General features: G+C 48.0%; 4 protein-coding genes across 9 annotated transcripts; 2 read left to right on the top strand and 2 right to left on the bottom strand.

Annotated features, from left to right (window-relative positions):
* The first annotated feature begins 55,544 nt into the window (after positions 1-55,544).
* Positions 55,545-61,207, top strand: FICD (FIC domain protein adenylyltransferase). 2 transcript variants are annotated; one of them, XM_059139089.1, is made up of 3 exons: positions 55,545-55,654; positions 57,095-57,446; positions 58,443-61,207. In XM_059139089.1, the coding sequence occupies exons 2-3, from the start codon at positions 57,146-57,148 to the stop codon at positions 59,516-59,518; spliced, it is 1,377 nt and encodes a 458-aa protein (XP_058995072.1). In that variant the 5' UTR covers positions 55,545-55,654; positions 57,095-57,145; the 3' UTR covers positions 59,519-61,207. The 2 variants fall into 2 exon arrangements, with proteins under 2 accessions (XP_058995072.1, XP_058995073.1); XM_059139090.1 differs by lacking the exon at positions 55,545-55,654 and adding an exon at positions 55,670-56,619.
* On the bottom strand, positions 60,757-99,440 carry SART3 (spliceosome associated factor 3, U4/U6 recycling protein). Of its 3 annotated transcripts, XR_009345791.1 has the most exons (20): positions 98,928-99,440; positions 89,830-89,956; positions 88,616-88,720; positions 84,344-84,528; positions 83,140-83,245; positions 81,751-81,875; positions 77,880-78,035; positions 77,023-77,161; positions 76,430-76,537; positions 75,916-75,993; positions 75,732-75,790; positions 74,675-74,784; positions 71,265-71,377; positions 69,634-69,710; positions 68,944-69,109; positions 66,144-66,598; positions 65,455-65,607; positions 64,420-64,610; positions 63,418-63,670; positions 60,757-61,456 (listed from the first exon to the last, which is right to left on the bottom strand). XR_009345791.1 is itself a non-coding variant. In XM_059139087.1 (19 exons), exons 1-19 carry the CDS (start codon positions 99,240-99,242, stop codon positions 63,493-63,495), a joined length of 2,946 nt encoding a protein of 981 aa, XP_058995070.1. In that variant the 5' UTR covers positions 99,243-99,440; the 3' UTR covers positions 62,602-63,492. The 3 variants fall into 3 exon arrangements, 2 of the variants coding, with proteins under 2 accessions (XP_058995070.1, XP_058995071.1); XM_059139087.1 differs by lacking the exon at positions 60,757-61,456 and having other exon boundaries at positions 62,602-63,670; XM_059139088.1 differs by lacking the exon at positions 60,757-61,456 and having other exon boundaries at positions 62,602-63,670; positions 83,140-83,191; positions 98,928-99,437.
* A 1,137-nt stretch (positions 99,441-100,577) lies between these two features.
* Positions 100,578-107,680, top strand: ISCU (iron-sulfur cluster assembly enzyme). Its single transcript, XM_059140077.1, has 5 exons — positions 100,578-100,788; positions 102,583-102,696; positions 103,582-103,692; positions 105,674-105,752; positions 107,166-107,680. The coding sequence occupies exons 1-5, from the start codon at positions 100,675-100,677 to the stop codon at positions 107,255-107,257; spliced, it is 510 nt and encodes a 169-aa protein (XP_058996060.1). The 5' UTR covers positions 100,578-100,674; the 3' UTR covers positions 107,258-107,680.
* A 19,590-nt stretch (positions 107,681-127,270) lies between these two features.
* Positions 127,271-142,116, bottom strand: TMEM119 (transmembrane protein 119). 3 transcript variants are annotated; one of them, XM_059139885.1, is made up of 3 exons: positions 134,041-134,194; positions 128,627-129,392; positions 127,271-127,814 (listed from the first exon to the last, which is right to left on the bottom strand). In XM_059139885.1, exons 2-3 carry the CDS (start codon positions 129,378-129,380, stop codon positions 127,804-127,806), a joined length of 765 nt encoding a protein of 254 aa, XP_058995868.1. In that variant the 5' UTR covers positions 129,381-129,392; positions 134,041-134,194; the 3' UTR covers positions 127,271-127,803. The 3 variants fall into 3 exon arrangements, with proteins under 3 accessions (XP_058995868.1, XP_058995867.1, XP_058995865.1); XM_059139884.1 differs by lacking the exon at positions 134,041-134,194 and adding an exon at positions 142,022-142,116 and having other exon boundaries at positions 127,271-129,392; XM_059139882.1 differs by having other exon boundaries at positions 127,271-129,392.
* Positions 142,117-142,883: the final 767 nt, after the last annotated feature.

The following is a 142,883-nucleotide window of genomic DNA, read 5'->3' as shown; positions in this document are numbered from 1 at the left end:
ACTCTCTCTCAAATAAATAAATAAAATTTAAAAAAAAGTTTTGGGGTTTTCAGTTGAATCGCACTGAACCAGTGACTGCTATCCTACAGTCTTTAAAGAACCAGAATAAAGCAGAAGCCCTTTTTTTTCTGTTCCCTTGAACATTCCCCTTGCCTGATAATTCTCTAGCATGGCTATAAGAGTTGAACAAAATTTATGATGAGAGCCCACAATGCAGCTAGGTTGTTTTTTCCCCACCATTTACTTCCTGATTGTGGTGAGAAAATCAACTTTAGTCACTGTAAATTACCCACCCTGTAGGTGAAGGAATAATCTGTCAGCTGATGGTGGCGTCTAGATGTTTGGATGTTTCAGAGATGCCTAGAACACAACGTGCAAGAACCTACAGGGACCATGTGCGTCCCCACTCTGAACTCCCCCTACGCTTCACTCAAGGAAATTTAGCTTCCATTTATCCATGGGGCTGAACCATTCCCCTGCGTCCCCCTACATCCAGTCCACAGCCACATCCCCATGTCTACTCTCCTTCCTAAATGTCTCTGAATTCCATCCACCTTCCCCCATTTCCATTACCACCATTCGGGGCCATACCAGCTCTTTGTTATGTCAGACAACTGCCTCCTCCTGCATTCCCCCACTTCCCATCACCCACATCGCATTCCTGCCCAAGGGATCTTCCTAAAACTCCTGTCTGATGACATCATATGCCTGTGTTACAACCCTTTGATGATTTTTGGATTAAAGACAAATTCTTTACACTTTATAAAGAAAGATCCGGTCCCTGCCCGTCTTTCCTACCTCATGTTTTTCCCACTCCTACCTGCACCCCCACCCTTGCTCCTTGCCCTGCAATCATACTGGCTACTTTTCTGTGTCTCAGATGCCCCCTTCCTCCCTCAGAGCCTTTGCCCTCCCACCCACACCTCTACTTACTAAGTCCTACTCCTCCCTCCGGTCTGTTTCATTGTCCCCTCCTCAGAGAACCCTTCCCTGACCCCACAGAACTAGGTTTGACTTTATTATATATTGTTGAAGACACTCCCCCTCCCCTTGATTTTATAACACTTATTGCAAGTAAAGGTACAGTGGTTCCCCCCCACTTTTCCGTTGTTTCAGCCATCTGCAGTCCACTGTAGTCCAGAAATAGATGATCCTCCTTCTGATCTAGGGTAAGCTAATGCTTGGTCACTGTGCCTATATCACTCACTTAACTTCATCCTATCACACAGGCACGTTATCATCTCATGTCATTACAAAAAAGGTAAGTTCAGGACAACAAAATATTTTGAGAAAGACCACACTCATTTCTAGAACTTTTATTACAGTATCTTGTTATAAGTGTCTTATTTTTTTACTAGTCGTTGTTGTTAATCTCTTACTGTGCATAATTTAGAAATTTAACTTTGTCGTAGGTAAGTATGTTGTTAAAAAGAAAGCCACAGGCCCAAAGTGGAGTCACTGAGACCAAGCCACCAAACAGGGACTCGATAAATCTAACACAGCTGCACTTCTAACCTCCCCCAGAAACGTAGTTCTAACTGGTCAGTCAGGAATTTTCTGATCCACACTAATGAGATCATCTGTCACATGGGCCCTCTCCATTCCTCAAAGGAAGATGAGGTGATCCACCCGAGAAGACCCGCTGCTCTTCTCCCTAAGGGAAGGTGACCTTGCCTAGACCCATCCTTTCTTACCTTTTGCTAATAACATCCTCACGCACCTTCTTTCTATAAAAACCTTCCAGTCTGTACAACTTCTGGGAGTTTCCCTCCACTTGCTAGACAGGGTGCCGCCTCATTCATAAATCAGTAATAAAGCCAATGAGATTTAAAAATCTGGTTGAATTTTGGCTGAATTCTGCATAAAATGAAGTATTAGAGGTCCAAGTTCAGGGTTCGGCTATAGAGGGCTAGTCAGATGTTAACCTTGAGGTAGGAGGCAGTGTTTGTAATGGTTAAGAAGGGGCAAGATGACAACAAGTGGAGGCCAAGCCCAGCCACCTGCCAGGTGTGTGGTCATCATTGAAGCAGTCCATCCCTTGAGCCTTGGTTTTCGAATTTATAAATGGTATGATGCTAGTACCAACTTCATAGGGTTATGGTGGGGATTAAGTGAAGTCACATATCTCAGGTCCTCAGTGCTGTGCCTGAAACGTGTGCATTTTGTGTTACAATGATTATTTTTTATTTATTCCACCGTGTTTTCACCCCCATTCACTCTCACCCATTCCAAGGCAGAGGAACTCACACCCATAATCCTGACCTAAACACTTTTCTTTTGCTTTTGACAGCAAAACCACCATCAACTCAGGATGTCCCTGGGGCCCTCAAAGCTCTTACCCATTTGCTCTGCCAAACCCAAGGGCAGCCAAGCCCCTGGGGAAATTATGATGGTGAAAGGCCAAAGAACACCACCTACCCTCCCGAGAGCCGTCTTCCTTCTTGCCTCAAATACAGCTCAGAAAGGAACCCAGCGAGGAGCTCAAAGCCACAGCACAGATTCTGCTAACTGTACCTTTGGCCTGAAGACTCGGAGCAGGAAAGGAACTGCAGTCAACCAGGCTCTCCCATAAAAAAAGAACCATGGTATGGGACACTGGGACGGAATAGGATGGTGGGTGGAGTCCAGAAAGAGGAAGTTGTTTGGGAGTTGAAAAAATAAAGGAAATTCCAATTCAAACAGCAAAAGGATATCCTTTTTGCTAATCAGATCAGCAAAAACAAAGTGCTAGAAATTGCCCTCCACTGACATTGATGGGGTAGAGTTGGAAATCACAGTGAGGAACACGTAAATGAGCAACCCTATCCTGGGGCAACAGCCCACTCCCATCAAAATCCCAAACTGGCATAACCTTCACCCTCCCAGCTCTCAGATGAATGTTTTCTACAAAACATATGCACAGATATGTATGGACAAGAGTGTGCAAGAAACACGCACAAAAACTAGAAATAATTAAAAGGCCATCAACAGGGACATGGATTATATACTATTGGAATATTCCATTAGAGTATTAAGCATCTCTTTTCAAAATGAAGTAGATCTTGGGGGTGCCTGGATGGCTTAGTCGGTTAAGTGTCTGACACTCAGTTACAGCTCAGGACATGATCTTGGGGTCATGGGATCAAGCCCCACATAGGGCTATGCTCAGTGCAGAGACTGTTTGGGATTCTCTGCCTCTCCACTCCATCTGCCCCTTCCCCGTGCTCTCTCTCAAAAAAAAAAAAAAAAAAAAAAAAAAGAGAGAGAGAGAGAGAGAGAAAGAGAGAATTAGATCATGCACTCACCAGACCTATTCCTAAATTACAAATGCTATGTATCATTAGAATTAGATAAGTATCATTAGAAAGAAAAGAAACCTAAAACTACATTTGGGCCCATGCATGGAAACAGGTTGTATGCAGAACAAGTTTGTGTTCCCTGGAAAAAGAAAGATGAGAGCTAGCTTTCTTGACATAAGAAAAGTCATTTTAGGTCCCCACCATCTTATCATCTACTTGCCCAAAGAGCATTTCTTGCAGAATTTCCTGGGGTATGTTGAAACTGCAGAACAGATCCCATAGATAATGTTTTGGGGGGATGGTGGTTAGAAGGGCCTGCGAGGGTGGGGAGATAAGAATGTAAAGAACTAACAGCCACCTACGGGCCAGAAGATAGCCTCATCAGATCAAGACAATAAATCAGACAGAAAATTACCAGCGCTGGTTCAAACGTAAAGACTGATCTAAGGCACATTCTTGAGTTATCTCAGCAGGATCTAAACCCCTCTGAGCACTCAGATGCCAGACCAACTAAAGTCGGAGAATTGCTGATGATGACTTTTACCCGGACTCTGTCACCTTAAGATGACTTTTGCCCCAATTCCCTGCTGAAGCTCCTTCAAGAATATGCACGCTTTTAGCTTAAAACTTCCCAGTTTCAAAGAGACACTGCTTTGGGAAATAATCCTGCTGTTCTCCTTTACTCGGTACAAGTAAAACCCTTTCTTTTCCTATTCTTTGGCTAGGCTGTGCCCTTTGGCTTGACAACTCACCAAAAGGGGAATCCAATTTTGGGTAACAAGGTATGCAAATGCATGGGAGAAATCCCGCCAGAGAGCCCTCCACACCGGTAAAAAGTGGGTACCGAGGGATGAGGAGGTGGAGCACAGAGGATTTTTTGGATAGGAACCTATTCTGTAGGATACTAGAATGGTGGATACACATCATTATAAATTTGTCCAAACCCACAGAAGGTACACCACCAATAGCAAGCCTGAATATAAAACTATGGACCCTGGGTGATAATGATGTATCCCTGTGGGGTTATCAGTTGTAACAAATGTCTCACTCTGATGCAAGATGTTGGTACTTGGGGAGCCTGTGCATGGGGGCGGTGGGTGGGAGCGCATGGCATACATGGCAAATCTCTGTACCTTCCTCTCAATTTTACCATGAACCTAAAACTGCTCTAAAAAACAAAGTTTATTTAAAAATAAAATAAAGGCGAAAACATTTTTTAAAAGTGGGTAACTCCGGAGAGAGGAGAGAGGACTTGTGTTTTCCATTCTATACAAAAAAAAAAAAAAAAAAAAAATCTTTAAAAATACACAAATAAGGGAGGTGATGGTTTATCAGCTGAAAAACCTCTGCCTTCCAATGCCATCTCTCATTCCTGCCATTCTTACTAAGAAGATAGATGTAGGTCCTGATTTTAAATATTCAGAAGGCTTTCAGACATATGCCTTGCTTTGTCTTCTCTGCCTGCTTCCCTTGCCTGAATCTGCTTGGCATCCAATCCATGAAGGCCTCCCTGCGGGGCTGTGCTCCCCGTACAAGGGGCCCTAAGCACAGAGAAGGTCTAGGCAAAATATACATATGATGCAGTTACAGTCTTGCGTGATTTCCCACTTGTGTCTTTTTGTAAACCTTGATTTAAATTTCGTTCCCTTAGCACATTCCCTTAGCACATTCTCTCCTCTTCCAGATATTTTTGCAATTGATACTGTGCTCTTTAAGACCTTCTGGGTTGCAAGTAAGAGAAACTAAATTAGCAAAAGGTGGAATTTATTATAAGCATTCAGTAAATGTTTGGGCGTTTTGGGGGGTTTGTTTTGTTTTGTTTTGTTTGCTGCTGCCCTTGCTATTATTAAAGAGAGGACTTGGCTGGGTTTCAGGAACAGCTAGATACAGGAACTGGTACGCCATCAGAAATTTCATCTCCCCCCTATTGCTCATCTCTGGTCCCATTTCAGACTGGTCTCTTTGTCTCATAAGTGAAATCCAAGTCAAATCAGCTTTAGGAAAAAAAAAAAATTGGGAGAAGGAGCACTTACTGGCTCATACAACTGTGTCTTCAGGAACTCCTTCAGTTCAACACCTTTAGGTGCTAAAACTATGTCAATTATATGCTTATCCTGGAAGAGAGTGTGGAATCAGTCCTATCCAACCCACATGAGCTAACAGTGAAGAAAGGGTGGTTCATGCCATGGCAAATCAGGGTATTGTCACCAAAATGGTAGAAGAGATGTCAGGTAGGCAGAAACAACACACATCCATCACAGCTCATCTCTTTCCACATTCCCTTCTCTGTCTCTTGTCTCTGAAAACTAGTTTCTTCAGACACCGATCTTTATGGTAGGAGATACAGCTGCTAACACCTAAATCCACTTGGCCTGACTCTCTACATCCCAAGCCCAAAAAAATCTCAGTGACAGTCTTATACCAGTTCTCTGCTGCTGCCTAACAAACTATCCTAAAACTGAGTGGCTTTAAAAAGCAACCACATTTATTATCTCATGTAGTTTCTGTGGGTCAGGAATCCAAGGGCAGCGTAGCAGTGTGGTCATAGCTCAGGGTCTCTCAGATGCCAGAAACCATCTGAAGGATAGACTGAGGCAACAGAATCCATTTCCAAAATAGTTCATGCACATGGCTGGGGAGCTAGTTCTGGTTGTCACAGCTCTTCACTACGTGGGCCTCTCTATAGGCTGCTGGAGTGTCCTCAATCAATAGCAGCTGGCTTCCCCCCAAGGTGAGCCATCCAGGACAGAGAACATCTGTCCTCTTTATGAACAGCCTCAGAAGTCACATACCATCATTCTATTCATTAAGAACAAGGCACTAAGTTCAGCCCATATTCAAGAGGAAGGAAATTAGGCTTCACCGTTTGGAAGAAAGAATATCAGAGAACTTGTGGATATATATTGAAACCACTACAGAGCTCACTAGTCTTTCTTGGGTCAAGCTTTCCCCCTTGAACTAATCAACTGTGTCCAGAGGCAAGGTCATGTTGGAACATGGCTTTTCCCTCTACAATTGTGTGGTTATGGATGGAAAAGAAATTTCTAGAAAAAGGAGCTGCACAACCAAAGAAGAAAGAGCTCTTTTCCTCCAGCTCCAGAGAGAAAAATCCCAGAGAAGGTTCTTATTCTCTCAGCTTGCATCACATGCCCCTCAAGAGTCACCCATCACAGTGGTCAGGGGGCAGAACCTAGTGCCACAATGAGGGAATGGAGGAGGGGTCCAAAATGGTCATGTATGATAGTGTCTGTACTGTGGAACTTTAGGTGAGCCCCTCAGGCTTTTTATGTCTTAGCTTCAACATCTCTTAAGTAGGGATAAGAAGGCTTTCTGTATAGAGTTGCGACAACTATTCAATTGGGTGATATCTGTAAAGCACAACATTTAGCCACATGAAAGTCTATTAAGTTCCTTATGGCTTCAAGTCTATAAAACTTAAACTGGCATTTTTAAAAAGTAATATATAATTGGAAAGTCTCAGGGGCCACTCTGCATTTCTTTTTTTTTTTTTTTTAAGATTTTATTTATTTATTTGACAAAGAGAGATCACAAGTAGGCAGAGAGGCAGGCAGAAAGTGAGAGGGAAGCTGGCTCCCCGCTGACAGCCCAATGCAGGGCTCGATCCCAAGACCCTGAGACCATGACCTGAGCTGAAGGCAGAGGCTTAAACCACTGAGCCACCCAGGCGCCCCCCAACTCTGCATTTCTGATTCTCTTGGTTCTTACTTCTTCACTGTGGTTGACTTCCTCCATTAGCAGGCTCTCCTCACAAAAGCAAAATAGCTGCAGCAGCTCCAGGCCTCCGGTTTGAAACCCACACCATCCACACCATACACACACACACACACACACACACACACACACACACACACCAAAGAATGTCTTCCTCCCAATATCACAAGCAAGACTCCTAACGTTCACTCTGATTGGTCTGACTTGGGTTACATGCCCACCTCTGAACCAATCAGTGTCCATGAAAATGGACTGTGCTGATTGGCTTAGGCCAATTAAAGTTCACCCTGATGGCTGGAGGTAAACTCAGTCTTCCAGGAGCACAAGCGACAGTTGGGGAGAGGTGGAATAAAAACCAGGTACTATTAGAAAAGAGGGTAAGAGAGAACAGATTCTGTAGGCCAGGGTTGGCTGGCTGGCCAAATCAAGCCCACTGCCTGTTTTGTTTTGTTTTGTTTTGTTTCTTTAATAAAGTTTTATTGGAACATAATCACATACACTGTTCTACATCGTCTATGGCTGCTTTTGTGTTACAACAGCAGCACTGAGCAACTGCCGGGAGACTGTGTGGCCCACAGAGCCTAAAATATTTACTCTCAGCCCTTTACTGAAAAAGTTTGCAGACCCCTGCATGTGGGAAAGCATACAATTTCCATTGCAATAGTACTAAAAAAAAAAAAAAAAAAAAAAAATCACTCCCCTCTCCATTTTCTTTCGAGAGACATCATAACAAACCAGCAGAGCAGGCATGTGTAGGCAGAAGAATCTTACTAGGGTCCATCAACTCCCACCCCTTTGGCAATGACTAAACACAAAGCCACAGAATTCATTTCAGGCAGAGGGCTGGGTTGAGAAGAGCTTTCATGGCTGCTGGAGCGTATAGGTTCTGACTCCATTACCCACTGCAGAACTTCACCACTCAAAGATCAATGACGCAGCCTAGATGATGCTGGCAGCCCACAGGCTGCAGATCCCAATTTTTCCTCTGTGATAAATGAGGAGCAATCTCCAGGAGCTCTAGCCTGAAAGACAGCCCTAGTTAAATTACTTTATCGCCCAGCTGAGAGATGGCCAGCTTGGAAGAGGTACTCAGGCAGCATGCTAACTAGAGTCAACATCAGCACAGGGGTCCTATCTTGGAGCACCAGACTCCTCCCTCCTCCTTCCCAACAAAGCACAGAACTCCACCCTGCAACTGGCCTCTGGAAACCACTCTCCCGCTACTTTTTGTGAAAAAAAGACCAGGCGTCTGCGAAGAATACTCACCCTACCTGCACATGTCCAGCGAGATCACTGCTTGCAAGCTTGTTGAGTGGCAGAGAACTTACACATCACGGTGTCCTTGCAGACACTTGAAATGCTGGTATATCGAGCTTAAAAGAAAGCTCTCAAGCAGTGGCTAAGTGCACAGGCATCGGAGAGATTCAGAATAGGGTTCAAATCCCAGCTCCTCAATTCACTGTTTATCATGGGCAAGTGTCTCAATTTGGGATGGCTTAGAAACTTCCTCTGGGATGAGGGTTCAAGTGCAAATAGTTGATTTAGAGGGTGACCTCTTCTAGTACCAGCAGGGGACTGTGGAAGAGATGGAGCCATGCAGTGTGTATATTAAGGAAGCTAATCAAAGTGGGCAACTGGAATTGAATTCTGGTGAAGAACCCTGGGAGCCAGCACTGAACACTGCCTCGGTGCTAACTCACACAAGGAGCAAGGGAGCTGGGGTATTTATACACCAACTCCTCCTATAAAATATTATTCAAGGGCTGCCCCTGGGGGCAGTAACTCCCCACCACTTCTGCCCTGCTATACATGGGGACCCTGGTGATCAGTGAGATCCCTCTGGCAAAACGCTGTAGATGCTGGGCATTGGTTGGAAGTCCAGCCATGAACCCTGAAGTGGTAAGACCCCAGGGAGTAAGTGCAGAGGGACATCAACAGCATACACTACAACAAGCAATCTAAATGCCTTCTATCATTATCTGTAAAATGTAATAATACCTAATATCATGGGCTTGTTTCAAGGGGTAAAGGCAATACCACAAGTTACAAGAGTCAGCACAGTGGCTGGTGCAAGCACCCATATATGGCCGCTCTCTTTACAAGACCCAGGTTGCAAAATCAAATAAGCAATGACTGTCATGCTCATTTTCTTAATCTTCTGACAACCACCCCCCCCAACCACACAGATACACATTCTAACGGGTTGTTGAGAAATTAAACTTCCACATTTTGGAGTGGTCCTTCCACCTTTCTCAGGTGGCATGGAGTCGGAAAGGTTTAAGGTGGGGCTTAGGAAACAAAGGAGAGGCCGGTCTTCAGTTCCCTATTCGTGGTTGATGGATAATCATCCAGCTCTATAGAATGGTTTAAGTTTGGCTGCAGAAATCTTTGTGCAGACCGAAAGCCCCAATAGCCAGGGCCCACCTTCCTTCAAGGTACCCCAGTCTTCCCAAACCACTCCATCCCAACCACCAGTGGGGTTCCAGCCATCCCCTCAGGATCCTGCAAAGCATCCCAGCATCTGCAGAGCACCAACCAACCCCCTTCTGGTCTTGAGAAATCTCCCTCCCTCCATTCTCACTGCTTCTGCTGTTCCCCTGCTCCTCAAAGGCGCTTATCTCCCTGTCTTTGCCTTCAAGACCTTGGCATCACCTGAGCTGCACATCATCATTGAGCTATGAATGGAGACGTTCCGTGACAAGCATGGGAATCAGAGTCCCTTGCTCTCCTACAGAATCTCTGAAAGCTCTCATTAACCCAGTCCTCTGTCTGATGTGAATTTACAGGCTTTGTATGTAGGTCATTGGCTCTAGAGTGGCTTTTGACTCCCCCTGGGACGGTTGTGCCTGCAGACGACTACTTGACCAGTTTGTCACAATGTGTAACAAGACAGAAAAGGAAAGAGAGAAGGAAACAAACATTTATTGAGTACCAATAGTGGCAGACATCGCACATCTGTCTACCATCCTCTTTTCCCCTTTCCTGGCAGTACAGAGGAGAATTGATAAATAACCCCCACCTCGGCATTCTGATTCTTTTCCTGCAGCAAAACAAAACACAAATTAATATCTCAATGAATTATCCTGCCTTATAAAACTTTGTGCTAAATCAACTATCATCTCATACCAAATTCTAATATAAGCCAGTAGCAAGTGCCAATGATCTAGTGGGGAAAGAAAAAGCCAAAACTATAAATTCTATTCATTTGGGTTTGGGGCTTGTTTTTTTTTTTTTTTTTTTTTTTTTTGGTTTAGCTTAGTTTGGTTTTGTTTTTCTGTGTCTGAAACAAGTTCATTTCGATAAAGGAGAATGCCTAGTATACATTAAGTACTCAATACGTGTTCAGTCCAGCACAGCAGATGTACCACTCTGAAGGCATGTTCACACTTTGAGTAACAGATTTGCGTTATTTCTCTGGGAGTGGCCAAATGTCGGCTTCCCAAACCAAACAAAATAATGACTTTTTCCAGGGGGATGGAAGAGCGATCCAGGAAAATATGACCTTGCCACCTCACCATCAAAGGTATCAAAGGCATGAAAATTTGCATCTATTTGGGGCTTTTAGCATTTCAAAATGATCTCACCTCAGTTGCTATATTATGCAAGACTTCGCAAATGTCAGAAATCCCACTCACAGTAATTAAGCCTAAAGGGGAATTTACTGCCTGGTATAACCTGGAAGTTCAAGTGTGGCTTGATCCAGGTACCCACAAACCAGCAGCAATACCTGGTTCTTTTCTATTTTGTATCTGTGTTGGTTTCCCTCTCAGGCTGGTGTCCTGCCTCTCCCTGGCCCTCCTTCGCCCCGCCCAACCCGTAGCAAATTGACTGACAGCAGCTCCCTGCTTCCACCCCACCAGCTAGAGTGTGGCAGCAGAGAAAGACCTCTGTATCAAGATCTCTCGCCTTAGTCCTGGAATGCATTCTGATTGGGCCAGCTCTGAAGTCACTTGTCCTACCTGAGCCAATCATTGTGCCACGGGATGCGATATGTGTTCTCTGATTGGCCAGTCCCCATGTCGCCTAGGCAGGGAGGCTAGAACGGCACTAATCCAAACCCCACTGATTCAAACAAAGATGGCTCCTCACTATAAATCAGAGTGATGTTCCCAGAAGAGGAGAAAGCTATGCCAAGCAGACAGGCATAAGTGATGACCCTGCCAGATCCACAGGTACTATGTAATTCTCAAGGGGGCCTGTGATCCCCAAAATGATCATCTGGGTTTTTTACTCTTTTTTAATCTCAAAGTCATACACACTCACTGTAATAATTACTTTTATAGGTGAAGAAAGAGTCAAGTAACACGCAAATTCTCACTCTGCCTCTGAAATCGGGGTCTTTACACTGCCCACTGTCTTTTCTTTTCTCTTCCTTTTTCTTTTCTTCCAAGGTCCATTTACAGGCCCAAGCGTCATTTTCAGGATTGTCCAAACTCTTCGACTGTATGCATGAACCAAAGGACCAAAGAGCATGCCTCACCCCTCACTCTCACAACACAGGAAAAGCAAATTTCAAGAGACCATCTGCAGCCACCTGGAAGGGGAAGTGATCACTGAGCCAGTAACTGTGTGTTGGGCCAATGCAGCAGTCTTTGGGGCTCTTGTTAAAAACCGTGGATCCCTAAGCTCTACCCCATTCACCTGTGAAATCAGACTCTCCCAGACTGTGGCATCCAGCCTCCAGGACGGTCTCCAGTGATTCCTGCCTCCCAGTGAATCCCTGGTATTTGCATCTTGCACACAGTCCCCTCATCCTTGACTAGGCCTGATCTCTTGTCTTAGTTAGCTCAGGCCGCTATAACAAAAATGCCGTATGAGGGGGTTGATGTAAACAATAAACTATTTCACAAGTTCGAGTAACTGGGAAATCCAAGATCAAGGTGGCAGAGCTCACCTACTGGTTCAAAGATCACCTTCTTTTTTCTGAGGTCTTCACCTGGCAGAAAGGGGCCATTCTTCATGAAGGCCTTCCTGACCTACTCACCTCCCAAAGGCCCCACTTCCTAACCCATCTCATTGGGGATTAGGATTTCAACATACAGACAAACACTCAGTCCACAGCACCCATGTAACCAGTAGGATATTGAGGAAGCTGACTTCTTACATCATCTACTTTGCTCTCTCCCAAATCACTTGTTCTGGGGGATGTCAGCCACCATGTCATGAAGAGATTCAATCAGCCTTCCAGAAGCTTCCATATGCCAAGGACCTGTGTTCTGTGATAGCCATGTAAGAGAGCCACCTTGGAAATGGGTCCCCCAGCCCCAGCCAAGATCTGGCCCACACCCTGACTGCAACCTCCTGAGAGACCAGATGCCAAAACATCTAAGCTAAGATGCTACCTGATTCTTGACCCTCAAAAGCTATGTGAGGCAAGAATTCATGTTGTCTTAAGCCGTTAGGTTTCAGGGTAATTTGTTAGGTAGCAGTAGACAGTTACTGTACAGAGTGAGCCCAGAAATCTGCGTTTTTCATAAGCTTCCTGGGTAAGTTAGATGCACATTTGTCAAAGCCACTGCAGCCCCAGGATGTCCCTGCAGCATTGCACCAACAGTGGCATCGGGGCTCTCCAGGGAATCAGGAAGCAAATTACAGTCCACCCCCCAAATTATAGACAGGGATGCAGAGTACACAGCTACCTTGTCTTTTTTCAGAGGAGGCCCGGTATTATTTCATGACACATTGAATGAAAAAGCACTTAGCATATACTATGCCATCCTATTTTTGTTTTATAGGTAGTATTATTATGTAATCCCTCATGCCCCAGGAGTCACCAACCTGTAAATATGTAATCAAGTCTTTTATTCCTCAACGAGTTCAGGTTACTCCTAAATTATCAAGGCACAAGCCCACAGCAGCCTAATTGCTTAGAGTTAGTCCCCACTGTTTCTAAGGGTTCCCCAAGAATCTATTCACCCAACTTCAGGAATGAGCCCACACTTCCCTTTGACCTTGGCCTCCTGCTGTCCCATCTCTGTGTTCTGCTGGGATGACACTCATCCCTAACCCAGGAGGGAAGATGCTGTTCCCCAACCCCAATTCCCCACACAGTCCTCAAATATATCCAAGTAAAGCAGGCTTCAGGGTTGGTTTATTCTGACACATGTGTAATACATGAAAATTCCACCATAAAAATTAGTTTTAAGGGGGGACGGGGCAGGTCGTGGAGGCAGTAGTGCTGAGTGGTTCAAATCCTCACTCCAACTCTTAAATCGGCACCATTGACTCTTTTCCTTGCTGTCCCCCTGCCCTGTACAATTCCAGGGCCAAGGCGCCTATTGTTTTATATGTACATAGCGCCCCCTGTAGGTGTTCCCTTGTTTCTGCATGTAAAATAAAGGAAGATAATCATAATTATAGGGTCATTATTAGAATGGAACAGGTTAACTCATTCAAATGAAGTCCTTCAACAGCGTGTGGCCCAGAACCAGCACTCGGCATACATCACCAATATTTTAGTTGCTGTCCTCCGTGTCCACGTAGGAATTCCACTGCCCTCCTCTGATGTCACCCTGCTTATTGTGTAAGTAGACACACTTGCAGAGTTTTCTGTGTAGTACATACATACAGAAACATGCTCCTACAATAGGTTTCTGTGTCCAGAATGAGTGGGGTTGTTCTCTGGATCGCTCCCCAGCACAGTGCGTCAGAGAAACATCCACGTCCACACATATGGACCTGTCTCACTCCAGTACAGACATACCGTGATTTGTCTAATAGTCCCCAGGAGATGGGCACCTAGCTTATTCTTGGTTTTATGCTATTACAAACAAGCCCTCTGGTTCAATGCTCCAAAGAATGCCGACACATGCCTCTTTGTCCATCCTCTAGTATTAGGCAAGAGATTCCTAGAAACTGCATTTGTGGGCCAAAGGGGATTTGCATTTCAAATCTTGACGGTTCCTCAGACTGTGAAACTACTACAGATGGCAAGATAAGAGGAGAGGCATAAGAAAGCCACTGATTTCTGCACATTGACTTTGTATCCTGCCACGTTGCTGAATTGCTGTATGAGTTCTAGTAGTTTGGGGGTGGAGTCTTTTGGGTTTTCCATATAAAGAATCATGTCATCTGCGAACAGAGAGAGTTTGACTTCTTCATTGCCAATTTGGATACTTTTTATCTCTCTTTGTTGTCTGATTGCTGTTGCTAGGACTTCTAATACTATGCTGAACAAGAGTGGTGAAAGTGGGCATCCTTGTCTTGTTCCTGATCTCAACAGGAAGGCTGCAAGCTTTTTCCCATTGAGGATGATATTTGCTGTGGGTCTTTCATAGATAGATTTGATGAAGTTCAGGAATGTTCCCTCTATCCCTAGCGTTTTAATCAGGAATGGATGCTGGATTTTGTCAAATGCTTTTTCTGCATCAATTGAGAGGACCATGTGGTTCTTCTCTCTTCTCATATTAATTTGTTGTATCACATTGATTGATTTGCAAATGTTGAACCATCCTTGTAGCCCAGGGATGATTCCCACCTGGTCATGGTGGATAATCTTTTTAATGTGCTGTTGGATCCTGTTTGCTAGGATCTTGTTGAGGATCTTAGCATCCATTCCATTTACTATAGCACCAAGAACCATAAGATACCTGGGAATAAACCTAACCAAAGAGGTAAAGGATCTGTACTTGAGGAACTACAGAACACTCATGAAAGAAATTGAAAAAGACACAAAAAGATGGAAGACCATTCCATGCTCTTGGATCGGAAGAATAAACATTGTTAAAATATCTATACTGCCTAGAGCAATCTATACTTTTAATGCCATTCCAATCAAAATTCCACTGGTATTCTTCAAAGAGCTGGAGCAAATAATCCAACAATTTGTATGGAATTATAAGAGACCCCGAATCGCTAAGGAAATGTTGAAAAACAAAAATAAAACTGAGGGTATCACGTTACCTGATTTCAAGCTTTATTACAAAGCTGTGATCACCAAGACAGCATGGTACTGGCATAAAAACAGACACATAGACCAGTGGAACAGAGTAGAAAGCCCAGATATGCACCCTCAACTCTATGGTCAATTAATCTTCGACAAAACAGGAAAAAAATATACAGTGGAAAAGACAGTCTCTTCAATAAATGGTGCTGGGAAAACTGGGCAGCTATATGTAGAAGAATGAAACTCGACCATTCTCTTACACTGTACACAAAGTTAAACTCAAAATGGATAAAAGACCTCAACGTGAGACAGGAATCCATCAGAATCCTAGAGGAGAACATAGGCAGTAACCTCTTCAATATCAGCCACAGCAACTTCTTTCAAGATATGTCTCCAAAGGCAAAGGAAACAAAAGTGAAAATAAACTTTTGGGAGTTCATCAAAATCAAAAGCTTCTGCACAGCAAAGGAAACAGTCAAAAAAAAAAAAAAAAAACAACAACAACAACAAAGAGGCAACCCATGGAATGGGAGAAGATATTTGCAAATGACAGTACAGACAAAGGGTTGATATCCAGGATCTATAATGAACTCCTCAAACTCAACACACACAAAACAGACAATCATATCAAAAAATGGGCAGAAGGAAAAAAAAAAAAAAAAAAAAAAAAAAAAAAAAAAAAAAAAAAAAAAAAAAATGGGCAGAAGGTATGAACAGACACTTCTTCAATGAAGACATACAAATGGCTATCAGACACATGAAAAAATGTTCATCATCACTAGCCCTCAGGGAAATTCAAATTAAAACCACATTGAGATATCACCTTATACCAGTTAGAATGGCCAAAATTAACAAGGCAGGAAACAACATGTGTTGGAGGGGATGTGGAAAAATGGGAACCCTCTTACACTATTGGTGGGAATGCAAGTTGGTGCAGCCTCTTTGGGGAATAGTGTGGAGATTCCTCAAGAAATTAAAAATAGAACTTCCCTATGACCCTGCAATTGCATTCCTGGGTATTTACCCCAAAGATACAGATGTAGTGAAAAGAAGGGCCATCTGTACCCCAATGTTTATAGCAGCTATGGCCACGGTCGCCAAACTATGGAAAGAACCAAGATGCCCTTCAACAGACGAATGGATAAGGAAAATGTGGTCCATATACACTATGAAGTATTATGCCTCCATCAGAAAGGACGAATACCCAACTTTTGTAGCAACATGGACGGGACCGGAAGAGATTATGCTGAGTGAAATAAGTCAAGCAGAGAGAGTCAATTATCATATGGTTTCACTTATTTGTGGAGCATAACAAATAGCATGGAGGACATGGGGAGTTAGAGAGGAGAAGGGAGTTGGGGTAAATTGGAAGGGGAGGTAAATCATGAGAGACTATGGACTCTGAAAAACAATCTGAGGGGTTTGAAGTGGCGGGGGGGTGGGAGGTTGGGGTGCCAGGTGGTGGGTATTATAGAGGGCACAGATTGCATGGAGCACTGGGTGTGATGAAAAAATAATGAACACTGTTATGCTGAAAATAAATAAATTAATTAATTTTAAAAAAGAGGAGAGGCATAGTAACATGGAGATTAATTCTGAACCATTGTTAAGAAAGTTTCCTCTCTTGGGGTACCTGGGTGGCTCAGTCGGTTGGCCATCTGCCTGTGGCTCAGATCATGATCTCAGGGTCCTGGGATCCAGCCCTGCATTGGGCTTCCCGCTCAGCAGGGAGTCTGCTTCTCCCTCTGCTTGTCCCCCCTGCTCATGCTCTCTCTCTCTCCCCCTCAAATAAATTAATTAATTAAATCTTTAGAAGGAAGGAAGGAAGTTAGTTAGTTTTCTCTCTCTCCATCCTAAAGAGAACACTACATCTAAGCTCCATGGCAAGGAGGTTGCTCACTTAGCACTAAAGATGTCCTGGGGAGAAGGGGTGGCTTCTACTCCTCCAAGTTTCTGCCCAGCTCCTTCTGGGCCAAGAAAGATAGGAAAGAAGACTTCCTGCTAGTAGACCAACAACACCTTCCCATGGACCTGAGGAATATCTGCCCCACAGAGAAGTCCTACTTAGGATGCAGTGAGCCTCATGGCCCAAAGCAGACAACCACACTGCCTGGCAGGACATTTCCAAGTCAGTCTATTGAGTGTTATATATCACACTAGGAGGGAGACCAACATTGGAGACCTGGGTCCTGCTCCCCAAACCCTCCCTTTCACCTCCAGCCTCAGGAGAGGGAAAGGTCAAACTTGCACATCCCTCCTCCCACCACTGTCTGGCCCTCAAGCCCCAACACCAGTGAGCAAATGCTTAGATAAGAATACACAGCCCAACTGCCAAGAGCAACCAGGCATGTTCAGGCCTGGGGCAGCCCACCTTCGAGTTTGGAAACAGATTTTTCTCCAGTGCTCCAGGGACACATTCTGCTAACACACATGCAGTCTGCATTAGGTTCTCCTGAGAATACTTAACAGCCCTGTCCCTGGCTTTAGCATTTGGCATTCAGGGTCTCCCCAAGAACTACAGAGAGATATTTTTCTTATTTTCTGCTCACCAAGCTCTCACACACAGAATCAAGGGATGTTCCTTCTCAAAGGTAAATTCCAGTCTCCTGCCCAGACTGCAGGAAATGTAATGCTTTAAATTAGGGTTTTCCAAGTGTTCCCCCAAAATGTGCGAGTTGACTCTACTCCAGGAACTCTGTTCAATATGCATTTATAGTTTTCATTCCTTCCACCATATTTCCTGAGCACACTACATGCCAAACATCAGTCTGTGCTGAGGACCCAGGAGTGGGAAAAACAAGCCAACACTCCTTGGGGATTGCATTCCAGGGCTCATACACATAGGGGGAAAAAGCCTACAAAATATTTTTAAATGATAATAGTTATCCTGAGGTCTGTGAAGATAGCAGACCCCCCCCTTTTTTTTAATGTTTTGCATTGTTTGAAACTTTTCTGTTTGGAAAAAATCATGGTTTAGAAGAATATCATTGTGGGCATGGAACCACAATATAGTACTGCATGAAAATCACTGACTATAGAAGAATATGCCAAGTGTTGTTTTTGGTAGTATGGCGTGTGTGTGTGTGTGTGTGTGTGTGTGTGTGTGTGTGTGTGTCGCTAGTAGTGATTTGTGACTGGAGGAATTATCAAAGAATCTGTTATTTCATTTTCTTTGTGCACACACAGCTCTTATGAATGGGGGAGAAATGTTATTGAACACCCGGAATAGCAGCCTAGCCCTAAGCTATTCTATCCATCCGTCTATCAGAATGCCAGAATGTTCTCCATTAGAGTCACTCCTATGATTAAACACTGTCTTCATGGAGGCTCCTGTTAAAACACGGAAGAGGAACAGTGTGCCACTCTCTGTGAGGGCTCACACTGCGAGGTGAAAATGTGAACAAGGGGATGGAGAGTTGTTGCTTTGGGGAGCAGGGAGGTGCCCCCTGGCTGGGCGAGCTGCGGACAGAGTGGGAAACCAATGGCTGAATGGGAAGGAGGCAGCTAGCCTAAGGCCGGATGGAGTGGAGAAAGGACTCCTGTCCACACCCCTCCACCCGCCCCTTCCACCCCAACACCCAAGAGTTATTCTGGAAGCGAGGTCAGCATGAATTAGCAGACTAATGAACAACCTGTTTGTTGCAAGGAAAAGGACACCTATTGGGGAGAGGTTTTCTCAGGAGTGAATGACTTGGCCCCAGTTTCAGAAGCTCCAGCTGGGGTGATGTCACTGTCCCTTGTCACAGCTGCCAGAGCTGAATGTCACAGCAGCACCTAAAGGACTCACTCTCCCATCTCATTCTCTCTCTCTCTCACTGTATGTTTTCATCCATGTCCTGTTTGGTGCCATGCGACAGAGGAGAAGGGGATCCCTCAGAACCAGCAGGAGAGCAGAGGGGCGGGAAGGCCAGCCAGCAAAGACTGCTTCTTGCACTCTGGATGGTTATGGTGCTGCACCCACGTGCCCCTCAAAGCCTCCCTCGCTGGGACACTGTGATCGCACCCATCTAGGGGCGGGGGATGCAGGCCAGGGGTGTGATTCGGCCAACATCACTGAACGAGTTGGTAGCGGAAGAGGGTGATAGCCCAGATCTCTGACATCCCCTCGCTCAGTCTCCCTTACAGCCCATTCCCCCTCCACCGCCCCCTGGGAATCTGAGGTGCGGCAATCCTAATCATCAAGGGAAGCCTAATCGGACAACAGCATTGCACCTAAATTAAGACAGATGAGTTCAAATCTATTGCCCTTACCGCAGTCCTATCCACCTCTCATGTCAGCAAGTCTCATTGGCTCTTCCTTCAAAATATATTGGGGTTCCAGCTCCTCCTTTCAACGGAGGCCACCCGAGGCCAAAGCACCAGGAGTGGGCGGCCAAGTGGGAAGGAGGGAGCTAGCCGATGGGGGGAGCCGCCTCACTGCTCACAGCTTCCGCAGGCCATTCACACACAGCAGCCAGAGCTCTCTCTTGAAAATATCAATGGGATCATGTGTCTCTTTCCAGCCTGGAGCTGCCAGCAAATGACTTCTGATGGCACTTAAAATAAAACCTCCATCTCTCACCCAGTCTATGAGGCAGGACATGATCTGTCTGCTCGTCCGATCTTATCTCCAGCAGCATTGCCCCCATGAACCCTGTCCTTCCTATTCCTGGAAAGCCCCCAGATCTCCCTCCATCCCCACACCCTGGCCTTCACACTTGCTGGTCCTTTTCCCTGGAATTCCCAGCCCCTAGGTATCTGCACGGCTGGCTCTTTCTTCCCCTTTGGGTATCAACTCAGATGTCACCTCCTCCAGGAGGCCCTCCTGGAGTCTGTGTGAAATCTCCTTCCCCTTGTCCTTCCCATCTCAACGGGGTCCTTCCTTCAAAGAATTTCTCACCATCTGAAATTACCTTGTTCATCTATTTGGGGAAGGCGAGAAGGGAGAAGAGAGAACGGGAGACCTGTCTGGACACCTCAAGCCCACACCCTTGCTGCAGCTCCAAGCACTCAAGTAAGCATCAGCCAACCAGGGTGGCAGGCCCAGAGCCACCTCCACCCTCCATCAACACCACCACAGCGGGCACTGTGTGTCACCAGGCATGAGCCCCCATGAGTCCAGTCATGGCTATTCAGAAAAGCCGGGGCCTCTGCGAAGGAAGTGAGCAGGGACTCAGCAACCGTTTTCTCCAAAGCTCTAACATCACTGAGAATGCTTCTCTCTGAGCTAGGTTTATGGTCCTTACCTTTATTATTAACATTCTAAGGTGTAATAATATGTCTGCGAAAAATAGCCAACACCTATAGAATTCTGTCCCCCAGCGTCCGGCCCTGACCTTGGGCCCTGGGGTACACAGGTGGCCATATCACAGGCTTAGGGGTCCACACTGAGCTGGGGAGAGGAGCCATCCCAGCCAGTGTTGGAAATCCCTTCCCCTTACTCTGCAAGGAGTAGGGGCCCAGGTCAAACCAACCATGGATGATTCCCCCCAAATCCCAAGTTCTCCCTCCAGCAAGAAGAAAGTAATATCAATTCTGTAAGCTCTGGGGCTGGTAAATTTGCCCATGTCAGGCAGGCTCTGCAGACTGGGGAGAAAACAAACCACTCCGGCACCTAAATCTAGTAAACCGGGGAGACGTGGCAGCCGGGATTGCTGCGGGGAGGGGAGGTAGGGGCCGGGAGAGATTTACAGGGCACCAGCAGGAGAGAAATGTGGGTGGTTGAGCCCATTCTTCTGCCAAGCCCAGATTTATGTGCTCCAGGCCTCGTTCACTATACCCATGGGACCTCAGGGAACTTTTGGCCTCTCCTCCTAGCCTTGGGGACATTAATCACACAAAGAGGAGGCAAGTGTTGGGTGTATCACTGTGGGTGTGCCTGTGTGTGCTTGGGTATGTGTGTGCATTGTGTGTCCTTGTGTGTTGGCCTCAGTGCATCAGTGTATTCTATGCATGTATGCATTTGTGTTTCTTTTTGGCCATGCCTTTCAAATATATGTTATCAGTATCCCTTTCAAATAACCTTTTGGGAATTTACTACAAGGTGCATGTTCCTCTTCTCTACTGGACATCATGAAGCCTCATCCTCTCTTCCTGAATGTCAAGGCACCTTCTCCCATGCTGACCCCAGGGCAGATCTTGGGGGTGGTCCTGGGTTATATCGGGAATAAATGAAAATCTGTGATTGCGATATGCCAACAAAACAAGATGGGTGGTCTCAAGCCCCTAGCTGGCGAACACCTTCCTTCTTCCTTCCTGTGAGTCAATTCTGATTTACAGCAAAACTTTTAAAATCCTGTGTCTGTAGTCTTTATTTTTTCTTTCAATGTGCAGCCCTTCAATTCTCTCTTCCTCTGCCTCATGACCTAGACAATACATAATGAGATGGCAGCATCAGAAAACTCAAAGCAGCCTGAATCCCTAAATCACTGCATAAAGAACCACCACCCAGAGGGTTGACTGACCTTCACCAGCATTCTCATAAGAAAAACAAGGCTTTGTTGTGTGAAGCCACAGAGATTCCTAGGTTTGCTTGTTACTGCAGCATTAGTGGGCTTATTCTGACTAATATATCCCTGGTGAGAAACACAAAAATACTTTGCAATGTGCTGGACCTGTTTTCAAGATCCTAAACTCTTGGGGCTCCTGGGTGGCTCAGTGGGTTAAGCATCTGCCTTTGGCTCAAGTCATTATCCTGGGGTCCTGAGATCAAGCCCCATATCAGGTTCCCTGCACATTGGGAGGACCTGCTTCTCCCTCTCCCCCTGTGACTTCCCCTGCTTGTGCTCTCTTTCTCTCTCAAATAAATAAATTAAATCTTTAAAAAAAATCCTAACCTCTTATGATTGGATGGACCTAATTATTTCCCCAGTTATACCACTGGAATCTACAAAGATGAAATCTCATCCTGATGTTGCCATGCAACCCTCCAGAGGGTTAGGAAATAAGTCTAAAGACACTGTCAGGCCTTCCCAGAATGGCAAAGCATAAAACTGAGGGTTTTTTTTTTCTGTTTTGTTTTGTTTGTTTTTGTTTTTTTGCTGTGATGGTGAAGCTTCTATATTTACTACCTACCTCAGAACTCAGCCAACTGCTTGTTACCCTGCCCTGGGCAACTGTTCTCAACCTAAACCAAACCCCTTCTCTCAGATGCCTTTCTATAGTTAAGACCCTCCCAATTAAGGAAATCGCTTTGAAATTAACCACAGAAGAATCACCAGAAGTGCCCCTTGGCTTCAAGCAAGCTGGGTGCCTGGAGGGCTTTATCCTGGCTCTTGTCCAGTAAACTGGCCACTCATATCAAACTGAAGTGTCAGTGACCTAGGTTCATATCCCCACTGGCATGTCCTAGCAGTGTCAACTCTGACAAGTTTCTTAGCCTTCTGGGCCTCAAGTCCCTCATCTGTAAAATGTGGACCATACAAGTACCTGCCATACAGTTGCCCTAGGAACTAGAGAACATGAAACTAGTTCTCCAAGTGTAAATGAATCAGAGTAGTCCTTCATGTAAGCAGATTGGGGAAATATGCTGTATTCAAAAATCCTTTCTTCCCTGACCTGGCAAAGTGTCAGTTCTTTTGCCATTACAGTCACCTGTTTGCATTAGTATATGGCCTCCATAAATAAACTTGACCTGAGAAAGCAGCCCTTTGACTCATTATTGCTCTCTAGCTAAGCATATTTCCATAACCACTGCGATCCACTCTACCCACAAATGCCCTTCTAAAACCATCTCTCCCTTAGTGCTTCTCACACCTTCTCCTTCCTGGAGCCCCCCATACTATGTGGCTAGATGAATCAAAACCAACACTCTCCAATTTCCAGGGCTCTCCTGTAATTATTGTTTGTTCTCCAAGAGGGTGGGCTTTAATTCCTTTGTAGGTGAAAGCCTGGCTTCCATTCCCTCTCTGCTGTCAGAGGTGTGTTAGAAACCGGGGCACTGGCAACTTGGCATGGAAACAAGAACGCGGCTTTCTTCTTTCATCGAGCAGAGGAAAGGCTGAGACAACTTCAGCACAGGAGGAGGAGACCTTACAGTTGATTTGATCTCCCTTTGTGAAGGAATAGCCACCCAGAAGATGCTAACAGAAAGAAGGTATCACCTAGAGCTGCTCACCCACAGAGCCCTGGAACTGTTCTCAGAACCATGGAGAGCTCCCTAAGACTTCAGGTTGAGTGAGGAGGCTACACCATATCCTGACTTCTACGAAAGCAGCGTATTCAAGATGAGGACTGTGCTATGTTGAAGGGTGCCAGAACCACAGAGAGGAAATGTGAAGTATCATTTAGTTCCCAGTTCCTCAAAGTGTGCTCTGAGGGCCCAGGCATCAGAATTCCCTGGAACACTGTTCCTTCTGCCATCTGAATCATTCTCTGCTGGGCGGAGCTCTGGATTGTGCATTTTAACACATTGCCTCAAATAATTCTAACACACCTCAAGACTTGAGGCCAAGTGATCTAGTGCCACACTCATATTTTTCAGGTGGGAAAGTGGGCTAGTCAAAGTGAAATACATTGCCCCCATTCAAACAGCAAGTTGAAACCAGAATGCTTGTGTCCCAATTATCAAGAGTTCTCCAAACCATCCAGCACCGCTCTGGGTCCCACCTCAAAACCCTACACTAAGTGCTGATGGCTCTGGGGAGCGCATGAGATACTCATGCCTGAGGTCATCTCTCTGAGGGTTCTCTTCTATGATACAAATTCTCCCTGGGAAACGCAAATTGTCTACCATCATATCCATATCCCCGGAACCTAAAGCACATACAGATGCTCAGTACGTGTTGGCTGCACCAACTAGTCGATTCGTATACTAGTGGATGAATGAACTGCTTAGCGATGGGGTGGGATGTCTCTTTAGTGCATCTATGATAAAAATTCACATTTACTGAGCAAGCATTATATGCCTGTTACAGGGCTAAGAAATCAACATTCATAGGCCCATTGAGTTTGCAGAACAACCTAATGAGATAGGCACTATTATCGTCCTCAATATAAAGACGAAGAAATACAGCTTAGAGAAAGTTAGTATTTTACCCAAGGGGCACATGGCTGTGGTAGAGCTGGGATTCAAACCCAGGTGTACTGAATCCAAAGACAGAGCTCCAAGCCACATTTTCTGGACACACCAGGAAAAGGCACTTGTCCTAATGAATGGCCTCTCTGCCCTTGGAAGAAGGTTAAACAAAAGGCCGTCCAGGTCCCTGTAATATGCTTGGTCACTTGCTACAGCCTCTGCTTGGGGCTTACCAAAGAGAGGTTAAATCCATCCATGCATCCATCCATTTCTTCATTCTGCAAATGTTTTTTGGCCATCTACTATGTGCCAAGCCCTATTCAGAGACTGGAGTATAGTAGTGAATAAGATAGACAAGGTTTCTGAGTAGTTGAGGGAAACAGCACACAAAGAACTAACAGGTCCCGAGATATCAGGCAGTGATGAGGGCCAAGGAGAACAGAGAGGGGCAGAGGGATGAAGAGTGCCCGGGCAACGCAGAGAAACAGTGAAGAGAGCTGCTGACCAGCAGCAGCAGTAGTATCTGCAATAACCCCAAACAAAGAGCTGAAAAAGAACAGGTCAGGCAGCCCACTGTTCAGATCAGAACCACCTGACCTTCTCAGGGATTTCTCTCCACTGAACAGATCTTACTCTTACGTTGTCTTATTTTTTTTTTCTCTTTTAACAGAATCGTTGCTGTATCGATAGAACTCGAACCTGAGAGCTGGAGACTGTGGCCGACCCTCCATTCCCAGGCCTGGCCTGGGCCTTTCTTCTGGAGAAGACAGCAGTGCTGTGAACAGTGAGGGCTGGTGGGAATGCCTGCTCAGGGCTAAGAAAGAAGAACAGAGGCCTGTCCGTGGACAACTATGTCAGCTGGGACTCTCTGGAGACAGGTAAGAGAAGCTTTCCAAATCTAACATTAGGAATAAAAGGGGACACGTAAGGGTGTGGAGTGTTTCAAAGAACCCAGGGTGGGGACAGGCCAGGACTGAGGAGAGACCTGAAGGAGCAGCAGGAAGCCCTCAGGATGCCTGTTTCCTCTCCACCTCTGCCCCTCGGCCTCTTTCTCTGCCTGCACGCGGGCTGTCCAGTTTACGTGACAAGTGACAGGATAGCTGCTTATAGCTCCCAACTTTCATTGTTTTGCTCAAAAGCATCCTTTTGACACTAAACCTTCTTAGTCCCAATCTCAAAGGCAAGAGGCTAGAATTGGCCCATCTGGGGCTAGGAGCTTCCAACTTGGGCCAGTCAACTCTGGACAGGAAAAGGAATGCTTCATTGAACAATTATGGGGAACCTGTGAATCAAAGGAGCAATGGAGGAGTTATTTCCAGGAATAAGGAAATCAGTGTGAGCTCTGCAGAATCTCATAAACTTGCTGTAACAATGATACATCCCGGACACTAAAAAGCCGAGAACATGCATATTCCAAGGGCTGAGCAATGTGACCAGAGAAGAACTTGGGGTCCATCCTTCATGGAAGCCAGTGATGGGGATGAGAGAGTTAAGCCAAACCCACAAACTCTGAAAAGCACCCAACTCCACTCAGTAGTCATTGAGATGGCCTCATAAAGCTCCGAGGCAAAATTATAGATCATCATTTTAATTGAGTGCAATTGGCTATACATTAATATTCATGATTATTAGAGCAGCTAATTTTCCTCTTTATAGAAAGTGAGTGGGGGATCATTTCAGCTGCTACTTACTTTTCCTCCCTTAGATTTCCGTGGGGGAGGTGAAAGAATAAAAGGCATGGCTCTTGAAATCAGCCATCAATTTCTGAATGTGGGGTGATTATTAAGGATTTTTAATTGCTTTGACCTCTTAAAGGGGGCTAGGGAGAAGCATCTTATGAATATAAAAAACACACACATCCATGAGCCTCCAGAAGTGGCTCCTCTGGCTAGAGGAAAGCAGACTATCTAAATGAGAATCCTATCCGTTTCTCAGCTCCGCTCACCTGCCACGGCTGATAGTGACAACAGCAACGACAACAGTAACACTAACGGCCGCCATCAGAGCCCAAGCGGGATGAGAACAGCACCCGCCGGACGGTACAGCCAAGATGGGCTAGGAGAGAACAGGCAGGACGACAAGGGTGTCCATGCATGGCAGGTGGCAGCCTTCACAGGACAACTGTTTCATCAGTCAGACAATGAAATACACTGAGGATAATGGCAGCCAAATTTCTCATCATCAGAAGGGAGTGAAAAAGGGAGAAAAAATCAGGATGAAGTCTATGGTGATAGATTCAGAGGTATCAGTGTGACTTTATGGTTTTCTTTTTTTTTAAAGATTTTATTTATTTATTTGACATAGAGAGAGAGATCACAAGTAGGCAGAGAGGCAGGTGGGGGGGGGCGGGTGGGAAGCAGGCTCCCCACTGAGCAGAGAGCCCAATGTGGGGCTCGATTCCAGGACCCTGAGATCATGACCTGAGCTGAAGGCAGAGGCTTTAACCCACTGAGCCACCCAGGTGCCCCGACTTTATGGTTTTCAATACACAGAAAAAAAAAAAATCTAGAAACAAATACAGGTGTAAACATGTATATATGTGTGTTTACACATGTGCACACACATGCATGCACACATACACCTGTCCCCTAGCTTTGTTCCCGGAGGGGCTCTCGGCACCATGATGCCCCAACAGCAATACACACACCAACACCAAAATCTTTACTTCTAGATATTCTGCACTAAACTGAAGCAGGGCCCCCTTGAGAAGTGGCTGATTCCAGGGCCACTCAGGGAGAGTACAGGAAGAGCCCAGAGCGTCTTGCTGCACCAGAAAGCAAAGCAGTGCACAGAGCAAAATGGAGGTCATATCAAGGGACGCAGAAGGCAGCTTCCAAAAGGGACTTCTGCCAGTCAAAAATGAGGCAATTGAAGCCCTACAATAAATGACGATAGTAATGGATTAAATGCACTAAGTAAAATAGCAAAGAATTAGTTCTTACTGACATGAATGAATGAATGATTTGTGACATGTACATAGTTTCAAAGAACCCATCCACAAAAACACAAACGGGGAAAGGGTAACTTCACAGCAAAGAAGCTCAGCAGAAACCACCTTTGTCACTGACCAAAGGGAACACAGAGTAAGGGGATAAATGGAAACCATCTGGCAGGATTCAAGGAGGACACAGCGTCAGTCCTGTGCTAGTCCTGCCAAAGATGTACAACCTGAGCTCATCTTTTTTTTTTTTTAAAGATTTATTTATTCATTTGAAAAACACAGAGAGAGCACAGGAGGGAGCTGGGCAGAGCAAGAGGATCTTAAGCGGACTCCCCGCTGAGCGCAGAGCCCGATGCGGGGCTCGATCTCATGACCCATGAGATCACAACCTGAGCTGAAACCAAAAGGTGGACAGATGCCTGATGGACTGAGCCACCCAGGTGCCCCACAGCCAAAAGCTAATTTTGAGGGGATGTCAGATAAATCCAAACTGAGGGACATCCTATGAAATGATAGATCTGTCGCTTCAAAAGACTGAAGAATGCTCGGATTGAAGGAGACTCGAGAGACGGGACACCTATGGGCACTCTTCTACTACAAAGAACATTACTGGGACAAATAGCAAACCGGAACAGGATCTGAGGATTAGAGGTTAGTAATGCATCAGGGCTGATATCCTGATCCTAAGAGTTTGATTCTGATTATCCGGGAGCCTTCCCATTTTAGGGAAATAAATTCTACTCAGTTCAGAGACGACAGGTTATCGGGTTGGCAGCGGCTTTCTTTCAAATGGCTCTGGGGGGAGAAAGTTCTTTTTATTGAACTTGCAGTTTTTCTATAATAATAATAACTACCAATTTGAGTGCCAACTGTATGCTGTGCACTTTTCTCTTTTTTTAAAAAAAATATTTTATTTATTTATTTATTTATTTATTTGAGAGAGTGAGCACAAGTTGGGGGAGGAGCAGAGGGAGAGGGATGAACTGACTCTGTGCTGAGAATAGAGCAAGATGTGGGGCTCCATCCCAGGATCGAATCAAAGAGCCAAAATCAAGAGTTGGATGCCCAGCAGACTGAGTCACCCAGGCGCCCTTGCTGTGCACTTTTCATCACTCCATTTCTACCTTACACACACTCTTACAAGACAGTTCTAGTTTCCTTCCCATTTTATAGGTAAGGAAATGGAAGCTCACGGAGGTTAAGCATCATGCACAAGACTGTTACTTCTTTCATTCTACAGGCATTCAGTGCATCTCTGGGGTTGTGCCAGGCACCGGTACGTACAGTGAGGAATAAAATAAGCATGCCCTACCTTCATGAAACCTCCAGTCTAGGAAGGCTATGGGCAATAACTGGGAAAGAAAACAAGGAAACAGTTCCAGGGGCTGACGAGGGCCATGAAGGTAGCAATAAGAGGCAAGAAGGAAGATCATGTTGGAGAGGAAAGGATGATGAGCCAGGGTATGTGGGCCTTGATAGAATTCGGATCGGATTCTAAATCAATGGTAAATTCATGGACATGATTTATGGAGAGGAGTGACAGGATCTGATTCATATTTTAAAGGAGCTCCCTGATTGTGGAGAGATATTAGACGGAACAAGAAGAGAAAATGTAGGGGCCAGAGAGCTGATAAGTGGCAAAGCCAATGTCCCCCAGCCCCCACCAAGATCTGTCTGACTCACTCTCTTGCCACTTAAAGCAGGCCCTCTGGGTGCCCTTCCCTATTCTTCCACACTTACCACATCTGGATACCATGGCCCAACTTCTGGCTGCCATGCCAGGTCCAGCTCCTTGCCTTGGGCTTTCTCCAGCTTTCTCTGGCTGTCCAGGGCAGGTGAGCAGCACCTGGAATCAATGCTGTCTATAACACAGGGAGGACATCCCTCGACTGATGTGGATAAATCCCACAGCTGCCTGGCTCAGGAAGAATTAAGCCAAATTAGCCACTTCATAGCGACCTGGGGCAGTCCATGTTACATAGAGATTAAAGATAGAGGTGGGGAGCGCTGGAATTAAATGAGATCTGGGTTCTCGCCCCAGTTCTGCCGCTTACTGGGAGATGGAAGCGAGAGGTGTATGGGCTCCTTAAGTTAGAGCCAGTGGAGATTCCCCTCCTTTTCGCTGCCGGAGTATCCTCTGTTTTAGGTCTTCCTAACAGGGGCACCAACCAGCAATGGCCAAAGAATATTATGCAACAGGGGGAGTGTTCTTTATCTGTCCTATCCAATATGGTAGCCACTAGTCACACGCAGCTATGGAGTACTTAAAATCTGAGTAATGCAGCTGAGGGACTGACGTTTTTTGTTTTGTTTCAAGGACTGAACTTTTCATCTTCATTAATTTAAATACAAATAGCCACACGTGGTTAGTAGCTTCCATACTGGGAGGCACAGCTCTACACGGTGGGGCAAATGGTAGGGTACATCCGCTGGAATGGGCATGCGCACCCAGCTTCCGAGCTCTGGAGAAAGGCAGCTGGTGGGAGCACCAAACTGCACATCCAAAGCCATGTGACCCCTGCCCTTGGGTCCCCAGGATCACCTCCTTTGTCCTGTCTAAACAGTGCTGGTTCCCTTACAGAGAAGCACACGAATTTTCATAAGAACATATAGTGCTAAACTGCATCTCTCTCTCTCTCTCTCTCTCTCTCTCTCTCCTCCTGACACAATTCTCTAACAAGATTTCCCCTGCTAGCCCATTTTCACAGCCACTGTGCTGAAAAGCCATCTTCTGATTGAGCCAAGACTTATGCAAGGGAAGGTAGGCGGAGTGGGGGGGAGGTGGTCAGAAAGCCAGAGGAATTCAGGTCTATTTTCTCACCTCTTTGGGGACAGCCAGGTGATACAATCAAGCCAAGGACAATTTCCCTAACACCCGCTGTGAGGCCAGCTGACCCGCACCTGCTGCCCCTGCAATTGACAATGTTGCCAACAGACCTCACCTTGGCCCTGGGACAGGCAGGTGGGGCCCTCACTTCTCTGGAGTGAACTTTCTCTTGCCCTTTAGGGGGGGTGAACACAGAGACCCGTTTCTGGAGAGAAGTTGGGCGGAATTTATTCTCTAATAGGAGATTGTGAGAGGCACGCTGGTGGTCTGAAAGCTCTTCAGGAAAGCTGAGCAGAGGTGATGCTTTTCCTTCTCCCTTCGTTCTCCAGCCCAGGTCACAGACTCCATCCCTTTCTCCCCGCCTCCACAGCCCAGACCCCAGCCCCACCTGCGGCATCACCTCTCAGCTGGAGGAATGAAGTGACCCTTTGCACCCAGATTAACTCCCAGAGGGCAGGACAGGTGATGGGGCAGTAACAACTGATCCCCGAAAGCCAGTTACTCAGAACAATCAGGGTTCAGTTCTTCCTCAGGAACCATTCAGCTAGGACATGTCCCCACGTGCAGGATGCCACCACCGCAACTAACACGGGTTGGTGGCTTCTGACAGAAAATGCAATGGCTGCCCCTCACTCCCCAGGCTCCTTGCACAGGGCCATCTGTTGTCATGTCTGCTCCTCAGGCCAGGCTGGGGCAGAGGTCAGGGGGCTGCAGAATCTCTAAGGGGACAGATCACCACTTGTGTTGATTGCATTTGAACAGTTTATGTCAGGAAGAAAAGCTCATGCGCACACACAGGACACTCCCCCCCGGATTTAGCACCGGATCTATTATTCCTCCGTACCTAGGGCAGCCACACCAAGAACAGCAGATCAGGGAGTGCCCAGCCCTGACTGAGGTTTTACTTTATAATTGTTAGGATTATGGAAAGGAGATATTTGCGGATAGGCCACCCTGATCTTTATTGTTGAAATGAAGATTTCACACCAGTAGCAGAATCATCTGACCGGGCCAGTGCCTCTTTCACCCCCCTCCAGCACCCCCCCACCCCGCCCACCCCCTCCACCCCACCGTCATGGGCAATTTCCTGGCCAGGAAGAATGAGATTAAAAAGGTGGTTCTTCCCTCCACCCTCCCCCGCTTAAAGCAGCCTGAGCCAAAGCCCAGACCTAAGTTCCTGGGCTCCTCTCTGGCGAGGAAAGAGGAGGACAGTGGGGGCAAGCCAGGGAGCCAGGGTGACTCATGTGGGCAGTAATCCCAGTTTCACCAATTAACATCTGTGTGTGACTTAGCCTCGGTCTCCCCACCTATAAAATGGGGATACAAGTAAGGTTGTTTGAGGATTAAATGGTAGAGTGAAAGCAAAGTGCCTTGCATGTAGTAGGCGTTCGATATTATGAAGAATTTTTACATTTTGGGGTTGCTTTGGCTCCTGATGTGTCTTCCCCAGTCTCTACAAACTGACCACTGCCCTTCCTTCAGGGCTACCTCTGCTGGGAAGTCCTCCTTGATTGGATTTCCTTGGCTAATGAAGGTCTTGGTCACCTCAGAATCTGCATGCTATTTAGGCCTCAACCGTGACCTCTGGATAATTCTCATCTCCCTGCCTCGACCATAAGCTAGAAACAGAGCCTTGATTTCTTCATGTGTCTGCTGAATCCAGCAAGGGTTGGACGTATAGCTCAGTACCATTCCCAGTGTTCCCTCTCTTCCTTGATCAGTCTTCTGCGCACCCTTTGAGGGAGATTTTCAGTGCAAATTAGGCCCTGTCCATGCCCTGGTTAAAACTTTTCAGGGACCCCTGCATTCCAGGAGATAATGAATAAGATCATTAGCACTTGCGGCCATGCCCTCCACCTCTGCCACCCCTCTCCTGCTGTCCCCACCCTCTCATCCATGCCTCCAGCCAGGCTGAGCTCTCTGCCCTTGTGAATTTTCCAGACTCCATCCCACAAGCTGCTCTCTGCTATCAGAACACCAATCCTCTTCTCCGTCCCTTGGCCCACGGCTGTCCGTTTCCCTCAATCCTTACCTCCTTGCGAGCAGGGGTCTTGCCTGCCTCCCTCCTTGCCATGCCCCGGGAGCCTAGGACAGCACCTGGCCCAACAGGCACTCAATTCCTAGCAAGGGAATAAGTGAGTGCATAAGTGGGCCTCTACCTCCGTGGTATCCAGGGAATGGGAATTACAAATCAAACATGGCTGACAGGAAGAGGTGTGGCAGACCAGGAGACACCCTTATGGACACTCACCCCAGAAATGGAGGTGATGGAGAAGAAATCAGGCACAGACCCATGCTACAAGGCGAATGGGCCTCAGAAATGCTCTGCTAAGTAAAAGAAGCCAGACACAAAAGGCCAAATAGTGTACAATTTCAAACACATGAGCTGCCAAGAATAGGCAAATCTGTAAGATGGAAAACAGATTAGCAGCTTCCAGGGGCTGGGGGAACAGGCTGGGGAGAGATGGGGGGTTGCTAATGGAAAGTGGGCTTCTTTTAGAGCTGGTAAGCATGTTCTGGAATTAAATAGTGGCGAAGGTTGTACAACCTAGTGAGTACACCAAAACCACTGAATTTTACACCTTAAAAAGGGCAAATTTAATGACATGTGGATTATAGCTCAATAAAAAAGATGATAGATAGATAGATGGATAGGTTGGGTTTTTTTGAGTCACACCAGCTCTTTGCCTACAGTTGATGGTGTTGAGATCCTTATGCTTTGGTGAACATGTTCCTTCCCCTGCAATAATATCAGAGGATTTTCCTTCTAAACCTGAAGCATACTCCTTTAAATAAAAGAATAAAATAAAATAAAAAGGAAAGGACCAGAACGCTTAAGGCGATCTCCTCTTCCTGCTTCCCCATCAGCTCTGTACTGTTAACACTTTCATGGTGAATATACCATCCTCAGCTTTAACCCCCATATTATCACTCACAGAGCAGCCAATCACAGCCACACAGCTAGGAGCAAGGGACAGAATGACACTCTGGCACCTTGCCCCAGATACTCTCCCAGCCTGCTCCAAGCCCCCATCCAGAAGGGATTGGCTGGGAAAATCCCGGCCTAAGACCCCCAGCTGTAGACAGACAGCACAAGAGGAAGATGGCAGATTGGGCCCCCTCCTCCACTCACTCCTGCGCCCACATCCTCTGTCACGTCCCTCCCACTAGAGGTAGTGTGTCTGCTCCACTGGGGCTGAGCTTGGGTCACGGGATGTGGACTTGCACCAATGCTGTGCTAGTGGACATGGTAAGTGCAAAGTCCTAAATACGATTTTGCAGTCGACTGGTGTCTTGTGCTCCAGCCGGTGGCCCGGGAAGAGAACGCCTGGGTAGCCTACTGGTCCAAAAAGGCCGAAAGTGAAGGCGTGGAGGAGTCCGGAGCCTACTCTGCAGGCTGGAGCCCAGCCGTCTGAGGCCAGCTGCAGCTGAAACACAGAGATGCTGCAGGAGTGAGATGTGCGTTCCGGTGGTAAGCCGCTGTACTTTGGGATGGCTGCTCACGCGCTGTTGTCAGTATCGCTGACTAGGGCTTCTAGGCCCCTATGGTGGCACACCCTGCCTTCCTGAAAGACAGGGCCCTTCGGTCTGGACATCCAAACTGGTCTCAGCTCCCAGGAGATGGAGCAGCGGGCACTGTCTCTGGGCTCCAATCCTGCAGCCCCTCAGACCCTGGGCCTCCGGGCGACGGTGGAAGGAGTTTTCTCAGGCAGCAGTGACCCGCTGTGTGTCTCAGCAACACTGCAGGGGGGTATCCTCCCCTCCACCTGCAAGGGAAGGAGTGGACAGAGGCTGAGAGGGGCTCTCGGGGCCCCTTCTCTTGAGGACTCTAGGTCAGGCGGGAACTAGATCGAAGAACTGATGCTTTCCTGCTACGGGGCCAGGACCCAGCACTATGGGCTGTTTGGGCGATATTGCTCTCAAGAGGGCCCAAAGCTCTGTCAGGGTCCAGAAGGCAGGGGGCAGCCACTGAGTATTTGCTGAATGTGTGCCAAACTGCTTGGGTTCAAATCCCAGCTCCATCCCTTGCTACCATGTGACCTAATGTCTCTATGCCTCAGTGTTTCCATCTGTAAAATGGGAATTTAACAACAAGAACATAGCATTTGTCCCATGGGATTGTTGTGAGGATTAAATAAGATGGATACATGTCAAGCAATCAGCCCAGTGCCTAGGACATACTGAGGGCTCAGTCGTGGTTATTGTCATTATTATTCTCAACGTTATGAAGGGAACAAATGGATGAAGGGAAAAAGAATGAGAGAGGAATATATTTAGTTAGGGTGGACATAAAAAGCTGTGCCAAAACTCTCATTCCAGCTGAGACTTGAATGATGAGGAGACAGGCATGTGGAAGAGCTGGAGGAAGGGGCATCTCAGACTGAGGGAACAAGTGCAAAGGTCCAAAGGTAGGACAGAACTTGATGCTTCTGAAAAATGGGAAGGGGCTGTGGATGGAGCAAGGTCAGTTCCTCCCACCTCAGGGACTTTGCATATGCTCTTTCTTCATGAAACACTCCTCCCCATCCTGTTCCCCACTTAGCTCCAACCCAGCCCCTTTTGCCAGCATGAACTGCTACCTAGCCTACATCTCTCTGCCAGTTCAAAAGTCACCTCCTCACAGATTCCTGTGACTTCCCAGATGAGGTCAAAATCTGTTACAACCTCTGGACTCATTTCCCAGGGCTGCTGTATCAAACTTGCACAAATGTGATGGCTTCAAATGACAGAAATCCGCTTTCTCACAGTTCTAGAGGCCAGAAGTCCCAAATCAGGGTGTCAGTAGGAAAGAATCCTTCCTTGAGTCCTCCAGCTTCTGGTGGCTCCAAATGTCCTTTGGCTTGTGGCTGCAACACTGCACTCTATCCTCACATGGTCCTCTCCTCTTTTCTCTTATAAGGACCTGTCACTGGATTTAGGACCCAGCTGGAAAATCCAAGACCATCTCATCTTGACATCTGTCATTTAATTATATCCACAAAGATCCCTTTTTCCCAAATGTAGCCCCATTCCTAGGTTCCAGAGGTTAGGGCACAGACTTATCTTTTTAGAGACCAACATTCAACCCACTCAACCTCTGCCTGTCATCTTAAACTTCCCCTCATGCCATTAACCATAGGTGGAAATTCTATAATTACTTGTGACATCATTTGGCAATGCCTATCTTCTTAGGAAGCTTCAGGCAAAAGGAAGGCAGGTCCCATGTCTGTACTGCTCACCCCCAGCACCTGGCGGACAGTGGGTGCCTGGTGTGTGTGTGTTGACCGAATGGACTGCTGAGCCCCGAGCTCCCAGAGGATGCTTCTTGTCAAGGACACAGACCGGAAGCCATAAGCAAGGCCTCCAGCCTACAATGTACTTAAGCCTTTACAGCCTCATAAATTCCCCGGCTGATGGCATGATTAAGGACTGAGTCAAAATGCAAGAAATTTAATTTCCCAGTACCCAGCCTTGTAAACTCACCCCCCCCAAACCAAAAGCCATAAATGTCTGATAAAATACCATGCTGGTTCTGCTTCCCAGAAATGGTCCCTGGGCCCAGAGAAGAAGCCACATTGAGCCTGCGCTAGATGTGATGTGGGCATTGTAATTAATGTTTGGGAGAGCTCTTCTTAATGGCCTGGGCTCTTTGCGGCCATATCAATAACAATGACAGCCAACCAACCAGCCAGTCTGCTGTCGAGTCCAGTCCAGAGAGGAAAAGAGAAAGAAGAAAGAACCTCAGAAGCAACTTCACACATGTTACAGGGTAGAGGAACATGGCTATGGACTTACAGAAGGCTTTGGGCTTTTCATCAAACAGCCATGTCCTTGATCTCACTTGACCCTTGCATTTGGGTCTCTGAGAAGAACAAAGCAAGAATTGCTAATTCTCAGGGAGCCTGGGTGGCTCAGTGGGTTAAAGTCTCTGCCTTTAGCTCAGGTCATGATTCCAGGGTCCTGGGATCGAGCCCCGCATCAGGCTCTCTGCTCTGCGGGGAGCCTGCTTCTTCCTTTCTCTCTCTGCCTGCCTCTCTGCCTGCTTGTGATCTCTGTCTGTCAAATAAAAAAAGAATTCCTAATTCTCTTTAATAGAAGAGAAAAGTGAAGCCCGGAAAGGAAATTTTCAGGTCATGTCACTCATCAAAGACCCGGGAATTGAACCCAGCTCTCAGGACACCTGGTCCCCTTATAGACAACCAGGGGTGATGGTGGGAAGGACAGAATCTACCTAAACAGCGGCTAGAAGGAGAGAGATCAGGTTTGAGGAGGACCTTCCCGACCAAAAGCATTCTATAGCACATAACCAACTAACTGCAAAGGCCTTCTAAAGGACACCCAGATCCAGCCGCACCTGAACCAGAGATCTGGATTGTTCAGGATATTGAGCCGGCATATTACCTTAATTCAACCAAGGTGAATTGAGCTTCAAAGGTGTTCAAACAGAAGAACACTGATTCAGACACTCTGGATTCTGTCTCCAAGAAGAAAGCGGGGAATTGGAGGAAAACCCCCCTTACTCTTTATATAAATTACTTAAGGATGTCTAGCTGTACACATGTTGGCAAGGGATGTTATTGCATCAATAAATTCCAGAATGTCAGAGCTGGAAAAGTCAATTCACTGTGCAGAGGAGGAAACAGAGGCCAAGAGAGTGGACTTGACTCTCCCAAAGCCACACAATACAGGGACCAAAGCAGGACTCATATACGGTTCAGAGTTTCTTCCTTTACCAACAGGCAAGGAAGGCATCACTCGAGGAGTACGAAAGAGCATCTACCAAACACAAATGATCAAATCAATTAAATCACCTGATCAGAATGACTTCCTACTCCCAGTGCCACCATTAGGGACCCATTCTCCCCTTGTTTTCTGTCTCCAAGATGAATCGAACAAATAAATAAACCCAGGGAAGGAATTCTAGCTAGGCTGGCTGGTGGAATGATACAACTAAACCGGTTGTGGATTATCACTAGGTTACTATAGATGGGGAAACTGAGGCCAGGAACAGGACCATGACTGGCCTTTCCACTTCCACAGAAAGATCTGCCTACAGCAGGCTGAAGGCAGAGCAGACACATCTTTGGGAATGACACCCAAGGGGAAGAAGTGGGAAGAGCCCAGGGTTAGATGGCACAGACTCCCCTAATTCGCCCAAACTGACCTGGGCCAGCTGGAAACATGAGGACTGCAACCGGAGTGGGACACAGGCTCTAGATCAAGCCCCCCTTCCTTTAAGAGTCTAAAGAACACAGCAAGTGGGCACCTGGGTGGCTCAATTGGTTAACTGTCTGCCTTCGGCTCAGGTCATGATACCAGGGCCCTGGGATTGAGCCCCAGGTCAGGTTCCCTTGCTCAGTGGGGAACCTGCTTCTCCCTCTGTCTGTCATTCCCCCTGCTTCTGTTCTCTCTCTCTCTCTCTCCCTCTCTGTCAAATAAATAAATAAAAATCTTTTTAAAAAAAGAACACAGCAAGCTCTAGTCACTCTATCCCTGTAGAAGAAGAGAGAATTTCATATTTTGCCCTTAAGAAATGGGTGTTGACGTCTCTTTACATTATTAGAGAAAATGCCCAGCCAAGAAATAAACCACAACTTTATTTACAGTATATTTCCCAGAACTCAGAGAAATGCTGTGCTTTTCTACATAGACTTCAGACCAAAGCATAATTTATCACAATACATCAAACTTAACAGAACATAAACCTCTCCCTACCTTATAAAAACATACAAGGGTTTGTTCACTCTTTATATAAATTACTTAAAGACATCCTAGCTGTACACATCATTTTGAAAGGATTTCCATTACTAGAAAGAGCTGATTCTACCAGTGGCGATCTTTGCCGTGGCCGAGGGAACAATTAAAATGGGAATGATGGAAGTTGTAACAAAGCGTTTGGCAGGGAACAAACATCCCAGATCAGCCTAGAGCAGCGGGGGTTGTCCTAACCACGAAAAAAGTCACCTCCATACTGAAGTTCAGGCTTGCAAGGCAGATGATTGAAATAGGAACAGGATTATAAACATCCCAAGGATAAGGACTGCATCTAGTTTTGGTCACCAATGGACCCTAGCACATAGCAGATGCTCAATAAATTCAAATTGAAGAGGGAGAGAGGGGGGTGAGGGGGAAAGGGGCAACCAAGCCTACCACAGTAATGATACCCAATTCCCAAACACTCTCAACCCAAACTGCACCCCACATTCTGTGATCTTGAGCCCAAGGAAGAAAGAGCAGAAAACACAATTCAACTGACCCCATTCTCCATACGGGAAAAGTAAGGCCCAAAGTCAGGCTCTTCAGTTAGTCATATTTATTTAAACCAGCCATTGCAAATCTTAATACCTATAGGACAGGCAGGATAATTACTGAGCCAGACCAGGCGGGGGAATGGAGTGAACCGGAAACCACTCCCCAGTGTTTCCCCAAGGGCTGCAGGCCTGCGGCTCAAGCCAACCAAGGCCTCATAAGAATGCTGGCCCAGGGCTTCCAGCTGCTAATTATTTTAAGAGAAGCTGGAAATGGCCATTTTTAAGCAAAATCATATTTTCAAAGTTAACTACTTTTTTTTTTTTTTTAATTTTAAACATATTATGGGCACTCCCCCCACCAATAGCCATGAGGCACTCCCGACTGGTAGGCCAGGGTGTGTCGGCTTTGATTTCAAACAGTGTGTTCTAAGGATCCTGGGCCCAACCCTGAACTTACTGATTTTGCTTCACCATAGGTGAGAGGCCAGGTATTTTCAGAGGACATGAAGGCAGGAACTGTGTCTGTCTTGTTTACACTCTGTTCCCCAGCCCAGGACACTACCAGGAATGTAGCACTGGTTAGAAGGAAGGACAATGGGGAGGGGGGAGAGAAATGGACATTTATAGCATCTGCTTCCACACCATGCAAGCTTTCCGCTCGTATGGTATGGACTGAATGTGTCATCCCATGGCCCCCGCAAATTTGTATATCAAAGCCTTAACCCCCAAAGTGACTGCATTTGGAAATGGAGCCTTTAAGGCAGTAATTAAGGTTAAATGAGGTCATGGCATGGGAGCCCTGATCCAACAGGGCTGGTGTCCTTATAAGAGGAAGAAGAAACACCAGAGATCTCTTGCTTTTCCTCTCTCTCCTCCTTCCCTTGCGCCTCTCTCTCTCTCTCTCTCTCTCTCTCTCTCCCTTCTTCTTTTCTTCTCCCTCTCTCCTTCTCTTCCTCTCTCTCTCTCCACCCCCTCCCCCATACACACAAGCACTGACGAATGAGCCATCTGCAAACCAAGCAGAGAGACTTCACCAGAAACAACCCTGTTGACACCTTGATCTTGGACTTGAAATCTCTGAAACTGTGACAAATACATTTTTGTTGTTTAAGTCACTCAGTCTTTGGTATTTTGTTACGACAGCCTACCTGACTAATACAATACATAATCCCATTCCATTTAAAATTCAGAACAAAGGTATGACATAAATAAATCCCCAACCAAGAGAACAGTGAACACTTTACCTTTGTGCGGTATTTTATTTACGAAGCCCTGGCGATGGGGAGAGTGACGGGGGGCAGATGACTGCTCCATTTTTCAGATGAGAAGCCTGGGACTCAGAGAGGTTGAGGGAATTGCCCAAGGCCAACAGTGAGAGGAGAACACCAAGTCAATCACTCTTCCAGATAGATCGCAGCATCCTGTCTAGCCTAGACAATATTGGTGCTTGGGCCAAATCCACTCAGATCCCTTTACTCCTTTTCTGGGAGCCCCACCATCCACTCTAGCCTCTGGGTGCATTCACCTCGACCAGCCAGTCCTGGGGACTCTTCTTGGAGCACCGCCCCTGGCCGCTAGGGGCTCTCTGCTGGCACTTGTAGGGGACCAGAAGCTCCTGAGCTTTTCTCCCAGGCAGCCCTTGCCTGATGGCCATCAGTTGCCTATGTCCAAAAGCCCCACTCCTTCCCCAGGCATGGGCTAATTCTGGGATGTGACTCACTCTCCAGGGCACCCCTCTGCAGGAACAGACTGAGAATTCCCTCCACAGGACTTTGCCAAAATCATGCCTTGTTTGGTTTCCTCCCTTTCCCTGTCCTGTCTCCCGCTTCCCCTTATTCATCTCCCTTGGGACATGTAAGTCCTTCTCTCAGAAGGTCTTCTTCAAGGAAACCCAACCCACGACCAGGTTCCCTTGAAGACACAGGCCCTAACATCAAGTCTGTTCCTCTCCTCTGGGTCTTGGGTCCTGATGTAGTCGGAGCCAGGCAGAGCCCAGAGCTCAAACAGAGACTCACACCTCCAAGGAGACCCTGAAGGGAACAGCTGGGCAGCTCTGGGGACAGCTGTCAGGGGAGGTGGGGGTGACAGCAGGAGAGGGAAGAGAATGAGGCCCTCTGGCTTTCTTTGGCCTTTACTATTTTATTGTTACACAACTTCTACACACACGCGCGCGCATATATATATATATATTTCCCTCAGTGTACAGCGAAAAAAATGTTTTGAGGCAGATTTTTTAAAAGATTTTATTTATTTATTTATTTGGCAGAAAGAGACACAGTGAGAGAGGAAACACAAGCAGGGGGAGTGGGACAGGGAGAAGCAAGCTCCCCACTGAGCAGGGACCCCCCCCCCCCTCATGAGGAGCTTGACCCAGGACCCTGGGATCATGACCTGAGCTGAAGGTAGGCACTTAAAGACTGAGTCACCCAGGTGCCCCTCAAGGCAGATTTTTTTTAAAGATTACCCAAAGATAAAATAAGCTGTCAACATATTGGGGTATCTCCAGCCAGACTGTATGCATGTATTTAAACAAAAATAGGGCCATCCCATATACAGAATAAGTACAGCGTAGAGGAGGCGTCAGAGTGCGGGTTCTGGAGCCAGATTACCAGGATGTGGATCTTGACTCCACACCCACTAGCTGTGGGACCTGAGGCAAATAAGTCACTTCTCTGTGCCTCTATTTCCCCAGCTGCAAAGTAGAGAGGTTAAGGTCACCCTTAGAGGGTGATCTTGAGTATTCAATGAGTTAGTGCACATAAAACACTTAACAACAGTCCCTCACATATGCAAAGCATTATGAGAACATTGGCTAGCCTCGCCATCAGTAGTGTTACAACTGCAGGTCGCAAACCAGCAGCTTCTGGCAAGATCCAGCCTGCAGATGTGTTCTGTTTATCCAAATAATGGTTTGGGGCTCTGTTCAGCTCAGCGTGTGTAGGGGCGTGTCCCCCCTCCTCGCCTCTCGGTCATTGCCAGGTCCCAGCAGAATGGATTCTGGCAGTCTGAGAACGAAGCTCCAGCGCAGAGATGCAGGTGTGGGTTGTGGGGGAAACAGTGCATGTGAGCACAGTAAAGGGGTCCAGGCCCAGGGGCAGGGCACTGACTGTGTTCACTACAGATAGATTCAGACATGTGTGGAGGTCTCTACCAGCTCCAGTTGACTGGCAGGTGTGGGACAATGGAGACTAAACCATGCCTTGCCCAGTCCCACATAATGAAAAACAGTCCCACTCCAAATATCAAAAGCATCCCCAGAGATGAATACTTCTCTAGTCCCTCATTTGGCACGTGGGGAAATTGAGGCTCAGAGAGGGAAAGCGACTTGCCCAAGGTGAAACAGCAAAAAAAAAAAAAAAAACCCCAAAAAACAAAAAAACAAAACAAAACAAAAAAAAGTCCATAAAGCCAGAGGCTAGAACACTGGTCTCTCCTCAGCTGCCCTTGAGTCCTAATTTGTGCCTAAATCTAAAAGAGAACATTCTAAACCCCGAGTGCATAATCCCTGCTGCAGTTCTGGAAGGGGGAGCCAATCCCCCAGCCTTCTCTGGCTGGAGTGGGGAGAAATCAAACTTCAGGACAGTACTAGTGCCAAAAGCAGATGTGCAAACAAAGATAAGGAAGGCAGGGTTTTCACCAGACAAATTCGTGCCCTGCTCAGTTTAGGCATTAAAATGAACTAACTTAATTTCATGCCATATGCAAATCCTTACCAGCTGTCAGCTCTGTAATCACAGGATACTTAATGTAATAACTAAACAAGAACAAAAACGCAGCAAAGACAGGCTCTGGGCAAGTCCATTGACAGCGGGTTTTATGTTCCTGGGAACTCAGCAAGAGGGGAGTATTTATGGTGGACATCTGGAAGCAACTATGGGCCCTGATGCCTGCCATCTCCTTCATGAAAATGCTGTGGCAATAATAAATAATAGCTAAGGACCGATGTGGGCATTGCGCACCCTGAACCCTCATGTACTGTGAACGTCTCTCTCTAGACCCTACAGCCTCTCCACACTTGTCAAGGTTCAGCTGGGCCTGGCTGCAATCTGGTCTGAGAGCTTACAAGGAGCCAAAAGACAGTCCAGGCTCACGGGGTTTGGGTCTCCCCTGCCGTGGAACCAGAAAAGGGGGAAGATGCCTGCCGCCAGCAGCTGACGATGGGTGGTCTTCCAACCTGGGGAGCTCCACGTTACCCTGACTGCTCGAGCTAACAATCCTAACAGCAAACATTTATTAAATGCTTGCCTTGGGCCAGGAGCCAAACAAACCGCCTTCTGTGCTTTATCTCAGTGTTTCCCAAAGTGTGGAGAATGACTGAAATTCATCTAGTCATTCCTTCAACAAGCATTTATTAAGCACCTATTATGTGTTGGGCACTGTGCGGGAAATGGATCAGCAAACGAGACACATACAAATGCCTGGCCGTGTGAAGTTTGGTTTCTGGTGGGGCACATCTTTAAAATACAGCAGGGATGTGTGTTAGGAGATAGACACTTCGCACTCTATGAGGTCACCAACGTTACTGCCTTAGGATGAAGTTCTAGGTTTAAAAGTTGATTCGAAGAAAGGCATTAAATGGGGTGCCTGGGTGGCTCCCATCAGTTAGCGTCTGCCTTCAGCTCAGGGCATGATCCCAGGGTCCTGGGATAGAGCTCCATGCCAGGTTCTCTACTCAGTGGGGAGTCTGCTTCTCCCTCTACCTCTGTCCCTTCCCCTGCTCAGGTGCGTGCTCTCTCTTTCCCTCTATCAAGTAAATAAAATCTGTGTGTGCTCTCTCTCTTTCCCTCTCTCTCTCAGGTAAATAAAATCTTTAAGAAACAAAAAAGATTTTCTAAGAAAAGCATTAAATAAATCATAAAACAGGTGGTTTCACAGGTGGGCTAAAAGCATGATGGGGTTCCTTCTCCTATAGGACTGTGATACAGGTTTTATCGTTAGTCTCATTTTATAGCCAGGGAAACTGAGGCTCAGGGAGGTGGAGTCATTTGCCCAAGGTCACATGGGACACAGTGGAGTTAAGATTTGAACCCAGGTCCATCTTCAGAGCCTGTGTTTTAACCACTACTCGGAGCTAAGGAGATACACCAGGTGGCCCATTTCATCCCACCACTTGGCTCCCTACCACCAGCTCCCCAAATCACTGTGCACATGACTTATATCCCCTCTACAGAAATCCCGCCAAGGGGTTATGCCATGGCTCTTGCCCATGGTTTAGGGTTAAGGAGGATCCAGGACAGCCTATTTTATACCCTTCCTTCATTTGGGAGCCAGGACCGCCCCCATTCACACAATAGCCTAGCTCAGGGGCCTGTGGAAACAACCAGGGACCCACTACAGGGAGGGAAGACCCTCTGACAACCTACAGCTACTTGCTCAGCCCCAACAGGGCTGATCTCAAGTGCAATAGTGTCTGTGACCAACATGCAAACCTCCCAGCCTCCCCCACCACCAGGAAAGCAACTCAGAACATCTTCATCTCCAACCGCAAGCCCAAGGAGCAAGAACATCTCACAGGTGTCACTGGCCAAGAGCTCATTCACTCCTCCAAAAACCATGTGACAACCATTGTGATCATTCCCATTTTGCAGATAGAAAGCCAGAGCCAAGGAGAACTAAGTAACTTGCCCAAGGTCGCACATCTGCTCAGGGGTCAGAAACCTTGTGCTATGAAGGGCCCAGGAGTAAATATTTTAGACTTTGTGGGCCATAAAGCTGCTGCTGCAGCCACCCAAATCTGCCAGTGTAAACTAAAACAGCCATGATGATACATAAATGAGTGGGTACAGCTGTGTTCCAATAAAATTTTATTTACAAAAAACAGGCAGCGGGCCACATTGGGCGCACAAGCCATAGTCTGCCAATCCCTACTTTAAACCACTGCATGACACTGCCTTTTGTCATTTCCAACGGATGTACCCTGAGCCACCCACCCATCACAGAAAAAGCAAATGAATGATCAGTTGGTCTCGAAATCAGGAGGCGAATCCTGTGGGACCCTGAGAAGACTGTGTAACCTCCTGGTCCTGTTTCCTCTACTGTAAAAATGAAAACAACACCTGCATGGCACACACAGAAAATGCACACACGCACGCACACACATGCACACACACACTCTGCAGGCTTACTAGGACAATCCAGGGAAGAAGTGCATGCCGACGGTTTATAAGATCATCCCTGTCCAAATGCAATTATTGTTATGCTATAATTGGGGCCTCCAGCTACTTCTTCAGGAGGCACAGAAAATATTAGGCATCATTGTCAAGAGGCTCTCTCTACTACTTCTAAGAGCCCCTCCATGCCTTCCCATCGCACTGGAAACTCATTTGTCCTCCATTTCCATTGTGACTGAGCCTCTTAACTCCCTCCCTGTTTGAAAGCCATAAGGACCAACATGTGAGATTTAACACTCCATTCCCCGAGTAATTAGACTCAGCCATACAAAGTGAAATGTTGAACAATTAACTTCTGTGCCGCGCCTAGAGTTGATATGGCAACAGAACCAGCGACCCTGTCCATAAACCATACTTTTGTTCTCTCCTGGAGCCCTGAAACCACTCATTTGTCCCCTGTTGACTCCCCATTTTCAGAACTCCAGGATGGGGTGAGCAGAGGTCCACAGCCCGAGAGACACACTTAGCACAGTGAGGGGGAGCCACGGGGAAGACGTTTATAAATGGAAGCAGCAAGGTTCAGTAAAATCTAATCAGCCCTGAAACAAGGTGAGCTCTTGATGCTTACAAGAACGTTCCATTCGTGCTGGAACTATTTGGGGGTTCGAGCTGTGTGTTGTCACCGCTGCAGACAAGGGCTGCCCTCATGAGTCCACAGGCTGCCAGGGCTACAGCAGACAAATAATTCAGTACAAGAGGGACTGACACCCAAGGAGAGACCACAAATGGGGTCAGGACTTGAGTAAGTTCCCCCAAGAAAGGAGATGCTCTGAGGTGAGCAGGACTTTGCTACGGGAAGCACAGATATGGGAAAGAACCTTCCAGGTGAAAAGAAAGTGAAGCAGTCTCTGGCTGGATGGCTCTCGGTGTGTTCTGGGGAGTCCCTGAACTCCCTCATGGATTTTTTTGCTACTTGCATCACCCTGCACATCACTGGGGTTCAAAAGATCTTTCTTGAAGTGAAATGGATAGTCCAGGCGTGCTCCTTTTGCTCCTCCCTGATTCAGGGAGACACTCTGAGCTGGGAAGCAGGGGCCTGCAGCATGTAATTCTACAGAATCGTAAGACAACCAACAAAATCAAGCAATGGGGGCACCTGGGTAGCTCAATTGGTTAAGCGTCCGTCTTTGGCTCAGGTCATGATCCCAGAGTCCTGGAATCGAGTTCCGCATCGGGCTCCCTGCTCAGCAGGTCATCTGCTTCTCCCTCTACCCTTCACCCTGCTCATGCTCTCTCTTGCTCTTTCTCAAATAAATAAATAAAATCTTTAAAAAAATCAAGCAATAAACATCGATGTATCATCATCAATTAATCCTCAGACCCCAATTAAATTTCACCAGTTATTCCAATAAAGTCCTTTATCATAAAAGGAAACAATTCAGAATCAGGAAATATTTAGCTATCCCAACATTTCCTCAGTGTCTTCCAGTCTGTCATAGCTCCTCGGTCTTTCTTTGGCTCTTGAGATCAGGACACTTTTGACAAGTACTGGCCAGAGAGTTGGCAGGATTTTGCTCAGTTTCCATCTGTCCAGTCAGATCATTCAATTAGATTGTCCACGACACACCCACCACCGGAGAACAGTATGCCGCCAGAAGCCACCAGTGAACGGCGCACTTACCAAAAGTAGCCATTTACTCCCAAACCTGTTTATGTCTGTTGTAGACGCCATTATAATTACATATCTTAGGTACAAAGTGGATAGGATAGAATAGGAGGGGGAAAAAAGTTGTGTCTATGAAACATGAAGTGCTTGGGAAAGCCCTGAGAAAATCAACTTCCTCAATAGGAACTGATAGGGCGTCTGGGTGGCTCAGTCGGTTGAGCATCTGCCTTCAGCTCAGGTCCTGGGACTGAGCCCTGTGTCCGGCTCCCTGCTCAGCAGGGAGTCTGCTTCTCCGTCTGCCTCTGCTGCTTTCCTTGCTTGGGCTCATTCTCTCTCTGTCAAATAAATAAAATCTCTAAATAGGAACTGATAAAGAATTAGTTATCGAGGTAGGCACTATAAAACATCAGGTGGGTGCCACCATTAAAATCAGGAAGGGTCCTATAATCTGCTCTGCAAGTGTCTTTAAATTCTCATTACACTGAAGTAAGCCAAAAGAGACAATCATCTGATCTGTACAGGAAAGATGAGAGGAGACTTGAATCAATTAAACCCTCATTGATTAATTAACCCAATATTAATTAATTACTTAGGTTACTCAATTGACCTAATATTAATTAACCCAATATTAATATTGGAAAATTAATGTACAGAATACAAATGAACACACAGAACACCTGTGCCGGGACACTAATATAAAAGAGAAAGTATTCTAGGATATAAAACCTTCTGTTTTTCTGCTTTCACAATATTTTCCAATTAATCTCCCCAGACACTAGTCAATGGGAAAATCATATCGTGCTCCGTGTCACAGGTCATCAGGGAAATGCAAATTAAAACAAGACACCACCACAGATCTAGGAGAACGGCCAAAATCCAGAACACAGACAACACCAAATGCTGCCAAGGAAGTGAGGCAACAGGGGCTCTTGCTCAGTGCTGCTGGGAGTGCAACATGGGACAGCCGCTTTGGGAGGCGGTTTGGCGGTTTCTTATAACATAAAACATCCTCTCAACATAGGAATCGGCAATCGCTGTCCCTGGTATTTACCTGCAGGAGCTGAACACTTCTGTCCACACAAATACCCATGCACAGATGTTTACAGCAGGTTTATTCATAACTGCCCAAACCTGGAAGCAACCAAGATAAATAAATGGGGGTACATCCACACATGGAAATATTCAGGGCTAAAAAGCAATGAGCTATCAAGCCACAAAAGACATGGAAGAACCATCAGTGCATAGGATGGAGTAAAAGAAGCAGATCTGAAAAGGCAACATACTGTAGGATCCCAACATATAACATTCAAAAAGACAAAACTTCTAAGACAATAAAGAGATCAGGTTGTCCTGGGTTGGTGGATGGGGAAGTGGGGGTGGGGGAGGGGTGGGAGGCATGAGACGGATGAACAGGCAGAGCGCAGAGGATATTTAAGGCAGTGAAAATACTCTGCATGATGCTGGACGCCTGTCCTTAAGCATCTGTCCAGACCCACAGAACGCGCAACACGGAGAGAGAACCCAGATGGAAACTATGGACTCTGGGTGGTGATGATGTGTCTGTGTAGGTCCATCAATTACAACAAGACTTCTACTCTGGTGGGGGTGCTGGTAAAGGGGGAGGTTGTGCTTGGGGCGAGGGGAACAGGGCATAGAAGGGAAATCTCTGTAGGTTCCTCTCAATTTTGCTGTGAACTTCAAGCTGCTCTAAAAAACAAAGAAATATAATCTTTTAAATTAAAAAGGAAATAATAGCAGACTAGCATCTCAGCTGTACCCAAGGACATGTTTAAAGTGGACCCTAGGAAATGGTATTTGGCCTCAAAACGGTGGGAAACTCTGACCCGTGCTATCATGGGGATGATCCCTAAGGACACTAGGCTAAGCCTTCTCAAAGAGACAAACACCGTAGGGTTCCACCTGGAGTAGTCAGAACCTGAGAGTCGGGAAGTAAAAGGGAGTCCCCCCGGCTGGGGGAGGAGGACTGGGGCGCCAGAGTTTCAGTTTGGGCTGATGAACAGAGTCCTGGAAATGGATGGTGGCGTTGGTTAGACAACAATGTGAATGTGTTTGATTCCACTGAGTTGCACAATTCAAAATAGTTAAGATGGTAAATCTTACGGTATGTGCATTTTAATGCAATAATAATGCTGATGAAATAAACAAGTCAAATACCTAGACCAGCACAAGGCAAAAAGTGAGATGATTTCTACCTGCATTGTTAGGGCCGCAAGACAGAAAACAATGTAGCTTCGGCAAAGCAAGTGCACAAAGAGGTGGTTTTTAAGTGAATCCCACAAAAAGAAAAGGAGGGGAAAGAAAGGTCTGTCACAATGACAGACTAGTCCTGTCTATTCCTAACACGTGTGACACTGGCAGGACAGTGCCGGGCACCTAGGAAGCACTTGCCAATTGTGATGAGAACTGTCCCACCCCAGCCTCTGTAAAAGGGAGTCGTGGGGAAGCATGTCCAACTCAGCGCAGGCAGGACACCTGGCCAGCCGTGCTCCGAAGGGGCCTCTTGCCCCACTACAGTCTCGGAGTAGCAGGAAAGGCTCCAGATGGAACAGGAAGGGCAAGCTCTGGTGGCCTTGGCCTTTGTCAGAAAGACTGTGGAGGACCTTAAGGAGGAGCAAGGCTCAGTGGGTTAAGCCGCTGCCTTCGGCTCAGGTCATGATCTTAGGGTCCTGGGATTGAGTCCCACATGGGGCTCTCTGCTCGGCGGGGAGCCTGCTTCCTCCTCTCTCTCTCTGCCTGCCTCTCTGCCTACTTGTGATCTCTGTGTGTCAAATAAATAAATAAAATCTTAAAAAAAAAAAAAAATTCTGAAAGAAGCCTGTCACCAAAGACTATACATTCTATGCCTCCATTTATAGGAAGAGGAATCTATATGGATACAAAGTTGTTGCCAGGGAGGAGGGCAGAAAAACCTAAAGGGTGGGAGGTTTCTTTGGAGGGGAAGGGGGGAGATGAATAGTTCTAAAATCCACTGTGATTATGAGTGAATGGTGTAACAGCTCAATAAATTGATATTAATAACAGGAGTGCCTGGCTGGCTCAGTGGGTGGAGTATGAGACTGTTGATCCCGGGGTTGTGAGTTTGAGCCCCCCATTGGGTGTACAGATTTCTCAAATAAACAAATAAACTAAACACACACACACACACACACACACAAAAACCTGGCAGTCTTCTTAAAAACAACAATAAACAACAACAGAAAGCTGCATTGGCTCTAAACTTCCTCCTTCGGTTCCTCTAGGAATGCCAAAGCCAGCACCATCACTCTAAGGGCAACGCTCTTTTCACAATTCATTAAAGAGCATTTCCCCGATGCCAGGAAGACTCTTTGATGTCCCTGCGGAGCCCACTCGGAATTCTTATCTAGTTAGAGGAGGGGAATGCATAGTAAAGGGTTGGCTTCCTTGCCTAGCCAGACACCCTTGCTAATTTCTTTGTCTCCGTGTTACTATGGCAACAGAAAGCTTCCACCAGAGAGCTTCTGGGGCGTGTCCAAAGGGACTGTAATCTGGACCCAGGGTGGCTGCCGCCCATCTGTCCAGTAGCTCCCAGGCGCTGGCTGCCCTGCTGATGGGTGGGACAGCCTGTAATCCCATTAAGTAGGGAAATCAGGAGGGAGGCAGCCGGGGGTCCTGTGGGTCCACACTCCAGGCTGGCCTAGTGGCCACCCTGAGTCACTATCACCATGCAGGAAGAGGAGAGGGTATTAGGCACATCTTACAGAGGCTGTGACTAAAATGGCATCTTGAGCACCTGAGCCAGTCTCCAATTGTCGGCCCGGCCATATTTTTAGATAGGAGGAGGCAGCTTCTCCGGCCAATGAGAGAAACGTAGCTGGAAAGCTCTCATGGAACATCTGGGGGAAAGGCATTTGTCAACCGGGAACCCAGCGTTGTGGCAGGCGAGTCTCACAGATGCAGAAGCTTCCCGTCCCCCCCACCACCACCACCAAGACTTGGCTAAAGGGGCCTGAAGTCCAGGCTGTTGGGCTGTCAGATGGAACCACTGGGATTGATGAGGGGCAGGCACAGTGGGCACTGGAGAGGTGGCCTCCAAGATGGCCCCTAATGATCTCACCTTCACCTGGCTGAACAGGAGGCAGTCCCCTTCCACAGTGTACCTAGGTTGCTGTGTGTCATGACCAGACAGTTCAGACACTATGTGACTTCCAAAGCTATGTCGTAGAGGACATCATGCTCTCAGATCACTCATACCAGGGGGAAGCCGCCATGTTCAGAGGGCACCCAGACAGCCCTAATGGAGTTACCCACATGGAGAAAAACTGAAGCCCCTGCCCAGCAGCCAGCACCAACCTACCAGCTGCCTAAGCAAGGCACCTTGGAAAGGGCTCATCAGCCCAGTCAAGCCTTCAGGTGACTACAGCCCCAGCCAAAATGGTGATACAGTCTTAAGACGGATCCTGAGCCCAAACTGTCCAACTAAGCTGCTCCTGCACTCTTGTCACACACAAAGTACATAAACTAAAATACACTTGTGTTGTGTTAGGCTGCTAATTTGGGGCACTATTTGTGACACAGCAGTGGATAACTGATTCAGAGTAGGTCCAGCAGCCCCTAGGATGGCCAGAAATTGTCTTGAGAAGAAAAGATGGTTGAGAAGATGGTCTTGAGAAGAAACGATTTTCCCTCCTTGGGACACCTGGGTGGTTCAGTTCAGCTTGGCCCATGATCCCAGGTTCCTGGGATCAAGCCCCACATCAGGATCCTTGCTCAGGGGGGATTCTGCTTCTCCCTCTGGCTGCTGCTCCCCCTGCTTGTGCTCTCTCTCTCTCTCTGACAAATAAATTAAGAAAAAAAAAAAAAAAAGATTTTCCCCTCCTTGCTCCTCCCACCCTTTTACAAAAGAAAGTGATATGTTGGTGAACTGTGAGTCTGCAGACTTGGATTTGTGTCCAGGCTCTGCCCTTGCCCTCTAACCACTTCAGTTTCTCCATATGTAAAATTGAAGAGCTAGCCCACCAGCCCTGAAATCATAGGGTCTGATACTGGTTAAAACTGTAAGTTTCGAGTTAGGAATACTGGTTGTAAACCCTGGCTCTGCCACTTGCTTGCTGTGTCTAGGGTAATTACTGAACTTCACTGAGCCTTGGTTTCCCCTTCTGTAAAGTGGGTTTAATGATCTCTACTTCATGGTATTGTTACAAAAATCCAGTAAAACAATGCACATCAATTACTTAGTACACAGTAAGTGCCTAATAAGTGGTTGTTACCACTACCAATAATGAGATAGAGGGACAGGTACAATTATTTCCACTTACAGTCAAGATATAGGAGGGTCACAAAGGTTGGAGGACTTTATTGGTCTAGAGCAGGCCCAGGTATGGATTTTTTTTTTAAATCTCCCTAGGTGATTCGTTCTTTGAGAAACTCTGTCCTAGAAAAACTCCACACACATGCCCAAAAAATCAAACAAGAATTTCACTGCCATGTGTTTGTAACAGAAAAGGACCTTATTTGGCTTAGGTCAGGATCTTGGGGTCGTGGGATGGAGCTCCACAGTTACCACGGAGTCTGCTTGAGATTCTCTCTCCTTCTCCCTCTGCCCCTCCCACTCGTGCTCTCTCTCTGTCTCTAAAATAAGTAAATAAGTAAGTCTTAAAAAAAAAAAAGAAAGAAAGAAATAGATCATATTACCAATGCTCTGAAGCCCTGGGCATCCTCTCCGGTGTCACTTCCCCTTCCTTCCCTCCCAGAGACAATCACCGTCTTGAATTTGTTGCTCATTATATCCATATATGGCCTCTTGTTTTTAACCATATGTATATACTCTTAACTAATATATAGCAATATTCTGCATGCTTTTACATGTTATATATACATTGTGTATACTCCTGCATTTTTTTGGTTTAGCATTATATTGTAGAGATTTATATTAATGTTGATACAGTTAGTTTGAGCTCAGCAATTGTCAATTGTTGTGTTGTACTCCACTTACGATTTCCCATTACCTGTTGATAGGTATTTGGATAACTTCTAGTCCTTTCTTTCCTTTTCAAAGATTTATTTATTCATTTGAGACAGAGAGAGAGGCAGAGAGAGCACAAGCAGGGGGAGAGAGAGAGGGAGAGGGAGAAGCAAGCTCCCCACTGAGCAGGGAGCCCAGTGAGGGACTTGATCCCAGGACCCTGGGATCATGACCTGAGCCGAGGGCAGCAGCTTAACCATCTGAGCCACCCAGGTGCCCCAACATGGTATTTCTTAAACTGGAGACTTGGCACACAGGTACCCATTTTATTATTTATGCCTTCTGGATGTCTGAAATACTTCATAATTTAAAAGTAGACATGCATAAAAAATATCTAGTACAACTGCCCATGAGAATTTTTTTCTTATTATTGTTTGTGACCCCATTTTGCTTCTATTCTATCTGTGATCCCATTTTGCTTTTAGGAAATAAAGTGGTTGTAAAAACCTTGTAAGGTAATGGACAGTAATTGCACTCTTCGTGGTGAGCACTGAGCGAGGTACAGAATTGTCGCATCACTATGTCATATACCCAAAACTAATATGATATTGTATGTCAACTACACTTCAATTTTTTTAAAAAAGGGAAATAAAGTAGTTGGTTATTTTGGCTATTTAACAAGAAAAGAATTATGCTTAATTTATTGAAAGTAAGAAACATCACTTCCCCAAGTGATTGGCTCTGAAAGCAACACTTGCCATATCTGAGATCATCCTGAATCCAGAGCAGGAGCCATGGGCCCAAGGACACCTACGGGGTGTTCCCCCAAACCCTGCCTCTTGGGGATGCCCCAGGCACTGGGCCTGACCGCACTGGGTAGGCAAACTGAAGATGTCAGTAGTCAGGGAGAAGGGCTGCTGGGGTGGGGGTGTTGCTCTTCGGCAGCAGCTCTAAATTAGGAGAGAAAAAAAAAAATCCAAGCAGGCTGGGAGAATAGAGGAAGAGGGGGTGTCGGGGGAAGGGGGGGACCAGTATTGTGCATTCTCTTTTAAATGAAGTTGAGTCATTCTGGAGCCATTTCAAGGCAATATAGCCTCCATTTGGGGAGTTTTGTGCTTCCTAAGCAATAGAATCTGACTCTGCCTCCAAGAAGTGCTTGACTGCTGTTTCTTAAAGATGCATAAGGGTTTGTTTTGTTTGTTTTGTTTTGTTTTGCATTTGTCAAGTGTCAAGGTAAGCTTTTGGAGAACTCCTCCGTAGGCCTCGTAGGCCTCGAGAAGGCCATTTCCACCCAACATGGAATGCTTAAGGTGGAGCAAGCCAACTTTTGAATATCGCTTCAGGGGCCGTATTTTGTGCATTCAATGCAGCTGAAGGCAGTCAAGAAAATTGAGGTCTCCTGACAGACTGGATGGGGGAAGTGATGCCCGTGAAATTACTACCCCCTAGTGGTCACAGGCAGTGGTGCGATCATCTGCCAAGAGGCATCTGTGACGTTCCTTCCTGTGTTCCACCAGCCACCATCTCCAGCCCATTTTAAAAGCCTAAAACGGGGATTGCGGTCTGGCAGCCCTCCGTAGCCAGTGGGCAGACATACCAACTGTTTGAAAATCTGGAGAGTTTGCTTAAAAATCTAGGCCTGACATCTATCTTGAAAATTTAGAAAATCTGTCAACTTTTGGACACAATAAATGTAGGCTAGAGCTGAGAAGATGCTGCTTCCTTTGGATAAGGCAGGTACTCTCCACACTCCCCACCTCCCCCTGTTGTCTCACGCCCAGGCAATTTTACTCATCCATGGTTCTTGTGTAGCTTCTGGGTTTGCTACCCATCTTTCTAAGATCATTGAAGAGGCGACGCTGGCGACGCTGGAAGGTGGATGGTGCCTTTATGTTTTTTAATTTTTTATTTTTCTTTTCCTTTTTTTTTTTTTTTAAGATTTTACTTATTTGAGAGACAGAGACAGCAAGCGAGCACAAGCAGGGATGACGGGCAGAGGGAGTGGGAGAGCAGGGAGCCTGCCACAGGGCTTGATCCCAGGACCCTGGGATCATGACCCGAGCAGAAAGTAGATGCTTAACTGACTGAGCCACCCAAGTGCCCCAGACAGTGCCTTTATAAGCAGATGATGACATCACCTTATGCCTGGGAGGGGTAGAGTTCCACAAGTCCAGGATACCCAGTTCAGTGGGTAAATGACCTGCTCCAGGACACACAGCTAATAAGAGATACACCCTGCAACTGAACACCTACCGGCTGGACCCTGAGCTTCAATTCTTTCTACTCCACCAACCATCCCCCATAACTAGCTGGTTGCATAGTAGGCCTATCTTCCGGAGAAAGTTTTTACAACACTATTGCTTGGGCCATCAGAAGCAAAATTTACAAGACTTCAAGAGAACAATATTGGATTCTTTGTTTAAAAAATAGAAACAAGAAGAAATAGAAATAGAAATAACCACTATCCTGATTTTGTTTCTTAAAAACAACATGGTTTGTCCTGCTTTGGGTATTTCTTATTTGTCAACAAAATTTCTCGAGCATTTACTAGATGCCAATTTCCATGCCAAGGGCTGGGAGCTAGGGGAATGGGGAATGGTTACAAGATATAAACAGGAAGCACAACCAGCAAGAGCCAAAGTTGTTTGGTCCTTCACTTTGCAATGACCCCCACCCCCGCCCCCATGGTGTCTTTTACCACAGCACACTTGCCTAAACTGGAAACAGATTGAGACCTATGAGAGGACACGGAGTCACTCCCCAGGGACTGGAGCCACCTGCAGCTCTGACAGTTTCTTCTGTGAATAACAAAACAGCAATGACTTTATGTCTTCTCTAGGAATAACTGCAACAGCAGATACTTATCAAATGTTTGCTTTGTGCCAGACATGTAGGATCTCACTTCCCTGTCACACTAAACTTTATGAGGAGGGAGTGTCATCACACTGTCCCCCTTTTACAGAAAAGCAGACGGGACCAGTGAAATCAAGTCACTTGTTGAATGTAACTCTGTTTCCAAGTGGCAGAGCTGGTATTAGAACCCAGGGCTGTGTGGCTTCTGTGTGACAACTACAACCACTGCCTGATAGGGGTTTCCAAGGGGAAAGTGTGTTCTGGAGGAGGTCAGATCTTGAAGGCCAGGTCTTCTGCAGATCTTGAACTTGGGGCCAAAGGAGGGATTGGCTGTTTGTCCCCATTTTACAAATGGAAAAACTGAGGCTTGGAGCAACACCCAAGATCACACAGAGTTTAGGTGACAAAGTCTAGATTGAAGCCAGGGTCTCTCTGCCTCCCATCTAACTGCTCAGCATTTCTGGGCATGTCCTGGATGTTGAATTCCAGTATTTGCGAACAAGGATGCAGGTTTCAGCTCTCTGCTTCAAGGGAAAATACCAGTCTCTCTGAGAAGCTAAATAAACCAGCCAGTTCCTTCTCGAGTGGATACAAATTAAAAAGTTTGGGAGAAAAAGGGAAAGAGAGGTGAGAAAGAGAGGGAAGGGGGCAAGCGTGGTATCACAGGGTGAAGACTAAGAACAGGAGCTCTGAAGTCAGACAAAAAGGGTGCGGATCATCCATATTTTCCACCTAAGGAAACGGAGGCCCAGGAAAGCGGTCCCGCACAATGAGCAGAAGAACAGCACTTCACGGCAGGTGAAATTGCGAGTTTCCGGTCGCGGAACCTATCGAACCCCCATACAGCCGCCCCGCGGGTTTTCCGCCCGCTACTCCCGCCTGTGGCCGAGCCCTGGCCCTACGGCTACCTATTGGCTGCTGAGTGCACGAGACCAACACAGGAGCCAGCCAATGGGAGTGACCCACGGCGCGTCTTTCCCGGGGAAGCAGACACAGGGGCTAGAACCCGGAAGTGCGGAGCAGAGACAAGTCGGGTAAACCAATCCGCCGCGACGAGGATGGCGAGCCGACCAATTGCGAGTCGCCGGGGGCGGGGCCAGAGGGCTGGCGGCGGAGCGGGGCCTGGGAGCTGGTGGCGGCGGAGCCTCCGAGCGCCTGGAAGGCGGCCGCAGGGGTCGGGCAGCAGCGCGCGGTAGGAGGGGCCTGGAAGGGGCAAGCTGGGCAGGGGGCAGCGGGGAAGTGAGGCCTGGGCGGAATTCAGAGGGACCGAAGTCCAGCCACTTCGCCCGTTTGGGCCTCAGTTTCCCCCTTCCTAGCGTAGTGAGGGGTGAGACGTTCTTATCTCCAGCCTCCCCCGCGCAGACCTGGGTCCCTGGAGAATTCCAGCCCTGCCGCGGATCCCGTCCCTCCGGGAGCCTCTCAGAGCACCTGGACGAAGCAGTGACCCATACCCTCTTCTAAAACCCGACAGCATGTCCAGCGTACCCCGGTTAGAGCGCAGACCGGGCCATTTCAGGTGTATCAACGAGCAGGCTCCCTCATTAGACTCCAACCTCATCAGTCATTTTTGGGTCTTGGAGGCCCGGAGCAGGCTGGAGCAGGGGTGCATGGGTCCTGGTTGGAAATAGAGGCTAAGGCCTGGGTGCTCTTCCCAGATGTACTGGGGATGCCATTCATTCGTGGCGCTTCTGTTTACCCCCGTGGCCTTCTAGAGATTGACTTACTCTGCTTTAGTTTCTCTTGTCTGTAAAGTGGAGTTGGGGGTAGCTTTCCTTCATAAGGTATTGATGTTTGAGATAATGCATGGCTAGCACTCAGCTTAGTGCTCAGTATACCATAGTTGCCCAATAAATGCTTATTGTTAGCATAATGGTGCTTGCATACCTGACCCCTCCACTCCCACTGCCAGCCCAAAGCACATACCCACTGTCATGTTGGGGGTGAGTGGTGCTTGGACTGCTTGGGCAGGCACTGCCCAAGCTTTCGGTGAGATCCTTTCTGGACAGGTCAGGGAAGGCAGGCTAGAGAAGGGAGCAGCACTGCAGCTAATACCAGGATGTGGGCATGAACGGACAGCCACCATGAGGCAGCAAATCAGGCCACCAAACAGCTGTGTGTATCAAAGACTAGACCTCAGAACCGCTTTGGCCAATCTGGGTATGTGTGCGGTCAGAGACCTGTGGTCAAGGGAGGGGACTTCAGAGCCATGGGTTCCTGAATTCAAATCCTAAGGCTGTCACTTACTCACTGGGTGACTTTGGGCAAGGGGCTTCATCTCTCTGAGCCTGTTTCCTCATGTGGAGAAATGGGATGACTAAAGCCATCAGCTCCTGTTGAAGATTGCAAGAGATAGTGTGAGGTCCTTAGTGCTTGGCCCAGGGCCTGGCATACAGTAAATGCTCAGCAAATGTTGAGTGCCATGGCATTATTTTTCAGAGTCACGGGGCCCTGGAAGTGGCACTTGTCCTCCAGGCTGGCCCCTTCCCATTTATATCCACTTCCTGCTTTGCCCCAACCCCCGGTCATAGTGAAATAGGAGGTGCAGGAGCCTCCAAGCCCCCACTGAATTCAGAAACTTACCTGGAGTGTACCCACTTCCCCTGCCTCATCTACAACTCTTGGTTCCCTGCAGATCGTGTTCTTTGGCACTGAATATGTGCAGGGGGCCCACCCCTGAGTCCAGATGACACTCATGCCGATGGCTTCAGTGATGGCAGTGACTGAACCAAAATGGGTCTCCGTCTGGGGCCGCTTCCTGTGGGTTATGCTGCTGAGCATGGTGCTGGGGTCCCTGCTGGCACTGCTGCTGCCACTGGGAGCCTTAGAAGAGCAGTGTCTAACCGTGCTCAAGGGCTTCTATCTGCTCAGGAGCAAGCTGGACAGGGTGCAGCATGCCGTCACCAAGTGCAGCAGACCATCCACAGAGCTCAGTGTCACCTCCAGGGACCCGGCACTGCTGGTGGCCAAGACCAAGGCCTCTCCAGGTAAGGCAGACCGGACACCGCTCCTCACTTCTTAATTGGTTAGCTGTGTGAAGTGCCTGCAGTGTCCCACGTGCAGGGTACTCAGTGTACAAGACTGCCCGAGCTCCCAGCCTAGACAAACAGACAGTCGGTTAAGATAATAAGCGTCACTGCAGTGATGGGGAGATAAGGGAGCATACCAGGTGGGCTCCCTGGAGGGGACGCCTGAGCTGAGACCCCATTGTAAACAGGAAAATGACCCAAAGGAAAAGGCATGGAGGGCAAGTACAACCAGGCGGCGACCAGAGGGTGAAAGAGACTGAGGATGTGAGGAAAAGCAGCCCCGTGTGTGGCGGACACACAGCGGGTGGAGGGCTGGTGATGGGAGGGCTAGATCTAGAGCAGTTTCTCTCCCTCCACACTCTCCTCTGGGGTGCAATGCAAGATACTGAGCATGATCTCTGGGCTCTACCCACTGGATGGCAGTAGCACACACACCCCCCAGCTGTGACAACCCCACAAATCTTCAGACACTGCCAGCTGTCCCCTGGCGGGGGGAGGGAATCACCCCTGGTTGAGAACCACTGGGTTAAAAGATTTGAAGAACAGCCCAGAGATGGGGAAACCTCCAGAGCCTAGCATCAGGGGGGAGCTATTAACAGCCTAGGCCTGAGGGGCCAGGGGTCAGGGCCAGGATCACCAGGACTGACACAGGACAGCAGAGAGCAGAGAATACGGGAGAAACACTTAACAGGAGCTGTAGCCACAGCCACTCACTGTGGCACTCAGAGGCAGGGGTCCAGGGAATCCAGGCGGTATCTCTCAGGGCAAAGAATGGCTTTGGGACACACAAAGACCAGCTGTGGGGCACAAATGCATCGAGATGTGTAGCATGGAACGGTGAGCAGAAGGGCTGGAACGAGCACACTGAAGGCCCAGCACAGGGGACAGCTCCCCTGAACATTCTTTGCCCACCCCGCAACCCTCTCTGCCAATGCTTCTCTGGCTTTTTTCTAGCTGCTAAGTTGGAAGCCAAAGCAGCTCTGAACCAAGCCCTGGAGATGAAACGCCAAGGCAAGCGGGAAAAGGCCCACAAGCTCTTCCTGCACGCCCTGAAAATGGACCCAGACTTCGTGGATGCGCTCAACGAGTTTGGCATCTTTTCAGAAGAGGATAAGGACATCATCCAGGCAGATTACTTATACACCAGAGCGTTGACCATATCGCCCTACCATGAGAAAGCACTGGTCAACCGGGACCGGACGCTGCCGCTGGTCGAGGAGATCGACCAGAGGTATTTTAGCATCATTGACAGCAAAGTGAAGAAGGTCATGTCCATCCCCAAGGGCAACTCCGCGCTGCGCCGGGTCATGGAGGAAACTTACTACCATCACATCTACCATACGGTGGCGATCGAGGGCAACACCCTCACCCTCTCAGAAATCAGGCACATCCTAGAGACCCGCTACGCTGTGCCAGGGAAAAGCCTGGAGGAGCAGAACGAAGTCATTGGCATGCATGCAGCCATGACATACATCAACACAACACTAGTCTCCCGCATCGGGTCTGTCACCATCAGCGACGTGCTGGAGATCCATAGGCGGGTGCTGGGTTACGTGGATCCAGTGGAAGCTGGCAGGTTTCGGACAACACAGGTCCTTGTGGGACACCACATCCCTCCCCATCCTCAAGATGTGGAAAAGCAGATGCAGGAGTTCATCCAATGGCTCAACTCCGAGGACGCCATGAATCTGCACCCGGTGGAGTTTGCAGCCTTGGCCCATTATAAACTGGTTTACATCCACCCTTTCATCGACGGCAACGGAAGGACCTCGCGCCTGCTGATGAACCTCATACTGATGCAGGCAGGCTACCCACCCATCACCATCCGCAAGGAGCAGAGGTCTGAGTACTACCATGTACTGGAGGTTGCCAATGAAGGGGACGTGAGGCCATTCATCCGCTTCATTGCCAAGTGTACGGAGACCACTCTGGACACCCTGCTCTTTGCCACAACAGAGTACCCGGTGGCACTGCCTGAAGCCAAACCCAACCACTCTGGGTTTAAGGAGACCCTGCCTGTGAAGCCCTAACCCTAGAAATCCTCCCTGGGTGACAAGGGATGTCCCGAGGCAGGGGAAACCTTAGCACTTCTAGAAACCTAATTGTCTCCTAAAGCAAAAGGAGACAGAAAAAGAACTTAAACATTCTTTACCTCCAGATGTTTCAGTTCAGAAAAAGAAACCTAAATTATTAAGCCTTATCTCTAAGGTAATTTATAATTCAGCCCAAGTTATTATTTATTTTCTTCTGTGGGGCTAGTAAATGTTGTGTGGTGTCCGCTGTCTGCATTGGTGGCCCAAAGGAGGCTTTGGGGGCATCAGTGCTGTGTGTGTGTGACCAGAACACAGGTTCTGGAGCAGAATTTGCACTCTTGTGGGGAGAGGCCAGAAGTATGGAAGGAGGTCCAGAAGCCATAGGAGAAACTCCTCCAAGTGCCCTATGACTTGACCTGAGAGGTCAGCACTCTTGGGGAGAACCTGGTCCCGGTTTTGAGAAATGACTGAAAGCTTGCTTCTACAAAGAGATGGGCTTTGTGTCCAATTCTCACTGGTAGAACAAACTTTGGAGAAATGAAATAAAATTAATGTTGACAACATTTCTAGTTAGATACCTTGCTCATTTCAAGGAGGTCTTTGAGTCCTACCTAGTTAGTTCGCAGACTCTAGTACCAGAGGCTGTTAACATTCCCTCATCAAGACTGTTTTTCTAATTAAGAATAGGGGAGTGGCCAGTTAGGTTTTCTCTGTGTATAAAATGTTTCTTGCACTTTGTTTGCAGCAACTCAGACCAGACATTTTAGTCTACAAGTCCTCTGCTCTTGTCATGCAACTGAATCCTAGCACAGATCAGGTATTGTACGAGTAGCCAAGTCTGCCCTCACCGACCCTTTGGTGGAACACCTTGTGTAGGTAGATATTCGAGAACACATCTGAGAAAACAGCTGCCACGTCAACACCAAATAAGCCTTTTCAATAATGAATTAGAGGGAGCTGCTAGCAAACCAAGAAAAACCTTTCACCCAGCCAGGAGGTTCCCTTTTGTCACGCAGTCTTCCCCACTTACTGACTCCACACCCACCTCCCCCAGCCCTGGTACTGTCCCGCATCCCCTAGGGGAAGCTGAAGAGATTGCCTTGGAGTAGCCTTATTTTTCTAGCAACTTGTAAAATGATAAAATGTCCCATGTAATGTGGCCAAGTTTCCAAGTCTTCATTCTATGGAAGAAGCCTCCTCTCTACCAGTAGCATGTTGGCCCACGTGCTGAAATGGCCGCTGCTGTGCTGCTTAGACTCCAAATGGCCACAGGCTCCTTTCCCAGCGGCAAAGCATGCTGTCGTGCCCTGGGTCGGCATCAGAATGTGGTGAACACATGCAAAGTCACATCCTGACAGCAAGGAGGTCACTCTTCTGAGGTGGCAGGTGTTTCTATAGTTATTTAACTGTGTAATAGATGCAGAGTAGCTTTCTGAACGATTAAGAAAAGCTGTGTGAAGTGGCCCCAAGGGATATTCAAACCTTTATAAAAAGTATTTTCATACTCGAATGCTGCCATAAAGTCTCTCGGCAACCTGAACTCTCCTATCGTCTTGGTTTTATAAGCACGCCGAGAAAGCCTGACAGAAGTACATGCTTTGTCATAGAATCGTGCACTTTAGCTCTGTTGTAAAGGAGGTTATTTTAACAGATTACTGACTCTAATAAAGTATTTTATTACATAAAGGCCTGAGACCCTGCCATCTTATTCAGGCCGTGTTCCCGTCTGTCACAAGGATGAAGGAGGAATCCTCTCGGAACACAAGCCCCATTTGTACTGTGGTACGAGGCGCCCATCTCGACCAGCAGATGAGACAGAACTGTGGGGGGCCGCGACCTACCTGCGCTGGCAGGCCTGAAGCACTGGTCTTCTGCTAACATGCCAGTAACGTAAATGGTGTTTCGTGCTTCTCTTTACCATCAGTTCTTGATTTCCTGGGGAAAACACATAAACCCACTCACATGTTCCTGACAGTCTGTTTCGTGGACCATCCACACCCTGAGCCCAAGTCTGAGTGGGTTCAATTCTGTAATGAGCCTGTGCTGACACAAGAGAGCATGAAATGAGGGCCGAAGACGGGCCAACAGCAAGAGAGCGGAACAGTGAAATAGGCAGCGGCAGGAGTGAATCCACGTCAGCCTGGACTAGGGAGGAGATACTCAGGGCTCCTTGGTTGCAGGCCCTGCATGTCCCCCATCCACTCACCTCACCAACAAGCTTCCATGGGGTGGGGGTGAGGGATTGGGAGGGATTGGTGCCCATTCCAAGGAACACAGGAGGGACCAGGGACACAGCATGCATTCTTCTGGCCACCATGAATTTAATTCACAACTAACACCTAACAAAAAATATTTTGTGAAAAGGAGAGACAAGATGGAGGGGACCTGTGAGATTAAAAGACTTCAGATGTTTATCAATCTACCCTAACTTCCCAGGGTAGGTGGGGGGATGCACTTAAAAAACAGGAAACTAGGAATTTGGATAGTTGAGGACCTTAAGGCATTACTGCTCATGTTTCTAGGAGTAATGACAAAACCATGGCCTGTAGGGCCTTATCTCTTGGAGGCACTCGCTGTAGTCCCTGGTTGGGATGGCTGGTGGGCAGGGGGTGGGGTACTGTGATGTCTGACACAGCCTTCAATGTAACAGGGAGGGCGGGTGCAGCGGAGATGAAGGACCCTGTGCTAGACAGACGCTGAAGCTCAAGGACAGGCACTAGAGTTCCTTTTGCTCTTTTGTCAACACTTTTGGATGACACTTCCAATTTCCCATTAAAAATGTAGTAAAGGCTGATGTACAAAAACTTAAGAAACAGATAAAGTGGGTTGATTTCTAGCACGCATGAAAGCATTTCCTGATTTCTTCTCCCAGAATGTCTTTATAAAAAAGTTGTGTTTCCCTACTGAACTGGCAACATGGCTTTTAAAGCAATAAATATTTGATAAGAGATGAAAGATAAAAAGTAAAGAAAGAAAGAAAACCCTAAGAAAAACTGAAGGGCCAAAATGCAGGAAAATCAAGTTTATAAAACTGAAGACCCAGAACAACTGAAATGATTTAAATCAAAGGGACAATGGGATCTGATGCACAAAAGTTCTATTTCCACATCTGTTAGGTAACACAGTGCACCCATTTCAAAATTGACCCATGTTTGAATGCACATCTGAGTACCATTCAGCAAGAAGCTTTGAAGAGAACTTCAGTTTAATAAACAAAGCTAAGTGGGGAGAATTTAAGTTTGCACTTGACGTGGTATTTAAACAAAACCAAAGGGCTGAAACTCAGTATTTAGACAAAGAACACGATTCACTAATCACTAGGCAAAGAAAATGGTCCAGAGCAGGTGGCACACAGAGTTCCCATATAAAACAAAGTTCACAAGTATTTTGCTTTTAGGAAACATAAAACAGTGGGCTGATGTGTCATTTACAAATACATAATATAAAACGCACAACCCCCCCCCAACAAAAATCCATCAAATGTTTTTTATGTGACTTCCCCAATCCCCACCACCCCTTTACTAAAATAGGCCATTCTGGTGAATTACTAGCATCTGCCATTTTGTCTTTTAAAATTAAAAGAGTGACGGGCACATGAGCTGTGCAGACTGTTAAGAGAAGTGTCTTATAAAAGGGGCCAGAGCTGACCAAAAATGTTTGGACAAGTAGGTCTCAAAATGGTGTGTTTGAGTTTCACTTCTGTTTCTCACTCTGTAAGACACAAAAATAGCTTAAGAAACTACACACTGGGCTCAATCCATGGAGTGACCACTTTCCTCCCCTTGCCCTCAATATGAGGGAGCACTTCAAGCCTCTTTCCTTGGACACCCTCATCCCTTTCTGTCTAACCCCGAGGAAAATACACAGGAGGGGTGCTGCCCCGGGCCCTTCCATACCCAGAGTACAGCTGGGTGCTGGCTGCTCTTCCTGGCCAGCGTGCAGTAAGGCATTTCCCTTCTCCAGAGTCCCATTCACTTTCTCAGAAGCAACTTGGCAAAATCAGCATTGGACATCTTGGGTGCCTCAGTGGCTGCTGAGGTGGTGACCGCTGGCTGTGGAGCAGGGCCGTTCTCGGCCTGGGCAACTGTCACACTTGGGCGCTGCAGGGCACGAGGCAGCAGGGAGAGCTGGGTTCTCCCCTTCCCCCGCCTGGAAGAACAAACACTGGATGTATCCTTGCAAAGCAACCACTCGTGGTCCCTGCTTCATTTGCAAAAATAAGCGAGGATGGTCTTCAATCACCCAAAGTTACAAAGTGAAGACCATACATTCTGGGCTCACTTCTATAGTTTATTAGTAGTAGAGAAATTTCTCAGAGCACGTAAAGTATAAAGTTAATAGGTGAAGGGTGAAAACCAGAGAGGGAAGATGATTCCTGTCCTCTGTAACTTTGACTAACAGGCAAAACCCAGTTTAATAAACTGCCTTTTTCACAATTTGGGGAAAGACCAACCCTGTGCAACAGTCACATGTAGGCTAGATAAAAACACTATCCTCTTTCAGACCTCACCAAACCACCTCACGATTTTGCTGTCTCCTTCCAACCAGGTGAAAAGCCAGGTCTGTGGTTACAGCCAGAGTGCAGATTACTGCAGCAAGCACACAGCCGTCAGGTTCAGAATCCACACATACGGATTCTACCGCCAAAGGAGACTAAAATAATCACTGCCTAAAAACCAAATGACCTCAGATAAACCACACCTGTAAACCGGCAAACACTAGGAAAGGTTCCACTTCCGGGCTTGCGCTCTGCGTGGACCCGCTCTGGGGAATGGCAGTAAGCATCCACAGAGCAGCAGGCCCTGGCTTCCCGCCCCAGCTCGCTGTACTGGCAGGAAACGAATCCACCGTGGTGCTGGCCAGGGCCGAGCGCATGCAGGGAACATGCACACACTTACGCTCCGTAAATCTGCCGCGGCACCATGGCACCACCTGGAGCTTTCCTTGCCTCTGGCTTCTCTGGAACCTTCCTCTGAGGGGGATTGCTGATGGCCACTTTGATGACATTCTCTTTGATAGTCATGCCGTCCATCTTCAGTACAGCCTGTGATGCCTGGGACTCATTTTCATACTCCACATAGGCCAGGCCCTGAAAGAGGCAAGATCCAGAATCAGATCAGGCACAGGTGAGCCAGGACCCAACTTCCTGCCTCAGTCCAGAAGCCAGTACTGGCCAGGCACCCCGACATCAGGTTCCCTTCTCCACCACCATCCTTCGTCTATAGGTTTATGCACTGGCCCTACTCTTCCTCCGTTTCTGCAACTGACTGTAACTTCAGATAACCTTTGTGAGGTCAGCATACCTTGTGCTTGCCCCAGAAAAAAAAAAAAAAAAAGGGAAAATATACAAAAAATTAAAAAGGAACAATAGGGAGGGAGGGAGAGACAGACCAGTATAAATCCAGCAAGAGCAAATGAATGAGGCGGCTGGACACAGGGTGAGTTCTCATGTCTGGGCCTTGGCCGCTCCTTACTTCATCCTCCTCAACTCTCCAGCAGCCCTCTGGGGGCTGGGGGGAAGACAGGTAACCCAAACTCGTGCCTAAACAACTAGTCAGAATGTGGCATGAGACCATCTCACAGGACGCCGAGGGGAGCTAGGGGCAGACAGGATGGGGTCTTGGCCTGGAGGAGGTGCCTGCAGGCCTGGTGAAGAGGCAAGTCTGGGCAGAAGGGCGCACCCAGCCAGGGGTCTGCACTGTGACCCCTGTTACTCATGGGAAGTTTTCTTTCCCCCAATGCCCTGCTCTTTTCAGTATAATTAGCTAGAAACAGGCTAATCTGACTCCAAATGCAAGTAGAGCCAAGTGTCCCTATTGTTAACCTGTCTGTTTCTCAGCAAAAGAGGAACCCACTCAGAACCTAGTAACCCGAACAGATGGACAACTAGGTTTGCCCAAGCCTCGGGAAGCTAACACTGCGCAGACACTGACCTTCGGTTTCCCTGCCCGGTTTGTAACCAGCCTGATGTCCTTCACAGTGCCATGAGCCTTACAGATTTCTTCTAGTTCCTCTTTGGTGCAGGAAAAAGGCAGGCCCGAGACAAACAGCTTGTGTTTCTCCAGGGCGGTGCTATACCTGAACACCTACAGGAAGAAGGGAAGGAAAGAGTCAAACTCCCACAGCCCAACCCAGTGCACCATACTGTAGCCGGTACCAGACGTGGCCACAGGCTTCGCCCCAATCGGAGACCAGAGCTGACTCTGGGTGCTGTGAACTGTTAATGGGGTCACCCTGGGCAGGTAACTTAACCTCTCAAAGCCCCCACTCCCTCCCCAGACATGTGGCAGGAATGAAAGCCGCTATTCTGAGTTGGGGTGAAGATCCGACAAGGTAAATAGTAAATACTCTGCATGGCCCTTGCCACTTTGCAACATTCAGTAGCAAGTAGCCATCATTACAATTTCTAATTTTCTCATCATTTGTCAACTAGCATGAGCTCGAAGTGACCAAGCTGTGAGTCAGGGCTCACCTACCCAGCTCAGAAGAGACCCTGGTTAAAGTCTAGCTCTTAACGGACTATAGGCATCCCGCATAAATTCTAAATGTTAGCTGCAGGAGGCAAAGAGCGTTCAGTCTATCCACGGCAACCCAACATGGAAGGTGTTTTCTGCAGACCCACCTTGAAATCAGGATTTTTGCTCTTATCCACACAGGGGGAAACAAACATCGGCCTCCCTTCCACAGTCTTCCGGTCCAATTGCAGCGCCTGCAGGGCGGACTTCTCCTCTTTAAACTCCACATAGCAGTAGCCTCGGAAATCGCCCCGGTTGCTGAAGATTGGGCGGATCTCCACCACCTCCCCACAGGCCTCAAAGAGCGGCCGGAGCTTCACGTCCGGCTCGCCCAGGCTGTAGGGCAGGTTGCTGACGAAGACGGTGATGCTGTCCTTGCTGCTGTCATGGGGCACCTTGGGCATGTCCCTCTTCAGGGCGGCCGCCCTCTCCTTCTGCTTGGAGGGGGGGTCGACGTCTACAGGCGCACTCTTCCCAAAGAGGCTGGTTTCTGCCTCTAGGTCCTGTGCTTCCCCGGCTGGAGGAGTGCTGTTCTCCACCTTCCTGCGTTTGGAAGGCTGCTCTACACGGTGAAGGAAGAAAAGCAGCAATGTGGATAAACTGCTAATTCTCCTCGGTAAGGGGCTCTATGCGCGCCCGCCCCACAGTGCGAGAGCAGGCCTGCCCCCCCACCCCCGGTCTCTGAGCCCAGCACGGACCACACCCTCTGTTGAGTCCTGCCTGACCCACTCAGCTCGTCCTCTGACTTTCTGGGCCCCAGGTACACTGATGTAAGTGGACTAAATCAAGGGAGGTAGTAACACAAGTCCCAGCTATCCACTCTTAATTGCACAGTGGACTCCTGAACAACAGGGCTTGAACTGCACAGGTGCACTTACATGCGGACTGTTTTGAATAAATACAATCTGTATTTTCTCTCCCTTGTGATTTTTGCAACAGCGTTTCCTTGACTCTAGCCTTACTATAAGCAGACGTACAGAACACGTAAAAACATAAAATGTTAGTCAACTGTTTGTTTACATTATCCTGCTAAGGCTCCCAGTCAACGTAGGCTATCAGCAGTTAAGTGTCTGGAGAATCAAAAGGTAAACATGGCTAAACATGGATTTTTGACTGAGTAGGGGGTCAGTACCCCTAAGCCCCAAGGTTCAAGGGTCAATTGCATAAAAGGTCAGCAGGTCTCAAAGTTCAGATGGCAAATTCTAGTTCTGCTCTCCTAGAAAGCCTGGGGTAGCAAGAGAGGGATGGAGCCTGGGGACTTAAAGGGTTTTTTTTTTGTTGTTGTTGTTTTAAGATTTTAATTATTTATTTGAGAGAGCCAGAGAAAGCATGTGCAGGCATTTGAGAGCGGGGGAGAGGCAGAGGGAGAGGGAAAGCACCTCAAGCAGACTCCGCACTAAGCAAGGACCCCAACATGGGGCTCAATCCTGCAACCCTGAGATCATGACCTGGGCTGAAACCAACAGTTGGACACTTAACCAACTGAATCCCCAGGCGCCCCTGGGGACAGCATTTAAACAGGCACCTAGGTAACTCTGACGTATGCACTCCACAGGCCACACCCTGCAAAATCCTGTAATTCCTCTACATTCACTGTTGTCTTATGTCCTTCAGCAGAGTGGAGTAACATTCTACACCTACCCATCTGCCCCATGGTCTGCAGAGGGTCAGTACTGAAAGCCAGCTGCATTGGACCCACTTTCAGATCTTTCCCTCAATTCCCCACTGTTTTCCTAATGAAGTCTAACCAGTGCACACCACCCCACCTACCCCAGCACAGAGCCCTCAGCATGCACCAGGGCTCTAACAAACTCATTTGCTGCTCAGGGAAAATTCCAGGGTGTTCTGTGCCTCAGGCATTGCTGACAGTGGCGTTCTGGCTTATCCTTCCCTTCCTTTGCACTTGACAGTCACCCACTCCCAGCTCCAGATGCTGAGGTGCATGAAGTCTTTCCTGCAGGGAGCTGACCCACCAGAGCCTCCTTTGGCCGCCACCAGTAATCCAGGCTGTCCTCCCCCATGACCCTGATCATATGCTACTGCGGTCACACGTCACATCTACCTTGCCCATGGGGCGCCTGGGTGGCTCAGTGGGTTAAGCCTCTGCCTTCAGCTCAGGTCATGATCCCGGGGTCCTGGGATCGAGCCCCACATCGAGCTCTCTGCTCAGCAGGGAGCCTGTTTCCCCCTCTCTCTGCCTGCCTCCCTGCCTACTCTCTCTCTCTCAAACAAATAAATAAATAAATTTTTAAAAAAACAAACCAAAAGAACCCACATCTGCCTTCCCCTGCAGCCCTGAAGACCAGCGAGCTACCCAGCCACGGTCATTTCAAGGTGCACAAGAACGGCCCCTCTGGCTGATACCTCTGTACTAGGAAAACACCTGCAGTCCTTGAATGTCCACAAATAATGCTTTCCCTTGCCGGATGTTCCTGACCCACACCTGCCCACCCCTGAAATGGCAGAGGCAAGAGAAGCCCCAGCTGGAAACTCCACCAAGTCAAAACCACCTGGTATGCTGAGCAAGGCAGGTGTGTGCGCAGGCTGCAGTGTGGGATGCTGGAACCTGAGTGGATGAAAGGCAGGGCCAGCCAGGCTGTGGGAGCCTGAGCAGGGTGAAGGGGCACCACACAGGAGGCGGGTGGAGGGGGCAATGGCACTGTGGACGGAGTGGAGCCTGGGTAGATGGGCGGGAGCTGCTACAGGGCAGTGCCAGGAGGATGGCAGGGAACCCGAGCAGGGGGAAGATGACGCCCATGTGGATGACAGGCAGAGAAAGGAAGGGAGACGGGGCACTGTGTGAGCAACTCATTCTCAGCTGGTTCAAGACAGAAGTTTTCTGTACAGTGTCTGTAACTCCTCTGGAAGTTAAAGACGTTCCCAAATAACATTTCCAGAAAGCTCTACCTTCTTCATCATCTCCCCACTCCTTCTCATCTTCTTCTGCTTTGCGCTTGTCTGCACCTCTGGTCTTTTTCTTCTTTTTCAATGCTTTCTTCTCGGCCCGTGCCCTTTTCCGCTGTTCGGCCTTTTCTTCCTCTTGCTGGGCGAAGGCTGCTTCCTTCTCTGCAGCCTGGGAAGATGGGAACATTGGACGCATCACTAGGACACAGTGACTGCGGAAACTCTACGGGCCCATGACGAGCAGTGAGGAAAGGGGATGCAGGGAGTGGAAATTCACTACCCCAGAGAAAGGAGAGGTCATGAGGAAGAGGAAGAGGAGGACAGCATGTTCACAACTTTCCCTGCCAGGGCTTATTCAGGCTTCTTGGGTTTCCCTATCTCACATCTACAGAATGTTCTGTAACATCCCCAGTAATTACTCACCAAAAGAAAGGAAACAAAGTATAAAACTGGGGCTCTGATTAATTTGGATGTGTTTACCTTCCATTCACAGGGCTGAGTGAGGCTCCATTCTTAACTTTTCCATCTACATTCCAGTGAACTTTAGGTCCCAAACTCCCCAACTATATAAGTATTTCACGAATACTCCCTGAGGAAAAGATACTTCTTAGGAAGACCTCAGAGGTTCTGACAAACATTCATACCACACACAAAGTAGGTAGCAGAGCTTCAAAACCTGAATAGCATTGTTACCTTAATTCTCTGCTCATTAACACGAGCTAGTCGAGTTTCGGTTTTCTGAACAGCTATATCCCAATCTTCTAGGGTACCTTGACAGAAACAGAAGCAAACCATCATGTTTTAGAATTTTAAAGGATAGAATAGAAAATTTTCTTAATTCCCCACCACCACAAGAGAGCTCCCCCATGAGGAATAAGAACTGTAGAGCTCGCTCCCCACTTCCAGATTTCCTTACTGTGGGCTTGAACTTTTTAGAATTTGAACAGCTCTTTCAGATGTGTGTGTGTGTGTGTGTGTGTGTGTTTTCAAAAAACATTTTATTTATCTGAAAGAGAAAGAAGAGACAAAGCATGAGCGGAGGGAGGGAAAGGGGCAGAGTGAGTGGGAAAAGTAGACTCCCTGCTGAGCTGGGGGAATGTGGGGCTTGATCCCAGGACTCCAGGATCGTGTCCTGAGCTGAAGGCAGACGGCAGCCTTCTAACCAACTAAGCCACCCTAGCACCCCTCTCTAGGTGTATTTAAAACATCCCTTCTCCTGGGGCACCTGGGTGGCTCAGTCAGTGGAGAAGCCAACTCTTAATTTCACCTCAGGTCATGATCTCAGGGTTCTGGGATTGAGCCCTGTGTATCTCCCTCTGCCCCTCCCCACACTCTCCACTCAAGCGTTCCCCGTGTGCTCATGTTCTCCCTCTAATCTTAGGGGAAAAAAAAATCCCTTTTTTTTAAATGACCTGAAAACCAGAATATGATGTTATTCTCATTAGCTAAGATTATGAAGACATTCTCATATAAATTGTACAAGCATGACATGTATAAGACTGAAGAGTTTTAAAAGCTGCTCAAATGATAAATGTTGGGTTTTTTTTTTTTTTTTTTAAGATTTTATTTATTTGACAAACAGAGATCACAAGTAGGCAGAGAGGCAGGCGAGGGGCGGGGAGGCGGCGGGGCGCAGGCGGGGGGGGGGGGGGAGGCGGGCAGGCTCCCTGCTGAGCAGAGAGCCTGATGTGGGGCTGGATCCCAGGACCCTGGGATCATGATCTGAGCTGAAGGCAGAGGCTTTCACCCACCGAGCAACCCAGGTGCCCCTGGGGTGTTTTTTAATTTGCTATTGTTACTTGAGTGTTTTACTTCCAGTTCTGAGGAGTTCAAACCCCAAATCTAGATCAATGCCTATGGATAAATTCACTATTTCCCTATTGAGAACTTAATACCGAGGTTCTAAACTTTATAAAGGACACAACATGACCAAAGCCCATGTTTAGCCCTCTGCCTCTCAGCATGCCTTTGGTGTCCATGACACTGTGCTACAGCAGATTCTCAGCTACAGCAATCTGGATCCCCAGGCAACAAGTCTGGAGACATTTCTGTCATGACTGGGAGCAAGGGAAGGGTGCTACTGGTACCTAGCGAGTAGACAGAACAGCATCCACCACAAAGAACCAAGAGAACCCTGCATAGGAACATCACAGAGAGCCCTCCTGCATTCGGAGACTCTGAGGAGAGGGCAAGGGGACGTGGGCTCCCATGACAGTCTAATCACCAAGCACCACTTGCAGTCTGTCCTCACAGACTATAGTCTTAAGACAAGAGGGCGCATGGGACAGACGCCAAGCCAGCATCAGAGAGCTGAGGGTCCCCACCTTCTGTCCTCTCCATGGTGAGCAACACTTCACAGACGTGCTCTGGGTAGTCACTGGTGCACTGGACTGCCCGGTGCAGGGCCTTCCGACAGTGCTGGGTGTCACCGTGTGCCCTAGGACAGAAAACAAACCATTGCTGCCACCAGGACACAAAGCAGAAGGCACGCAAAGGGAGGCGCCATCTTCTCACAGGTAGTGTCACAAGATCAGAAGCTCTGCAGCAACTCTGGCTTCCCAAATTATCCACAGCTCTTTGTACTACGCCACTTGAAATGTTTTCTCCTCTTTCCTCCAGTCAAAACTAAGGCTTTCTTCTAAGTTATTCTTTCCATTAGCAAGGAGATGCTGCTAGAAAATGCACCTGGGACAGTAGTCTGAGACCAGGAGTCCAGCCTTTATAGCACTGGCACCTGCAACACAGGTGGGGGAATCCAAGAATGCAACACTAACTTGATAACTTGGGAGAAATTCTAGAAGGCCATCCTATCCAAGAGGAGAATCACCAATCCAGAGGACAGTCAGATTTCATGCCCAGAGTTACACAATGTGATTCACACATGGAAAGATACACTGCTCATCACAGTAATTAAAAACTATGTTTTCTTTCAACAGTTACGAAAACACTATGCTCCCATTTCTATTTTAAAAAACTTAAAAATACACTTTTATGTGTATTTTTATATTTATATAAATGTATGTATATTTTATATTTATTATAAATATATATTAGAATACTGGGGAAAAAAATTACACCAGCAGTTTTCAAGGTAGAATCCATGTACCACTAAAGGTCTCTTAAGACCCTTTCAGGCGATCTGCAAAGTCAAAACTACTTTATTATTGAACACTGACTTTTTCACTGTGTTGACATCTGCACTGATGGTGCAAAAGCTACGGTGGCCCCTGTCACAAATCGACGCTGAGCACATATTTCTCACATTTTGTGCGACAGAAGTAGATGTGCTTTATGTGAACATTTAAAGCACTTTCTCTGCACACCAAAGTACAATGGTCATCACAAAGAAAAGCCTATCTTTCTGTTTGGGGTGTAAACTGTACTAGTTTGTTTTTTCATGGAACACCATTTTTACTTGAGAAAACAGCTCAGCGGCAAAAATAGTGGTACGTAGACCTGAGTATTTGGCAGACATTTTTGAAAATTAATGAAGAAGTCTGTCACTTCAAGAAAAACCCCTGGCCATATTTGTTGCCATGATAAAATGGCAGCTTTTAAGTGAAAATCAGAATTTTGGAAAATCTGTATCTGCCACTTTCAGTTTGACAGCTTCCTACTTTAAAAGACTTTTCTATTAGGGCACCTACCTGGGTGGCTCAGTGGGTTGAGCGTCTGACTCTTGGTTTCAGCTCAGATCAGGGTCTTGGGAGTCGTGGGATTGAGCCCCCCACCCCTTCCTCAGTCAGGCTCCATGCTCCATGGGGAATCAGCCTGAGATTCTCTTTCTTACTCTCCCTTTGCACCTCACACTTGCATATGCACATTCTCTCATAAATAAATTAAAAAAAAAAAAAAAAAAAAACTTTTCTAAGATCACTGAGGATATGAACAAATATAATTTGTTAAATAATGCATGATGAAATGTGTCCATACTGGGAAGAGCTACATGACTTAGTGAATGAGTATTCTCCAAATGGAACAATGGCTGTCACAGAATTGTGTGTAGGTAAAAGGTCTATTGAAAGTACAAAGAAATTCAATGTTAAATGGTTTCAGATTCCACACTGCAACTATTTAAGAAACAACCACTTGCTAATTTTGCTCTAGTATGAAAGAATATCCACAATTATCTGGGAAGGTGAAATACCCCTTTCTTCTAACCTCCTACACGTACGTATGAAGCCAAATTTTCCTCTTATTTTTCAATGAGAATTCACAACAGTGAATGCAGAAACAGACATCAGAATCCAGCTATCTTCCAAGCCAGACTAAGGACACTTGCAAAGATAACAAAACCATGCCACTTTTCTCCCTCAATTATTTTCGGGTTTGGAAAACATTTTTCATAAAAAATATATTCTTTATGTTAAATGTAATCAATTTATTATTTCGACAAATAACTTTTCATTTCTCAGTTTTCTAATATGCTGATATTGATATTTAATAATATTTGTCAGCATTTCTAATATGGTAATATTAAACATATATGATTCGCATGAACAAAAGCTTCTCAGGATTCTCAAATTTTAAGAGTTTAAGGAGTCCTGAGACCAAAAAATTTGAGAGTTGCTGACCCAGAGGAATATTCAAGAGCTTTTTGTTTTTTAAAGACTTTATTTATTTATTTGACAGAGAGAAAGAGCATAAGCAGGGGGAGCAGCAGGCAGAGGGAGAGGAACAGAGCAGGGAGCCCAGGACCCTGGGATCATGACCTGAGTCAAAGGCAGATGCTTAACCAACTGAGCCTTCCAGGCATCCCCTCAAAAAGCTTTAATAGTGGTCATCTCTAGGGGTGAGATGGTAATAAACTTTCCACCACATAGTTTGGCAAATGTTTCATTTAAATTTGAGCATGTGTTATTTTTTAAATTGGGGAAAAAAACCAAAACACTCAAAAATGAAAAAAATATATGAAAATAAATATATATATATATATTTTTAAAGATTTTATTTATTTATTTTATAAATAGAGAGAGATCACAAGTAGGCAGAGAGGCAGATAAAGAGAGAGGGAGAAGCAGGCTTCCCACTGAGCAGAGAGCCTGATGTGGAGCTCGATCCCAGGACCCCGACATCATGATCTGAGCTGAAGGCAGAGGCTTCACCTACTGAGCCACCCAGGCACCCCTGAAAATGTATTTATTGAGATGCAACATTCAAGATACAATGAACAGAAAGGCTGGTCATATTCTTTACATCTTCCCCATGATATAAGTATTACTGGTTTAAAGTAGTTTTAAAAGTAGTTTTAGAGATTTAAAGTAGTTTTAGAGATTTCTAACACGTACACTGTCACTGTATTTTCTTTAGGAAAAAAAAAGTTAAGCATAGAAAAATCTCAAAGAATATACCCAAAGCATTAGCTAATGGGTTATGTCTCTGAGTCTGCCACTGTAGATTAACTTCAGGGGTTTTCTCCTTGCTTTTTAATATTTTCCACTTTTACATACAAAGCAAATACAAAAAATAGTTCCCCCAAAACTTAAATAAAATATTTCTATCCAAAAACCAAAATAACAGAAAGAAACATATGGCTGTATGACAAGCCCAGACACAAAATTTCAGGTTGAGTTCCCTAGCCTCTCCCAGTACACACAGAGCTGCGAACAAAGGACAGGCTGCCAGAGGCCAGGGCCCTGTGGTGAGGGGCAAGCCAAGGCCAGCAGGAGTCAGCCAGGACTTAACACAGCTTACCCCTGACAGGCACCACCAACCCCGCCCCCAAGCCAATTACCTTTCCAGGTTGTAATACTCGAGCCACATGTTGGCATATTTGGCATTCCCTTTGGTCATGATGCTGTCCCAGAGTTCCCGAGCCTTCTGCATATTATTGCACAGTCGAGCCTAAAATGCATTAACAGGCTCCTTTAGGAAAAGATGCAAACCTTAGCACACTGGCACCCATTACAAAGCATGCCTCAAACAGACGTGCCTTAAAACCCCTCACTGACAATCGGTGTTCCATGACTCCCTGGATATTTCCCAGCCACTGACCACAGCAGCACACCCAGCTCAACCACTTCAGGCTTTCAGAGGAGACAAGGCTTAAGCTGTCTGCCTATTTGCCTGTCTATTTGAGAGCAATGAGCAGGAGCCCACAGGTACTTAAAACAGAACTGACTAGTCACTTTTTATTTTTATCAAGCTTAACGACAAGCATTTAATCTGAGTGCAATGTGGAGAAAAGAAAGACCGATCTAGGAGGAGGTCCCAGCTCTGCCATTTATTAAGTGACTTGGGCAAGTGAACCCCTCTGAACCTGACAGACACTGGTTCTTTGACCTGACTCCCTCAGAAAATAAAAGAGGATGAGAATTCGCAACTCTGTGACTTGATCAAGGGCAGATTCCATACCTTACTCACTTGGGGTCCTTGGCCCAACAACAACATTGAATTCGTTATATCCCTTAATTATCTGTCAAATTTCTATCTCCCATAGGGGATCAAAGACTTGGGAGCACGGAGCAGGATTCCCCTCATCTCGCCAGCACACAGTAAAATGCCTGGCAGACGGTACACACCCGAGATCCTCTCACGAACCAGACACCAAGGGGAGGGGGGCAGAAGTCCATGAGTCAATTCCTGGCATTCCGAGGTTTGCTGCGTACTTCTTACCCAAGTGCTAGTGTTTTCTCTAAGATACAGATGAACGTGCACCAAGCTAGATACAGAGCACAAATCTCTACAGACCCCAGACTATCACCGGGGATTCTGATGCAACGGCAGCCACATCGTTACAAACATGTCCCTCAAAGGTGCATGTCACTGGCACATCTGTCAAAAACACTTACCTCGATCCTAGCCCAGTTCTGCATGATCATGCAGCTTGGATCTCCGCTCTCATTAAAACCTTTAAGAAGAGAAGCAGCCAAAATTAGAGAAGAATCTAAAGACCAAGAGCCTCTGCCGGAGAAGGCATGCCCACCAAGTAGGGGAAAGACAACCGCAGGGAGGAGCGGGTGAAGCCACACTTACGCTCCTCCACCTCCTGCTTCAGATACTCCAAGGCGCGAGTGAACGCAGACCTCAGCTCTTCCAGCTCTTTACTGGAATCTGTCAGGAGTTGCAAGAGAGGTTTGGCTTCAAGAAACCGCATACCATGTCTTTTTTTTTTTTTTTTTTTTTTTTTTAATTCTACAGTGAAACTCCTGGGAGCCTGCTGTGCACCTGGCATCAGGCTGGAGACACAGAAATAAAATTGCCAGTCCTGCCCTCATCATGTGGTTGGGGAGAAAGACACTGGAACAAATAGCACATTATGGACAGTGCTGGCAGGACTCGGTATAGAACATAAGGACCCTAAGTATCTTCCCTTACAATTCACAAGAGGACTTAAGGATTTAAAAGTGAAAATTCCGGGGGAAACAGTTGTCAATGGCTGGTCTACACCATTTGCCTCATCGTGATGTATCTGGGCAACTGGGATAACTCACTGAAAGACATGTTAGGAAAGAATTCGGAACTGAATCGGACACTTGAATTTAAATACCTTGTTTGAAATCAACCCTTCTCCTCAGGTAATCAAGGTACGCCTGCCAAATCTCCACATAATCAGTGGCCTGAATGAAGCCAGCGCTCAAAGCTTTCTCAAATGTCACTGGAATTGAAGAATAAGCCAGGATTTGTTACCAGTTCAAAAAGAAGTTAATACAAATTACTGAGATTGTTATAAAAACCTCTACTATCCAATACTATATGACTTCATAATAATGACAGGGGGAAACAAAGTGAAATGAGCTAGAGAGAAATGTTTTTTAAAAAAAAAAAAAAAAAAAAAGAGCCTCCAGGATTTACATGAACTTTGTTCTAAAAAGGGCATGTTCCACAAGATGCCCCGCACTAAAAGAATTCTGGGTCAGTAGGTTTGGAAAAAAGATGCCAAATTCCCAGAAAATCACAATGAAATGTTAGCATGTTAAAAGCTTATGATCAGTTTATCTCCCACTTAGGGTCTTTTCTGTCACTAACACCCTATGTCCCAAAGCTAACACCCAGGGGAAGGCTGATTTAATGACTGTCACAGCACTAGGTTTCTGGCCTGGGACAGAAAGCTTTAGAGTCTTCCCACAAAAACATTCGCACCAGAAATCACTTGATGGTCAACTCCATGTCTTTCCATGGCCAAGAGGTAACGACTCCATAGGGCAACTGTCCATGGGCAGTTTCTAACAGCACGGTTATGTACAGATAAAACCAAATCCTTTACTTTCAGCTGCCGATCCTACGATTAAAAAGTCCAGAGTTAGGAGAGAAAGTGCTACCGTTACAGACTTTACCATCCATGACACATCCTCAGCATAACCAGCTGACAAATTTCTTTAGAAACGCCTCTCGTGACTGGTTTCTTCAACAAAGAAATTATGAGGAGTTAGGGTAGAAGAAGAGAGGTAGAGAAGGAACCAATAGAGGAAAACAACCTTGAGAGACATCAGCCAATCCTAATGGATGGACCCTGCCTGGATCCTGATTCAAATCTTTTATATACATGTATTGAAATATTTACCAATGAAATGTGACTTTTGGGATCTGCTTCAAAATCCCATGGAAGAGGAAGAAGATTAAGGACACAGACGAAATTAGACTAGTGCCATGAGTTAACTATTAGAGCTGGGTGATGGGCCCATGAGGTTTCACCTTATTAATCTATGTTCTAATGCTTACGTTTTTTCCCATAATGAAAAGTTACAAGAAAAAAGTAATCTGTCTTAAAATCCTCAGTAAGAAGACTGTGCAAATTTTTTTTACAGTGTCGGTCTGCAATGACTTGGAACACCAGAAGAACTCCCTGAGTGAGTTGGCAGAGGGGAAAGGAGGATGAGGGGAAAATGAGGAAGCAGAGAGGGGTGGCACAGAACTAACTCCCGACACTCCTGCTGGTTTTCTTCGAACAGGCTCTCAATCCATAAGAAGGAAAGAAACCAGAAGTCGAGTGGTCTTACGAGGAACTGACTGTAGCGGATCCACAGGTCTGGGACAAGGCAGTTCTCGACGAGGGCACGCTCGAAAATCAATTGCACGCGAGCAGGGTCACCAATTTTCATCTCAAAGTCAATGTACGCTTGATATTCAGCCAGCCTGGGTGCCTCTGCTTGCAACTAAGGCAAAAGGGAAGCATAATGAGATTGAAATGAGCTACCTGACACTGTTAGGAAGCACAACATATCTTCATAGTAAATTCTGGCAAGACTGGCTATGTCAGTAAAAATCCCCCATTCCCACTCGCAGAACCTCTGGCATGCCGGGTCTACAACACGACGGGCAGACTAAGAGTCCATAGCGCCTCTTCATGGCAACAGTTAGAAAGGTTCCACGAACCCTTTTCCAAACCCACCCTCGGGCCACAGGGGGCTTTTGATGGGAGCATCCATCAGCAACTAAATGAAAGAGAAACACCTTTGCCAGTGACCATGGACAGCCATCCCTCCGAAACAGAAGTCACTTTCTCAGCCTACTGAGTGGAGTGAACACATCCACACTGGAGCGATTTGCTGCCTTCATTCCAAGGCTTCTCATTCCAGTATCAGCTCCTGCCAGCGTGCAGGCACATGCAGAACATGAAAGAGGCTAGGCTGAATATTTACTGAGCCAAAGAACTAAAATCAAACTTCTTTTCAGACAAAATCCCTATACAACCTTCCTCTTCAGCTATACTCTTCTAATGGTCGTAACAAAATGAACTAGCTGAAGATTTCATTAAAGAGGCTTTAAGAAATACAACTACCTACCAGTCATTTACAGGCTGGCCAGCAGGAGAGCACACATGCTCTGAGTAGAGAAAGAGGATGTCTGATCTCAGTTTCTAGTTTTAATGACAAACGGGTTACCCAGAGAGACTGCCACTGAAAACTACTAAAACTGCTGGATTCGATATAAAAAACATCTTGAAAATCATCAGCAAACTGGCAAAGACACAAGAAATATCTAGATGAAGGTTAAGCTTTTGCTGGTGTAAGATATATTAAGGATTTGATCTTCACAGTGGGGATCATTATCATCCCATAATACATTCGAGGGGACTGAAACACACGGAGGGTAAGGACAAGCTCAAAGTCAGAGAGCTAGCAACTGGCAGAGCTAACATTCGAACTTGAGGTGGCCTGGCTCTCAAAGTCACTGTTCTTTCTATGCCACAAGATACCAAAAACAGAGCCAACAAGCCCAACCAACCACGAACAAGATAAATACAAAGATATCCACCCTGGACCTACTGTACTGAAACTGTGGGACATCAAACAAAACCTGTGAGACTTTAAAATGGGCCAGAGAAAAAACAAGGACTGCCATCACAGAAGCCGACGTCTCAACAGCAACAACAGGAGCCAGGAAGACAGGACACGTAACTGTCGATCTAGAATTCTACATCCTGAGAAATGAACTTTTAAGAAGAGCAAAGTGAAGACCTTTTCAAATTAAAACTGAGAAAATCTGTTACCAGCAAATATCCAGGGCAGGTGACTTTAAAGGGTGTACCTGGAGCAAAATAAAAATGATTCCAGATGAAAGCTCCGGGATACAAGGGAAGAAGAGCAAAGGAAGTGGGAAATGCATGTAGTGAATGTAAGGAAGCTGAGGCTGTATAATTCAAGATTAACTGCTAACAAGGATGACTTGCAGGTCAAACAGGACAAGAAAACACAAGGATAAGTCTGAGGCATGGTAAATGTAGCTGAAAGTATTCTAAGACCAAGACAGGTAGAAAAACACCACTTATTACAAACAGTATTATGGTCAAAAACCAAATATTATGGTCAACACGGAAAATCCAAAATCAAAAAAAATCTACTGATCATTAATAAAAATTTAGAAAGTTCAACAGACAAAAAAATTAGTATAAAAACCAAATTATAACTTATATAGCAAGAACAATTAGAAAAGCAAATCTTTTTAAAAAGGTGGCATTTTCAATACGATCAAAAATATCTTAGAAATAGGTCTAAAAAAATGTGTTCAAGGGACCAGATGAAATTATAAATTTATAAAACTTTAGAGAAAGATAAGGCCTAAGTAGCAAAGGCCTATACCACATTCATAGATTAGAAGATTCAATATTTCTAAGATGTAGTCTTCTCCCAATTGATCAGTGCAATTCCAATACAAAATTCAACAGGTTTTTTAAATAAAATCTGAAAAGCTGATTCTAAACCCAAGTTATTAAGAACTAAAGAAAGAAAGAGAAGACACTCTTGAAGAGGAACAACGTGGATGGGATTCATGTTACCTACAAGCAAAACTTAGGAAACTGGGGCACCTGGGTGGCTCAGATGGTTAAGCGTCTGCCTTCAGCTCAGGTCCTGATCCTAGAGTCCTGGGATCAAGCCCCACATTGGGTTCCCTGCTCAGCAGAGAGCCTGCTTTCACCCTCTGCCTCTCACCTCTCCTTGTGTTCTCTCTCTCAAAAGAATTTAAAAAACAAACAAACAAACAAAAACCTTACAAAACTGTCATTATTAGGACAGTGTAATTTAAGCCAGTGGGGCAGAAGAGAAAGCCCAGAAATAGATGGACAGCTAATCTATGACAGATGTGGGCTAGCACATCAATGCGGGGAGGATGGAACTATCAAAATCAGTGCCGGAACAACTGGTTGTATGGAAAAACAAAACTGGCCCTCGCCTCACGCCATATACAAAAATCAATTCCATATAAAGATCTAAACATGAAATACACAGCTATGAACTTCTGGAAGAAAAGAGAGCTAAGATTATTCATGAGTTTGGAACCTGGAGAGATTTCTTAAGCGTAAAAGCAGAAACCGTAAGAGAAAGAATGATAAACCCAATTAGAGTACAACTGAGAACTGCTCAACAAAAGACACCATTAAAAAACTAAAAAGACAAACCACAAACCTGGGGGAAGCTTCTATAATACATACAACCAAAAGAAGGAATATGATCCAGGATTCCTAAGAATTAATTAGAAAAAAATACAGATGAAAGAAAAATGAGTCAGACTTCACCAGGCGCCTCACATAAAAAGACATCCGAATGGCCAACAGATGTGGAACAAATGCTCAACTTTTGTTAGCAATCAGGGAAATGCAGATTAAAACTACAACTTCAGACCCATCTCAGTGGCTCATAATTAGGTCAGTATCAAAGGCTGGGAAGACCAAGGAAAACCCTCGGTTCAGTGAGAACTCCTGGGCAGGAGTACCAACTGAGAACACAGAAAACAGTTCGGCACAATCCTTTGATCCAGCAAGTCCTCCTGGGGATGCCCTCTGGAGAAAGCCTATTCCTGTGTGCACTGAGAGACATGCGCAAGAAAGGCCAGAAACATGCTGCTCCTCCTAGCAACAAACTGGAAAACGACCCGGCTAGGAACACGGATGTATAAAGTGTGGCATACACATACGACTTCATGGCCGCGAAAACAGACTATACTGATCAGTACAAGTACAACCCACAAAAACGTTCAGTGAAATACACAGCATGATTCCATTACATAAAAGCTCAAAGACAAGCAAAATTAAACAATATATTAATCAAGGATATGGTCAGAGGTTGTAAAACTATAAAGAAAAGCAAGGGAACGATTATCACAAAAGTCAGGAAAGTGATTACCTCTCGGGAGAGGGAAGAGGAGGCAATCGGAGAGGGGCACATAGGAGACTTCTAAGGTACTGGCAATGTTCTATTTCTTAACCTGGGTGGTGGGTACATGGATGTTTACTTTATTATTAGTATGTAAACTGTATGCACACATTTATACACTCTATAGATTTCACAACAAAATAAATTTTAAAGATGCAACTATTGATTAGGGAAAAATTTGCAGCGAGAAGTTCACTATAAAGAGGCCAACACTTACCAGTGCTTCTTCATAGGGTTTGTATCTCTCCAACTGCTGTAGTGCTTTGTTATAGTTCTGAATTACCGACTCTGGTATTGGGTCTTCTGACCACTCTTCATACTCTGCAAATGTGGCCTCCATATCTATTGAGAGATGGATTCAGCCCCATAGGTCTTGCCACTGAGTTTCATCAACCCAGAGATGAAACCATGAGACTCGGAGGATGCCAGCCCCTCCCACCAGTGACCACAGCAACTCTTATGCTCGAATCTTCTACTGGGCCCAGACTTGACCTTAGATTCTGTCTCAAAGCAATTTCCCCGGAAGCCCTACCAATTAATCCATCAGTTAATTAAATAATAGCAACACTTACCTAGTGCTTCCTATGATCTAAACTTTCCATCCACTAATTCATCCAATCCTCCCAGCTCTAGGGAGTAGATTCTACCATGATCTCCATTTTGCAGTTGAGGAAACGCAAGTAAAGGGTTACATCAATTGTTTGCAGGTCACAGTAGATCAAGGCCTTGAACCAGGCAGTCTGGCTCAAGTACATGCTCTACTCACTGTACTATGCCACATCACATTGCTATGGGAGATGAAACCTGCAGGCTGCTCAGTTCTAGCCTTTTCTGCATGTCACCCAAGGATTCAACTGGAAAGCCACTTTATAATTTGTTAAATCAAATCCAAATAAGCCACGAAGTAGAAAGAGCTATTACGTATGGGCTCAAGCAGTTGTCCAGAGGTGCCAAGGGTGTACAATGTGAAACTACGCCTGAAGAACAAACAAGATGGCAGCACAAAACTCTTCCCATGCCCAGAAAAATCCTCCAGACGCTGCTCATGCTCTAGCTCTAGCTCCAGAGTTTCAAGGCTTGGCTTACCAAAATATATTCACCCAAACAAGAAAATCCTTACCAAACCCCCAAGAAATTCAGGTATGAACACTTCCAACCAACAGGGCTACGGAACCAATCACCCTCACAGAAGAATGCTATAAGCCTGTGGGAAATCCTCACTCTGATACGGAAGAGGTTACTGCTAAAGAGAAAATGCTCACCATGGAGCTCTTACTCAATAAAGTTTCCCCAGAAAACACAGGGGGGTTCGTTTCCCTATTCTTTATAGAAACTCTACCTCTCCAACAGTGAAAATAGAGAATACTGCGAGTCAGGAAGTCTGGCTTCCAGGTCTGCCTGCTGACCCTCAATCCTCTTGGACCATTAACAATTCAAGGTACATTTTTAACCAAAGGCCTCGTCCACAGTGACACTGTCCAGTGAGAGTAAGAACACCAGCAACATCTGTCTCACAGGGTGCTGGGCAAGACCTAACGACAGGACATGCCCCAAAGCATTTTAAAAACCACGGAGGGCCAGCTGTCGACAGGTCCATTTCTCTTACCATAGAGCGGGATCGCCAGCTGTCGCCGGAAGAGACTGTGGACTTTCTCCAGCTGTGAATCAAAGGTTTGTTCCCGGTCAAAAGGGGAAAGGAAGCCAGCTATGGGCTAAAGAAGCAAATTTATAGTAAATGACAAACTTGGCAATCCTTCCTACTTCAAAAAAAATATTGCAACAAATTTTTTAGTTCAAACTAAAAATACGTTTATATGACCTCTGATACATGAGGTATTATGTCAAATGCTGGGAGAGGCACAAAAATAAATGTCTTTGCTACTAAGTGTTTCCGACTGGGTGAAAAGCAAAAAGGAATGTTAGAAATGTATATACTGACAACATATGCACAAATGACTACAATGAAACATCAGGAAAGAAAGTATCACAAGGCTTGCTTTTGACTGGTGTTTAAGGCTGAGGTTTATTATGAAGGGAGGAAAGCATCACAGACTCCAAGAGGAGTAGGCAGTTGGGATGCATCTACAGGCTCTCCTGCCATAGTAAGAGGAGGAAACGGACTCCCAGTCGAAGGAACCGTGTTAAGTACAGTGGCCAACAAGTGCACAACTGTGGAGTGGCACATGGGAGCAGAGCCCACACAGGGTTATGTCTGCTGCTGGAGGGCCACAAATGTCAGCCAAAGGAGTTAGCCCCGATGCCTCCATCGGAGTGAGCTGAAGGCACCACTACAGACTTTCTCAACAGGGATGTAATCAACAAGGGACTGGGCTACTTTAATAATAACCATCTAACTACTAGAGGGCTCCACTAGTTACGGATGGTGTGCATGCGCGCGCGCACACACACACGCGGGAGAGGGAACACTGGGAGGGGACTGTAAACCCTTGAGTCAGAGTTCAAAAAAAATCCAATTATGATGAGGTCAAATCTCTTACACCTCTTGCCAGTTATTATTGGACATGACTAATATATATACATTTCTTTTAAGAGATATAGTTATTCTGGTGTATTCACCTGGAACCAATAACTGAAGTAGTATTTTTAAATATCAGAAAAATTATAAGGTCATCTGCTTTTAGTCAAAGAAATCTTTCTTGTTCCACAAATACTACTGATTTTACTTCACTGCCCACTCACTAAGAGACTGGCGAGGACCATTTCGTCAACTGTGTTCTTCCGAGGCCACTTACAAAGACAGCCCCAACTAGCTGAAGGCAAGCACTGGTCACAGAGACCAGGCCACTCACCCGGGCAGCTTCCACAATGGCACTTTCGAACTCCCTGTAAGCCTCCCAGATGGCGAGTCCTTTGGTCATATGTAAGCCGACTGACGAGAGCGCCCTTTCAAACACAGAACGGACTTTCTCAAGGCCACCTTTCTGACCAATTCCACCAACTGAGTACTGGCCATACTCCAGCCAAATGTTAGGACCTAAGAAGGAGAAGTGCTCTATTAATTCAGGATATGAAATACCCAAAGATCAAAACTTTTGTTCCGCTGAGTCACAAAAGAAATACGCCCACCAAAACAATACTCATTCACACAAAAAGGTAAGAGCACACCAACAAGCATCCAATGTACATAAATCACTAATACTGCAGCTAGAAAGGAAAGTGTATCTTAATGTCTCTACTAGGTTACAATTATTGCCATTTTACTGCATAAACAGAATATGCCAGCAGGTAATATGTAATATGCTCATGATTAAAAAGCCTATTTATTAAAATGGAAGCAATTCAATGAAAATATTCAATGCAAATAGTTATAAATCTGAGTACTTTCAGAAAGATTTCAAAGCTTAGACTTTTTTAACTTTTGAATCTTTTTAAGCCTTCTGGTCAAAATCAAAGAACAAATTAAAACCACCAATTCTGTAACCAGATGTCTGTATTTTAAGTCTTTCTTTATAATGATGTTTAAACAGCAACAACAGAAAAGACCCGATCGCCCTTTTTTTTGTCACTTTCTTCTTAAACTTTATATACACTCACCCCTGCAGCTTTAAGAGCAGACTAATGAATTAAACTCTTTAGGAGTGCTTGCTTGGGCAGCACATACATTAAACTCTTTAGGAATGCAGTGGTTCCCAATGCACACGTTTTGCACATTAAGTCACCTTTCAGAGATCTGAAAATATTTCACAGGCCTATCCATTAACCTTGTAAAATAAAAATACTTAGAAGATAAAGCTGATTTGACAATTACTGTGTTTTCCCGAGGATTTATTTCAATGAACTTAGCCAAACTTTGTTAGCTACTCTGTTTTAGCTCACCAATACAGAGCAGCCATATGGGATGCAAAACAACAAAGGAAGAGGGGGTGCCTGGCTGACTCAATTGGTAGAGCATGTGACTCTTAAAGCAGGCCAAAGTGGCTTCCGAACATTCACAAAACAAGGGACATAACTTCCATGCTCTAGGGCTCCTGAAACTAACATAAGAACCCCACGGACCCCCATTCAAAACTACTTTAAGAGACCTAATCTGAGAAGCACAGTTATCTGGCTTCCAGACCCCCAGCAGCCCTGAAGCAACTGGGGAACGAAAGGCACACTGACCTCAGCACTGACAGTGGCAGCCCCAAAGCAGGGTGACTGTAAACCATCAAGGACCAGAAAACATTAGACTGGGGAGGTACTGTTAATGATGACTCTGAGACATTCACAGAGGGGTTCCAGGATCATCAAAAAACATGGGAGCGTCAAGCCCTTGGAACTGTCAAAAGGTTCTAAGAAGCCACATGGACAGATTGGAGCAGAGACCCAAGAACACTAAAAGCACATAATAGGGGAATTTCATATTCACAAAACACCTGTAATTTTCAGTATCTGGATTATAAAAACTAAAAACTGATCAATTCTCTTGGCTGATAAAGGCACATGGAAAATGCTCTTCCTCCGGGCAGTCTATCTTCAAGTTCCAGTGCCTGTCAAAAGGGGAAATGCCCACAGTGGGGAAAACCAGATATGGAAGAAGGATGTTTAATTTAAAAGGAGAAAATCTGGGGAAATTTGGGGGTGGTGGGGACACCTGGGTGGCTCAGCCAGTTGGGCATCCAACTCTTGATTTCAGCTCAGGTCATCATCTCTGGGTCAGGCTGAGCACAGAGCCTGCTTGTTCCTCTTCCTCTGCTCCTCCCTGCTCCCCAGCCCACACTTGCAAGTGCACACTCTCTCTAAAATACATAAAATCTTTGTTTTTTTTTAATAGAAATGGGGCTTTTATTTATTTATTTTAAAGATTTTATTTATTTGACAGAGAGATCACAAGTAGGCAGAGAGGCAGGCAGAGAGAGAAGGGGAAGCAGGCTCCCTGCTGAGCAGAGAGCCTGTGCAGGGCTCGATCCCAGGACCCTGAGATCATGACCCGAGCTAAAGGCAGAGGCTTAACCCACTGAGCCACCCAGGCGGCCCTCAAATACATAAAATCTTTAAAAAATAAATTTAAAAATTTTTAAAAAGGGAGAAATTTTTAAAACTTTAAAAAAAAAAAAAGTTTTGTCCATAGCATTCTCTGATGTGTCCTATAGGTAAAAAGCATATTTAGAGAATCATACTGCCAACAGGGGAGGGTAAAGAAACTTCGAGAGAAGGTGTCTACTCCACTTGCGCTAGCAAAAATTCAACACAAGCAGACAATGCACAGCGTACACCTGTGTGGTGATGGAGGTTCCGTAAGTCAACTGCAGTGGTGGTTACCAGAATCTACACATGGGGTAAAACATCACAGAAGCAGACACGAACATTGTACTAAGATCAATTCTCTGGTTTTGATTTTGTATAGTAGTTACAGGATACTGAGGAAAGCAAGATGAAGTTTAGGAACTCTCTGTACTACTATCCTGTAAATCTAAACTTATTTTAAAATAAGAAGTTTTGGGGGCACCTGGGTGGCTCAGTGGGTTAAAGCCTCTGCCTTCGGCTCAGGTCATGATCTCAGGGTCCTGGGATCCAGCCCTGCACAGGCTCTCTGCTCAGCAGGGAGCCTCCTTCTTTCTCTCTCTCTGCTTGCCTCTCTGCCTACTTGTGATCTCTGTCTGTCAAATAAATAAATAAAATATTTTTAAAAATAAAATAAAATAAGTTTTTCAAAGCTTTTTAATATTAAAAAAAAAAGCATTCTGTCCAAAACTTCTAAAAATCCAAACTATGTACAAAAGGCAACCTTTAGGGGCACCTAGGTGGCTCAGTGGGTTAAAGCCTCAGCCTTCGGCTCAGTTCATGATCTCAGGGTCCTGGGATTGAGCCCCACATCAGGCTCTCTGCTCAGCCTGCTCTCCCCCTCTCTCTGCCTGCCACTCTGCCTGCTTGTGATCTCTGTGTCAAATAAATAAATAAAATCTTTTAAAAAAAATAAAAAAACAAATAAAAGGCAACCTTTAGTCATCTGAAAATACCACGAAAGTTCTCCCCACCAAAAAAATGCTGGGTGTGAATATGCTCACTCCTTTACGACAAACATTTCTCCTAACTGTATTTTAAAACCAAATATCCTCAAATGAAAACCACAGACAGCGGGCGTGGGTGGCTGGGTGGCTCCGTTGGTTAAGCAGCTGCCTGCGGCTCAGATCATGATCCTGGAGTCCCAGGATCAAGTCCCACATCGGGCTCTCTTTTCACCAGCAAGTCTGTCTCTTCCTCTGCCCTTCACCCCACTCTCATGCTCTCTCTCAATCTCTCTCTTTCAAATAAATGAAATCTTTGAGTCGGAGGAGTCAAGATGGCGGAGAAGTAGCAGGCTGAGACTACTTCAGCTAGATAGCTTATCTAAAGATTGCAAACACCTGCAAATCCAACGGGAGACCGAAGAGAAGAACAGTAACTCTAGAAACAGAAAATCAACCACTTGAAAGTTTCCTGGGGTTGTTGCCACCCTTTTAGTACTTTACTTGCTCCTTCATATACTCTTATCTGGACACAATGACAAGGCGGAAAAATTGACCACAAAAAAAAAGAACAAGAGGCAGTACCGAAGGCTAGGGATCTAATCAACATAGACATTGGTAATATGTCAGATCTAGAGTTCAGAATGACGATTCTCAAGGTTCTAGCCGGGCTCAAAAAAGGCATGGAAGATATTAGAGAAACCCTCTCGGGAGATACAAATAAATGAAATCTTTAAGAAAGGAAGGAAGCGGGGAGCACCTGGGTGGCTCAGTGGGTTAAGCCTCCACCTTCGGCTCAGGTCATGATCCCAGGGTCCTGGGATCAAGCCCCACATCGGGCTCTCTGCTCAGCAGGGAGCCTGCTTCCCCACCCCTCTCTGCCTGCCTCTCTGCCTACTTGTGATCTCTGTCAAATAAATAAATAAAAATCTTTCAAAAAAAAAAAAATAAAGGAAGGAAGGACAAAAGAAAAGAAAGCCAAACTGAGCAAATCTTTCTAATAAGTAAACTCAAATCTTTCTAATTGCTGGACTAACGCTCTCCTTTCTGAGGAGCGAACCTTCATGAGGCAACCCTGGGTAGCAGAGACAGAAGCATCTGCAGACACCTCAAAAAAGCGCACAGGGAACTTACAAATGTAATCCTTCACGGCTTTCTCGAAGAGGTCGTACACGTGCTCTCTGTCCAGGCCGTCCAGAGCCATGCTGATCTCGTCATGCAGCCACTCCAACCAGAGCTCTGCAACACAACAGCACCTCCTGCATGACCATCTCCTTCACCAAAGGGCAAGATGACAGCAGGGACCTTACTGTAAGTCACGAGCACACCCACGTTTCGCCCATCTCATACAGCCTACCACGGTCACAGAAATTCAATTCTTAAAACTTGTACCAAGCACACATAAAGTTTATGCTTCCAAATAAGACCAAGTAATTAAAATCATAATACCGTACACCTGTTGGGCATTTTATGTTTTTGCTAAGTACTTACGTATATATATTTCTCATTCAATCTTTTTTAAACTCCTGTAGATGATAGTCATAATAATGAGTAACGATGGCACCTATCTAAACATTTATGACATGCTAGGGCATTTATTATGTGTTATACCCAGAATACCTCATCCAATCCATGTACTGCAATGTAGAAACTACTGCTAGCCCATCTTACTGCTGGGAAAACTGAGTCTTAAAATGTTTATATAATTCGCTGAAGGTCTCACAACTAGTAAGATGTACAGTCAGGAACAAATCTGGGCAATCTGATTCCAGCTCCTACACTCAGCAGTTATGCTTTAGGGCAGGGAGAGGGGGAGAGGGCTGAATCTGGGACCTGTGTTCTCCCAACTCCTCCCTAAAAGATCAATTACAAACTCACGAAGAACTGATCTACAAGATGCACAGGGTAATTCTGTTTCAAATAAGTAAGTAAAAGTAATCTATATCCTAACTACCATGTAACAAACAAGGCATGAAATGTTTACACTAAAAATCACTTATAAAATTTAACTGTAATACAATTAACTAGTGCTGAGAAAATGGATTAAAGAAAACACTGGAATGGGAAACAGAAAGATGTGGGAAAGATTAATCATAATGGAGGATTAAAAAAAAATCAGGATCCAAAACACGAGTCTGTATTACACAATCACAATTATGTTTTGCAAAAAACTAAAAGAAGAAAAACTAGAAATCACTGACACTGGATAATGGGTTTTCTTCTTTCCACTGTTATTTCTATGTTCCACATTTCTGTAAGGAACACATCTGAGTTTCAGCACTGAACACAGAATGTATACTCTTCAGTTCTCTGTGTTTACAAAAGCAGGCCCACTGCTGATATGTTACCTTCAGTCAAAGGAAAGATCTCACTCATCTTCTGGCGAGCCATCCTCACTTTGGTAAGCTCCCCTTCCAGCCGGAGCAGCCGGATCAGGTCCACATGGCAGTTGTAGTCATAGATGTTGATAGACAGCTAAGAGGAAAAGAGCACAAGGTGAAATTTAAAACACCACCATCAAAAGAACTTAGCATTTTTCAACAATGGTGACAACGCTACAAACAAAAGAGATGTGCTATCTGGGAGTGCCACTGAAACAGCAAGGCCACATTTACCCCCAGGAAGAGGAAGAAAAACCAATGAACAAGCCTTTCTCTAATAAACACACATAGCCTCCACTCTGTTCCAGTCCCTGTAAGAACCCAGCTGGGTTGTTCTCTGAAATACAGGAAACATTCTGATCAAAGAAACACCAAGTGTGACCTCAGGCAAGTCATTAACTTTGCTCAGCCTCTATTTTCTCATCTGTAAAATGGGGATATTACTAGGGTCTAGTCCATAAGGTTCTCGTGAGGATTTTAAATCGTGATTAATAATGTGCTTTAGCACCTGCCGGCTGTGTAGGTAAGAGCTCTTTTACCAAACAAAAACAACAAAAAAGAAACCCCTAATGGGAGGAGCGAGAATGGCAGCACCTGCTGAAGCTGAGCAATAGGTACATTAGAAATTTATTTCTATTATTTGAAACTTTTCAAACTGAAAGCTAACACAAATGAAAATAACTGCTTAAAAAGCTATCAGACATCTGAGACAACAGAAAACTAAAAGAACCTGCCACTAGCAGACTTTCTCTTAAAGACAGTGAAAGGAAGAGAAAGGAAATGATCAAAGAAATCTTGTAGCATCAGGAAGGAAGGAAGAGCTCAAAGAGCAAGAAATACAGATAAGCATCCTGGAAGATCCTTCTCATGAGTTTTCTAAGCTGTATGTGATAACTGACACAAAAATTTTAAGACCACCTGATACTCAAAACAGTGACACTTCAAAGTGGGGATGCTAAATGCAAGGACATCCTTAATGGAAGGACCATTTCCACACTTCACTAGGTGGTAGAACACAGCTACCGTGTAAGTCAAATCAACTATCCCTAAGGCAACCACTAAGAAACTATACAAAGCAATACACTAAAAATCACTATAAATAAATCAAGACAGAATCCTAAAAAATGTCCTTCCCAGGAAGACAAGAAAAGAAAAACAGAAGAATAAGAAACACAGGAAACAAATAGGAAATAATAAAATGTCAGGCTTTAGACCTAACATAGCAATAATTACCTTAAACGTTTATGCTCTTGGGACACCTGGGTGACTCAGTTGGTTAACCATCTGCCCTCAGCTCAGGTCTTGATCCCAGGGTCCCACATTGGGCTCCTTCTCTCTGCTTCTCTCTCTGCCACTCCCCCTGCTTGTGCAAGCGTACTCTCCCCCTCTTTTTTCTGACAAATAAATAAAATATATTTTTTAAATATTTATGGTCTCAATATAGTAATTAAGGGGCACCTGGGTGGTTCAGTTGGTTAGGCATCTGACTCTTATTTTCAGCTCAGGTCATGATCTCAGCAGGGTCATGGGACTGAGCCCCACATGGGGCTCTATGCTCAGGGGGGAGTCTGCTTCTCTCCCTCTCCCTTTGCTCCTCCACTCATTCACTCTTTCCATAAAATAAACAAATATGGGCTACCTGCGTGGCTCAGTCAGTTCAGCGGCTGCCTTCAACTCAGATCATGATCCCAGGGTCCTGGGATTGAGCCTCGCATTGGGCTCCCTGCACAGTGGACAGCCCGTTTCTCCCTCTCCCTCTGCCTGCTGCTCTGCCTACTTGTGCTCTCTAGCTCTCTGTCAAATAAATAAAATCTTTAAAATAAATAAATAAAAATAAACAAATAAACCTTTTAAAATATATATATACTAGTTAAAAGGCACAGAATGGGAGAGTAGATAAAAACACAACCTAACTATATGCTGATTACAAGAAACTCACTTCAAATTCAAGGACATAGGAAGGCTGAAAGTAAAAAGATAAAAAAACAGATAGCATATAAACATTAGTCCAAAAAAAGAAATGGCTATATTAATATCACATAAAGCAGACTTCAGAGAAAATATAACTACCAAGGATAAAACGGGGGCATCACAAAATGATGAAAGGCTCAACCCACCAGCAAGACAAAGAAATCCTAAATGTGTATGAAACAAACAGACCCTCAAAATAGATTAAGCAAGACTGTTCAAGCTAAGAGACATACAAACTTACAATGGGGACTTCAAAATCCTCCACTTCAGCAACTAGAACTAGTAAACAAAAAATCAGCAAGCAGACGGAAGAGCCTCAGCATCAACCAACAGGACCTAACATATACAGAACATTCCATCTGATAGTGACAGAACACAGTTTTTTCTTCCTTGAGAGCCCATGGAGGGTTTAGTGAGACCAAACCATGGGCTGTAAGACAAACTGACAAATTTTTAAAAATGAAATCATATAGAAGATGTTTTCTGATAACACAATTAAATTAGAAATCTGTAATGGCAAATAAAAAAAAGGAGGAGTGCCTGGGTGGCTCAGTGGGTTAAGCCACTGCCTTCCGCTCAGGTCATGATCTCAGGGTCCTGAGATCCAGTCCCGCTCTCTGCTGAGCAGAGAGCCTGCTTCCCTCTCTCTCTCTCTGCCTGCTCTCTGCCTACTTGTGATCTTTCTCTGTCAAATACAGAAATAAAATCTTTAAAAAAAAAAAAAAAAACTGTAATGGTAGGGAAATCCTTAAACATTTGGAAATTAAGCGATATACTTGTAAATAACCCACGGGTCAAAGAGGAAGTCTTAAGGAAAACTTAAAAATATGTAGAACTGAACGAAAATGAGGATACGGGACGCCTGGGTGGCTCAGTGGGTAGAAGCCTCTGCCTTCAGCTCAGGTCATGAGCTGGGTCCTGGGATGAGCCCCGCATCAGGCTGTCTGCTCAGCAGGGAGCCTGCTTCCCTTCCTCCCTCTCTGCCTGCCTCTCTGCCTACTTGTGAATTCTATCTGTCAAATAAATAAATAAAATCTTTAAAAAAAAAGAAAAGAAAATGAAGACACAGCAAGTCAAAATAAGGATACAGTCACCGCAGTATGGAGAGGAAAACTTACAGAACTAAATTCAATGTATAAAAAGAATCATACACCATGACTAAGTGGAATCTGTTCCAGGTACATAAGGCGAGCTCATACTGCAGTCTGTGAAAATCAATCACTGTAACCCACTAGCTCAACAGGCTAAACCAAAATCACGGTATCACTGATACAGAAAATGCATCTGACAAAATCTAACAACCATTTGTGATAAAAATTCTATACCAGTTAGGCCCTTATTAAAATTTATTTTTTTTAAAGATTTTGCTTATTTATTTGACAGAAATCACAAGCAGGCGGAGAGGCAGGCAGAGAGAGAGAGAGAGAGAGCAGGAAGCAGGCTCCCTGCTGAGCAGAGAGCCCAATGCGGGGCTCAATCCCAGAACTCTGGGATCATGACCTGAGCCGAAGGCAGAGGCTTTAACCCGCTGAGCCACCCAGGTGCCCCCCTTATTAAAATTTAAACTTTTTGCTCTATGAAAGATTCTACCGAGGATGCAAAAACAAGCTACAGAATTCAAAAAATATATGTACAAACCACATACCCAGCAAAGGACAAGTATCTAAAAGATACAACTCCAAACTCAGCACTAAAAAACCAAGAATCCAATTAGAAAATGGGTAAAAGACATGAACCAACAGGTTCATAGAGGACATAAGACAGCAAGTTAAGTGCACACAGTAGTCAACATCATGAACTATCAGAGAAATGCAAATTAAAACCACAATGAGAAATCATTATACATCTAGAATGACTAAAATAAAAAATAGTGACAATACCAAATGCTGGAGAAGATGAGAAAAAAAAATGAACTGGCTCACTCATACATTGCTGATACTGCTGATGGGAATGTAAAATGTGGATGGCAGCTCTGAAAAACAGATGGGCCATTTCTTATAAATTCCACACACAATTACCACATCACCCAGCAAGTGCACCCTTGGGTACTTTTCCAGAGAAATAAAACCTATGTAACCCACAAAACCTGTATGTGAATGTTCCTAACAGCTTTATTCCTAGTAGCCAAACCTGGAAACCCAGATGACCTTTGATGGTGAATGGTTCCAGTAACCGTGGGGCACCCATACGTGGACTACTACTTAGCCAGAATGAGGAAATGAACAACATGTACCCAACTTAGATGAATATTTTTTTTAAGATTTTATTTATTTATTTGACCGAGTTGGGGGGGGAGGGGGGGCAACAAGCAGGGGTAGAGGGAGAAGAAGCAGGCTCCCCGCTGAGCATTGAGCCCGACATGGGGCTGGATCCCAGGACCCTGGCATCTTGACCTGAGCCAAAGGCAGATGCTTAACTGACTGACCCCCAGAGGCCCCACAAGTCAGATGAATCTTAAGGGAATTATGCTGAATAAGAAAAGCTAATCCAAAAAGATTACATACTATATGATTCCATTTACATAACATCCTTGAAACGACAAAATTATAGAAATAGAGAACAGATTAGTGGTTGCCAGAGGTCAGGAACTGTAACTATAAAAGGACAACAGGAAGGACCCTTGTGGTGACAGACTGATCTGTGCTGACTGGATCAACGTCGACATCTGGGTGGTGGTGTTATACTGTAGTTTTACAAAAGGATACCATTGGGAGAAACCAGTAAAGGGTACACGGGATTCCTGTAGAATTTCTTAAACCTGCAGGGAATCTACAACTATCTCAAAATGAAAAGATTAATTTTTTCAAAAAGCTTTTGTATGAGTTGGGGTATGTGGTTCCCTTAAGTCTACATATGAACACCAGGGTCTACTCTTCCAACATCTGCCACATTTCAGCACTAAGTTATTTCCCTCTTCTTCATTCAACTAACACTCTGACAATGTACTCAACAATCTAGACATGAGGTACTGTATTAAAATACACAGAGGAGAATCTGTCTCACCAGGTAGCAAGACTCAGTAACAATGATTCAGAGCATGGAAATGACACAGGACTGACAAACTGACCAAAAGAACAAAAAGAGAATGCTGAGAAACAGACCCATGCAGACAGAAAACATATGACAGAACAACACTGGTTCTATCAAAATGAATTCATGACTCACGACTATGACCCCAGTTTGAAAAACACTCAGAGAAATCCTTATACATGTTGAATAATAGCACATTTCAACAGTAACAATGTTCCTTGTAGCTCATTGGTAACAGGACCAAAATAAAAGAAAATAAAACAAAAATAAACTGTGAGCAATCCTAACGCCAGAAGAATTGATAACACCCCTCCAATGGCGTATTAAATATACAGCAGGCAAAATGAACGAACTGTAGCTACAAGCAACATGGAGGAATCCCAAAACACACTGCTGTGTGGAAAGCAGTCCCAAAAGATTAAACGCCACATGATACGATACACTTTCCAAACACTCAGAAATTAGCAAAAGTGGGCAATATATTACCTAGGGACACATATGTAGCTGAAAAAAATATACACTTTTTAAAAGAGAAGGAAGCACACCAGTTCAAAAAAGTAGTTACTTGGGCTTTAGGAGGGGAGGCAGGGCCACGGAATAGGGGAAAGCCGATTAGGTACGTACAACTGTACTGATCAGGTTCTAACTCTTAGACCAAGTGGTTAAGTAAGTAGTGTTCACTTGACCACCACACTTCACAATTTAAAGACCTGAACTGCTTTGTATGTACCAAATTACATGCAAAAAAACAATAATCAATAATAGGCAAGAGTCTGACCTAAAATTTTTATCTTAAGACTTTTCAGCAATGTTCTCCTGCTCATGAGATATAAATTTTAACAAGCTAAGCCCATCCCATGATTACATGATGAGTTTAAAAAGGACTGGACTAGGTCAGGACACAAGCGTTCTAATCTCCCCTGGTTCTTGGCTTCTTCATTTGTACCAGGAAGGAGCCGGAGTAAACCCCTGCTTCTCAAGTGGTTTGTCCTGACACACTCATGTTTCACAACTGATTGTCAAGTGTGTAGCCAAGTCACACTAACTGAAGAAGTGAGGTTTGCCCAAAATGTACTTTCCTTGCTAAACAAGAGGCAGAGGCTCTCCCTGTCACACAATGCTCTCAAGTCACCTGGGTCTGAAGGTAGTTTTGCAACAGGAAGGGGGGTGAGACAGTCCTGTTAGAGTGACTAACGTCTATACAGCTCCCCTTACACGAATACCATTTGTAGGTCAGGAAAAAAAGGTATAAAAGTCAACGAAGTAGAGAAACTGCTTCCCAGGATGGCTTTTGGTATAAATTTCTGATTTCTAGGCCCAAATAATAAAGACACTGAGTAAGAGGTGCTCCGAAAGTATGTGTATTTAAATACATACTGAGATGCATTTATGAGACTTTCCACAGAGTTCACTCAGCACCAACAAGAAAGAACATATACTGGTCTATTCTGGTCTCAGAACATCATTAACAAAGGATGACTTAAAGAAAGAGGCCGCTTAGCCAGGGCACACAACGATGTGCTGTTTTCCAGATCCCCTAACAACCTGGACCCCGAGCAGTGGCAGAGAAATAACGAGGCCTGGCCCTAGAAGACACAACCACCACAATTCCAGGCAGAGCGGGGAAAGCACACAGCAGGCCGCGGCACCGTACCTACTGTGTGTCAAATTTGCTAGGAGCTTTATAAGCGTGGGTCACTTAAGCTCCACTACAGCCCTACGACCCTTGTTTCAACCACGGAGGATATCAAAGGCTCAGGGAGCTGGAATAACTTCTAAGGCACCAGGAGGTGCCACTTTTAGTTTCAGGACACAAACACAGATAAAGGGAAATCTTTGCTTTTGTTACAGGGATGGCTACCACAACTAATGTTGAGCTCCCATACAATACAATCAGAGAACTGGAATTTGCAGAAATGACAAGGGTGAGGTTTTCACAGGCCTGTCTTGATGTTGTCCATCATCACACTCCACCATAAAAGCACTTACAGCAAGAACTAGAGGCGATGGGATCGGGATGAGGTGGGAGGGAGGCTTGCAAAAATTGGAAAAATCAATCTCCAGACCCCATGACAAACAGGTCAATAAGAGCCAGAGGCTCTTCAATTCATATCACAGTGTAGTCACTGTGTGAGCTCCAAACCACCTTCTGTGACCTGACGTAGGGCAGGCAACTAGAGGACACCAGTAGCCAGGAGACCTCTGCTCTGACCCATCCTGCTCTCTTGCTAACTAGTTACTCTCACCAAGGACTTACTCTGCTTCCAAGCTTCCCCTTCCGCTCAAACAGCTAATCCTATTTCCCCTGACTCACAGAAGAGTAAGCTAATGGCTTGTGGAAAAGAAGTCAGAAGCATAGATTTCCATCAGGACAGGGACAGAGTCAGCCTGGTATCCTATGGTACACCTTTGTGTAGTGAATGAATAGAAGACTGTGAACGAATAAAAGACCGAGTAAACACTGGAGTACTAATTTCTAAAAAGCAGAAAAGATAACTACTTGCCTACCCTTACTGAGCTCCTTTGACATTCAAATGTGATGATGAATGAAACAAGTGATACCTTGTCACTATTTCACAACAAAACTATGACTGCCAAAGGGGACATTATAAGGAATCTCACACCCAGCAAGGTTAAGTGAGTAAGGTAGGTTAACAACTTCACATAGCTAAGTGATTTCTTATCAGTGTGGCTTTTGGCCCATGGACAACCCTGATAAATTCAATTCCCCTTGTGAATGACTCTAGGCAAATCATTTCATCATCTGTTCCAAGCCTGTTTCCTCATTGCTAAAACAAAAATGTTCTCGATTTGTTTGCCCTTCCAATTCCTTTTTCAAAGATTTTATTTATTTTTGCAAGAGAAAGAGTGCATGTGTGCAGGGAGGAGGGTCAGAGGGAGAAGCAGGCTCCCTGCTGAGCAGGGAGCCCAATGCAGGACTTGACCCCATAACCCTGGGATCATGACCTGAGCCAAAGATAGATACTTTACCAACTGAGTCACCCAGGTGCCCTGCCCTCCCAATTCTACTTCCCCCTCTCATCTCCGTCCTGTGCCCTCCTGTGTGGACCACATCCAGGGAGTCTCTGGCTCTCTCGCTTCAAGCAGGGTTTGCCCAGCAGAAGGCCCCTGCTCTCAGGTGCCCTCTCAACACAACTATTCAGAAAACTGGTCTGTCTTCTCCCCTCATCTCTTCAGGCCTAGAAGCAGACACAAGGTCCCGCAGTCACTAGCCCTAAGGTACTGCACATCCACTCCTGATCTCTCTGACCACACTTTAATAAACACAGCAGTCCCTTTATGAACCTTCTCTCAAATTATCCTAATCTGAGCGGACCACCTTTCTCCTGCTGAGATCCTGGATTACACAGGAGTTACAAATTATAGATCATGGTACCATCAGGTGCCAGGACTGGGCTCTTAATTACTGTTACAACAACTACATGATGCAGAACTTGTTGCTCCCAATTTACAGGTGAGAAGGCCGAGGCTCAGAGAAGTTAAGAAATGTGCCTAAGCTCACACAAACATGGACTAGCTACAACTGGGGTCTCAGCCTCCAGACGCTGAGATTTCTACCATCCCATTTCTATCATCACAGTCACGGTCACTGCTTTGTCTATCATACCGTAGTTCACCTTTGTGGGCATTGCTACTTAAAAGGAAAAAAAAAAAAAATCTCTTTTAAGTACAATTTCATTGCGATTGCTGACAATTTAACGGTGTGGTTAAAAGCGGAAGCTCTGTAGTCGTTCCAAAGTTTGAGACCTGGCTCGCCACCTGCAGAAGTGTAATCGTCAGCAAGAGAATTCCCTTCACGAGAAGCCTCAATCTCCTCCCCTAAAAAGGGGAATACACTACTTTCTTCCTTGGGTCGCTGTTAGCGTTCAATGGGATAGCGCATGCAAAACAGCCGGCAAGCAATAAACGCTCAAATGACGGGACCTGTGATGATTAATAGCGGTTTTGCGGCCCTGGCGGCTTTACTACCGCCGGAGACCTGGGAGAAGAGCCACGACCCGGGAACCTGAGGGAAGGAGCCCGCCGCCCAGCCCCGGACCCACCTGCTCCTCCAGCCGCTCGATTTCCAGCTGGTTCTTCTCCTCCTCTTCATCATACTCCCATTCGTACTCCCCAGGGGAGCTCTCGGCAGAGGAAGCCATGGCGTACTCCTCGTCCCCATCGCTCTCACTCACGCCTTCCTCCGGCTGGTCCCACCCCGGCCCCACGGCCTTGTACGTCGCAGTGGCCACAGCCCGCGACAACACCTTCCTCCTCGTCCTAGCCGTCTTAACGTCATCCTCCTCGCCCTCCGCTGTGGGCCCGGCCTTGGGCTCAGCCTCCGCTTCTGAAGCCGATGTTGCGGCCGCCGTCGCCATCTTGCGTTTCCAGTGACTCCCGGGTCTTCTCGTGGCCACCGAAGACCCGCCGAAGGAGGAGTTGCCCGCGGCGTGCGCCTGACCTAAACCCCGCTCTCCTTGCGACGGAAAGGGAAACTGTGAGCCTCGAACGACGGGAAAATCTCGGAACCCGTGAAATTTCGTATTGCTTTTACATAGGTATAGAAGTTCTCTCAGAATAAGAACTCCCCAATACTGCATGTGTTCCGTCGCAACTTCGGACAGAGGTTGGGTCTTTGAACAGGAAGTGGAGGCCGTAGAGGAAGTCATGGAGTGATGACTGAAGGGAAGGGTTTGGCGCCATCTTGAGAAGGTCAAAAGAGATCTGGGAATGAAAGCCTTCCTTACTGCCTAATCCGATCAGGCGCGTGGTTCAGTCTCCCTAGCAACTGAACCGAAAACGCCGAGGAAACTCCAAGTACCCGGGGAAGGATGTACTGCACCGTTCACGAAAAAAACATATTTCACAGAGCTTCCTCCCCTTTATGTAATACCTGGTGCCTAAGTAAGCGTTAAATACACGTGTGGGTTTTCTTGTATGAAATCATGTTCTGCAACCCAGTATTAATAAATTTCATTACTAAGCGTTTATTAGAAACTTTTCATTTCCAGGCGTTGGTCATACAAACATGTCAGCATGCTGATGAAGAGAAATAGATGTAGACATATACATACATCCTTTAAAAAAAAATCAGGGTATGGCGTGTTCGTTTTCCGCAATTAAGCTCCCATTTTTGAGGTAGGAAAATATTGTTTATTTGCTGCCTTTCTCCCTCATTAGCAACGTTAATTGTGTAAGGAATTAATGTGTTTTTCTATGTTGGATCCCCAAAACCTAGTATAACGCCTTGACATATGACACTTGCTCAATGAATTGCTCTTGAATTAGTATAAAAGCGAGGATCAAGGCTTAAAGAGATTATGTCATTCGCCTAGGGCCACACAGCCGGGAAGGAGCAGACTCCGGATTCTAACCCAGAATTGTCCTTGCTTGAATCTCAAATGAGACTGGGCAATCTTGGAGAAGTTACTAAACCTCTCTGACCCTCAACTTCCTAAGCTGCAAAATCGAGCTGTGAACAGTAGTAGTTGATCCACTAAGCCGCATTCCGGCGATGAGGAGGCTTGGTGAACGCGAACTTGGGCTCCCACTCCTGCCTGAGACCCCTCAGATTCAAAACCCCGCGCTCAAACAAACCCTCCAACTTCAGTCTTTCAGTTCGGCTTCCCGCCCACCCCGGAGGGGCGTGGTCAAGACGCAACCAAAGGCAGACACGTGCATGGAGGGGGAGGGCGCAGGCGCGAAGTCGCGGTGACGTAAAAGGGTGCGCGCTCCAAGCCAGGAACCGACGCGTGGGCGCGTCGCTCTCCTCCGTCTGGCGCACGGCCTAAGCTGGCGCAAGCCGGGAAGATGGCGGCGGCTGGAGCAGGCCGTCTGAGACGGGCGGCGTCGGCCCTGCTGCTGCGGAGTCCGCGCCTGCCTGCCCGGGAACTGTCGGCTCCGGCCCGGCTCTATCACAAGAAGGTAGGGGCAGATGAGGGAATGCGCGGGACCCGCACTGGTAAGGCGGCGGGATGGCGAGGACCGGCGAGAGGACCCAGGTGTGCCGGCGCTCGACGGAGGCCGGACCTGGGGAGGAGTGGCTGCGGGGTTGTACGCGGCCTTGGGAACCCCCACTGCGGCGGGGGTAGGGGCCAGCCCCTCGCGCGACTCTGACTGACTGGACTATGTTTCCTTTGCTGCGCGGGTAAAACTAACCGCTGCCCGTGGACCCCGCCGCTGGCTGCGATTTTTGTGCCTCAAAACCCAGCAGCCCAGGAAGGAGGGCCCGTTATGACCTGCCAGCCTCACTCCAGGGACAGACACACTGGCGCGGGCTCCGGCTTCAGGGAGGCCGTTGCCCTAGCCAGATGACCTTGGGCAAGTCCCTGCGCTGCGATGAACCTGTTTTCCCCATTTGTAAAGTGAGTTCTTAGCTTTCCCCTACACGAGATAGATAGTGTTTGTGCAGTCCTCGGCATGGTGCCCAGCACATGGAGATCATTTACGGTGCAGTTACTGTTGTAGGAAGTCTGTCTCCGAGTGGAGTCAGCGTAATCAACGGTGTTTTAATTTTGTCCTGGTTTTTTTTTGTTGATTTTTGGTGGGGAGTAGGGGAGACAGCGTCGGGGAATAGGAATAGGTGCATAGTTTGCAGCCCTTGCCTTCCGAGGGCGTAAAGTCCCCTACACCAGAAACTTTCCCACTCTGGAAACGACTAAGAACGCGGTGAATCAACATGGGGCAACAAGTCCAGATGAGGTATTATCTTGTAAGTCCTTGGACTTGGAATCAAAATCCGCGGTCGGGAAGAGACACTGGGAGATCGGGAGACTTAAGGCTAAACTTAAGGCTAACTGGTAGACACGCCTCAAGGTTACATTAAAGTCTTCTGTGTGCCTGTTTGAATAGATACTGTTCTGTCCTGGCTTCAGCTCGTTTGCCAGGGACTTCGCTCCTCCCCTACCTAGGGGTGTGTTTTGTTGACAAAACACCCTCAACGAACGTGGGCTAGCAGCCTTTCAGCCACCAGGGTGCGCTACTCCACCAGAGTGATTTCCGGGCTTGAAATACAGTAACGGGACGGTTACTGTTTTATCATACGCAAATGGACACATTCCATAGCATTGTTCCTCGTATAACATTCTCCTTGAGACTTCTGGGAAATCCTTCAATTGCCGGGCCATACTTGTTTTTTGAAAAAATTTTAATAGTAATCCTTTGAGGATGGATTTATTTGGAAATACCAGAAATGCTGTTTGAGCCCAAATCTGGTGACTTAGGTGGTAAAGATCAGCTCATTATTTGTGATTTAAAAACCCTATGGAGGATGCCTGGGTGGCTCAGTCAATTAAGCGTCTGCCTTCAGCTCAGGTCATGAGCCCAGGGTCCTAGTATAGAGCCCCAGGTTGGGCTCTCAGTTCAGCGGGGAGTTTGCTTCTCCCTTTCTGCCCCTTCCCCCGTTTGTCCTTTGTCTCTTGCTCTCAAATAAAGTCTTTAAAAAAAAAAAAAAAACTATGGATTTAAGACATAATTTTGCTGATTTTTCTCCAGTAACTCAAATTTCTGAGGGTAGTTGGAAAAGAGGTCCAAACGGTTGGGTCATAAAATCTCACTGTGTAAGTGTAAGCCTTCCTCCCCAGGTGATGTCTGATGCTTAGCGACTGACTGCCTGCCAGGTTCCACTTGCTGACTTCAAGAAACTTGAAGGAGCTTACCATCAAGTTGGGGAGACAAAAAAGAGTAATCATTGGATTTCTTTTAACCTTCTAATTTCAGGTTGTTGATCATTATGAAAATCCTAGAAATGTGGGATCCCTTGACAAGACTTCAAAAAATGTCGGAACTGGATTGGTGGGGGCGCCAGCATGTGGTGATGTAATGAAACTGCAGGTACCGCTGGTTTTCGTCTTTAATGGTAATGACAGTAATCCCTTTGCTCATCCTGTGCTTCTTTGTTTACAAAGCATTTGCATGCACAGCTTTCCCCTTGGTCTCTACCTGGATTCCTGTGAGATGATGGGATGGTTCAAAGTTATCAGTTATTAGGTAGGGACTGAATCTTAGTTGTCTCATATACTGCTGACCCTTTCTAGTGTCAGTTTTCTACTCAAGTCTATCAGTTTAAATTCCAACTTCAGCCAAGTAGAAAGTTTTGTGAATTTTACTGAGCAAAAGAAAACCACAACCACTCGGTTAGCAATCCCCAGTGAGACAGGAAATGCCACATATCAAGCCTCCGCCTGATTGGAAACAACACAAAGGTAGTGACTGGCACTTTGAGTAAACGGTAGCTTTGTCCACATCTGCTTCATCGTGGTGAAGGGGCAGCTTGCCAGAGGTCTCCATGCCTACCTTGGAAAACAGAAACAAGACAGGAGGAAACCACTAGATGTCATTTCATACCAAACTAAATAGCACTAACCAGGGATCTTATTACAGATTCTCCCAGTGTTTAAAAATGCAGAGTGAGCAGCCAAGAGAACTTCATAGCCAAAGAGCAGACTAGGGTTACAAAACCAAAAATTGGGGGTGGGAGGTATATTTTTCAGCTTATCTTTACCTAGTATAGCCTGTTTCATTTTGATGATCATTCCTACATTTTACTCTTCATCACCAAGCCCTTTGTGACAAAGCAAATTCAGTAATTAAGGTTAAAACTTAGGGTATGGAAAGCAAGACCAAAGCCCTTGGGGAGAGCTTCAGTGAACCCCCTATAAATGCAGGTTCTACAGGGCGGCACCAAGAACCACTGCTTAACTCCTGTCTGTTTTCTAGATTCAAGTGGATGAAAAGGGGAAGATTGTGGATGCCAGGTTTAAAACATTTGGCTGTGGGTCTGCTATTGCCTCTAGCTCATTAGCCACTGAATGGGTAAAAGGGAAGACGGTAAGTTTGCTTGCAGATTGACAGAATTAATTCACATTTCTGACAAACCTGCCTCTGAGTTAAGGGAAGGGTCTAATTATTGGGGGGGAAAGGAGGGAGGGCTGCTGCCAGGTTTTGATTAAATTCTTCACATTGGGAATTATGGATAATTTTGTTAAGCTTTTTATTTTGGGTTTTTGTTTTTGTTTTTTATTTTTTATTTTTTTATTTTTTTGGTCGATCCTTTTTCTTTGTTTGGAGGTTGGGTGGTGTTTTGTTTAGGGCTTTTTTTGTTTTCTGTGTTGGGTGGCAGGGCAGAGGGAGAGAGTCATAAGTAGGCCCCATGCCCAGCACAGTGCCCAAGGTAGGACTCAGTCTCATAACCAGGTCACGACTGAGCCAAAATCAAGAATTGGACGCTTAACCAACAGAACCACCCAGGTATCCGTTCAGTTTTGTTTTTAATTAAATGGGAAAAATATCCTCACCTCCCCAACTAACAGAAAAGAACGGCAAAGAACTCTATGGCTTTCTGCAGGGTTGCTGATTAAAATTTCTTTTAATTAAAATTAAATAAAAATATAAAATATAAATAATAAAATTGAAATTTTTTTTAGTCTAAGGGTGGGAGAGGCTATATTGTGGTTTGTGTTCTTGTTTCTTTGTATCATCTTTCAAGACGGATTGCAGGTGGTTTATAAACTAGCTGGTGCGAAAAGGGATTAAAGGATCAGAAACACCAAAGGTGGAGGCAAGGGAACAAATAAATCAGAACAGTGATCCAGGTGGCTGGTCAGCAGGCCCTCTGAGAGTGGAAATGAGGCAAGCTAGAACACCGTTTCTGTTCTTCTCTCTGACAAAGCCTCTTTCCCAGAAGCTGCAGAGGTAGAAGGTCCCAAACCCCGTGAAGGACTGGAGTTTCTAAAATCCAGTCATAAAACCGCTCAGAAAAGCCAAAATATAGGGCTGCTTATCTTTGTAGCCCTAAGGGACCAGGTTCAGGGGCTGAGTCACAGAGGAGTGTGCATGGGGAGCTGGGCAGCTCTATAGCAATGCTGGGAGCAGGGCCACGTGCCCCGGGCTTCCTGTGGCTCCGGGCCTTCTGGCTAGCTCCCTGGGCGAGCACAGGCCTAACCTGATCTGGAGGAGATGCCTCTGAAGCGATTTGTTAAGACCTGTACTCCGGGAAAGGGAAAGCAAGACAAGGCACCTGTGCTCCCAGGATCTGGCCTTTGAGCTGTGATCAGAAAGAGGAGGAAGAGGGCCTTTCTTTGACCTTGTGGTCCTCTCTGAGTTTCTAAGAACAGAACGTGAAGCATTATCCTTGAAGTCAGCAGAATTGGGAAATTGGGGGACAGATGGGGAACTCTGGGTCTTCTTAAGGCAGCAGGGCTCTTTCCACATGGGCCTCCCTCACGTGTCCTCGGACACTCGAGCAAACTCAGGGCATCCTTTCCCATCATTTGGCCAAGATAGATTCTCTTCCGGCAGAGGATGATCCCAAGACCAGTCTGTGCCACTGCCAATGCTAGAGTGCCACTGGCCTATTTGCCACCTCTCTGACCGCCTTGACACCATTCAGCACTTCTGGTTGAAGGGATTTATTCTAAACATTTGGTATAAAGACATCACTGAAGCTGATCCTCACAAAACCAGAATAGGAGAAATCACTGCCTTTAAATAAAAAATTAAAAAAAAAAAAAAAAGCAAGATTGCTGTTGCTGGCCTGAAGCAGACCCCTAAGAGAGGTCTCACGGGCTGGCTTGTCGAAGTGTCTTTGTCGGCAGTGCTTACCCCAGCCACGCTGCACGACAGAGTGTGTACTCCATACCACAGAGCCCCAGCTGCAGCCTTGACGCACAAGTGTGCGTCCTCTGGGGTTCTTAATGGCAGTCATCCCCACCACCCCATTCTGGGGGCCTCTTGGACCTCCTTTTTTGATTGCCTGTTCCTTGAGTTAGAGCTTCACTGAGACTGTCCCGCTCTCCTCCATGCCTCTCAGGTGGAAGAAGCCTTGACGATTAAGAACACGGACATCGCCAAGGAGCTCTGTCTGCCCCCCGTGAAGCTGCACTGCTCCAGTGAGTCTCCGCTCCATAATGCCCATGAGCTTGCACAGCTGGGAGCATTTCTGTAATGGCATCAACTCGCATTTGTGCGGAGTAATGGCGAAGCCGTTTTGGTTGTGGCGTTCATAACCTTCAGATGGCAAAAGCCTCCAAGCCTCATTGCCCATCTCCGGGAGGGTCTTAACAGGAGGTGGGGTGTGCTGGGCGTCATGCGAGCACATCGTGGCATCATTTCTAAGCCTCAGAAATGTCCTCTAGTCCACAGATAGCATCATTATCTTTCCCTCTTACAGACCAGGAAAGCGGGGCTCAGCTTAAAGCACCCCAGTCACATGGCTTCTAAGTGGGAAAGCCAGGCCCTAAGCCCCAATCTTTGATTCTAGAATCTGTGCTGGTCCCACCCATTGGAGTCAAGTTTGGACAGTAAAGGAGATAATTCTGCTTCTGCCATAATTCTGTCGCATGTGTTACCACTTCCTTCCCAGGTGCTGTTACTGTGTATATAGTCTGCGTCTGTGTATACAGATTAAGTCCAGTTGTGTAACAGTCCCCTGTATGCTGTCCTAGGAGAAAGCCCAGATGCCTTAAGACTTATACTTGGCTTTCCAGTTTGGCCGCCTCTTGTCTTAAATCTAAAGTGTTTTCCATCTTCTCTCAACCTTCTAGGGGAAGGAGGGAATGAGAAATAGTAGCCTTAACTTACTGGCCAAATTAGTTTAAAATCAGCAGAGAGCCAGGCCTCTTGCCAGAGTAAGACTCACAGGGAAAATCAGGGGCAGGGATGTGCTAACAGTCGTCAGGAAGTCTGCTATGACCCGAGTTCTTTCCACCTGAGCTGGGATTCCCAGTATGCAGGAATAAAGGGCATAGCTTGTCGACATTTTCAGAAAACCCCCAGCCTCTTCATTTGGCCTTCTTGGGCACTGCCACCTTTAGCTGTTCCTCTCTGCCTGTTGCTTACTATTCATTATAATTCTGACTCCAAAGTAAAAGTTTTCAAAGTTGGGATCCCTCCAGACGATGTGGCAGTTGCCACCTGTCAACATGGCCAACCATGTTCCGCCAGCTTGCTCAGCCAGCATCCGATACATTTACTCTGGACTTCTCTGGGGGCAGATGAGAACTGACGTCTCTTGTGGCCCTCTGACATGTCAGTTTATTAAGCCCTCACCCTATCCCAGCAAAGGAGAATGTCCCAGTTTTATAGAACAGAAAGAGGATTGCAGGAGGCTGAGGAACTAGCCTAGAATCCCAGGTATTTAAACCCTAGTCTGCCTCCGAAGCCACGGGCAGGCGTATTCAGGCTCCGGGCCGCTGTCATAAGCCCTTCCCAGCACTGCTGCCCTCTAGCTCTTAAAGGTTTGATTCCCAAGACCCTCTGTGTACAGTCTACAGACTGAGGCTCTTTCCTTGTGCTCCTTACAGTGCTGGCTGAAGACGCAATCAAGGCTGCCCTAGCAGATTACAAACTGAAACAAGAATCCACAAAAGGAGAGGCAGAGAAGGAGAAGAAATGAGCCCTCGGCGAAGCATCTAGCGGTCAGACCTGCTGTCACTACAGATGTTCAGAAGCCACCACCCCCACTATAGTAAAAGAGCTCGGAGTCACGCACAGTGCTTGCTGGTCACGTGGCAGCTCCCATACCAGCAATATACACCGTTTACTTGTTCTAAGTCCTGTGCTTTCTTTCGGCCCACTCTTAGCACCTTAACCCCATTTGTATATATTTTGAATTGTGCGCATGGCCTCTAACGGAAATCAGTCACAAATTCTCAAGTGTGGTAGTCAAAGTGCGCAAATACCTAATTTCACCTGAAACTGTCTTGGGGAAGATTACCAGTAGAAGGCTGTGATATTATTTGATAGAACCAATTATTGTACATAAAACAGATGTGCATATATATATACACATATATATAAAATAAAGGATATAAGACCATGTTTTTCTCTGAAAAGCCTTGTCTCTTGGATCCCTCACTCACTCCAGGGTCCTGCCTGGAGCCCCCTTGGGGCTCCCAGATGCTGGGCTGTGATGACACGCGCATCTTTCTGAGAAAACCAGACAATAAGGCCCATGGGCAGAGCCGGCCAGACGTGTGTCACGTTTTACAGAATGGGGGCAAAGGTGAAAGGAGAGAGCCATCTCTTTTTGTTGTTCTTTGCAAAATAGTAGATTGACAAATCAACATGAGTCCAGAATACTCTATAATTTCACTGGTTTGTGAAACACTAAAACCTGGGAAACCCTGGCCCTGACAATTCCGTAAAGTCACGGAGCAGCTGGGGGGGAGGGGGTGGAGCCTGTGTCTGGGAGGCACCCACCTGCCTGCTACTGGTGGCCTTGTCACCTTCTGGTAGAGGTGTGGAGTTGGTGGCCATCAGGCTAGGATGAACTGCGCACTCAGTGGAAGCAGCGATGCCAAACCAAGCCACGGCCGGTGCCACGGTGGCAGCCGGACCGCCCTCTGGCGCTGTGGAATTGGCAGGCCCTTAGGTCTTGCAAGCCACGAAGCACGTGGAGCCTCAGGCAAAACAAACTCTTCAGAGTCTACCAGAATCTGTTTTCAGGGTACCACCACCGCAGGGAGGGTCGACCCGGATGGCAAAACGGGAAGCAGCGCGAACGCAGGCATAAGGCTTACTGCCACTGAAGGACAAAGGAGCTGCTCACCTACAAATGACACTTTTAAAATCACTCCGACAGGAGGATCTCTGCACACAGCAGCCAGAAGGGACAGCTAACGATTTTCTAGAAGGCAAAGGCTAAAAACATGAATAGATAATGAATTTAAAATTTTTACTAGTTTATGTATAGAGGTACCAGCTCTTACACTAAAATGCCTCAGCTACAAATGTTAAAAATGATGTAGCACAGGCTGCATCAAAAGCCTTGGTGTCCCTTTCTTTGTATGTGAGGATCTTCAATCAGATTATAGACTATTTGGAGATTCATACTCAATAATTGTGGGTAAATGTATGCAATTTGAGTAGTAACACGGATATTACTCATGTAGCAAGTAATTTGGTACCTACTTCACAGCAAAGTGAATGTGCCCGTCTGCCTTCTCAAGGGGCCCCCAGTCTAGTGGGAAAGTGATAAACTGGTGATTAAAATCCAGTGTGATTAATACTGTGATGGAATTAGTACAGGCCGTTGCTCCTCTCATTGGGAGGAAAGGCTGCTGAGCTTTCAGAGAACTGGCCCAGCCACTTGGAACCTTGAAATTAAAAATGAATTTAGCCACAACTTTGACCCAAGAAGTTGATCTAGGTATGTATACATCCCTGATGGAATTCAGATTTTGTACATTAAAGGCTGTAACAGTAGGAGTCCTAAAAAAAAAACAACAACAACAAAAACCCACCTGGGGGTCATTTGAAAATGTAGATTTCTAGGCCCAGCATTTGGCTTTAGGCCTGTGCAGGTGATTCTAATGCCTGTGACTTCAGATGGCCTCTGGCAGTTCTGGGGGGCAGGGGAGCCAAGCCACAGGGGAGCAGTTGGTTTTGCCCAGGCTCTGTCCTGCCCCACACAGGTGTGCTGTTTGAGTAGTTCATTCCAAATGGTCTGTCCGTGTACGGTGACCTGAGCTTTAAAGCTTTAAAGCCATCCCTGGCCCAGCATGCCTAACATTCTACACTGTCCCTCCTGAACCCTGTCTGCGCCCCAGGGTTGTGGATATTATTCCAAGGTACCCACAGTCCTGCATCAGCCAAAATCCCACTAAAGGAGGCCCTGGGATCTAAAGCACCAGCTAACCATCTCAGATCTCCTTCAACTCTTCAAAAATGAGATGTGCTTTTTTCTGATGGTGAGGTGTTTTTGTCCAGGCATGGGCTGGCTGTCTCTTCTCTTAAATATACCTTCTTTGTTAAAAATAAAAAAGAAAGAAAGAAAGGAAGGGAGAAAGAAAGAAAGAAAAGAAAAGGAAAACCAAAACAAAACGTCCTCTGAGTCCTGGAGAAGTGCACAGAACTTCAAAGGCCATTCCCTCCATGGCCTGTGGAGAGGGCCAGGGCCTTCCTAAGACTCTCCGATTAGGGCCGCCGGATGGGGACATGTCAGGAAACATGTCAGATGGTCTGCGTGGCACATGCTGCCATTTCAGCCCCTCTAGGCTAAGCTGGTCTCCTTCCCTGCTTCTTCATATGTGGCAACACTGCAATTCCCCTACAGCTTCTCTTTGTAATTTAAAAAAACGCGATCTCTCTGCCAGGGTGAGTATCCTCTGAGAGTTGAACCAGAATTCTGCACGTCACAGGCCACTCCCAAACTGCTCGGGCAGTATTGCCAGAACAACCCAAACCTCAAAATATGCGGTTGTGCAGCTAAAACAATTTCTGTGACTTACATTCCAGACTAACCCCCCACGCCCCCGACCCCGCTTTGCCCAAACAAATCTAGTTTTAACCACAGGAGGGCGTCGCATACCCTTGAATGAGCTTGAAGCTAGCTCTGAGTGTGTCGGAGTCAAACTTCCTTCCCGCCCACACGCCCTGGACCAGGCCCTCACACTGGTATTGTGTTCCCTCTCGTGACAACCCTCTGAGGTGGACGTTATTTAAACCAACTCAAGCCAAAGCCCAGGCTTCGCCTTCCTGGTTTCCTTCTGGCAGAAACACCAAAGATTCCGACCAACCATACATCAGATGTTCACCTGGGCCCTGAGCCTTCACAGGAAGAAGATGCACCAACACAGGACGAGCGCCAGTCCATTCATTCGGCCATCTCGGCCCCAAGCACCAGGGCCCTTACCTGGCTGTGCATCAGAACTGCCAGGGAGCCCAGTTTAACCCCGACACCCCGTTAAATCTCATAGCCTGGTGGTGGAATCTGGGTGCTGGTGTTTCTGCAAAAAAGCTCCTGAGTCCCTTCCTCTCTCGCCCCTACACCCCCACCGCCTTAGCATCTGCCTCAGTCTAGACCTTCCTCCTCTCTCCTGGCCTCCCCACTGATCTCCCTGCCTCCAGCCTCACTGCTGGGATCCACATTGCACGTGACTGCGGCAGGGGTCTTCCTAAACAAAAGTGACCCTGTCCCTGGCTCCCCAATTGTCCATACTTTTCCTACCACATCGATGGATTTGCTCCAGGATGCCGAACCTTCCCCTTAGGACTTCCCCTTGTTATTCCTTCTGCCAGGAATGCCCTCGCCAGGGGTCTTCCCTTAACCTCCGCTCAGGCTGGGAGCCTCATCTCAGGCATCACCTCCTCTGGGAAGCCTCCTAGATTGTCCCAGGCTGAGCTAGGTGTCACTCTCTGCTCCCACAGTCCCCTATACTTCTTAATCACATATGTGTCATGGACAACATCGTAATTTGCTATTCTCTTATCTTTCCATATCATTACGCAGATACTGAGTCTGTCTTTTTTTTTTTTTTTTTTAAATAGGTAACATGCTCCAAGAAAAAAAAAATCCAAACAACACGAAATGGAAGAGAGCTGATGTCCTTGCCATCATCCCTAATCCCCTGCCTCCTTGCCCAGAGGCAATCTCTGATATTCGTTTCTCTGGTGTCCTTCCAGAAATTCTCTGGGCAAATCCAGATACACGTGTGTTCAAATAGACCGTTTTCTTCTTTTTTACACATGTGGTGACATACCATATACTTCTGCCATGTTTATTTTCCTCTTGACTGTACTTCTGAAGGCCATTCCCTATCCATTCCTATTGACCTGCCAGATTCTTAACGGCTGCATAGCATTATGAAGGTCCATAATTTAGTTTTCTGTTGATGTTTGTGTAGATTACCCTCATGGCAATGTCTTAATTAGGGGACCCAGCATCTGGTATAGTTCTTAACTCACTGAAAGCTCCCTAAATGCCTACTGAGTGGATGGATGGGTGGACGGGTGGGTCAGTGGCCGGGTGGATGGATGGAGACTGTGGGAGTGAGTAGGTGGGTAGATGGATGGATGGGTGCGTGGGTTAGTGGGTGGATATGTGGTGGATGGGTGGGTTAGTGGGTGGATATGTGGTGGATGGGTGGGTTAGTGGGTGGATATGTGGTGGATGGGTGGGTTAGTGGGTGAACGGACACATAGGTGGATGGTGGGTGGGTAGGCGGGTGGGTGGAGAAACAGGCCTAGAATGAAATGACTTGCCCCAGATGACACAGCTTGGAAGCAGTAGGTTAGCTGAGGTCCTCTGCTGAGGTCCTCTAACCCCCTCCCACCCCTTTCAAAGGACCACACCACAACTATGACCATGTCTCTAATTTAACCTCTCCTAGATGTTATTCCTGGATTTTGGCCACTTAAGACCACATCAGAATGTACAGTTTTAGAACCTCACATTAAGCATGTCCTGTTAAAACTAGCTGTCCCTATCCTGGAGTCTCCTTTAAAAGCAAAACAAATGAGGGGCGCCTGGGTGGCTCAGTCGGTTAAGCGTCTGCCTTCGGCTCAGGTCATGATCTTAGGGTCCTAGAATCGAGCCCCGCATAGGACTCCCTGCTCAGTGGGGAGTCTGCTCCCTCTCCTCCTTCCCCTTGCTTGGTGCTCTCTCTCGCTCTCTCTCTCTCTCATGAATGAATGCCAAACAAATGAGAGGAAACTGCCATGAACTTGAGGCAGGAGTGCAGGCTCTGTGTCCATCATCGCGGGTAGGACAGAATACTTCTAGACCCACTGAGTCTTGACAGAGTGACGGGGTCCCTGCAGACAAGCTCCAGCCCCAACCAGAAGATGGACTGGAGTACATTCTTTATCAGGGAGACACCAGCAGAGCAAAGCAGATTGAGCTGGGAGCACTGGAGTCCGACAAGAGTGGGTTCAAATGCCAGCTGCCCCTGTGTGACCCTGAACAAGAAACTTAGAGCAGTTTGAGCTGCTCAAGCCTCAGCTTTTCCATCTGCAAAATGGGAATGAAAACAGCACCTACACAGTCAGGTCGACATGACAATTAAATGAGACAATGCAAGAAAGCACGAGGTCCATAGAGCTTGTTTTCATGGTGTCGGTTACAGCTCAGCCCTGACGCAGACCAGGTCCACTTTCTCGGTGTTAATACAGAGGAGCTCATGAACTCCTCCCAGGAAGCCTCAAATGCTATTATTATCCCATTTGGCAGATGAAGAAACTAAAGGGTAAAGTGATGTGTCCAAGACTAGGAAGTTAGGAAGTGAAAGAGACAGGATCTGAACCCAAGGCCATAAGATCCAGACTGTCGGGGCTCACTCACTGCTTCTCTACTCCGTTCCCTCCCCTGCCCTGAGTACTGCTAGCACAGGTATCGTGACCATTCTAAATGGTAACTGCTGTTACTCTTGCTTCTGTTGCTGCTACTTCTACTGTTACTCTTTTTAAGATACCAGAACTCAAAAAAAAAAAAAAAAGATACCGGAACCTCCAAGCTTCTACCCTATGGTGTCTTCATCACCAGACCAGCCCTCAGAGTCTGACCTTCCAAATACCGCAGAGCCCTCGTCGGGCTGCCCTGGTGCAGGACACACACACAGAGGACTTCTGTCCCACACAGCTTGTTGGTCAAGCTCCCTCCACTGTGCTCGGATGACCATAGGGCATGGCTCTCCCCAGGGCCCAGCCTCAGATACCACCACCACCCTCCCCACTCAGCTATCTTTGGAAAACTCTAGCTCCCGGCCTTACCCCAGAGAAACCCAGCTCCCAGAATAACTCCAAGAGGCCCCCAGGGTGAGGACAACCATTACTGTCCTAGAGCTTCTGGTGCCAGAGAAGTGGCAGGAGCCTCCTGCCCTGCTCCCAGTGCCTTGGGCCAATGCGTCGCAGGAAGCCCCAGTGGGGAAACTGGGCCGGATCCCCCCTCTGCCCAAATGCTTCCACACCATATGCAACCCTGTGTCGCTGGCTCCTTTGAGCAGGACCACAGGGCCTTAGGGAGCAGCCCTGGATGGGGACCTGGGGACTTGGATTCTGATCCCAGCTCTGCCATGATCACTGCATGTGAATGTAAGCAAGTACTGAACCTCTCTGAGCCTTGATTTCCCTTCCTGAAAAATCAGCAGAAAACTAGGTCCTAAGTCATAGAATTGTTGAGAGGATTGAATGGATTGTCACAGGTCAAGTTAAAAAAAAACACAGAGCTGGGCATGTAGTAAGCACTCAGTAAATGTTAGCTGCCATCCCTTTTACCATCAACCTCACAACCACCATCGACATCATCAGCATCACCATCATCCCCTTCATCATCACCACCATCCCCCTCATTATCACCCTGATCTCCATCATCATTTCTATCATTGTCATCTCTATGATCACCACCATTATCACCATTACCATCATCCCTATCATCACCAGCATCATCACCATCACCATCCCCACCATCACCACCAACCCCAACATCATCACCACCATCATTATCATCCCCACGATCAGCACTACCACCAACCCCATCATCATCACCACAAGCATCATCACTACCACCATCATCACCAACCCCATCATCACCACCACCATCCCCATTATGACCACTATCATCATCATCACTACCATCATGACCACCATTATCATCATCACCACCACCATCCCCATCCTCATCACCACCATCACCATCACCATCACCACCATCCCTTCCATCACCACCATCATCATCACCATTATCATTGTCATCCCCATCATCATCATTACCAATTACAGCAGCAGCAACAGTGCCATCACCATCCTGGTCATCACCATCATCACTGTTCCCATCATCACTGCTATGAACTAAATTGTGTTCCCCCCAAATTCAGACATTGAAACCCTAACCTGCAATATGGCTATCTGAAGATAGGGTCTTTAGGGGGTAATCAGAGTTAGATGAGGTCATAAGCATGGGTGGGGCCTTACAAGAAAGGTCCCTTTGCATGCTTTCGGAGGAAAGACCATGTGAGGACGACATGGCCATTGACAGGCCAAGAAAAAAGCTCTCACCAGAACCTGAGCCCTGTCCAAACCCTGATCTTAGGCTTTCCGGCCTCCAGAACTATGAGAAAATAAATTTGTATTGCTTAAGCCCTGTGGTCTGGGGTATTTTGTTATGGCACTGCAGGCCGACTGATACAGCCGCCATTATCATCACCATCATCACCACCATCATCATCATCACTGTCATTGTTACAGGTCAGATTCCCCAGGAAGCTGACTCTGAGACGGAATTTAGCAAGAAAAGTATTTTTTCAGGAGTGTTCCTGGTATCAATACCTGTGGAAGGGTGGTAAAAAAGCAGGACTGGGCAGAAGGAGGAGATGGGTAGTCACGTACCCCCAACAAAAGTGCCTGCCGATCCTATGGGGAGCTCTAAATCGGGCAGCCCCTCAGAGTTGGCCTGCGTCTGAGCCCCTGTCACTTACAATCTCTAGAATTTATCACCATATTGGGCTCAAGTCTTCATCTTCCCATTCGTCTTCCAAAAGAGATGTGCATGTTACAAGAAGAGGAGCCAAGTGCTTACCACCAACGAGTAACTCATTAATGGTGGAATTCCAAGCCTCTGTTGGGTTTACTATCTGGGGGCAAAGGAGCTTTGTGGGAGCTTCTCACACTGTCCCACTTGCCCTGCAGCCTCAGAACCCTGCTCACTTTCCCACAACAGCGGGGCCCCTGGGACCATCTCCCTTCGAGTGGGTACTCGTCTACTCTAACCCCAAATGCTGGGGATACCACAGCCCCGCTTCCTGGCAAGATTTCTTGGGCGGCCGTCGCAATCCGTCTCCTCTTGACCTTTCCCACTCTTTTTTCTATGGAGCTGAACCAAAGGATGATCTGCTTGTGCAGACAAGTCCCTTTCTGGCCAAGCTGATGGAGCTGAGGGCCTCAGGGAGAGGGCCTGGGTCAGGGCCGCCTACACTGCATGGCCACGGGCAAGTGTGGGCCCCTCTCATTTAGAAACCCATCGGGGCCTGTCAAAAGGCAAAATGAGGTCACATGATTAAAGTGCTCAGGAGAACCAGGCACACAGTAAGTGCTTACTAAATGCTCCTTCATCCACAGGACAGGCCCTTAGCAGGCACCACAGAGCAAGGAGAAGCCAGGATTCATGCCAAGCAACAGCTTCCCACTGAACCTCTCTCTCTGGCCCCTGAGACCCCACCTGTCTACATTTTGCCTCTGCCATCCCTCAGACCCACCAAGCTCATTCCTACCTCAGGAACTTTGCACTTGCTGGCCCCCTCTGCCCAGGTTCCCCTTCCCCAGAGCTTCCCCAGGCTGAGTCCTCCATTCGGGTCCTACCTCCTCCCATCCACTCTGGCTCACGTAGAAACCCATCCATGCCTACTCACTAGCTCATCACCCTGTTCGCTTTCTCCACCATGCATGGCACTCTGGATTCACCTTGCTCAGGGAGGGTATATCTCAGGATTCACCATTCAAGCTCCAAAGCTTAGAACACTAAATGTGTACAATACGAGAGGTGCGCCCCTAGGCCAGTTCTGGCCACAGGTCCTGAGAAACATAGAAGGGAAAAGAGATCCATTCTCATTCCCTGGGCAAATCTTTCTCCTGCTCTGTATTCGCAGGGTTTTTTTTTGCAAAAGGAAGAGATTGGACCCAATGACTCCCTATTCCCTTCCAGCTCAAACAAAAAGATTCCACAAACTTGGACAACTTCTCATTTTAGCCAATAACCAACTCAGGCCAGAACATGATTCATCTCTGCCGATTTCGCCTAGCAACCGGCCCTTCTCCCCACACCCCGAATTAACCCCCCCAAGAAAAATTCCTCCCCCACCACATACTCGCCCCGCCTCCCCCCACCCCTCTTCTGGCATCCTGGAGAGGAATGCAAGGCTTCAAGATCCCCCGTCTGTCCGCCACCAACATTTTAAGGCAACCTCAAAATGTCTCAGGCTATGTCTGGAACAAGCTGGGGCGGGGGTTGTTCCCCCCCGCCCCTAGGGATTAGTACAGGAAACAGCAGCAGAAGTCAGGCAGGCAGAAAGCGCTGACCCAGCACAGGGAGATCATTTCTATTCTGATGCCTCACCCTCCTCAGGCCTTGAAAAGTGTCTGCATTTCAGGGAGGAAGAAAGGAGAGACCAGGAAAGTGAGCAGGGTGGAGGAAGGCTCCCTGCCGGAGACAAGCCCAGCCCCATTCAGATGCCTAAGGGGTGCCTGCTTCCAGGTCCCCACAGTGAGAAAAAAGACTTGTCTCATCTTAGCAGATACCGGGAAGCATTTAATAAACTTCAATACCCGTTTGTGACACAAAATCTTGGCAATCTAAGAATAAAAAGGAATTTTCCTTAACTTGAAAAAGGATATTTACCAGAAAATGAAAAGCAAACGCTTTGCCCACTGGAAAACTTTGGAAGAACTACATTAAGATCGGGCTCCAGGCAAGGATGTCCACCACCATCACCTCCACTGGCATCACCTCCATGATTACCTCCTCAATCATCACCTCCTCAACCATCGCCTCCACCGTCATCACCTCTACCTTCATTACCTCCACTGTCATTACCACCACGATTATCTCCACTGTCATCACCACCACCATCACCTCCTCAACCATCACCTCCACCATCATCACTTCCAGTGTCACCTCCACTGTCATCACCTCCTCAATCATCACCTCCACCAACATCACCTCCACCATCACTTCCCCTACTATCACCTCCTCCATCATCACCTCCTCAATCATCACCTCCACCAACATCACCTCCACTGTCACCTCCATCATCACCTCCACTGTCATCACCTCCACCACCGTCACCCCCATCACCTCCTCAACCATCACCTCCACCATTACCTCCACCACCATCACTTCCTCAACCATCATCTCCACCATCATTAACACCTTTATCACCACCACCTCCATCACATCCACCATCATCACTTCCAGTGTCACCTCCACTGTCATCACCTCCATAGTCATTACCCCCTCCACCATCACCTCTACCATCATCACCTCCACCATCACCTCCTCCATCATCACCTCCTCAACCATCACCTCCTCCACCATCACCACCACCATCACCTCCACCAACATCACCTCCACTGTCACCTCCATCATCCCCTCCACTGTCATCAGCTCCACCACCATCACCACCATCACCTCTGCAACCATCACCTCCTCAACCATCACCTCCTCCATTACCTCCACCATCATCACCACCTTACCTCCTCAACCATCACTTCCTCCATCACCACCCCTACTTCCTCTACCACCATCTCTACCTCTACTATCACCTCCACGTCCATCTCTTCCTCTACAATCACCACCACCTCTGCCACCATCACCACCCCTGCCTTTACCATCATGACCACCTCTGCCACTATCCCCTCCACCTCTACCTCTACCAATCAATACTGATGACAGCCAGGGAACCTGGACTGGAGACCTGCATCAGCCACTACTTTTCTGGGTAACTTTAGGTCTCGGTTTCCCCATTTATAGCTTAAGTGGTAGGACTGTACCTACTGTTTACAAACTATGCTCCACTGAGCACAGGGGGCACAGGGAGGCAAACATGTGCCCTCTAGTTAACCCATTCCCCCTTCCAAAATGCAGCTCTTTCTTTTATTCAACTTCGGTTAAGATCTTTGGTAAGAGTTTATTAGAACAAAGGATTCTGTGGCTGAAAAGAGTTGAAAATCAGTGGATACACATCAGTACAAGTGGGGACTAAGGATAGAAACAGGTAATTAGAAGCACTCTGTAAGGAGAGCTCCTTTCTCACCAGCAATCAGACAGCCGTACTTAACCCAACAATGGAATGCCACTTCTCACCCATCGGGTAGGGAAAACACAACACCAGTGGTGTTGTCAAGGATGAAGGGAAGCGGGGGCTCTCCTAGACCAAGATAGGAATGGAAACCGGTGTCGCATTTTGGACAAGGCATATGGCAGCACCTGTGAAAGGCGAGGCGTGTACCTCCCACCCGGCGATCCCACTGGAAGACCCAACCGGCAGGACAGCCCCACTCATCTGCAAAGACAGACACGTGCGGGATCCCCTCAGAAATGTGTAAGAACACAGGGCCACCCAGCTCTGCGACCTATGACCGCCTGCTGTGGCCCCCACATCTACCCAGAGGAACCCCAAAGTGGCTCCATCCTGGGGACACCCAGAGCCCATGAGAGGAAATCTGGGCTCACACCTCAAAAGAGTGACCTGCTTGTGCAAGTGTATCTCACCAGGGCTGCTCCCTGGAGCTCAGAGCTCGCCCTCTTCGTGTAGACCACAAAGCACAAGTGTGACCTTGGACCCAGCTCACCTCCACCAACAATTCGCTGAGCAGGAATGGTTTCCTCATCGGCTGAATGAGGCTAATCAAAGCGACTCCATAGCGATTTTTCAAATGAAATCATTTACGTGAAAAGCCAGTTGGGAAATATTGACTCTGTCAGGATTGATATTTCCATGTTCCAGGCCCTTGCCCCCCTACAAGCAAATTCTCCCTGAATATTCTCTCACTTGGCAGGAGCGCCCCCTACCACTACTCCCCCATGGGCACTTACACGGACTCCCTTTTGTCACTTACTAACAACGCTGCCATGGGGTCCGAGCATAGGCCGGCTTCACAAGAGCCCTTCCAGGGCGAAGGGCAAGGACACGTACAATGTTGGTTGACATGGCCACCGGACCCTCCAAGAGGGTTGTTCATCTTCCCTCCAGTCTGCTGAAACCCAGATCATGCGAAGATCAAATCTGGACAAAGATAAGATGTTCTTATTTTATAAGAGATCATGAAAAATTCACAGTGTTTCTGTTTCCCCCAATAACTCGCCCGGTCCTTCCAGCCAGAGCTCTGCTGCAGGCAAGGTGGCGAGGAAAGTGGCCCGCGGGCCCATCCTGTTCAACTTAGGTGTGACAGAAGAAAGGACTTCCCAATAGGGAGGCGTCTCAGATGCTGGAGACAACCAAAGGTGCCCCACAAATTCCTCCAGGGAACTCTTACAATGGGGAGAGAGGGGTACGTTGAGCTCCCTGGGAAGCATTAAAGCGGAGGGTGGGGAAGAAGAAAAAATCTCCCAAGACCTTCCCCTTCAAGAACTGAGTGGCTGTTTGTACTTCGGGGAAAATGGCCTCCTGCAGGCTTTCCCCTAGGTGCTGACAATAATACCTCCCACAGGATCGCAGAGTTTGAAGCCCACCAGCTGGCTGAAATCCAAAGCAAACCTCCTTTTTCCCTTTGCCAGAGACACAGCTGAGGACCAGGGAGGGCAACCGACTTGTCCCAGGTAGCAAAGACAGGGAAGGAGTAGAGCTGGACGACTCAGAGCTTCTACCTCCCGAGGGCCTCCCATCTTCAAGTTCACGTCTCTGGAGAGCCTCAGGGCTGTGGGCTTGACCTCCAGACCCGGTGGACTCTTCGGAATCCCCACACATGCAGCATCCTGGGCAGGACCAAGGGCCCCAGGGTCCCAAGAGGCATCTGTCTGCTTCTTCACTCACCGTGTGACCTGGGGCTCTCAGGACTGTAGGAACAAAGGCGCCTGCGAGGTCCTGCTGCCTGGGGCTCCAACGCATGTTCTGCCAGCCCAAGGCAAGTGTGCGCATGGCCCTGATGAGCCCTGAGGGTCGGGGGCAAGCCCGGGGCTGTTGTCAGCCCTTTTTCCTCCTTTCGGCAGCCAGACCACGGTTGCCACTGTGATAACACCTGCTCTCCTAGCTGAGCTCCAGGGCCATGTGCAAGTGTGGGCGCCTTGACCTTAGGCCTCTGCTCCCACACTGTTGTCCTGCATGCCTGAACTCATTCATTCACTCATTCACTCATTCACTCACTCACTCAGGAACAGGATTGCAGGCAGTGGTTAGAGCACGGGCCCTGGGGGTCCAAAAGCCTCAGGAGGTTCAAAAGCCAGCTCAGGTCCTTTCTGGCTGTGTGACCTTGGGCAAGTTGCTTTACCTCTCTGAGCTTCCACTCTTCCTCTGTAGAAGGCGGATATCTGTGCCTCACTCAGCTTTGTGAGGACCCAGTGTATAGAAAGCGCTTAGTGCTGTGCCGGGAACACAGTGGATACTCAAGATGTGATGGACACTGGGCCTGAGAGTGGGATTGAAACAGCGACCAAGGACAGAAGTAGGAGTTTGGGGGCCAAGGAGGTTTTTCAGAGAGCCTCATTTCAACCCTCCCTAGGGCAGGTGCAGAGATGTCCTGCCTCCCAATGTCACCCTTCCTCTCTGCTCCTCAATCAAGGAGCAACTGGAAGGAAACTCAGCACTCCTTGCTCAGCAATCATTGAGTACCTACTGGGTACCCAGCTCTGTTCTGGGCACTGACCCGCAGTGCTGGGCAGAGAAGCCGTAGAATTTCAGAGATCAGAATGGCCTGTAGCAGCCTCTTCACTGCTTGCCAGCATTAGGAACGACAGAGATCCTTAGAAGAGTCAACAGAAATGAAAACATTTTTCTATCCTGGGCCCCGGGCCCTGAGCTCGAGGAGCATTTTCTTGTCTGAGTCTCACAACAGGACAGGACCTGTGCTCTCACAGGTGAGGCACTGAGGCTCCGAAAGGAGAGGGATGGGGTAGGGCAGAAGCTGCCCAAGGTCACACATCCTGGAAGTGGAATTGGAACTCGGATTTGACTCCGGGTCTCTTGGAATGCAGACATTTTATGTCCTCCCCCCTGCGCCTGAAGCAGTCTTCTGCCCAGAGTCAATGCTGAGAAGTATTTTGCTTGTTTTATAAATGGGAACCCAACAGAGAGGGGAGGGGAGATAGTCCAGATACCTGGAAACTAATCCAGCTGGGTACCTCCACCCCCAGTCTTTCCTGCTCCCCACAAATAGCCCTGGTGCCTGCCCATGATGGGCCCAAGTCCTTGAGCTCCCCGAACCACGTTGCCAACCACGTATCCAGCCACACTCAGCCAGACAATGTCTAAGCTCTCACTGGGGTCACCACACCTCAGAAGGGAGGCAGGGAACAGCTGCCCCGTGACCTCCCGGCCCCCATCAGGCGCCAAATCCCTGCAGAGGGGCACATGGGCTTGGGGGGGGGGTGATCTCTGCCCAAAAGGCAGCATGAGCCTGTCTCTTCTCTTGAGCCTCATCCTTCACGCCCTCCTTGGGGTTCACGGGACTTCCCTGGCTGCTGGCCTTGTTCTGCTTTTACCAACATTTCCAGGACCCTCTGCCCTACTCCCACCCCAAGAAATAACTAATTTTTTGAAAAAAGATTTTATTTATTTATTTGACAGACAGAGATCACAAGTAGGCAGAGAGGCAGGCGTGGGGGGGGCAGGCTCCCCGCTGAGCAGAGAGCCCAATGTGGGGCTCGATCCCAGCATCCTGAGACCATGACCCAAGCCGAAGGCAGAGGCCTAACTCACTGAGCCACGCAGGCGCCCCATCAATGATCTTTTGATTCTGAAGCTACTATACTTAGATCTGGAAAGAAGAGGTGACTCTCAGAACAGCGAGACACTTGAAACCAGACCTTTGCCCTTTTTCTCCGGACATAACACTTCACAGTTTATAGCTAACAGCAGCTTCCATTTATTGAGCACCATTGGGAGGCCTGTTCTAAGCACTGGAATTGAATGAACTCAACTTCCATCGCCTCTTTGACCTAGGAGCCATTATTCCCATTTCACAGATGAGGAAACTCAAGCCCAGAGAGGTGAAGTGACTCGCCCAAGGTCACACAGCCGGGTGGTGGCTGCGTTGAGATTTCAACCCAGGCCGTGTGAAGCCTGTACCCCTAACCACCACCCCGCCCTGCCGTCCTGCACATCATAAAGTACATTCACAGCATGGGGTTGGCGGGAGCCGGGGAAGGGGGTGGAAACAGGGCAAGGGCTGTGGTCCCTGGACTTTATATGTGAAGAGCCTATAGTTCAAAGTGACTTGCTCAAAGTCATGCAGCTAGGAGGAGCCTAACTGGGTCTCCTGGTTCCTTGTCTCTGTGTCTCACTATCTCTCCCCCCTCCCTTGCTGTCCCCAATTTTCCTCCCCTGCACAATCTCAGTCCCTTTCCCCCCTCCAAACCCCCTAAGTGAGTCCGGTTCTCCAAACCCTAAGGCAGAGGTCGCAGGTGGCCACCCACAGACCTGGACCCTCCAGTCTTCCAGGGCACACCCGGGGTGTCCCTGTGGGGCCCCGTCCAGTGGCAGGATGCCCATGCTGGGCACTGCAGAGCCTCTGACATCAGGGACCCTGGCAAGAGCAGATTTATGAGCAGCACTATTTTATACTTTGCAGCTGCCACTGTAAACCCGGGACCCGTTTAGGGAGGGGAGAGCAGCTGCAGAGGACCCCTGGGCCTTGGAGCCAATGCCAAATCCTTCCTGCTATTTCTGAGCAGCCGGAGGAATCCTGAAATTAAAACCACTTGAAAAAAGGACAAATCCCTGTCCCACTCCACATCAGCCTGCTTCTTCCCCAACACCAGACGCAGAGCCAGAGCTAAACAGAGAAGAGCTAGACACAGCACAAGACTGCCCACCAGAGAACTGGATTCCTGGTCAGCTCTGAATGGGTCCCAGTCCCTGTCTGGTCCTCGGATGTCTAAGATGAAATGCAGGAGGCTGGTCTAGATCAGGATTTCTGAGACCCTCTGAGCTTCAGAAGTTCCCTACAATAAGTGATCTCAAATATTCCCACTTCGAGGTTCAGTGCTCCCACTCCTGGCTGTGTGACCTTAGACAAGTTACTTGACCTCTCTGAGTCTGTTGGTTTAATCTGTAAAATGGAGAGAAATAACAACCTTCTCATTAAAAAGGCTGGAAGGATAAAATAAATGGACATTGGTAGCTCCCAGCAGTTTTATTTGTAACAGCCACAACCTGGAAAACCATGAAAACGTCCATCAGCAGGTGAAAGAATAAACAAATTATGGTATGTCCATTCAAGGGAACTCTACTCCACAGTAAAAAGCAGTGAAATATTAATATACACAATAACATGAATAAATCTCAGAACAGTGCTGTGTGCAAAAAGCCAGACAAAAGGAGTACGCTGTGTGGTTCCATTTTTTTTTTAAATATTTTTATTCACTTATTTGTCTAAGAGAGAGCACAAGCAGGGAGAGGGGCAGAGCGAGAAGCATGCTCCCTGCCTAGCAGGGAGCCCAATACGGGACTCAAACCCAGGACCCTAGAACCCAGGACCTGAGCCAAAGGCAGCTGCTTAACCCATTGACCACCCAGGCGTCCCTATATGATTCCATTTATAAAATTTCAGAAAATAAAAATGAGTCATAAGGACAGAGGGCAGATCAATAGTGGTCTAGGGACGGAGGTTGGGGGGGAACAGCCCACAGAGATTGCAGAGAGGTAGGAGGAGATGGTCAGAGGAGATGGATATGTCTGTTATCTTGACTGACGATGGCTTCATGAATTTACTCATCTATCCAAATTATCAAGTTGCACATTTTAAATATGTGCAGTTACTGCGTGTCAATTATGCCTCCATAGAGCAGAAAATCTGGCGTCAGGAAAGCGCCAGACGCGCACCAGAGTGCATTTATATATGGCAGCCCTTCCTGTTACCAATCACCGTGACTGCATCTAGATGATTCTTTGATTCATCTCCTCCTCTCATTTACAGCCAATGATTTGTTCTCAGTACCTGGCACACAGTAGGTGCTCACTAGAGTCTGAGGCTGGGAACCAGAGTCTCTGACCCTGGCAGCTGCTCTTTGGGCACTTTGGAACCTATGTTGCTGATTAATACCCGCTGGGACAGACTCGGGGGGCCCGAGGCTCTATGCATGAGCACAGAGACAGGAGGGCCCCCCGGCACTGGGCAGTCACGGCCAACACCCCGAGGGGGAGGGTGGGCCCTGTGATGAAATGCAACAGACACCCAACACCAGTATCAAGGCTCAGCCTTTGCACCCACAAACAGGTTCTTAACATGAAGCAGGAGGCTCAGGGCGAAAAGCCCCACTTAAGGAGCTGGCCAGGCCCGGGGTTCAAATCCCAGTTATGCCCATCTGTGTGACATGGGCCAAGCCTCTGCACCCTGGTTCCTCATCTGCAAAGTAGGGGATCATGAGATTGCTCATGTCTCTGTAGAGAGTGTGGGGAGGGTTAAGAGGGGACACGGGTGCACTGGCACAGAGGGCTTCCCTCAGCCGCAGACGCATGCACACATGCGCACTTGCAGGGCACCTACTGCGTGCCAGGACCTGGCCCCGTGTTGCGGGGACAGTGGTGGACAGCCCCCCAGGCCATGACAGTTGCCCTGCCATACCCTCGGACACTCTGATGTCATCGGTCTGGGTGAGGGGGGTGCCTTGCTAATTCGGTCGGTAGAGCCCGCGACTCTTGAACTTGGGGGCATGAGTTCGAGCCCTGAATGAATCAATGAATAAGGAAGGAAGGAATAAAACAAACAAATAAATAAATAAATGGTCTGGGTGGCGCCCGGGAGTCACGACATTACAAAGCTCTCAGACAACCCCAGCCTGCTGGCTGAGACCCCTGCCAGGTAGAGTAGGATCATCTCTTTATGCTCAAGGAAATGAAAGCCCACAGAGGTGAGGCCATTCACCCAAGGCTGCACAGCTAAAAAGGGGTAGAGCTGGCATGAACACTGGCAGTCTCCCCCTCCTCAGTCCCTGCACCCCAGGCCCAAACTACATAAACCACCCCAAGAGGTTCAAGACGATGTGCCCTGAGACCTGAGTTCTGCCCCTCCTGCTCCTGCCTTAGACATCACCCCCAGCCAGCGAATGCCCAGCCCCTCAGGCTGATCAGAGAAAGTCACAGCACATGGAAGAAGTCCCTCCAGCACCCCACAGACCCCCAGCACACTTCCCCAGAAGGCCCCCATTTCCACGCTGAGCTAGAGGCTGTGTCTTTAGGTGATTTTGTTCCCCCTGCCCCTCGTTTTCTAGGGAGAGAAGCAGCAGGCCTGGCCCGGGAACAGACCCCCAGGCTGAGGGCAGCTGTGTGGTTTTACAAGCCCTGGGACAGTGGGGGCCTGTTCAGACCTGGCAGATTCCCGGATCCCTGGGAACAGTGGAGCCCCCCACACCCACCCTCCAGCTCAGGTCTCCCCCTTGCCCAGCCCCCGCCAGATGTGTGCCCACAGAAGGCCCCTCTTTAACTCTGTCAAAAATGTGGGAGCACCCTGGAGGGCCTGTAAGCAGGAGTGAGGCCTTGGTCTCTCCTGCGCAAAGGCTTCATTCATTCATCCAAGCAGCTGTCCAAGCCGTGGAGGACTCACTCCAGAATCAGACGATGGGGCTGGGATCCTGGCTCTGGGACCTAGGCAACGGACGCCCCCTCTGCGACATGAGAACAGCGGGTCCCTCTCCCCGGTTGGGAGTCTCAACGAGTAAATGACATTCAGGGCTCAGAGCAGGGCCCGGGATGTCACAGATGTTCATGAGCTGTGAGCAGTTAGGAGTAGTGTTGAGCGCAGGGGAGTCTGGGTGGGTGCTGTCGGGGAGAGCAGGGGACTTCTAGGCTGGAAGGTAAAGGAGAAGGGGGAGTTAGCTGGACAAGGAGTGGGGTGGAAGGGTGTCTTAGGCAGAGGGAATAGTAATTGTTAAAGCTCAGAGGTGAGGGAGAGGTTGATGCCGGTTCAGAGCTTGAACTACCTCCTGAGTCCCCGCCCCCATCAGTCCCACAGGACACGGGCCATAACTAAGGCCTCATACTTCATGTCCTCCAGCGGACCCTGTTGACAATTACTGGGGAGCCACTGACCTGGAAGCCGCTGATTGCAAAGTCATCCCTGCCTGCTCCCCAGGAATCTCTAACATCTGCTTCTGTCTTACCTGAGTTTTACCTGCTATGCAGAAGGTCATTGCATACCCCAGCCACCTCCAATCACCTAGGACCCTGCAGGAGCGGTCACACACAGAGAGGTTGAGTGATTTGGTCAGAGCCACACAGCATTCAGGGATTTACATTGGATTTTCCCTACATTCTTGGGCGGGAGCCGGTCTGGGCTGAGAAAAGGAGGGCCCTTCCCCGCTGCGAGAGACAGAGGCCATTGTGTGTTATGAAACTCAAACCCGGCCCCCTCTGAAGGGATGTGGGGTCAGCGGAGGAGAGGGATTGGGGGGGTGGCCTCCCTGCCCCCCTCACTCGGGGGGATCCAGCCCATGCTCCCAGCCCAGCCACATCTGGATTCCAGCTGGCAACTCCAGGGAAGGGGGCGGGGGGCCATGGCCTCAGGAACTTGCCATCAAAGGCAAGGAGGAGCCTGGTGAGTGAGGAGACACAGGCCAAGGCCGCCTCCCACCCCAGGCCAAGGGTGCCAGGAGCGTGGCATTGCCTGTGAGCCCTGTTCTAGTCCTCTGCCACTCTGCCAGAGGATGGGAGACTGAACCGGGAGACTGGGCTCGTGTTCCCCGGAGAAGGAGGCGGGTAGATCTCCTGTAGCCACGGTGCATCACAGAACTGCTCTTGGAGGCCGGGTCTGCATGGCCGTAAGCCCAGGACTGGACTCAGCCTTGGGGGCAAGAGCTCCTGCCACATTCCCAGGGGGGATCCCGTTCTGCCCTCCTTTCACGAATCATCTCATTCAGCTTCTTGGGCCTGCCTAATGCGTCTCCCCCAGAAAGCTACCCCACGCCATGGAACAGCCCAGAAGAAATACCCCGCCCCCACCCCCACGAGCAGACTCATTCCTCCCTCAGAAAACCAGCAACACTCAGGCCAGAATAAAGGTTTATTGTGCTGGTTTGCTACATCTCAGCACCTAAAAAGTTGTGCAGAGGTTGGCAGGGGTGTGCCAGATGGAGGGATGAGGAAGAGGAACACCCCCAGAGCCTCCCCAAATCAGGACGGAGCGCAGGCTCCCTTGTCAAAGGTTTAAAAATGCTGTGAGCACAGGCTGCCAGACAACACACGTGAGCAAAGGGTTAGGGGCCAGGGCTCCCCTGCTCTAAGCTGGGCGTTAGGAACCCTTCCCTACCCTCTCTCACTCCCCCTAGAGTGGGGCCCCCTCACACACAGCCCCCTAGCTTCTGGGCAGCCTTGGAGGCCTGACAAAAAAGGTTCAATTCATTCATCCCATGCCCGTAGCAGTAACGGGATGAGAAATTCGTCCCCAGACAGAGATGCTTGGCAGAGCTTGGGCGGGTCTGAGCCCCTGGACCCACGCCCCTAACTCCAGAGCGACCGCAAACTGGGGGGCACCTTCAGGAACATTTGGGGCAGTAATTTCCAGAATGTGCTCTGCGAGACTTTACTCTGTAGCTGTAAAAAAAAAAAAAAAAAAAAAAAAGTGCTCTGTGGTTAAAACCAGATTCCACAGGGGCGTTTACTGAAGTATTTGCAGAGCCCTGGGGTGCTCTAAGAGGGGATACAGGGAGCAGAGAGGCAGTGTCTCCTCAACTCACTGGCCCCCCAAATCCTTTTTCCACTGAGTAGCTCGGGGAACCCAGCCCTGGACAGGCTCACTTAGGGACCTGTCGTGATGTGTGCACAGGCCCCTTGGAAACTTCCTGCCTCCCCAGGCCCATTAATGCGGTCACTATCACTGCTCCCAACCCTAGGGGCCTCAGCAGGTCCCATTCACCCTTGTCCCAAACTCCTAGTTACTCTGACGTGTCTTCCCTACCTCCATGGAAAAGCGACAATGTTGGCACCGTCATAGGGGACTTGCGGCCTATGTTTGCCTGAGTGATGGGGCCAATTGTGTGGGATGCAGCATCACAGATATAATGGGGATCCTTCCCATTCCCCCTCCCCAGAGGTGCTGTTTGGAATGCAGCCCTTTGGGGCCACATGAGCAAACGGTCCTGGAGCCTGGGGAGATTCTTGGGGTACACCAGAGACCAGCATCTCTGCCTGCTGTCAGGGGTGGCCAAGGAGGGGTGTCAGGGAGCCGTAAGGGACAAGGGCCTTTCCACACCCACAGAGGTGACCACAAGGGGTCCAACAGTCAGGGCCGGCAGCCCCAGAGGCCTGTTAGACCTTGGGGACAACACTGCAAGCACAGGGGCTCTCAGGGGGATCAGCGGCACCCCTGGCATCCTTCGCTAACAAAGGAGCCTCTCCGGGCTCACCTTGGCCTTGGCCGGCCTCCCACACTCCTTCCTCTACCACGGGGCTTGGCTCCTCCTGCCCCTCCGGTTTTGGTTTCTCCTCTGCTGCCGGGCTCCCACGTCCCTGGGCCTCCTGGTCCGCCTCCCGGCCTCCGCTCTCCCCTCCCTCGGACTTGCTCTCCATGCGGGCTCCGTCTCTGCCCCCCAGCGCCGCTCTGGCGGGGGACTTGAGGTTCTGGGTGGCAGCGAGGATGTCAGCCTGGAGCTGCTGGGATGAATCCAGAGCCTCCTCGGGCCGGCCATCGGGAGCCCGGTCGGGGACCTCACTGAAGGCCCGCGGGCCACCGGCCCGGTCACTCTGGTCCACATACTTCTTCTTGGGGAAAGACGAGGGGTAGTAGGCCGAAGCCTTGTGCTTCTGGCGGGTGATGAGCGCGGCGCAGACAATGAACATGAGCAGGAACACCAGGGAGCCCACCACGGCGATGAGCATCACATACTGGCGGAAGAAGTCCACGATGCCATCCAGGAAGTTGGTGGGGGGCTTGGGGCCTGCCAGGGGCGTGGGCGGGGGCCCCAGCGACGTGGGGCTGAGGGCCGGCGTCCGGGGCGGTGGGAGGCTTGGGGACGAGGCCGACGAGCCCTCGGCCTCCCCGCTGCCCCCTGTGTCCTCCAGATAGGCGGCTTGCAGGGTTGCAGAGTAGGCCACCATGGGCAGCGCCCTGAGGAGCAGCAACAGAGAGACCACCAGCCTGGGCACTGCCGCCGACACCATCCTGTCGGAGACCTGTGGGCAGCGAGGCAGGAGAGAGTGCGGGGTAGAACTCTGGGGCGTCTGGGGACACAGAGCAGATCCTAGCCGGGGCCGCTTCCCTGGACCCCGTTCGCTCTACATGGGGTCCTTGTCTGCCCCTCCACTTCATCCTGAGACCATCCCACTGAGGCACCCCACTTCGCCCTAAGGCCCTGGAGGGTGGGGACTGACTCTTATTTACCTCGGCACCCTCAGGGTTTCCGGACCCTATCTGGCATACCGTTAAGTGCTCCATAAATGCACCTTGGCTGAATTAATAATAATTTACCCTTTCGTGGCTTACCAAGTGCCAAATACTATTTTGAGTTTCTTAAGTAGAATTACACCGAATCCTGGGAACCACCCAAAGGGGGGAGGTACTATTATTATCCCCAGGTTCCAGGTATGGAACCTGAGGCTCAGAGGAGGGAAGTCACTGTCAGGCAAGAGCAGGGGTTTGGGGCTAGGCACGGAGGGTGAAATTGTCAGTCAGGCTGGGAGTAAGTAAGAAATGGAGCAATGGAGGCAGCCGACCCCTTCTCTTCGGAGGACCCTCCCCACCCGCCCCTGGCCCTTCTGTGGTCCCAGTACCCTTCTCCAGGAGACTCGTGCATTTTGAAGCTTCCAAACTCCATGAGCTCAGCAGAGGGCTTGGATGTCAGGAGCGTGGCTAACCCTTACGTCAAGGCACAAAGCAGGGCCTGGAGGCCTGGGAGGGGGTGGAGGGACCCTCGTGCCTGAGATGAAGCTGGAGCTGAGTCCACCACTAAATGGGAACCAGATGAACCCCGCCCTCCCCCCTCTCCCCTGCTGGAAGGCTGCTCCCGCCATGAACCCCCAGACCCCATCTGGCCTAGACAGCCCGGCTGACTAATACATTCGGCATGGTCCAGGTTTGCGGAGGAAGCTGGCTCCTAAAACATGGGCTCTCCCCACCAGCCCGAGGGGGGCTGGGCCCTCAGACAAGCCCAGAAGCCCTTCTCTGTGCCCCCTGGTGGTCTGTCTGTCCCTGAGAACCCCCTTCTGACCTGGGTGGGGTTCGAAGCATCAAGACAAAAAAGCCTGGGGATCCCCTGTCTGACAGTCTCTCTGAGATGGGGGAACAGGGGCCAGAAGTAGAGCCAGGTCCTGGGCTAGATGGGGAGGGCGGGTTCCTGACACCTGCGCTATGTGTCCCTTCAGGGGCCCAGTCCTCAAGGCCTGCTCCCTAAACCTGCTGGCAGCCCCGGCCACACAGGTCACCATGGGGACTTGGGGAGTGAGGTAGTTATGATGTCAGGACACTGAGTGGCTTCTTCCAACTGACCTGAGGCCCCCCAGTTAAGTAGCACTAATGGAAATTAATTGTACTGACGTCAATTTGGATACACTGGCTCAGATGACCAAGAAAACCCAAAGGTAATTAATTCCAGGACATAAAAAGAGGCAAAACTACTCAGAGGTTTGTTTTTAATGAGCTGACAATCCTGGGCTCTGACGGTGGGGGGGGGGGGATGCCCCCACCCTCTTTGCCGGGGCTCAGCCCTAGAGAAGCCCTAGAGCTCAACCCTGGGGTTCAATGCTGTTGAGAAGCTGGGGGTGCCCAGACAGACAGTGACCTGTCCAAGGACACACAGATGGTGCCTGTTGGAGCTGGGATTTGAACCTTCCTCTGGGTGAGTCTGAGCGTCCACATACTGGCATCACACACATGTACATACCTATGGACACACACACCTCACACAAACATACTCATACACATGCACAGACATACACACCACACACACCCATACACACATGCACACACTCACAGCATACACACACACCTATGACACACACACTCCCCTTCTACATGTGCACACACCCACATTCACACATATACATACTACACACATACACACACAGACCCGCACACAGACAGACAGACACACCCCCACACACGTGCTGTCATGTGCCCTGGGGCGACCCCCAAGTGAGCCGGCAATCCCTGGATGACACCATGCATCAGTTGGAAGGGTCCCTCCTCACACCCCACACTGAATGTGTTAGCAAAGGTCCCTGCAGATGGCTTTGACCTTTGGGGTCTTTTTTTTTTTTTTTTTTGACCTTTGGGGTCTTGATCCATGGGTCACCTCCCTGCCTCCTGCAAGTCAAGCTTGAGAGAGATCTTCAGTGGCGGGGGCGGAGGCTCCTCCCCACCGATGACAGCTATGGGCGGACTTGGGGGGCTCCCCCTGGGTCCAGCTCTGCAGGCAGCTCCCTCTGGGCCTCGTTGTCCCTGCCCATAAATCGGGGGGTTGGTGGGGAAGTGATCACAGAGACACACGGGCTGGGGGAGATGACAGGCAGAAAGCATCTGGCACAGGGAAGCTGTGCTCCGCAGGAAAGGTCAAGCTCGAGAGCAGCCCCTTTTCGACTCCAACAGAGCCCAGCACCAGCCCCATCTTCCCACCAGGTGGGCAGACAGTTACCTTCACTCTATCTATAGACTGGACCATCGCCCCCCGCCCCGGGCGGTAAAAACCTTTACACCTGCTGAGTGAAGGCTCAGCTCCAGCCACCCCAGAATGCAGGGTGCATGTGTGTGTTTGTGTGTGTGCACAGACACACAGACAGACACACAGATACACACACACAGAGACACACATAGACTCACACAGAAACTCACAGACACACACACAGACACAGACACACACAAAGATATACACACATACACACAGAAACATACACAGACACACATACACAGACTCACAGAAACACACAGACACACACATAGAGACATACACAGACACAGATACACACAGACTCACAGAAACACACAGACACACAGATATACACACATAGAGATATACACAGACACAGATATACACAGACTCACAGAAACACACAGACACACACACAGATATGTATGTACACACAGAGACATACATAGACACACACACAGACATATAAATGCACAGACACACACGCACACACACATGACAATGAGCTGGACACAGAGAAGGGCCCCCTTCTCCCTGGACCCTTGGGGTGAAGGACAGAGGCTCAGGAAAGAGGCCACACAAAGGTATTACTGGCTCTTAGAGGCCAAGACCCTGACTCTCAGTCCCCCACACCCCTCAACCCGGCTCCTGGGAAAGGTGTAGGCAGAGCGTGGGGAGCTGGCCAGACCTCAAAGGCAATGGCTGTGTGGCCCTTCATGATGAGCCCCTGCCCTATTTGGCCTCAGTTTCCCCTCCGTACAGTGGGCACAGTGGCCCAGGCAGCCCCGAAGTGATGAGTGAGCCCATCAGCTGTCTCCACCTCCTTCTGGGAGACAGTTGGCCTCTCCTCCTGAGACCTAATGTTTTCCAGGGCCCAGAAACTCACAGGCCACTGGGAGCTGGGGTCATTTTAGCCAAGAGGAAAATCAGGTCTGAGACCGGGAATGGGCGGTCCAGGGTCTAACAACCAGAGGAGAGTGGGTTGGAGCTATGAGTCCTGGGGTTAGCATGTCATCTGTGAGCCTCAGCTTCCACATCTGTGCAATGGGTCTAAGGGCCACCTCCCTTGACTGTTGTTAGGACAGGAAACAGCAGTGCAGGATGGGAGGGGGTATCAACTCTTAGGCCCCACATGACGGTGGAACCGGACCTCCCTCTAGAGCCCATCTCACTCAGGGTTTGGGGTTTTGGAGATGATGAGCCCCCCCCCCCCCAGAGGTCAGGAAATATGCCAATGATGCAAATCCACCCCCAGGGCCTAGGAACCTGAGGCTGAAGAGCCAGAGCCTCTGCCCCACCCCCACCCAGAGACTGGTGGCCAGCGGGGGAGGGGCAGCCCACGAAAACCTGGCTTCAATTAGTGGCTTTTAGGGGAGGAGGGTCTGGCTGAAGCGTTACCCACCCCCCCACCCACCCCCACCCCACCCCAGGACAGCCAAGGACAGGGACTCAGGCCCCTGGAAGGGAGGCCTAGAGAGGGATGGGGAGTCCTGAGGCTCAAAATATACACCCACACAAAGCAGCAGCAACAGGGACACACAATATACAGACACACAATATACAGACACACAATATACAGACACACAACACAGACACACTAACCTGTCTCACAACACACACACACACTCACACTCATACTCACACTCACACAGCAACAGGGACACACAAAGCCCAGACACCTCAGAAAGTCCGCAGAGCCCACCAGCACAGACACACAGAGGAGGCACAGCAGACCCACAACGGACTGATTCTCTGGCTACTAGAGCACAGACATAGTCCCCTGACACACACTGGGGCCCCCACAGACCACAGACAGCGGACAACGTGGGCCACACGACCCTCCTGCTGACCCTGGGACAGCCACCCTGGTATCCACTTTTCGAGAACACAGCTGCTCCCTTTAGGCCACAACTGCACGCATGTCCCCATGCACGCGGGAACACACACACACACACACACACACACACACACACACACACACGGGCGCGCTGCCCCACACACCGGACACATTCCACCACCAAAACCCTGAGCACAGAGCCCAAGCATGCACACACAGCCTCCAGCACACGCTCAGAAGGCACTGGAACTTAGAGAAGCCGGCAAAGTGAGGGCACCGGCTCCCAGTCCCCAAACCCCCAGCGCCCCCAGGCTCCCGGGGAAGAGGGGCAGCAGGGACTCACCAGTCTGTCCTTCCGCGCTCAGGCCTGGGTGCTCCCACCAGGTGGAGCGACAGAGAGTGCCAGCTGCCGCTGCTCCGGCTGGCGCCGCCGCCCCCCTCCTGCCCCCGCCTCCGGCCTCCCTCCTCCAGCCTCCCCGTCCCGGGCTGCTGTGGGGCCAGCTTGATTCCATTAAGAGGGTTTGGGGTGGGGACAGGGGAGGGGCAGAGCTGAGCTCGGCCACACACGATCCACCCCCTGCTCCCGGCTCCCTGCTCCCCACTCCCGCCAGCGCCCCTCCACTGCTGGGGAACTTCAGATGGGGCACTTCCTCCCCGACCCAGGGTCCCCAGCGCTGGCCCAGGCAGACAGACAGACAGGACAGACAGGGCTGTCCTGCAGCACAGCCCCTCCAGAACAGCAACCTGGGGGCCTGCCTCCCTTCTGAGGGGGCCAAGGTCAGGGAGGTTCAGGGGCCCCTGCGGGTGAGCAGGAAAATCCCCCTGCCCTGGTTCCAGCTGTGACTCAGGTTTTCCAGAGGCTGGGGTGCAGGGTGAGAGCAAGCGCCCAGCTGGAGGGTACGGGCCTGGGCAGGGAGCAGAGCCCAGCCACCCACTGTCAGGCCCTGGTCCGGCTCTTCCCTTATCCGGGCCTCAGTTTACTTATTTGCCAGGTTGGGCAGGAAGCTGTCTGGGCTCCCTCTGGCTCTGACACTCTCACATCCGTGGCCTGAAGCCACCCCAGATGGAGAAGCCACAGCAGGAGCCAGGGGCCCCATTTCACAGGTGGGCCCAGTGAGGCAGGGTGTAGTACAGGAAGGCAAGCCAGTAGTAGCCGCAGGCGCAGGGACCGCTGGCTGACCTGAGCACTCCGGAGGGTCAGCGGATCTTTGCATTCATTCATTCACGCACCCCTTCATTCGTTCGCTCAGCACATGCTCCATGAACATCTATAGCGTGCCAGGCGCCACGCCAGTGAGTTTCAGAGGTAAATCAGACACATGCCAGCCCCCGAGGAGCTCTCACGCAGAGACATTATTACTCTCTTACAAAACAGAAAAGGGTCCATAGCAGGAGAGGCATCGGGCCAAGAGCTTGGGGAACCCCAGAGCAGGCAGAGGTCCCCTGAGAGGAAGAGGCAAGGAAGTTGTCCTGGAGGATGTGGCTGTGAGCCAGCAGAGTCTGGACAGGAGACCCGGGAGAGGCATCCTGGGTGGAAGGACCTGCATGGATGAAGGCAGAGGGACCAGAAGGCCATACTGTGATTATCTGAGGTTGGAGCATGAGGTGGACAAGAAGGGAGAGCAGGTAGGGCTGAAGACAGCGAGAGCCAGGCTAAGGTGTCAGAACATCACTCATCCATGAGGCAGTAAGGAGCCACAGAAAGTTATGGGGCAGGGAGAGTGCCTGAATCCACAGCTTCGGCCCACCCTTCAGGAACCAAGACTCCAGATTACTGTCATTCCTTCCAGCGGTCCCAGCAAGCCCTACTCCTCCAGAAAGGGGGACAACAGCTGTTTGTTTGGAAAATAAAACCGGAGTTCCTATTTTTTCTCGGGATCACCCCCAAACCCTGCATCCTCAAGGAAACAGATGACTGCCCACCAGGGGACGCACACTGACACATGCACCCCCAGGTGTGAGATGCCGCCCCCACACATGACCGCATGTTGCCCCCACTGTACCCACTTTCCAGGTGGCCAGGGGATATCCAGGGCACCAGGGGAGGAGTCCCTCTGCTAAGTCTGAGGGGCACAGGGACTCTGACCCCAAGAAATCAAGAGTCAGGGGATGCAACCCTCCCAGGCAGGGCCTGCCCCCAGTTGGGACAGCCCAGATGCCCCAGCCTGAGTCAGGGTCCTGTTCTGTGCTCCTCTTTTGGTAGCAGGCACACAGACCTGGGCCCAAATCCTGCCTCCACCGAGTCCTGCCTCCCACAGAGGCTCTGTTTTGTCATCATCTGTAAACCGAGGATAGAGAGTCTCTTGCTCACAAGGCTGCTGGGAAAAGTCAGAGGAGCAGGAGGGCAGGAAATTGCCTGCATGCCAAATGTATGAGTCTCCTACAGTTGCTGTAACAAATGACCAAACTCAATGCCTTAGATCAACACACATTCACTATCTTACGGTTCTGGCCGTCGGAAATCAGAAGAGGGTCTCACTCAGCTGAAAGCACAATATTGGCAGAGCTCCATGCATCCTGGAGTCTTCGAGGTGGAGGGAATCTAGAAGCCGCCTACAGTCCTCAGCTTCTAGGCTCGTCCTCTGGAGGGGGGCTGAGTCCTCAGGCTACTGTCTCTCTGGCTCTCTTCCAACCTCTCTCCCAATTTCAAGAACCCTTGGGATGACATTCAGCCCATGTAGGTAGCCCAGGATGAGCTCCCCATCTACTCTCCTTAACTTAATCCCATCCGCAAAGCCCTTTGGCCATGCCGGGTGACACATTCCTATCCACAGACTCCAAGGATGGGGATGGGGCCATTTCTGGGGGAGGGTCATACTTGGTCTCCACACTGAGATTGAGTATTATTACTTGTTTCCTGCACAGATGGAGTCATCCCGCCAAACCCACCAAAGCGCAGTTTTCCTCCCCTCCATGAATGCTTGGGGAAAGGTGGGAAAGCCCATTGGACAGATGTGTAGACTGAGGTTCCCAGCAGAGTGACCTCATCGGGATCCAACGCAAGTGGGGACCTAGACCCCTTTCTTCTTGACCAACCCCTGTGTCTTACCTGGAAATGAAACTGCCAGGCCAGGGACCCTCCCACCACCAAGGGGCCCATTCCCCACAGGAAGCCCCCTGTGCTCTCAGACCTATCAGACGCGACAGTACACATGCACACGCACACAGAGACACACGTGCTCTCCTGAAGCCAAATGTCCCAACCCTCACTGTGAACACAGCAAAAATGTCGGTCCCTGGGAGAAAAAAAGACCCCTGTGCTCCAGCCCTAGCTCATGCGTCAACTGTGGGGGTCCGGGCAAATCCCTGCCCCTCTCTGGGATGCAGCTAAATGCGGGGTTGGACTCCATGTCTGCCACCAGACTGCCAACATTGAGGTTCCTATGTTCTAACATTCTGCCCTTCCTCCGTTCTAGAAATTTCTCTTGACATTTGCTTTATCTCCAGCCAGGATCAGGCTCTGGGAGACAGTGACAAGCAAACACAGGCACAGAGCTTACAGAGTCAAAGGAGACCTGCAGTAAACAAGTAAACAAACAGAGAATATCTAACTGCACATTGCGCTAAGAGTTTGGGATGGGGCAGTTCTGGTGCTGTAGGGGGTTAGTCTGGTTCCAGAACTCATGGGATCCTCCATAAGGAGGTAACAGCAGAGCTGCTCATGAAGATGAGGAGGAGGTGGTATCTAGCAAGGCAAGGGTGCAAGAGGATTCCCAGCAGGGAGAATAGCACATACAAAGGCCCTGAGGTAGATGGTACCCAGCACCTTCAGAACAGCTCCTGAAGGTTATTATCGATTAAGAGTAGATGAGCCATAATAATACATTATATGTTAATAAAAATAATTTTTTTAAAAGCCTGATGATTCACAGACCTGTACCCCTGGGGCAAATAATACATTATATTTTAATAAAAATATATATATTTTTTAAAGAGAGTAGATGAGCCAGGTCCGCGGGGTCTGTTTTGTGCATGGCCATAATGCCAGCATCTAGGACAGTGCCTGGCATACAGCAGGTACTCAATAAATGCTTATTGATATGTGCTCGACCATTCTGACCTCCCCACTTGCATTCCCAGGTTTGACAACCATACGCTCTGAGAGTTTGTTCTTGTCACTCTCTCCGTCTCTCCGAGGGTCTCACATTCTACACTCTCCAGTCCTGGGACCTGCTGTGGGGCCCAGGCATGGTCCCTGTGCCCCACACCACCACGGCTCCAAGGGGCGCGGGCAGGCCTGTGGCACCAAACAGGCCAGGCCACTTGTTTGCAACCTATAATCCAGCCTCAAGGCAACTCAGAGACCCCACCCTGTGCCCGCCATGCAATTAAAAGCTTGCTCCCGCCCAGCTGAACAGCCGTGGCTGAGGAGGCAGAGAAGGGGAGGGAAACCCCCCACACCCCGAATCTCTGCCAAGGTCCTCCCCAGTGGAGCCTGGGGTGGCCTGGCCCACCACAGCCCCCAGCTCCAGCCTCTGCTAGGTTCAGAGCCACCTCTAATTACCCAGCCCTCAGGCCACTGGGGCCTGCCCTCCTGGCAAAAATATCTGAAGCCTTTCATGTGGCTGGAGAGGTCTAAGCTGTGGCCCCTTCACAGCAAAGTCTGGGCCTTTAGAGGGACACTCATGGCGTGGCCTCCAGTGGGATGCTCCAAGGAGGCAGAATCATTTGGGCAGGCCAGAGCTCTAGGTGTGCCGTGAAATCTCTCTGGGCCTCAGTTTCCCCACGCATAACCTAGAGAGGTTCACTCACTCCCCAGCTATTTACTGAGCACCTACACATGCCAGGACCTGTACCAAGCACAGAGAACCATGATGCATTGTCCTGCATGCCTCCCTTGCCTGACCACACCCCTGTGTATCTTGTAGCTCAATCGTCACCACCTCCAGGAAGCCCTCCCTGACCCCATCCTCTGGAAAGGGAGATCAGCAACCTCCTCCCTGCTCCTGCACCACTCAGTGCTCCTGCACCACTCAGTGCTCCTGCACCACTAGGCTCCCCACTTGGAGCACTGAGCTCACTGGGCCGTCATGGCCCTATCGGCATAGGACTCTATTCAGTCAGCTTCTGAAATCCAGAACCAGGGCCTCTTATCCCCAGTTCCAGTGCCTGGACACAGCAGGTGCTCAAAAAATGCCATCCACTGGCTAAATGGTTTTACAGATGGGGAAACTAAGGCCCAGGGAGGGGAGACACTGACATTATTTTGCTCTGCACCAGCTCCTGCATGGGGGACGAGAGAGACCAGGCCCCTTCCTCAGGGAACCCCTAGCAGAGGATATAGCTGAGACCGAGGTCAACTGGCAAATCAGGAAGATAGCTCAGCACTGCAGAATGCTACCAAGGACATAGAAAGGATATGGAGTAGCTTAGAAGCAGGTGGAGGCAGGTGCCTGGGGATCTATTTTAGTAACTATCTATGGTCAGCGTCTCCAAAGAAATTTCTAAACTGAGGCCTGCAGGGTAAAGAGAAACTGGGCACTCGAGGAGCAGGAGGAAGAGCTCCTTGGGCCAAGGGAACAGCAAGTGCAAATGTCCTGTGGTGGGAAATGGCTTGACATGAGGCCTCTTCCAAGAAAACAAGACTGGGTGCTGACCTGATAAGACCAGGGGGTAGTTAGAGCTTGGAAATGGGGGGACCTGCATTAGCTCCCAGCTCTGCACCCCACACACTGTGTGACCAAGTCTCAGTTTCCCTTCCTGAATCAGGAAGGGTCAGGGGAAGCTCTTCCAAGCTCTGTCATTCAGTGATACTGAGTAAATTCTCCACTCATTTCCCCTTGTTTGCCCACCCCAGCAAACAACCAGACGCTCACCCACTATGGATAGGAGAGAAGAATAGCACAGTCTCTTTGGAAAGCAATCTGGCAATTTCTACGAAGTTAGCCGTCTACTTTCCAGATGGTCCAGCCATCTCTTTTGTAGGTATTTACCCAAGAGAAATAAAAACACATCCACACAAAGACAAAAATGTCCTTAATTGCTTTGATCCCTAAAAGCAAAAAATCTGGAAGAACCCTAACGTCCACCAAGAGAAAAATGGATGCATAGATTGTAGGATGTCCATACAGGGGAGCACTTCTCTGCAAGGCAGGGAAGAGGCAGGAGACCTCGGCTTAGAGAAGTCCCGTAAACACAGCAAGCAGAAGACCTGGACCCAAAAGAACGCGCTCTGGGTGATGCCATTTATATGACCTTCTGGAACAAACACAAAACTCAGCTATGAGAACAGAAGTCGGAGGAGCAGTTATCCTTGGGGGGCTGTTGGCTGGGGAGGGGTACAAAGGGACCTCCTGGGCTGGAAATGTACAATATCTAGACCCAGGTTGTGGTTACGCAGGTATGTGCGTATGGAAAAATCAAGGTGCATGCTTCAGCTGCGTGCGGTTTACGTAGGTTATGACTCAATTAGAAGTTTTCTTTGAAAAGAAGAAAAAAAGACCTCTGCATCCCTCTATTTTTTTGAGGGGTGCAGGGGGAGCCTGTCGGATCTCTGGCTTCCTGGGGCCAAAATGGCCAGTGGCCGGCCAGCTGCAGTTTGCCTTATAAACATTTACATTTCCCTACGTGGCTCATTAGTCCCGCAAAGAAGCCAGATCTGAGGGCAGGAATGTAAACACGGGCCACCAACTGTCTCCTCTTCCACCTACTGCCCACTGGGTGCCCTCCAGCAGATCTCTCCCCAGGAGTCCCCACCGCCCCTGACCCACCTGCTATGACATCACAGGAAGGAATCAAGAAGATGCTTCTGAATTCCTTTGCAGCACTTTTGGAAATGGGGCCCCTGCCCAACTTTGAGCAGAAGGCTGCTGGCTGAGAGGGAGAAGTGGGGAGGCTTGGGGAGGCTTGGGGCTGAACTTCAGGGGGTCTAAAGACATCATCAGTTCATCACCCACATTTCTCCTGCTTTCTTTTTGCCCCCCTTACTGTACACTAGGACCTTCTGTCCCATCTTCCTTCTCTCCCTTTTTTTCCTCCCTACTTCCCTTCCTTCTCTCTCTCTTTTACTCTGTCTCTCTCTCTCAATATATACTGAGCACATACTACATGCCAGATGCTTCCCAAGCCCTGGGGCTACAGCAGAAAACAATGCAGATAAAAATCCCTGTCCTCACGGAGCTGACATTCTAGTGGGACAAGGAAGACAATTAAAGTGGTAACTTAGTAATGTTTATATGGTCTGGCCAGGAGAAGAGTCAGAGAGAGGGTGATGTTCCAGCAAAACCCTGAGGGTGAGAGAGACTGACCCAGAGATGATCAGAGGAAGATCATTACAGGTGGCAGGAAGAATGAGTGCAAATGTCTTGAGGTAGGGGGTACCTGGCATTTTCAAAGAGTGGGAAAGTGTAAGTGTCTGGTGTGGCCAGAACAGAGTGTGAGGAGACAGTGGGAGGAAATGAGGTCAGAGAGCACCAGGGCCAGATCACGCAGGGCCTCTGCGGGTGTCGGCAAGGGATTGGGATTTTACCGTAGATGCAGATGGCCAACCATGGGTTCCTATGTCTACAAAACCCTCTACCACTTCTCTCCTTGCATCAGACCCTTCTCCACACTCAAGGACTCTAAAAGGTGGTTCTAGGTCTCATCTCTGGGAAGGAGAAGGGGTCCATATGAGGTCCCCACGAAAGCCACCCTGATCCCCAGCCCTCCCTGTGGCTCCTTCCACCCTGACCACCAGCTTCTGACTCCACTGGGGCCAGAAACTTGGCTGGTGAGGGCTCCTGCTGGGCCACTCCCTCCTGGCAGCTGCCATAAGTCCATCTTCTGCAGCCAGGCCCAGGGACATCCTCACCGAGAGGGTCCTTCCCCAACAGCCATGTGGGAAAGGGCCACAAGGAGGGTGACAGCAAGGAGGTACACCCAAGACCACCTGCCCTTCAGGGACCTCTGGGTTCTGTGGCTTTGAAGCTTGGCGACCTGGGGTAGATTACTCAACTCCTCTGGGCCTCAGTTTCCTCATCTGTAAAATGGGAGTTATAGTAATTAAAAAAAAAAAAAAAGCCCACATCCCTGGGATTATTAATAGAAATTAGTGAGCCTCGGCACCTGGCACTAAATAAAGATGCTAATAATAATAATAATAATAATAATAACAGCAACCAAGTGACACAGGATGGAGAATGAGAATCACACCATCTGGACAGCAGCGAACACAGAAGCCTGGCATACCCCAGGCGCTCCATAAGGCTACTAGATGGAAAGGGGCAGAGCAATTAGCCCCACCCCCCTACCCCACCCGCCATTAGGCCAATCTGCAAGGGGTGCCCCCATCCTTGGAGGGGTGTGCATGCAGGCCCGAGACTCCCCTCCACACTCCTACCCACCTCACGCAGCCGGGGCTCCTGGGAGCAGGAGTGGGGCCTTCTCGCTGGGGGTTAAGTCAGACCTCCCTGAGCAGGGACACACGTGGGCGCTGGCGGGGGGGGGGGGATGGGCCCCAACAGCTGGGAACATCTGGTTTGAATTGTCGGTTGGAAGCCCTGGCCAGGCAGCCAAGGAATTTGCGAGCTAATTTTAGGCCAAACGACAGAGAGCTCTGCAGGGCGGGGGTTTGCTCCCCAGACCACAGGGGCGGGGCTTCGAGGTTTAGGGGGGACAGGGAGGCCTCCATGGTGTGGCTCAGGTGGTCCAGGCCTGCCCCAAAGTCAGGGACCATCTCTCCCCATATGGGCCACAATTAGGCACTGACAATGTGTCAGCTACATATGTGGTTACCTCCTTGGCCTTAGGGTTAGCAAGGGTTCATCTCCCCATTTCACAGGTGTGGAAGCTGAGGCCCCCAGGGGTTAGAGAATTGCCTACCATCCTGCAAACAGTAAGCAGTGGAACCAGGATTTGAACTAGGACTGCCAGACTCCAAGCCCTACACCGAAGGGTCCCTTGGTCTCTGCCCACAGTGCTTACATTTTTGTCAGTCCCATTGATTTGCCTCCCTCCCCACACCTTCGCAAATCCTCCCTTGCTTGTGTGTTCATTCAGTAAATGTCCCCTGAACCTCTACTGTGTTCCAGGCACTGGGCAGTGACGAGGGGAGAGTGAATGCGAGTGATAGGCGCTGCTGCCCTTGCACGGCAAAAATTGGTATCTCAACTTTCCTGCAGACCGTCATCAGTGCCTTGAAGGGAAAAAGGGGGTTGTTGGAATGAAAACCTATGGACAGGGCTGCAGAGAAGTCCTCTCTGAAAA

This window comes from Mustela lutreola, chromosome 11 (assembly GCF_030435805.1).
Source record: "Mustela lutreola isolate mMusLut2 chromosome 11, mMusLut2.pri, whole genome shotgun sequence".
Taxonomy (NCBI): Eukaryota; Metazoa; Chordata; class Mammalia; order Carnivora; family Mustelidae; genus Mustela; species Mustela lutreola.
This window is presented reverse-complemented; position numbering and strand designations above follow the sequence as displayed.

What these genes read in the sequence shown, in the direction of transcription:
- FICD (XM_059139089.1), top strand. Translation starts at nt 57,146, where the DNA reads ATGACACTCATGCCGATGGCTTCAGTGATGGCAGTGACTGAACCAAAA. An exon ending in CAAGACCAAGGCCTCTCCAG is followed by an intron (nt 57,447 to 58,442) that starts GTAAGGCAGACC and finishes GCTTTTTTCTAG; the next exon opens with CTGCTAAGTTGGAAGCCAAA.
- SART3 (XM_059139087.1), bottom strand. Translation starts at nt 99,242, where the DNA reads ATGGCGACGGCGGCCGCAACATCGGCTTCAGAAGCGGAGGCTGAGCCC. An exon ending in GTGGGGAGATGATGAAGAAG is followed by an intron (nt 66,599 to 68,943) that starts GTAGAGCTTTCT and finishes TTCACCGTGTAG; the next exon opens with AGCAGCCTTCCAAACGCAGG. An exon ending in GCAAAAATCCTGATTTCAAG is followed by an intron (nt 65,608 to 66,143) that starts GTGGGTCTGCAG and finishes TTCTTCCTGTAG; the next exon opens with GTGTTCAGGTATAGCACCGC.
- ISCU (XM_059140077.1), top strand. Translation starts at nt 100,675, where the DNA reads ATGGCGGCGGCTGGAGCAGGCCGTCTGAGACGGGCGGCGTCGGCCCTG. An exon ending in GTGATGTAATGAAACTGCAG is followed by an intron (nt 102,697 to 103,581) that starts GTACCGCTGGTT and finishes TCTGTTTTCTAG; the next exon opens with ATTCAAGTGGATGAAAAGGG. An exon ending in AATGGGTAAAAGGGAAGACG is followed by an intron (nt 103,693 to 105,673) that starts GTAAGTTTGCTT and finishes CATGCCTCTCAG; the next exon opens with GTGGAAGAAGCCTTGACGAT.
- TMEM119 (XM_059139884.1), bottom strand. Translation starts at nt 129,380, where the DNA reads ATGGTGTCGGCGGCAGTGCCCAGGCTGGTGGTCTCTCTGTTGCTGCTC.